Source organism: Lagenorhynchus albirostris, chromosome 10 (assembly GCF_949774975.1).
Source record: "Lagenorhynchus albirostris chromosome 10, mLagAlb1.1, whole genome shotgun sequence".
NCBI lineage: Eukaryota > Metazoa > Chordata > Mammalia > Artiodactyla > Delphinidae > Lagenorhynchus > Lagenorhynchus albirostris.
In genome coordinates this window covers 3,753,325-3,881,094 of record NC_083104.1, presented here as the reverse complement: position 1 = coordinate 3,881,094, position 127,770 = coordinate 3,753,325, and the positions used below count along the sequence as shown (strand labels likewise).

The window sequence follows — 127,770 nt, the reverse complement described above, 5'->3', positions numbered from 1 at the left end:
AATCACAACTGGAACAGGGAATCCATGGTGGCAGAAGTTGCTGCAATTGGTGGTGTGTGTGCTGTGGGCAAAGGAACTGATTGATGAGTCAAATCTTCATTGCAAATTTTAATTAGGAAAGACTCCATTTCAGTGAAATCGACCTCAATAAAACAAAAACGGCAACGGAAACCGTGGAAGTGGCTTAACTGCACTTTGTAGAGGATTAAACAATGGCTTAAATGGGGTCTTTGGGGCTCGTGCCAGAAAGTGCTTCCTCGCGTTCATCAAGTTGTAAAATTTGTGCATTTGTATTCAAGATGTCCTTGCCACCTAACAGGGGTCAATATAGACCATGACATCTGTAGGAAAGACCATGGTGCCTTCAAGTGCTCAGTTAATGCAGAACGAGAGAGGAGGTGTTTGTGAACGGTCCAACGTTGCTTGACTTTGGCTGTACCCTGGCCAGACACCACCTTTAAAACCTGTGTCTGATACCCTCACTTCCTCCTGTCTTCAGTGACTCCTCACTGCTGCCAGGATCAAGGTCAGCATCCTCCCATGCGGCCCACCCTTACCACCCTCTCCACCCTCCCTCTCACTGCTTCCCTCTGCCATCTCTGGGCTCCAGCCACACTGGCCTCCTGTCCATTCTTGCAGGAAAACAGCCAAATGAGAGGCAGTGTAGCACGGGGGGTTCAAATTCATTCTCTGCTCCTTATGAGCTGTGTGACCTTGTGCAGGTTACCTAACCTCTCTGTGCTTCTTCATCTGTAAAATGGGAATAGTAGCGCTTGCCTGAGAGTGTCATCACGCGATAAGCTGCGTTAATGCAGGAAAGCCACAGAGCCGAGCCTGCCTCAGGGGAGCACTCAAGGGTGTTCATTCTTACTCCTATCCCAGGACCTTGCCCACGCTGTTCTCTCTGCATCGGGGGCTGGTGGGGGCTTCTCTGGTTACTCCCCACTAATCCTGTGGACCTCAGCCCAGCATCCTCTCTGTAGGAAAGCCTCCCATTGCTCCCTGTTACACCCTCTCACGCCCTGAGCCCTACAGCTGCTGGCTGGTTCTGCCATCCTTCTATCCCCAGCATTGCCCCAGAGCCTGGCACTTAGCAGGCGATCAGCAATTCAGGGGCTGCTGGGCGGTAGCCCACTCCCTCTGGTGGTGATGGGGATGGGTTTGAGACTCACCAGCGCCACCCGTGGCTGATAGGATTCATAGCATCCATGCAGCTCTGTCTTCCGCGGCCTCTCACACAGAGGGTGGGCCTGAAGCTTCCCCGTACCGTCCCCCCACCCCGCCCCCCTGCCACCTGGGCTCTGAAGAGACAGAATGAGTCTCGGCAGATGCCTGAGCAGATGCCAGCTGCCTCCCTGATGACAGCCTCTTAATTGCTTCCACCCCATCCTTTTTGTTTTCCTTAAAGGTCTGTCGCCCAGCGCGGCCCCCAGAGTGGACACAGTAGGCTGCTAGCCCCTCTGCCAGCCCCTCAGTGACTCATCAGCTGTGTCCCGCCCTCCCTTCCAGTATCACCCGCATCCAGAGTGGCACCCACAAGTAGGAATTCCTTCGTTAAGCCCACAAGGCCATTCTTTAGGGCACCGGCATGAAATGGACCTGCTGTGGGCCGGCCATGGTGCTGGCGGTCCTCTGGGTTCTTACCAGCAATGGTCCAGCTTGCCAACTGGAGGCTGGCTTTCTGGACTCCTCATCCCGACACATGCTCAGTGGATGTTTTAGACCCTGGTGTAGCCACAGGGCCTTGGGAATCAGAATCTCCGGGGGGGGGGGTTGGGGGTGGGTGGGGGGATGTTTAAAATGCTCGTCCCCAGGCCCAACCCAAGCCTCAGGAATCAGCATTGCTGGGAGTGGGACGGCAACACTTTAGTTTCCCTTCAACTTAAAATCGTAAAATAGGTACTTCCCTGGTGGTGCAGTGGTTAAGTATCTGCCTGCCAGTGCAGGGCATACGGGTTCGAGCCCTGGTCCGGGAAGATGCCACATGCCGCGGAGCAACTAAGCCCGTGTGTCACAACTACTGAGCCTGCACTTTAGAGCCTGTGAGCCACAACTACTGAAGCCCATGCACCTAGAGCCCATGCTCCACAACAAGAGAAGCCAACACAATGAGAAACCTGCACACCGCAACGAAGAGTAGCCCCCACTCGCCGCAACTAGAGAAAGCCTGCGCGCAGCAACTTAGACCCAACGCAGCCATAAATAAATAAATAAAATTGTAGAATAAACATCTGGTTATAACACAGAGGAGGAGTATAAAGATAAAGAAAAGTGAACACCCTTGTAGCTACCCAGGTTAAGAAATAGAACACTGCCAGCCCCTTAGAAGTTCCCTGGGGTTCATCTCAAACGGCGTCTCCCTTACTCCTCCACCCAGAGGTACCCACAGTCCTGACTTTTTGGATGATCATTCTCTCCGTTTTCTTTATGGTGTTACCCCCTTGTATCAACATATATCACTACACGACAAAGTTTGTTTTTGCCTGTTCTTGAACTTCACATAAATGGAATGTCATAGTGTGTAGTCTTCTCTGTCCAGCTCTTTCCCCTCACCACCATGTTTTTGAGCTCCATCCATTGTGTTGTGTGTAACAGCAACGTGTTCTTTTTCACCGCTCAGTAGTATTCCATTGCACGAATGCACCACCATTTCTTTTTTTAAAAATAAATTTATTTATTTATTTTATTTTTGGCTGCGCTGGGTCTTCGTTGCTGCGCTCGGGCTTTCTCTAGTTGTGGTGAGCGGGGCTACTCTTCGTTGTGGTGCACGGGCTTCTCATTGCGGTGGCTTCTCTTGCTGCAGAGCACAGACTCCAGGCACGTGGGCTTCAGTAGTTGTGGCACATGGGCTCAGCAGTTGTGGCTCACAGGCTCTAGCGCGCAGGCTCAGTAGTTGTGGTGCACGGGCTTAGTTGCTCTGCGGCATGTGGGATCTTCCCAGATCAGGGCTCGAACCCATGTCCCCTGCATTGGCAGGCAGATTCTTAACCACTGCACCACCACGGAAGTGCCTGCACCACCATTTTTATTCATCTGTTCTACTATTGATGGACTTCAAGATTGTTTCCAATTTTTGACTTTTATGAAAAATGCTGCTCTGAATATTCTTGAACCTGCCTCCTGGTAGCCAGATGCACACATTTCTGTTGTGTGCATACCTTCAAGTGCAGTTGCCAGCCCGTAGGGTAAGCATTTTTTTAAAATAAATTTATTTATTTTATTTTATTTATTTTTGGCTGTGTTGGGTCTTTGTTGCTGCATGCGGGCTTTCTCTAGTTGCGGCGAGCAGGGGCTACTTTTCATTGTGGTGGGAGGGCTTCTCATTGCGGTGGCTTCTTTTGTTGCAGAGCACAGGCTCTAGGCACGTGGGCTTCAGTAGTTGTGGCTCGCCGGCTCTAGAGCGCAGGCTCAGTAGTTGTGGTGCATGGGTTTAGTTGCTCCGCAGCATGTGGGACCTTCCCGGACCAGGGCTCAAACCTGTATCCCCTGCATTGGCAGGTGGATTCTTTTTTTTAAATTAATTAATTTTTTTTGAATTTTATTTTATTTATTTTTTATACAGCAGGTTCTTATTAGTTATCTTTTTTATACATATTAGTGAATAAATGTCAATCCCAATCTCCCAATTCATCCCACCACCACCACCAGCCCCCTGCCACTTTCCCCCTTGGTGTCCATACGTTTGTTCCCTACATCTGTGTCTCTATTTCTGCCCTGCAGGCCAGTTCATCTGTAGCATTTTTCTAGGTTCCACATATATGAGTTAATATACGATATTTGTTTTTCTCTTTCTGACTTACTTCACTCCGTATGACAGTCTCTAGATCCATCCACGTCTCTACAAATGACCCAATTTCGTTCCTTTTTATGGATGAGTAATATTCCATTGTATATATGTACCATATCTTCTTTATCCATTCGTCTAAATATCCTAAATGTCGATGGGCATTTAGGTTACTTCCATGACCTGGCTATTGTAAGTAGTGCTGCAATGAACATTGGGGTGCATGTGTCTTTTTGAGTTATGGTTTTCTCTGGGTATATGCCCAGTAGTGGGATTGCTGTGTTATATGGTAATTCTATTTTTAGTTTTTTAAGGAACCTCCATACTGTTCTCCATAGTGGCTGTATCAATTTACATTCTCACCAACAGTGCAAGAGGGTTTCTTTTCTCCACACCCTCTCCAGCATTTGTTGTTTGTAGATTTTCTGATGATGCCTATTCTAACTGGTGTGAGGTGATACCTCATTGTAGTTTTGATTGGCATTTCTCTAATAATTAGTGATGTTGAGCAGCTTTTCATGTGCTTCTTGGCCATCTGTATGTTGTCTTTGGAGAAATGTCAGTTTAGGTCTTCTGCCCATTTTTGGATTGGGTTGTTTGTTTTTCTAATATTGAGCTGCATGAGCTGTTTATATATTTTGGAGATTAATCCTTTGTCTGTTGATTCATTTGCAAATGTTCTCCCATTCTGAGGGTTGTCTTTTCATCTTGTTTATAGTTTCCTTTGCTGTGCAAAAGCTTTGAAGTTTCATTAGGTCCCATTTGTTTATTTTTGTTTCTATTTCTGTTACTCTAGGAGGTGGATCAAAAAGGTTTTGCTGTGATTTATGTCAAAGAGTGTTCTTCCTATGTTTTCCTTTAAGAGTTTTATAGCGTCCGGTCTTACATTTAGGTCTCTAATCCATTTTGAGTTTTATTTTTGTGTATGGTGTTAGGGAGTGTCCTAATTTCATTCTTTTACATGGAGCTGTCCAGTTTTCCCAGCACTACTTATTGAAGAGACTGTCTTTTCTCCATTATATATTTTTGCCTCCTTTGTTGTAGATTAGGTGACCCTAGGTGTGTGGGTTTATCTCTGGGCTTTCTGTCCTGTTCCATTGATCTGTATTTCTGTTTTTGTGCCAGTACCATGCAGTCCTGATTATTGTAGCTTTGTAGTATAGTCTGAAGTCAGGCAGCCTGATTCCTTCAGCTCCATTTTTCTTTCTCAAAATTGCTTTGCATATTCAGGGTCTTTTGTATTTCCATACAAGTTGTAAAATTTTTTGTTCTAATTCTGTGAAAAATGAGGTTGGTAATTTGATAGGGGTTGCATTGAATCTGTAGATTGCTTTGGGTAGTATAGTCATTTTCACAATATTGATTCTTCCAATCCAAGGACATGGTATATCTCTCCATCTGTTTGTGTCATCTTTGATTTCTTTCATCAGTGTCTTATAGTTTTCTGAGTACAGGTCTTTTGTCTCCTTACGTAGGTTTATTCCTAGGTATTTTATTCTTTTTGCTGCAGTGGTGAGTGGGATTGTTTCCTTAGTTTCTCTTTCTGACCTTTCGTTGTTAGTGTATAGCAATGCAAGAGATTTCTGTGCATTAACTTTGTATCCTGCAACTTTACCAAATTCATTGATTAGCTCTAGTAGTTTTCTGGTGGCATCTTTAGGATTCTCTATGTAATATCATGTCATGGCAGGTAGATTCTTAATCACTGTGCCACCAGGGAAGTCCAGAGTTAGCATATTCTTAACAGCTTTATTGAATTATGTTTTAGGATATGCATATTTGGAGAGATACTGCCAAACTTCTTTCTAAAGTTGTTGTACCATTTTATATTGCCCCAAGCTGTGTATGAGTTCCAGTTGCTCCACATCCTCACCAATACTTGTTAGACTTTTTCTTTCTTCTCCTTCCCTCCTTCTCTACCTGCTTTTTCTTTCCCTCCTTCCTTCCTTCCCTCCTTCCTCCTTCCTTCCTTCCTTTCTTTCTTCCTTCCTCCCTCCTTTCCTCCCTTCCCTCCCTCTACCCCTCCCTTCCCTCCATCCCTCTTTCCCTCCCTTCCCTTCTTCCTTTCTTTCATTTTTATCAACCTTCCCAAGGGATTCTGATGCCCTCAGAGGGAGGTCTCAACTCTTGCTGTGCATCTAAATCACCTGGTGGGCTTTAAAAATGCAGACCCTGAGGCCCTGCCAGATCACTGTGAATCAGAGACCCCCAGATTAGAGCACACACACCCAGGTCACTCTGAATCAGAGACCCCAGGCTGGAGCACAGACACCTGTGGTTTGAAAGCTGTGTTCCCCGATGTGTCCTTAGGAGTTTCTACTCCACCAGCCCCCTTGCCAGGCTGCCATCCAGCTTCTTGTTGACCAATGGTTCCCAAAGACCACTTCTCTCGGTCTCAATCTCTGGCTGAAGGCGATGGTTTCTGTCCAGCTGCTGATCTATTGCCCCTGGGCTCTGGGAGCTGAGGTGGTATAGGAAGCATTAAAGGCAGCTTTACTCCTGTGTGGACTGCATCTCTGAGGTTCCCATGGCAACCTTCTCAGACTGGTCCTCAGTGGTAGCCATGCCTCATCCATGGGCCAACTTTAGGGAGGGGAGATCTGACGGGCAGCCCTTAGAATAATGGGTGACACTAGGGGTTGCAGGCTATAGGGGCCAGGCAGGCTGGCCCTGTGAGTGAGGAAGGGGTGCCGGGGTAAACACACACACACACACACACACACACACACACACACACACACAGATGCATACATGTGTACGCAGAAGCACAGCTACACATACAAACATTCACCTAGATGCGTGCGTGTGCACACACACACACAGAATCAGAACATCTAAGCCAGCATTTCTCAACTGGGGACGATTTTGCCTCCTTGGGGACATGTGGTGATGGCTGGAGACATTTTTGGTTGTCATAACCGGGGAGGGGTGTGCTGACGTCCAGTGGGTAGAGGCCATGGATGCTGCTAAACGTCCTAGGATGCGTAGGACAGCCCCACCACAAAGATTTATCCAGTCCAAAACGTCAGTAGTGCCAGAGGTTGAGAAACCCTGATCTGACAAAGCTACTTCCGTTTCAGCACACATAAAAGTTTTGTGTCATTTCAAAACCTAAACTTTTATTTTGCAACTTGACTTTATGTTGAATTACACATCGGGCTAGGTGCCAGCTTCTTGTCACTGGTTAATTCCTCCAAAGCGCTGCTTCTCGGACTGTCTGGTGAAGGGCCAGTATTTTATTTTTCTTTTTTATCTACTGGAGACTGATACACTTGAAAAATACACTAGCAATGAATTCTTGAAAAACGAAGTAAAACAAGAAGACATGAAGAATACAAGCCACTGATCAGGAGCTTGGGTATTGTGGCAATGTCGAATTGCTAACCGTTTATTGTTTCTGAACTTTTCTGTTGCTGTCCAGCAAGAGATAGTGCAAGGGCAGGCCTGTGTCCTCAGGCTGCACTTTGCATAGCTCCACTCTCGATCTGGCTGAGGCTGTAATTGCCTCAACATCTCCAATCCCAGCCCCATGTGGTCCAAATACCCTCCAAGATTTCTGTGCACCCAGGGCAGCCTCCCTCCACAGCCCCTGGCTCTGTCCTCGTGCTATTGCTGCTTCAGTGTAAGAGTCACATCCCTGCCCACTTGGTTGGTCTCTGCCCACACAATGCCCATCTGGGTTCAGGCTGAGACACAGCCTTAGAGAGTGACATGGAACAGCAGACTTGACTAAGATGCTGGCCAGGAGGAAGCAATGGAGGGGGTTTCACTGCACAAACTCACATATCTTCTAATTGAATGTCAGACACCTTTATCCTTAAAGTCTTCTCCCCACCTTCACCCCATTGCCACAGCCCCTGTTCCTCTGCTCAGCGCCCTCCCGTGGCCCACACCTCCCTCAGAGGGAAAGCCACAGTCCTCCCTGCAGCCACCCCAGCCTTCTGCAGTCTGCTGTATAACCTCTGATGTCCTGAGACATCTACTTCCTTGCTCACTCATCTTCCAGCCACGTTGGCTTCCTTCCTGGTCCTCAGACACACCAGGTGCAGTCCTGCCTCAGGGCCTTTGCACTGGCTGCAGCCTCTGCCTCACTCAGAGATCTGCATGGCTGGGTCCCCCACTTCCTTCATTTGTGTGAAGATTTGCTCAGAGAAGCCTCCTCCCCCACACAATCCTCTCATGCTACTCTTTTTTTCTTCAGTGTGCTTATTTCCACCTACATTATATTGTTTCTTTGTTCTGCTTTTATTGTTTTAATAAATTTATTTATTTTATTTATTTATCTTTTGGCTGTGTTGGGTCTTCGTTGCTGTGCGTGGATTTCTCTAATTGTAAAGAGTGGGGGCTGCTCTTCATTGAGATGCGGTGGCTTCTCTTGTTGTGGAGCACGGGCTCTAGGTACGTGGGCTTCAGTAGTTGTGGCGCTCAGGCTCAGTAGTTGTGGCTCGCGGGCTCTAGAGCGCAGGCTCAGTAGTTGTGGCGCACGGGCTTAGTTGCTCCGCGGCATGTGGGATCTTCCCGGAACAGGGATCGAACGCGTGTCCCCGGCATTGGCCACCACTGCGCCACCAGGGAAGCCCTGTTCTGCTTATTGTCTTTGTCTCCTAGTGGAATATAAGGGCTACAAGTTTTATTCCTTGCTGGCGCATAAGAGCTGCTCAGCATCTCTTCAGTGAGTGAATGACTGCTGGGGTATGACCGAACGCATGGGGTCTGGGCATAAATGGTACTGGGTTATCACTGTTGTTGTCCTCATTATTTTTTCTCTCGTTGCCTCTGCTGCCCAAGCCTCAGGCAGAGAAGAGGCCCCGGGCAGCTCCAGGAGTATAGTGACTTCACTCTGGTGTTCCTTATGTCATCCCTAACCTCTTGCTGTCTCTCCTGGTTCCCAGGACACATGTGACACCTCAGCCCAGAGGCTCGCCTGTCCCCAGGGAAGGGTCTGGCGCTTAATAGCCTCACTGTGGCTGACTGCCTCCCAGATGGAACCCAGCTGAATCACTGAATCACGGGGAGGTGATTTTTGAATGAGGACCTAAAGGGAAGAGGGAGGGAGGGAGCTGTGCAGACAGCAGGAGTGGAGGGTAGGGATGGGGTGTGTTCCAGGCAGAGGGCACAGCAGGTGCAAAGGCCCTGTGGTTGAGAAACAGGGTTGCAGGGGGAGGCCAGTGTGAAGGGAGTGGCAAGAGATGAGGCCAGAGGTCACGGGGGACCAATCACATGGGACCCTGTAGGGCTTTTGAGGAATTTGGGTTTCATCTAGTGTCCTGGGAGCCATGGGAGGGTATAAGCAGGGGAAAGATGAGATCTGATTTCTGACTGCCATGAGGAGTGTGGGTTAGGGAAGGTGGGGGTGGAGGCAGGGAGATCTTTGAGGAGGCTGCTGTTGCTCTCCAGGAGAGCGAAGCTGACGGCTGGACACTGGTGGGGGAGGGAGTTGTGGGGTCCCAAGGAGTGTTCAATTGTTCCAGCAGTGCGGGTAGAGAAGTTAGCCAGGGCCAGAGGAGTCAGGGAGGGCTTCCTGGGGGAGGTGACCCATGAATAGGCCGGCAGAGTCTAGGGGATTTAGGAAGGTGGAGAGGAGGCCTTCCAAGGAGGTGGCTGTGCAGTAAATGAAGGAGAAAAGCAGAAGGATGTGGTTTATCTAGGGGACAGACAGTAGAGGCTGAGATCCAGGGGCACGGAAGGTGAGCCCAGATAAGCGCAGTGGTCATACTTCAGGAGGGTGCCTTGTCCATTCATTCATTCACTCATTCATTCATTCATATGAGGTCCTTTGGGAACCACAGAAGCTTATCCAAAGGGAGAGAAGAGTGATGATCATTTCATAGATTACTGGTGGTGAACTGACCCTCAGAGAGGACCAACTCCCTAATTTTACAGTGGGGGAAATGGCCCAGAGCAGACAGGAACTTGTCCCAGGTCACACAGTGGCCATGTGACTGCCTCTCTCACCCAAAGCCCTGGGAAGAGGAGCTTGGTGGGACTGAGGGCAAGGTTGGAGGGGTCAGGGGCTGTGGAAAGGAACTTTTGGGAGATTATAGTCTGCTTGGCAAGCAACCAATAACTCATGCTGTCCCTTTGGACATGGCCTGGGATCCCATGATGCCATCCTCTACCCTGTCCCCACCCTAAATCTGATGACTTGTAGCTTGGGTTCACTCACCACCGTGGCTTCTGTGTCTGTAACTCTGACACTGTCTGCTGCTGTTCCAGGGGCCTGTGGTCAGGTCCCAGTGTGGTATGGTCCCATGATAAGTGCTCTGTGGCTCTGGACCCACCATCCTGGAGCTCCGTGAGACTAACATTCTGGGGCTCCAGGGTTTCAATCTAGTGTGCCTTCATGGACGATTATCCAGTCTCCTGTGGTTGTGTGGCTTTGTGTCCCCATCCTTGGGAGCTCTGTGCCCTCGTGGGCTATCACCCAGTTTCCTACTGGCCTGGGCTCTGATTCCCACACTGTGGTGGCTTGTTTGAATGGTCAACATCCCAAGACTTAGTCTAGATCGCTGACACTGCTGCCCTGAGGACAAGTGGACAGATAGAGGCCATCCTGCAGCTGGGCCAGTCTCTCTGAGGAGAGCCCAGAGGGCTCCCTTGGGACACATTCTCCCTTTCTTTATCTGGGGCCCCCGGCAGGGCCACCTCTGGGTGCTGGAGCATGTGGGTGCTGCCTGCAGGGATTGGGGCGGGGTAACAGGCATTGGTATTTCTGGCCCCACTTGTGCCGCCGTCTTAGTTCATTTCGACTGCTGTTAACAAAATACCCGGACTGAGTAGCTTATGAACACCAGAAATGTATTTCTCACAGTTCTAGAGGCTGGAGGTCCAAGATCAAGGCATCATTGTGGTCAGGTTCTGGTGAGGGCCCACTTCCATAGCTGGCGCCGTCTTGCTGTGTCCTCACGCAGGGGGAGCGATAAGGGACCTCTCTGGGGTCTCTTTTATAAGAGCACTAATCCCATTCATGACAGTCGTCTCCTGAAGACCCCACCTCCTGATAAGAATTTGGGGGGACACAAGCATTCAGCCTGTAGCTGCCACTAACGAGCTATGCAGCCTTGGGCCTCCTCCTTTTCCTGTGCTTGACGTTGGGGATTTGGGGTGAAATGCACAGCAGGACGGGGACTGTGCCGGTGATGAGGTGGATGGGTACAAGCCCCTGTGCTTGTACCCAGCAAAGTGTTGTGAGGGCTCCTGGTCTTCTGTGTGCCCGGCTGGGGGGTACAGGCCTGCAGGCCACCCCAGGAAGGGTGATGCTCAGACATGGCTCCCTTTGGGGGCCTCCCACTGGCTCCCCCAGGCTGTGGTGTTGTCCACCCTGCAGCCTTGTGTCCACTTAAGGAAGACGGGCAGACCCAGGCGAGCTTTCCGAACCTCCCGAAATGCCGGGTGATAGCCCCACGATGGCCGAGGGGAGGTGGAGCTGAGGGTCACACGGCTGGTCAGAGCCCTGGACGGCCCGGCCCTGGTCTGCCTCTAAGCGCAGGCCCCGGAGCTGCCCGCCTGCAGGGATGGCCACATGGTAGAAAACAAGGTGGGAAGGGCACAGAGGCTGGAAGCTCGCCCAGGCCCTGGTGTGGGCTGTGCCCCTGATCCTCATTTTCCCACATTTGCTGTATTTAATCACACGCACCCACACACTCTCACAGGGACCACAACAGAGGCATCTGTGTTTGGAAGGAACAGCGGAGTGGGTGTGAGGGTGGGCCTGGAGCCTAGCTGTGGGCTTCAGGCTCAGAGCCATGCACCCCTGGCCCTCCGCCCTGCTCCACACGCCTAGGTCTATACCAGGTACATGGGATTAATCATAGCCCCACGTCATGGGGTTATGGGGCGGGGGTTGCTGTATGCAAAAGCTGGGGAGTGTCTACCGCAGAGGAAAACTCAAACTCTAGTTATTTTTATCCCAATTTTTCAGACAAGGAAACTGTAGTATGAGAGCAAACGCCTGGCATGTAATAATAAGGCAGGTCCCTTTCACAGAGCCCTGGCCAGCCCCAGACCTGCGTTATTTCGTGAAGCTGTTACAACCATGGGATGCTTGGGCGATGTCATACCCACTTCACGGATGAGAGAAGTGCAGGATTTGAACCCAGTGCTGTTGGACTCTAAATCTCCCTGCTCCAGGCCGTCCCCTCCTGGGGACTCAGTGGGCAAGAGGTCTGGGGGTCAGAGTGGGGAAGGCGTGGGTGCAGGCGTGCCTAGTGGGGAGCCCCTGTGGCACATGGGCCCTACTATAATTGCAGCATTTCCGTCACCTCCACCCAAGGGGCCCACGACTTAATCTGCATACTCAGTGTGCCTGCCCAGGCGTTTGCTCCTAATTATTGCGCCGTGAAGGCAGTGCCAGGACTATTAACAGGCATATGCCCCCTGTTTCCTGGCAGGTGGCCCTGTGGGTGCACCTGTCGGACAGCCATCCTGGCCCACTCGGAAAATGCTTGGTGGCATTTTGTTTCTGGCTCAGGAAAGTTTCAGAACCATCAGATGGACAAGCTGCTCGCCTGGTGGCCTTTGAGCCTCCCATGGGGCTGCTTCTGCTCAGAACGGCTCTGATGAGGGTGGACGGCAGGGGATGGGCAGAGAGGGTAGTAGGCTGGGCTGTGTTGGAAATCCCTCCTCTGCCACTTGGAAGCTGTGTGATGCTGGAGCAGTCACTTTCCCTGTCTGAAAACCCGTGCCCTGACTTTGTTACAGGGTGGCAATGAGACAGCGATTCTCCATCCTGGCACCCGAAATGTCTCTGATTCAGCCATAGTTGTTTTAAGCTCCCCAGGTGATATCACTTGTCATAAGGTGAGGCTTGATGCCTTCGGAGCCCTGAACTCTGTGCCGGGCACCTTGTAAGTGCCCAATAAAGGCTGTTTCCCTCTTGGCAACACATGCCCAGCCCTTACCAGCTTGCAGGACATTTTCACCTCGTTTATCTCCACAGAGCAGCTTAATGATTGTCTGAGTTCTTAATCATCCTCCTCATTATACTGATGGGGAAACTGAGGCCCAGAGTGGGGAAGCAACCACGCGAGAGTAGGGGGAGAGCTGGCCTCTGAGCCAGGCCTTTTGGACCCCAGAGCTCACACTCCTAAGACTGTTTCCCATTCTGCGAATGTTTAACCCTGGCGGACAAAGGCTTTTTGACTTTCAAAAGATACCAGATTCCACCCATCTCTTTACTTCCTCTGTCCCCACCTGGGGCCAGGGACCCTTGGCCCTCCCCCAACGTGTGCAGGGACCCCCTCCCTGCCCTCCCTACCTACACCCTTGCCACCTGGTGTCCCTTCTCCCTCCAGCAGCTAGAGGATGCTGTTAAATCACAGGTCAGGCCACATCCCTCCTCTGCTCGGTGCACTACAGTGGCTCCTGCCTTCCCCGGAGGAAAAGCCAGAGTCCTTAGGAGGCCCAGCTTTACACCCCCTCTACCCCCCGGTGCACCCCTTCCTCCTTGGTTACTCCAGGCTGCCTCTGGCCCCTCCCTGCTGGAGAGCCCCCCATGATCCCCTCCTTTTCAGCCTTTCTTCAAATGCCCCCCACTAGTGAGGCCTTTTAGGACCCCCCTACTTCATTCTATTTTATATTTCAATGTTTCATTTACTTCTAAATGGCACATGTAACCCAGGAATACCCCTGAGGCATTTTAAGGGCAAATCGTGAACTTTTTTTCTTTCATCTGTATCTCCAACAGATAAAGACTTTTTTATATATATAATTAAAATAACAGCATCAACCCAACAGAATTCACCATATTTTTAAATCTTGCCTCCTATTCAGTCCTTGTGCAGTTTCCCCTGTTGTCTCTCAAAATGTCTTTTCACACTTGGTTTTGTCAAATCAGGATCCAGCCAAGGTCCTAGAACTGCATTTGGTTGATCGGTCTCTCAAATCTCTCTTAATCTGTAACAGTGCCTTCTCCCTCTTTTTTTCTTTTTTTCCACTCTAATTATTTGTTGGCAAAACCCGTCATTTGTCCTGTGGAATGGCCTCACGGTGTCATTAATACATTCTTCTGTCCCCTGTACTTTCTGTCCACTAGGATTTGGATCTAGAGCTGGATTTAATTCAGGTCCGATTTTGCAGGCAAGGCTATGTCACAGGTGGTGCTCTGGGCTTCCTTCCACATCCTATCAAGACGCACATGTGCCACAATGTTCCACTTTTGGTGATGCTAAGATCAGTCCAGGTCCCTGTGTCATATAGTTCTGTTCAACATTCCATTGATGTCCAATGCTGGATCCTTTATTTCATTAGGATTTCCATTCTGTTATTTCTTCTGCACCTATTTGCAGTCGTTCTTCTATAAAGAATGACTTTCCCTTATTAGGTTCCCCTAAAATACTGTTCATACAGGATGACAGGATAAATGCTTCATTCTTTACCTGCATTTTCTGCTTATAGAATACTCAGTTGGTGCCTGGACTACCTCCAAAGGAACCAAGGAGGTTTTTCTTTCTTTTGAGAATTTTGAACACATGGATTTTTACAGTTTTGCAGTCATTATTCTTTCTGATGCTCAACTTGGCCCACATGTGGCCAGTGGGAGCCCTTCAAGCTGGCTTCTGTGTCCTTTCAATCCTCCCCGTCAGCCTTCAAGCATGTCCTTACTTTATGGGAACACAAGTTGTGCCAGGCTCGTCTTGTACGTTCCCTGCACCAGTCCTGTAATCAGCCTCTTCTCGGAGGAGCCCTGGGGACCCTTTTAGTGGGAAAAGGTATTTAGAGACCAGTCTGGGTTCTGAGGAGACCACCCCCTTTAGAATTGGCAACATCTCCCTCTGTGCTCAGATACCCCTCACTCCGCTCCATTTATTTCTAGCATATTTCACCTTCTAACATCCTGTGACATTTACTTGATTCTTACATTGGTCATCTACTCTCTGTCTTCCTACTAGAATATCAGCACTGTGAAGGCTTGGTTCTGTTTGTGGCTGTACCTTCCAGCCTGGCATACAGAAGGCACTTAATAAAACATTTGTTGAGGGGCTTCCCTGGTGGTGCAGTGGTTAGGAATCCACCTGCTAATGCAGGGGACATGGGTTCGAGCCCTGGTCCAGGAAGATCCCACATGCCGCAGAGCAACTAAGACCATGCGCCACAACTACTGAAGCCCGCGGCCCTAGAGCCTGTGCAACAAGAGAAGCCCCCACAGTGAGGAGCCTGCACACCACAACGAAGAGCAGCCCCCGCTCGACGCAGCTAGAGAAACCTGCGGGCAGCAACGAAGACCCAACGCAGCCAAAAATAAATAAAATAATTTTTAAAAAAACCAACCAAGCAAAAAAACCATTTGTTGAAAGAGTGAATGGATGGATGGATGGATGGCCATTGTCCTCTCCCTCCCGAAGCCTGGAGAAGTGGTTAAGAGAGGTCTGCCCCCACCCCCTCTCCTCCACCTGTAGAGCCTGGGGCCTCTGTCTTATTCAGATCAGCAGAGCTGGGCGGCAGAAATGTCACACCACTTGGCCCCTGGGGAAGAAAGGGCCAGGCTGAGAAGATGAAAGATATGTCTGATGAGATGCAAATTTGTTTCAGGAAGCAGGTGGGGGTGGCAACAACCCGTGGCCTCTGGGGCTTTGTGAGGCTGAGGCAGGGATGGAAAAGCAGAATCCAGGGTGGAGCCTGGCCTGGATCCCTCTGTGATTGGTTTCCTTCTCTTAGCCCATCTCCTGGGCTCTGTCACCTCATTTTGGAGGGAAGTCAGTTGGCCCTGTGTTTGAATCCTGACCTGGCTGCCTCAGTGGCTGTGTGACCTTAGGTGATGGGAGGAACATCTCCGGGCCTTGGGGCAGAGGAAGTGAGACTCACAGGGAGGGTGAACCCAGGGAAGGCCATGGACTATAGCCCATGAGGCCAGAGAACAGCAGAGACTTGCTTGGGGCTACCGTGTAGCCCAGGGCTGGCTGGGACCTGGACTCAGGCCTCCTGACTCCCTGCCTGGGCTGATCTGCTCTTTCATCCCTGGTCTCATCTCCTTGACGGGGTCATGTGCTCTCCCACACTCTCCCTGAAGCTACCATTTCTGCAGAAGGAGTCCTGTGAAAATCTGGGGACCATGGAGTGGAGCACCTGGCAGCTGCAGCTCAGATAACAGGCAAGCTCTCGATGGCTGGAAACCAGAATCCCCAATCTCCCTTCTCAAGTCCTAACAATCAGGACTCCTGTGCCAGCAAGGAACCCATCATCCAGCTGTGGCCTCCTTCAACTTAAGTCCAGGGTTTGGGACCACCACTAAAGGCAGAGTTTGAGGAGCATATCAATCTATGTTCTGTTTACTTGTTCGTTCATTCATTCATTCATTCTGCATTTGCTGAGCCCCTGTTCTGCACTGGAACCTGAGATGAGGAAGACTCTTTGGGGGTCCACGTTACCAAAACCCCAACCCAACTGGCTTAAGCAAAGAAGGGAATTTATTGGCTACAGTAACAGAAAAGGGATATTACTGACATCAGGCACAGGGGGCTCCAGGTGCTGAGGTGACCTCATCATCAGGATGTGATCATTCTCACCACCCCCCTTCTGTTTTGGTGTCACAGTGGCCACTAGCAGCTCCAGCATGACGCCACTTCCCTGCACCCCGCAGTGGACAGAATTCCCCTTCCCAGGCGTTTGGTTGAGTCCCGGGATCGTCTCTCACTGGGTTGACTTGGGTTGTGTGCTTGTCCCATCACCGTGGCCGGGCTGGGAGTGTGCTGGTTTGCAGGCTCTGGGTCAAGGGCCCTCCCGGAGCTGGGGGGCTGAGCTCCACCCAGCCTGAGTGCAGGGGAGGAGCAGCTCCCCCAGGAAAGTGGGATGATGCTGCCAGAAGAAGAGGGAACAGGAGGCAGAAAGAGCAGGGGTCCGTGCAGGTGCCAGTTCTCGGAGAGCTCATGGTCTAGAGGAGAAGCTGGACTGCGCGTGGGGAGAGGAGGTGAGCGCTGAGCACCTACTGTATCAGATGCTCCAATATGTAAAATCATCACGTAGTGCAGATTCTTGTCCCCAGGGTGCAGATGGGGAAACTTCCTGAGCTGGGAGCTCTTAGAGGACAGGGACCACGTCCTCCCCGCTCTGCTCCTTGGGTAGCACCTGACACAGTGCCAGGGAGCTTCTTGGTAAGACCTGGGTCTTCTGGCACCCAGGGAGCCACCTCCCAAGTCAGTTCCGAGTGGCTGGACTTGAGTGACTTCTGAGTGGATCCTGTGCCCCTTTAGATGGAGACAACCCACGGCACTTTGAACTTGGGAAGAGTTGGGAAACAAGCCAACTGAAGCTCAGTGGGGCACACTGAGTCAGGATTCAAACTCAGGCCTGCCCATCCTCGAAGGCTTGTGTTCTCCGATTTCTCCCCTCACTCTGCACAGCTCTCTTGGAGATCTGCTGTTCAGCGAGACGCCGGGCCTCCCTTCCCTTGGGAGGGCTCGCAGTGCAGTGGGTAGGTTTGGGATGGGGGTGGCCCACACCCTGTCTCGTGTCTCCGGAAGGAGCTGTGTGATCTCTCTCAGGTGCCCGCTTCCATCTTTCTGGGCTGCCCCCTAGTGGCCTCTGCCACCCTCGCCGTAAGGATGAAGGGACAGAATTCCCCACTGGAGTCAGTAGAAAGGGCCCAGGAATGCTGGCCTCACTGAGTCGCCCCAGCAGGGCTTTCCCAAGCCCGACCTCTGCCAGCAAGAGTCTCCCGATGCATATGGCTGGAATCCACGCTGGGGAGGCCCTCTGAGCCTAGGGCCTGCTCTCTTTGTTAAAACAGGTTGATCTGCAAACTTCAGGGCGGCATTATGACGTGACAGAACCAAATGGAGACTCCTGGGTGGACTCAGAAGGACTGGGAGATCAGTGAGGAGGGAATCAGTGTCTCACTGTGTAATTTATTTCTAGTAACTGCTGGATCTGTTTACTTGAAATTGCCCTGCACTCCATCCATAGTGGGGAGCCTGCACCTTGGTGAACACGGGGCCAAGGCCTGGAGGTGGGATTATTGCAGAGTGACAGGGATTGGCAGGAAGTCTGCGTGCGGGAGAAACCTCCAACTTTCTGAATGGAGGCCCAGCTGCTGGTTCAAGCACGAACTCTGATTTGTGTGGTGCTGTGATTCCCGAGAGGGTATCTGGCCCTCCCCGTGAAGGTGTTCTGTAGCCTGATCCATTGTTGGGGCCTCAGTGGTTTGGAGAAGGGACGAGGAAGCATGAGCTGCCCTGGTGGGGAGGGACCAGAGCCTAGCATCCAGTCCACCTCTGCCACGCACCTGCTCCGTGACCCTGGGCCCCCTGCCGCCCCTGCGTGTCTCTGAGTGTAATGCTGCTTGTCCTGCCCACCTCAGGGGCTAGGCGGGGGGGTGGGGGGTAGGGGGGGATCAGAAAGGAGGCTAGCTGTGTGTGAGACAGGAAGGGACGCCAGATACATTTATTGAGCACTTGCTGGATGCCTGGAGCACTCATAGGTATCCATCGACTCCACCCACCCAGCCACTTGGGTGGGGATTCTCTCATTATCCTGTTTTACAAACCGGGGTAAGTGTGGCAATTGGTGTTGAAGCGGGAGGGCCTCGGACTCAGCATTCTACACTGATGGCCCCTGAGATGCCTGTGCTGACCTCAGGGGACCCTGTCCTTGTCTGCAGTGGCTTCCAGGCTTGGAGGGGGTCAATCTCAACCTAGTTTGAAAAGCATTACTGAGACCCAGCAGGCGAGGACTCCAGCAGGCAGGGATGTCTGAAGGCTGAGCAAGCCTCCTTGTGCAGAGAAATTCGAGGCGTCAAGCCGGAGAGGAGGAGCATTCCTGGGGGAGGGCCTGCAGTGCAAAGGCCTGGGGGCATCAAACAGCCCAGCCTAGGGAGGAGGGAGGGGGACTGGCAGATTTTTGGCAAAAGAAGGGGTGGGCGAGGCGAGCACTCTGGGAGGAAGAGGACCAGGTTGGGTGGTGGAGGCTTACCACCGGGTCTGGTACAGCCGGGAGCCGGGAACCGCACTCCCCAGGCCGGGGCTGTGGGGGAGGAAGGGCCCTACTGATGCCACCGCTGCTGGCTCCGGGGAGGATTATCTATTTTAGCAACTGGGGAGGGCGGAGCAGGGAGTGCCCAGCCTCTGCCAGTAGCGCAGGCAGCCCCGAGGAACGCGGCGCAGCACCGGGCGGCTCAGGCAGCCGGGCCCTGGGCCCCAAGGGCAGGCAGCGTGATGCTGGCTGTGTCGCTCAAGTGGCGGCTGGGCGTGGTGAGGCGGCGGCCCAAAGGTACGGGGCCCCGGGGACTGGGGCTGGACCCGGGTCTGGATGGAGGGCGGTGGCCGAGGCGCCTTGGGGAGTCCCGGCTTCCCCTCCCCGCCCTGTTACCCCTTGCTCCGCCTCGACCCTATCTGCCTGTGTGCCGCTGGGTTCTGGGTCTCTGTCCCTGAATCTGTGCGTGTGACTCCTTTCTCTGCCCTGGCCGTTTCCCCACGTCTCCATCTCTTTGTCTGTCTGAGTCTCTCTAACTCCGTCTCTTCATCTTTCCCTCCACCTCTGTCTCTTTCTGTCTCTCTTTGTCTGGTTCCCTCTCTCCTCCCTCCACCTCTCTGCCTCTGAGCCGACCTCTCTGCTCCTTGTCTTCTCTCCTGCTCTCTCTTGCTCTTTTTGTCCCTGTCTGTGTCCCCTCCTGCTCTCTCTGTGACTGTCTCCCTTGCTCTCTACTTTTCTTTACCACCGTCTCCTTCATCGCCCCCTCACATGGCATGTCCCTGGCGGCCTTTCCTTTTCTCCTGATTCAGGGCATGGGGCTGTCCGGGTGGAGCTAGTGTGTGTGTGTGTGTGTGTGTGTGTGTGTGTGTGTGTGTGTGTGTGTGTGTGTGTGTGTGTGTGTGTGTGTGTGTGTGTGTGTGTGTGTGTGTGTGTGTGTGTGTGTGTGTGTGTGTGTGCGCGCGCGCGCGCGTAGGGCGAGGTGGGGAGCTGGGGCAGGGGGCCGTGGGCAAATGCAGGACTTGGACCTGGGTGCCTGAGCCCCAGAAGGGGGCTCCTGAAGGAGGCGAGGCTGTGGTGGGAGTTGGGGGAGGGAGGAGTGTCTAGAGCAGGGAGTCCAGGCCTCCAGGCCCTGTGACCCCAGGTCTCAGCTGTGGCCTCCCTGTGTTGCGGTCTCATCTGCAGCATGGGGTGGCAGGAGATGGTGGATTCGCAGCCTCTATGCTTCAGGCCTCAGAACTAAGAATAATTGTACTGTTCATAAGAACAAGAGTAACTGACATTAATTCAGTGCTACTGTGTGCCAGGCGTTCTGCTAACTCACTGATTCCTCACAACAGCCCTGCAAGGTTGGCCCTGTCCTTATCCTGAATGTACACGGGGGAAACTGAGGCACAGAGAGGTTAAGTAACTTGCCCATGGCCACACAGCTGACATCCAGAGGTTTTCTCAAGCCAATTCTTATAACTGCCATGAGCATTTTCTAGACACTGAGGGACCTACATGGGGGGAAGTGCTGCTTCAGGAGCGGTCAAGAGGTAGCAGGGTCTGTGGGATGACAAAGGGCTCTAGACCCTGCACTGGCCACGGACAACTGGTGGTCTGACATCCCAGAGGTCCCTGGAAGCCCCTTCCCTGGGGACAGAGTAGCATTAAGAACAGTATTTCCCTTGGGGCTTCCCAGGTACCCCTGTGCTGGGACTGTCCCCAAGGGAGAATTCCCCTCCCCCATCAAGACTGTTATCCTCCTGTTCAGGTCCACAGCCCCAGAGAACCCAGTGGAATCCTCCCATGCTGGAGGGATAGACAGACACATGCAGGGATAGTCTGACCTGCTTCTGATTTGAGTGTTCCCCAGGATATGGAGAACAGCCAACTACATGCCGTGAATCAGGTTCTGGGTCTTGGAGATTCAGGAAGTGCCTATATTTTCCCCGACAGACCTGGATTCAAATCGTGCCCCTGGCTCTTTCTTCCTGTGTGGCTCACTCAGAACCTCAGTTTCCTCATTGGTAAAATGTACCCAAGACAAGCCACCCTCCCAAGATTGCAGTGACGGTTAGGAAAGATTGGGGGAGGGACTGGCACACGGTGGACTCCTGGTAACCTTGATTTTCATCTTCCCATCGGCAGCTGAGCTTCCTCTTCCCCCTCAACCCTCCGCCCCCACCCCACAAACACACGGGCCCCAGGCTGCTTGTGTCTGGGACCAGCAAGCCTCTAACAGGAAAGAAACAAAGAAAGCAGAAGGGAGCACAGCCTGACTGTGAGGGCACACTGTGTGCTGATGGCTGCCAGTTACTATGGCGTCTCTCCACTCCTTCAGGGGGGCTCGAAGGGAAGCACAGGGACCTTGTTCGCCCGTATAGTGAGCCTGCACATCCATTTAAAATGGGATTTATCGGGACTTCCCTGCTGGTCCAGTGGTTAAGACTCTGCGTCCATTGCAGGGGGCACAGGTTCAGTTCCTGGTCGGGGAACTAAGATCCTGCATGCTGCACAGCGGCCAAAAAAATGAAAAAATAAATAAATAAAATGGGAATTCTCAGGGGAGAGGGATTCAAGAGGCTGGGGGAAGGGGAGGTGTTTCTTCTTTGCCAAAGTATTTTTTTAATGCGTGAGGACACATCTTCCCACTTCCAGCCCATATTTTTTAATAGACAAACCCTCCTGTTTTCCATCTTTTCTGGGTAAGACCCCCAAGTTCCTCACCCTGTGACTGCTTAAGTGGGGGGTCCCTGGGCCCCATAGCTATCTGCAACCTCTCCTGTGTCCCCCAGACTGGGATTTGAGGCTTTGCTTAAATTGAGGAGCAGTGCTTCCTGCCCGGGGCTGGAACTGGAGAAAGGGGTGCAGACCGGCTGGCCTGCCAATTTCTGCCACAGCCCAAGAGGCCGAGGGAGCCCCTGCTGTGTGCACACGGCAGTGGGAGCACTTCTACCGTGCTGGACACTCAGTGTCTACCCCTTGCCCACTTCAGTCCTGACAGTGGCCTTTTTTTCCACATCTGGACAGTAGGGAAGAAGAGGCTTGAGGAGGGGAGGGGCCTGCAGAGCTGGACCGACTCTAACACCCAAGTGCTGCACCCCTGAGCCAGGCTTGGGCCTCTGGAGGCATAAAATGGTTACATTCAATTCAAAGAGTGAGAGATTTAATTTGATGCGTGCTGATGTGCCAAGGCAGGATACACAGGTCCTGGAGCCAGTGGCCAAGTGTAAGTCCCAGCTGTGCCACCAGGGCAAGTGCCTTCACCTCTCTGGATCTCTGGTTTCCCATCTGTGAAATGGGATTAATACTGAGTGGCTGCGAGGACCACTGAGATGATACTTTCAAAGTGCTAGGTGTCAGCACCAGAAGGGGACCACCTGCAGTTCCTGACCCAAAGGGCTCAGACCCGGGGAGAAACGACTTGTAGATGATGTCAGGGCATCAGGGAGGTGGGCGGACAGAGTCCCATTGGCGCCTGGAGAAGGAAGCAATGATTTTGCTTGCAAGAGGTCAGGGGAAGCTCCCAGAGCAGGGTCTTTAAGGATGAGTAGGAGTTTTCCAGGCAGCTAAGGGAGGAAGAGAGCTTTTAGGCAAAGGGAACAGCTTGTACCAATGCCTGGAGATTTAAAAGAGCTGCCTTAGAGAAGCGGTCAGCTGACTTTGGCCAGCATGAAGGGTTTGGCACAGAAGGGAACCAGGGCAGAGGAGGTGGGAGACTGTGGAGCTTGCACTTTGTCCTGGGGGCAGTGGGAGCCATGGAAGGCCTGTGAGCAGCAGGGAGTGGAGGACAGTTCTGAGTGTTAGAATGGGCTCTGGCTGCTGTGCTGACCACAGGCAGGGATACGGGGAGAGACTGGGCTGGAGTCCAGGTGAGAGGTGAGGAGCTGGGGCTCAGTCGATGTTTGTTGAGGCAGGAGAATACTCTGTGCCATCCACTCATTTAAAGGATACCTACTGAGCACCTGTTACGTGTCAGGTACTGTTATAGACCGTGAGGGTACAACAGGGAACAAGATGGACAAAAATCCCCGCCCTCATGGAGCTGACCTTCTAGGAGGAGTGACAGCCAAGGGACAAGACGAATAAGGGTAATATATTTCCCTTATTTGGTAGTGACACATGCTGTGAAGAAACATGAGGCAGGGAGAGGGCATGGGGTGTGTGAGTAGTGGGGTACAGTTTCAAATGGGGTGTTGAGGGAAGGCCACACTGAGAAGGTGACATTAGTGCAAAGCCCTGACGGAGGTGGGAGAGGGAGGCAGGTGGCTATCCAGGGGAAGAATGCGGCTGGCAGAGGCTACAGCCAGTGCAAAGGCCCTGGGACGGTGGACGTGTTGGGTGTCCCCAGGCCGGCAAGGCTGGAGCAGGATGGGTGAGGGGCCTCTGGTCTGGCCCCTGTGCTTCTGGAGGAGCCACGGGCAGTCTAGGGATGACGAGCTTTTTTTTTTTCTTTTTAAATTAATTTATTTATTTTTGGCTGCGTTGTGTCCTCGTTGCTGCGCGCGGGCTTTCTGTAGTTGCGGCGAGTGGGGGCTGCTCTTTGTTGCGGTGTGCAGGCTTCTCATTTTGGTGGCTTCTTTTGCTGTGGAGCACGGGCACTAGGCGTGCAGGCTTCAGTAGTTGTGGCACACGGGCTCAGTAGTTGTGGCGCACGGGCTTAGTTGCTCCGCGGCATGTGAGATCTTCCCGGACCAGGGATCAAACCCATGTCCCCTGCATTGGCAGACAGATTCTTAACCACTGCACCACCAGGGAAGCCCAGTGATGAGGTTATTCAGGATAGTAATCCCCCCGCCGGCTGAGTGCGGCCTCCTGCGCGGGCCCTCCCAAGCTTTCTCCTTCCGCCCCCACTCTGTGGCGCACATCTGTGATGAATTATTCACTCCTTCCTTCCCCTCCATAATGAGACTCTCCTCTGTCTGCCTCTCTCCTCCATATCCGGTTCCCGGCATTTCTCACACTGCGGCAGCTGCGCTGGGGTCTCAGATCTGACTCTCGATGTGGAAACGAGCCTCCTCCCACCAGTGCCTAGACAGCAACCACTTCCCCGGCCTCTGCCCTCCTTGATGCTGGGAGCACCAGAATTTCAGATCACCTATGGTGTCTAGAGACCCCGGGGCTTCTTCTCCCTTTATCAAGAAGCCAAGGGTAAACTCTCATCCCTGGAATAATTCCTGGAATCCCAGCAGCCTGGAGTGAACCTCTGGACCTGTTCTTTGTTTCCCAAGCGTTTATTAAGCACTTGTTGTTTGCCAGGTGCTGTGCTAAGTACTTCATGTGTACTTTCTCATCCTCACAACAGTCCTGTGAGCTATGAACTAAATCGCCCCATTTTACAGGTGAGGAAACTGAGGCTTAAAGAGGAAGTGACTTTCCAACTTTCCAAGGTCACACAGCCAGGAAGGAAATGGTGGAGTCTGTGCACCGGCCCCACCCCACCCACCCACCCACCCAGGCCATCTGACTTCCAAGTCCAAACATCTCACTATGGGCATATTTCTCAGTGGTCAGTTATCTGGCCTCCCCACCAGGAGCAGGGGACCCCTCTGTTGCATTCCCAGCGTGTAGCTACTGGTCTGTCTTCCCCAGGCTCCCCCAAGGTTATCCGCCCTCCCTCTGCTCCCCCCGCCCCAGGACAGCCCTGCAGAAACAGTGATGGGGTCCCCCAGGGTTCCCCCTCCAAGCTGAGCAGCCGTATCATCCACCAGCACCAGTGCTGATCTTGTTAGCCAATGTCCCAGCATTGTGTCCGTTCGTTGGCTTGAATGTTCAGTCCAGCAGGACCATCTGCCTGTCTTAATTGCCCAGATAATTGTGAAGGCTGCCGGTCCTGTCTCCTCCCTGGGGAGATGGGCTGATGGAGCAGAAAGAACATCTGTCAGGCAGGGCTGGCTGGATAACCGCCCTCTCCGTGGTCCTGGAGCAGTTCCCTGCTCCTCCTGGGAATTGCCCCTCAGTTTCCCTTGTGTGCCCCCACCCTGCTGTCCCGTAGCTGGAACCCTGCTCACCCTCCCCGCCATCCGCCCATCGCTCTCCTTAGGCTGACCTTGTCTCTCCAGCCCCTGCATTTCGCCAACTTGGCCGAGGTGACGGCGACTCATAAGCAGATGTGTGGGCGGGTGAGCGGACAAGGGGAGCAGGCACCTACCCAGCAACCTCTTACAGCCACACAACTGGGGCAGCTGGGGTCCCTGCAGGTAACCTTAAGGACAGTCCCTGCCCCTCACTGAGTCTTGGTACCCCATTTGCAAAATAGTCTGTTGAGGAAAGTTTGTTTGAGGTTTGGGTCGTTTGGAGCCCAAGCTGGGGACGGAGGTGAGGGTGTCCCAGGCTGGCAAGGTTGGAGCTGAAGCAGCCCCCAGAGACTACAGGTCCTGCTCCTGCCCCAGCCCACGCATGTACCCCCATTTTATACATGAGAAGGTTGAGGCCAGTTTTGTTCAAGGTCACCCAGCCGGTCAGGGGTGGAGATAGGACCTGAACCCAGGGTCCCCTCTCAGGCCCCCATGCTGCCACTGCTGGAGGGGGCGGTGCTGGCAACGTGGAATGTTCATCGCCTCTTAGGAGTCAGGCTTATCCGGGGATGGAAGGGCAAGGCAGAGGGGGATGTCCGGGAAGTTGAAAGTGGGACTGAGGGATGCCTGAGGGCTTTGGAAACGCAGATGGGACACCAACCAGCTGGAGTATCCCCCAGGAGGTGACAGTGGGCAACCCTGGGGGACTTGCAGGATTTGGCCAGGCAGAGGAGGGATTAGGGCCAGCGCATTCTTGGGTTACTGAAAGTGTGACGGCTTGGAGGTGGGAATGGGCTCAGGGTGCTGGGAATGGTGGGAGACGAGGCTGCACAGGAGGATGGCCAGTTTTGGACACCGGTTGGCGACCTCCCAAGGATTCTTCCTAAATGGTGCTGAGGGGGCTGTGGAATGTGGGGTACCTCAGGTAGCAGGCGCTGGCCCAGAAATCTCAGTGTCAAGCCTTGTCCTCAAATAAGTGGCCCCTGACAGGGCCCACCCCAGCCCTGCAGCCCCTGCCCCCCACCTCCACCCGTGGGGTCCTTCTGCCTGGATCTCATTGGTATAGTCTCAGCTGGGCTGTACGGGCTCCTTGGATGGGCCTTCGCAAATTCTCTCCCTGCTTGAGCTTCTACCACTAATGAGTCCACAACTGCAGGGTTCTCTTTCAAGTAGTCCACCAGGAGGACAAAAAGTAAGACTATCACACAAAGCCCTTTTGAGAATGTGTGTCTGTTGGGCTGGGATTAAGGCTTTGGAGCCAGACACCCGGGTTCTTGTCTCCTGCCCCTCTGGACTCCAGTTTCCTCGTCTGTAAAAAGAGGTGATTGTGCCAACCTCATGGGCCTGAAGCAAATGCCACTGGAAGTTAAAAACACACTGATGTCCAGTGTGGATTAAAGAGCCTGGCCCCAGACTTGGGGCGGGGGACGGTTTGGATGGCCACCTGCTCTTTCTAGCCACACACCCAGGAGAGGGCCTCAAGGCAGGAGGGGAGCTGATGGGACCCCACTGGAGCCACATCCAGACTCTGAACTGTGGCCTCTCCCTACAGGGCTCAGATGCCATGACCTGGGTCCAGGCACGGCCGCTGGGTCTCTGCAGGCTGGTCCTGGGGCAGGGGCCTGGAGGAGCCACAGGGAGACAGGCTCTAGCTTAGGATAATGGAGTGACTCCCATCCTCATGACTGTTCAGGAATAGGGTGGGCTGCTCAGGAGGTGGTGAGCTCCCTGTTTGTGGAGGTATGCAAGCTCTACCAGACAGCAGAAAGGATTCCTGCATCAGATTGTAGAGGGATGAATTATTGGTTTCTTTCCAGTATAGCAATCCAGAGGTGATGTATAGTCATCATTTATTTCTCATTCATTCATTTGGCAAACACTTATTTAGCGCTTACTGTGTGTGAGGCCCAGCCCTGGGCATAGGGTCAAAATCAATGAGCAAGACAGTTGAGGGTCCCCTCTTTGGTGGAAAAGAGCAGGTGAGCAAATGCATTGGAGGAAAGGCTGGGAGAGGGTGAAGGGTACCCACCTGGTGTGGTCAGGGCAGGCTTCTTGGTGGAGGTGGCATTTCGGTCAGGCTCTAAGGATGGAGGGGGAAGGGGGTTCCAGGAAGAAGGAGGAGCCCATGTAAAGGACCCAAGGAGGGAGCATCTGAGTCTGACGATCTGACCCTCAGCCCATCTTAGCTGGGGGCCTTGGCCAAGTCCCTTCCCCTCTCTGGGCCTCAGTTTTCCCTCTGTAAGACAGGAGCAGCAATGCCTACCTCAAAGGGCTCTTGAAAGATTCCATGAGACATTGTACTCAATAAAGTGGTAAAACCTTGTGTAAATACCCTTTTTCTAGGGCATTTACACATAGAGGGTAATGCTTTTTATAAAAAATTTATTTATTGGGCTTCCCTGGTGGCGCAGTGGTTGAGAGTCCGCCTGCCGATGCAGGGGTCACGGGTTCGTGCCCTGGTCCGGGAAGATCCCACATCCCACGTGCCATGGAGCGGCTGGGCCCGTGAGCCATGGCCGCTGAGCCTGCGCTCTGCAACGGGAGAGGCCACAACAGTGAGAGGCCCGCGTACCGCAAAAAAAAAAAATTATTTATTATTATTATTGTTTTGGCTGCATTGGGTCTTCGTTGCTGTGTGCGGGCTTCTCATTGTGGTGGCTTCTCTCGTTGCGGAGCACGGGCTCTAGGCATGTGGGCTCAGTGGTTGTGGCCTGCAGGCTCCAGGCTCAGTAGCTGTGGAGCATGGGCTTAGTTGCTGCGCAGCATGTGGGATCTTCCCAGATCAGGGATAGAACCCTTTTCCCCTGCATCGGTAGGTGGATTCTTAACCACTGCGCCACCAGGGAAGCCCCAAAGGGTAATGCTTGATCAAGAGGGTGGGTTTTGGGAGTCCAGGGACAGTATTAGCCACAGGCTGAACCTGAGTCCAACCCCTGCACCACTTGGATGCTGAGGGCACAGGATGAGGGGCTGCGCCTGCTGCTCCCAAAGCCTCATCGATCACCAGCCGCGAGGGGGCGTTGCTGTCCTCAGGCTCCCGTGTGCTCCACTCCTGCACCGTTCCCGTTCCCGACAGCTCAGTTGTGTGGCTGCCCAGGCCCTCCATGTGTCACTCTGCCAGCATCTTATCGAGGGGGCTCAGGAGAGCCCGCCCCTCCTTAAATGTCATCCATGAGGCGGCCACAGTGCCGGGATGCTCCATTCAGTGCATTCTCTCCCCCGAAGCAGGTCTCCCGTCTGTCAGGACCCACCCCCTTGCCTGCCCAGCCCACCTGCTCCTGCGGGACCTCCGACCCCAGCCATGCGGGCTGGTGCCTCTCCCTACTATACTTCGCACCTTCCCCCTCTCACCCTTTGTCCAGGCTGCCCCTCTGCCTGGAATTCCCTCCCTGCATCATCTTGGAGGGTTTGGTTCCTATGTCCATCAAGACTTAGCTTAGATACCGCCTCCTCCGGGCAGCTTTCCCTGATGCCCCTGAGTGGCCTGACTGTTTGGCCCCCTTTGTTTTGTTTGGGTTCGTAGTGAATCCTTGTTGAGTGTAGTCCTTTCCACAAGAGACACTGATGTGCTGCATCATGTGTAATGTTCTTGGCACAGAGTTGGTCCTGTGTGGGCAGTAGCTGGGCCTTGAACCTGGGTCTCTTGACCCCCAGCCCAGGGTTCTCTCTAGGGCTGGACGTGTGGGGGGGTTGGGGGAGGGCACTGCCATGGTGTCCTTGGCACCCTGAGATGAGGACGTGTGACGGGGCTGAGCCCTGACAGCCTGCCCACTTATTTTCCCGTTTTGCTCAGGCACCAAGAGGGCAGGTGGGCAGAGTCTGAGCGGTCCCCGTGGGGAGGAGGGTCAGCCAAGGCCCCCACCTCCACCCAGGGACTCTCTCAGCACCCAGTTCAGTTATTTTTCTAAGGAATGTACCTTGTCCTCATTCCTCCCTCCCTCTAAACCCTTCCATGGCTGTCCAGTATCCTCAGGAGAGAGCTTCGACTTCTTAACATGCCATTCAAGGCAATTATTTATTTTTTATTTTGAATCCCAGGCTCTGGGGGGTGAGCTGAATTCCTCAGTGTGTGGCACACCTGGTCCTCAGCCAGCTGGCACCTGCTCTGGCTGTTTTATCTTACTTTGTCTCCTTCATGCCCTACCCCCACTCCCAGTTACCTCCCTCGAAACCTTCACTCTGTGAAACAGATCTTTACACATGTATGTGCCCTTATAGCACATGTAGTGCTTTATGTATGTTTTTAGTTTACATAAGTGATAGTACAGGGAAATATGATTCTCTTTCCTGCCCTCTCCCTGCCTCCTCTCTTCCCTGCTCTGTCCTCCCTCCCTTCTCCCCACTCCTTCACCTTCCTCCTCCCCCCTTCCTTTCTCCCTTTAACTCACACTGTGTCTCTAAACCTATTCACACGGCTGTGCTTCCCAGCCGGGTTGTCCTCCATGGGGTGTGGCCATCGCATTACCTGTCCCCTCCCACAGGATGGAGATGCAGGTCATCTTCACCAATGACATTCCTATTCCCGCTTAGGGATCCGTGGGTGGGGGGGGGTGGTCACCCAAGGATAACTACCAGGAGGGAGGGCGCTGGCTCTCTCATGCCTGCCTCAGTTTTCTGCCCCCCAGCAGTGCCTCTGCCTCTCCATCTCCGCGATGCTCACCAGCACCTGGTCTTGCCTGCATTTCTCATGTTTGCCACGCTGAAGAGTCAAGTGGGAGAAGCATCATTTCCCCTTCATTTCTCTGCTTACCAGTGAGTGGAGCGGCTCTGCATGAATTTGGGGCCGTTTCCTTCACGCCTGGTGCCCTGCCTGTTCATCATCATCCCCGTTTTCCTTTTTCTTCTTGTTTTGCATCGCGATGCATCCTGACTCCATGCTTTTGACCTCTAACCCTGGCAGGTCCCCAGACTCGCACTGCTGGCCCTCGTCATCAGAAGGGAAACAGGCTCAGAGCAGGAAGGGACAGGCCCGAGGCACAGAGAAAATTGGCTTCCAGGTCTCCTGCCCCTGAAGTGCCTTGCGCTCCCCCCTGCCCCTGGTCCCCCCCATGCCGTCTGGACCCTTGCAGCCCATCCCCTTCTGCTGCCATTTGGAAACAAGTCAGATCACACAGGACCCAGTTTAAAACCCTGCAGTGTCTCCCCTGGTGCTGCATCTGGAGCAGAATCCCGACTTCTCTCCTCCTCCTGCCTGCTCCCCAGACAGCCCACGCTCGCCTGGAGACTTCTCCCTGCAGCCGCCCTAGGCTCCTTCCCATCCTGTCTCAGCCTAGAGGCACCTCCTCTGAGAGGCTCCCCGACCCCCCACCTCGTGTTGTCCTGGCCCCCCTCGCCCTCCTCACCGTCTCGATGACTTACCTGTATTTGCAGGGTTTTCTCCTTTGATCTCTGTCCCTCTGCTAGACCAGCAGCCTGAGAGGCAGGCTCTACATCTGCTTTGCCCACTTGGAAACCTCGCGCCCAGCTGAGTTTCTGGCAGGTAGTGTGTGACTGAGTGACCAGAGAGGTAGGGCCAGGCCGTGTTCACACTGACCACCTCCACGGGCCCTGCACTCTACAGTTTTTCAGGCGTTTTGTTTATTCACAGAGTTTCTCAACAAAACCCTGTGAACACAGACATCTTCATCATTAAGAGGAGGGAGCTGAGGCTCAGAGAGGCCCCCTGCACGGTTATGGCCCCATGTTTCTCCTCCAGGAGGGAAGCCATTGCAAGTGTCAAGCGTGGAGGCCAAGAGGGAGCCGCAAGGAGCTGCCCCATCTGTGGCCAGGCCTGGGCCTGTGGCCCCTTGGCCCTCCCTAGTCAGAGGATTTAGAGAGACTCCCCAGGAGCAGCAGCTTGGGGACCCCGCCGCCCAACAGTCCCTCTCTTTCTTCCTGTATCCGTGAGTGTGCATTTCTCAGGGGGCTGTGGATGGGGTGCTTGTGTAGATGGCGTCAGCAGGGCCTGGGCTTAAATCCCTGCTCATGCCTCACACTCTGTGTGACTAAGAGCAAGTGGCTTCACCTCTCTGGGCCCCTGTTTCCTTGTCTCTGAGGTGGGGATGCAATGAGAAGATACGTGTAAAATGCTGAGAACACGGCCTGGTACAGAGGTTCTGTGCAAAGAACCAGCTGTGGGTCCTCTCACCTCCCCCCCGAGCCTTGCCCTTCCCTGGTCTCTGCACACAGCCTGTTGTTCTTTGCTCTCGCAGCCCCCTGCTACCCCGTGGCCCTGCCTGCCCCTGTGCCCTCCAGGGCCAGAGGAAAGCCGCGGTGAAGGGCGCTGGGAACTGGCAGGTGTGGGCCTGGGGGCCTAGCCTGGGTGCAGCCCATTGGTGTGGCATTACCCCTGAAGTCAGGTGACGGGCCATGGAGCTGGGGCTATGGGGCAGCTTGGCGGAGTGGGGCGCCACAGCCAGACAGCACCCCCTAAGGCGGGGTCACCTCGTGGCCCTCACCTGTGGCTGGTGGCATCACAGACTGGGTTTCAGTGTCCCCTTCTGTAAAGTGGGGGCAACAGTGCCCACCTTATGGGAATGTCTTACAACCAGGAGAGGGGAGGGATTGTCCTGGCCTGGCCCTCGGGGTGGTGTGAGGCGGGAGGGAGGGAGAAAGGGACGAAGGGAGAAGCAGCAGAACAACAACAAAGGGTTTATGGGTTTATATCTTGTTATCGAATCGCCATCTCTGCGTCCTTCCCACCCAGACTTCATTTCCGGCTGTCACTCAGGGTCCCTGGCAGTCTGCTGTGCTTATGACTAACCAGCCCTGGGGCCTGAGAGGAAGGAAAGAGGCCAGGGTCCAGGCCCCTCTCTGCTCTGGGGGGCCTCAGACACCGTCCTCTCTGAGTCTCGGTTTTCCCATCTGTGCAGCATAGGGGTGGTTCCCACTTGTGGGGGTCACTACCCCTGGGTGGGCGGGGGCCAGGGTTGCCGGTGTCCTGCAGTGTGAGGACAGCCCGCTCAGCAGTGGTGCCAGTGGCTCCCCATTAGGAGGCTCTGAGAAGGCCCTGCAGGCCTGGCCACACGTGGGGAAGAGGGCAAGAGTGTGTGCTGGGCAGACCTTCCGAGGTCTGTTCGCCCTCACTCCTCACGGGTTGAGAAGCAGAGGCTCAGGCAGAAAGAAGTGAGTTGCCCGGAATGACAAGGTTCTTGGGTGTCAGGGCTGGGGTTTGAACCTGGGTGCATCTGGCCAGTGTGCTCATCTACCTTGAAGTTCTGCCTTTCTGGCCTGGATCCATGCAAGGCATTGGTGTGAGACTCTTGGCAGGAAAGTGGATGGATAAATGCTTCCTGACCCAATATGTGGACTCCCTAACCCTAGAAGGTGGTGCTTTTGTTATTCCCATTGTGCAGCTAAGGAAGCTGAGGCCCAGAGAGGTTTGGACACATGCCCCAGGTCATACAGCAATCCATCTTTCAGTTGTCTCATAAAACCTGAGGACGTGGAGGTGTCAGGGCCTCTCCTGACCATGGAGGGGCTGCCTATCAGCTCAGTGGCCCTGCCACCTTCCCCAGGCGGCCCAGCCCCCGTCACTGTCATCCACAGTGTTGGAAATGTAGAACACTCACACTCTGTGACCAGGAGCTGCTGGTAGGCCGGGCCCCTAGCAAACCTGGCTTCTAGCCACAGTGCAGGCCCAGCAATCTGTCCCCCTTTCCCTCTGCTTCCCCAGGGTTTGGCCGCATTGGGAGAGAGGGGTCGTGTTTGGAGCAGGGCCCAGCAGCAGTTTCACCCACTCTCGGCTCCCAGAAGGGGCTCTTGCTGCTCATCCCAGGCCCTCCTCCCTTCTCTCTCAGAGACGCTCTGTGTCTGAGGTCCTTGCAGAGCCTCTCACACCCTTGCTCTGCAACCATCTGTGGTTCCCTTTGCCTGCAGGATAGAAGCCAAACCCATAACACAGCATTTCTGAAACTTCGTATGCATCCTCTGGGGAGCTGGTGAAAATGCAGCTTCTGGTTCAGCAGGTCCGGGTGGGGCCTGGGAGCCGGAATTGCTGAGGAGCCCCCGGCAGTGCCGGTGATGCTGCTGCTGCTGCTGGTTGTCAGACCACACCTGGAGGAGCGAGTGTGGCCAGGCTGCCTGTGGCCTGGCTCCAGCTGCACCTCCTGCCTGGTCTCTTCCTCACTTGTGACTTGGGACTGTGTTCACGGCACCTTCCTTCCCATCCTTCAAAGTCAGGCTCAAAAACACCTCCTCGATGGACCCCCGACAGAGCTGATTGCCCCTCATCTGCACTCCCAGACCCCTTTATCTTGAGAGGCACATAGCAGCGCCTTTAAGAACAGACCTCTTAGGTGTGAACCTGGCTTCACACTTACAGCTGGGTGACCTTGGGCAAGTCAGTTAACCTTTCTGTGCCAAATATTTATTTAAACCCTCCCTTGTTCCAGAATGGAGCAACAGTTGCTTCCAAACCCACCTTTGGATAAAATGAATGAAGTGAAAATGTGCTTGGCGGGCTGACAGGAACAGAGGACAGAGGGAAGATGCTGATCCTTGCCTGTCTTCTGGTGTCTGAGTCCCCACTGCCTGGCACAGCAGGTGCTCAGAGAAATGCTGCGTGGAAGCTCTCCCATAATCCATGGCATGACCTTTCCAGGAGCTTCTTGTCCACAAAAGTAAATTCCAAAGAGCAGTGAGAGAGACAGAACCACGGCAAGGTTTTGGATCTTCCGTCTTAATCGCTCATTTAAATGCGTCTGTACAGAGAGCAAATATTTTCTACGAGAGGGGGTGGACGGAACTCCAAAGGTCTGTGCACCACACAGCCCTCCTCCCTGAAGGGGCTGTAAATGGGGGGAAAGAGGGCGAGGGTCTGTTAAGAGCCGTGTCCCTTTCTGCCTGGTATGGAGCTGGGACTGCTCCAGGGTGGCTCTCAGTGCCCTGGGGATTGTCAGGGTCTTCATCAACAGCCTTGTTGTGACCGTTGCAGGGCACCGTGGACCACACTGAGAGTCTACATTCCCCTCCTGCCTGGCCCGATTCTCCCAGCAAACGCCTCCCAGTTCAGGTCCCCCCAGTCTGACCCAGTGCTCACCATCCCTCCCATGGCTGGGACCTTTGCATCTCTCTTTGACCTTTGGCCTCACTACTGGCCCAAGGGTCCCTGCCCCTGAGACATACCTAAAGTCATCCAAAGAGGACGGCACCCTTGGGAGGGGGGCAAGGAATATGACCTGTGGATACAGGCATACAAGTGACCCCACCCCATACTCAGAGCCGGGATTGTTCTGAATGTGCCGTTAGTGGGGCTGGCAGGAGCCAGCATGGGCAGCCCAGGAACTGTGGGCTGGACTCTGCGGTGGGCATCCCCGCTGAGGAAGAAACTCAGATGCAGTCCCTGGTCCTTAACCACAGGGCTGCACCCTCCCATTTGCTGCAGGACAGAGGTGATTTTGAGCCCCCGTGTTCCCATGCATCTGAGAGCTTCCGTGGGAGCCGGGACCTTCTCTGTCTCGTTCTCTGCTGCGTTCAGCTGGATGCAATAAGTCGTTAGTTGTACGGGCTGTTGACACCCCGAGTCACTATCGCCCATCCTTCTCCCCAGCACCTCTGCGGTGTCTGGCTCTCAGGTGGTAGCAACACGCACTGGTGGGTGGAGAGCAGGAGCAGCTAGAGAGCTGGAGGAGGGGCCCTGGGTATCCGTCAGGGTCATCCTGAGCTGGTGCGGAGGAAGCTAGGAGTGTGCCGGGCTGAGGCCCAGCCGGGGCTGGAGTTGTGACCAGCTGCCCCTGCCCATCAACCCGGGACGCACAGCTCGCTCTGTCTTCCCACAGAGCTGGGGGATGCTCTGGATAACAGGCTGCTGGGCTGATCTACCCCAAGTCCCACCTTACAGGAAAGGAAACCGAGGCCTGGGAGAGGTAGCTGGAACTTCAGTGGAAGGGCCCAGGGGACTGCGAGTGCAAGGATTTCTAAACTGAGACACACCCTGGCATCGTTCCACGGCTGCGTTTTATCCGGCTTATGTCCTGGGAATTCTGTGCAAGACTCTGTTGGAATCTGCTACTTAAAAAAAGAAAAAAAAAAGTTTGGAAGGCCCTGTTCCTCTTTTCCAGGTAGAAAAACTGAGTCTGGGCTGGGAGGCAATCGTTTACCAAAGACCCAGGGCGAGTTAGGGGCAGAGCTGGCCTCAGGGGTCTGTCTGCCTGGGGACCCTGGGGGAGGCCTGCCATCTTCAAAGACCCCTGCCCAGACTCAGGCTGGAGGGGGGGGGTGTTGAACCCCATCCAAGGATCAGCCGTGACAAGGGCCGTGTCCCCTTTAAGCAGAGAGCCGCCCGCTGCAGTGGGTGGACTCTTGCCCAGCCAGTGGGAGCTCTGAGCTCCCCTCCCATAGCCCCTCCCTGGCTCCCAAGGGAGTCAGTGGCACCGGGGAGAGGAGCAGACATGCTGTGTGGGCTCAGCCGGGAGACCCCTGGAGAGGCGGGTGAGTAACGGGGACCAGTAGGCAGAGTGGCGGGGCCGAACCCTCTGATCCCTCTGGAACTGCCACCCAGAGAGGGACCTGGGATGGCGAAGCCTGGGACAGCCACTCCCAGACCCAGAGCTTGGAGGGAGGGCACGCATGGGACACCTGGCCGGTGGGCAGGGGAAAGGGCTGTCTGTCTGACCGTGGCTGCGGGACTGAGTCCGCTGGGCTGTCCTGCATGGCACGGCCAGAGGGCAGCGCTCCTGCCTCAGGCGTGCCCCAGGGAGACGCATCCTGCCCCTGCGTGAGCTGTGGGCGCCGGCTCCCTGGTCAGGGTGCTTTGGGGGGAGCTTCTACATGGGCTCATGGCAAGAGGCAGAGGCCCCGGCGTGGTGCTGTCTGGTCGGTGAGCCTCAGGCTCTGGGAATGCAGAGGGGACAGGTGTTGCTCAGCTGCCACATTCCTGGGTGGGCCCGGGGCTGGGACCCTGGGAGGGGCTCTGGGGCTGGCTAGGTCACCCTTCACTCCGTGTCCTGGGCCGTCCTGTCAATGCCTTCCCATAGTCGATGTACTCCTGGTGTTACGTCCTTGCAGCAGCTCCAAGGGTAGGGACTGTGGTCCCAGTGGACAGACAGATGGGGAAGCTGAGGCTCGGAGGGGCCAGTGGCTGACCAAGGCCCATAGTGGCTGAGCCGGGATTGGCCCCCTGATGATTTTCATAGCAGAGCTCCCCCAACCATGCTTCCGAGGGCCCGTGCACTTAGGCTCCCACCTCCCCGCCTGTCGCAGAGGGCAGAGACAGGGTTACCCCTAGGTCCCCAGAGCATAATAATGTGGTTAATAATAGCAGCTTACAGCTGTGGAGACCTTACTCCGTGCCAGGCTCTGTTCGGAGCTCTCTCTGTGCATTTTCTCATTTAATCCTCACACCACTGTGTATTCAGCACTGTTATCCTCCCCATTTTACAGTTGGGGAAACTGAGGCACAGAGGTGTTAAGTGACTTGTCCAAGGCTAAAGCTAGAAGTAGCACAGCTGGGATTCGACCCCATGCGGTCTGCCTCTGCCCCCTCCTGGCGACTCCACTGCCCTCCTGGCTTGGGCACATCTGTCCTCTCAACGTCAGGCCCAGGAAGTGGGGTCATCTCGTCCTGCGGTGGTCAGAGCCACAAGGGCAGCAGTGCCCTGGAGACCTCATCTGGGGCACCGCCAAGGAGGTGTCTTCCTCCTTCTCATGGAGCTGCCCCCTCTACCCCGGCTCAGGCCTCAGCATCGCCTGCCTAGACCTTAGCCCCAGTCTCCTCCCTGGCTTCCTGGCCCTCATCCCCCACCGCACCCCACCCCCTCCATGCTGCTGTAGGAGGGAGTTTGCTAAAACTCGGGTTTGATCGCAGCTTCTTATCCTGGCATTCAAGGCCCTTCATGATCTCCCTGGCTTTTTCTCTCTCTGATGACTTCCTTGACCCCCACCCTCACCCCTGCAGCCCCCACCCTAGTCTCCTCCCCAGGTCACAGAGCTTCATGATCACACGTGTCTCACTTGTTGTCAACACTGAGGCTTTTTTAAAGAAAAGTCTAAAGAGGGAGCTTCAGGCACAGTGGGATCCAGGTGCCCAGTTAACATGATTAGGACTCCAGGTCTCTGCTTCTTTTTAGGTGAGCTTTATTTCCACGCAGACTCCTCTCCTTGAGGCTCCCAGAGGGCCCCTAGTACCTTAGAGCTTATGGTCAGACAGCTTGATCCTCCTCAAGGAAAGAGAACCTGTTTCCAATAGTTTCAGCAAACGTCCCCAACAGGTGGCCACTCCCTGCACCCTCCACATTTCACAGAGCAGTCAGGCCACATGCAGTGCTCCTCAGGGAGAGCCAGGCTGGGGTTTGGGGCCAGTGGGACACAGTGCCCAGGGCCCTTTCTCCTCCCCGATGGACTCTGCCAGCACGAGTCCTTTCTCAGGCCCATGCCCTGGCCATGCTGTCTTGGTCCTGGGAGGCTTGTTCACCCCACTAACCCTGAGCCCCTGCAGGAAGGGATGTGACTGGGCCTGGGGCACACAGTAGGCTTGAAAGCAGATTCGGGCAGGAAACTCCCATGCCCCACAGTGTCCACCCTCCTCTGACTCCTGGCCACCAAGTGGTCTTTGTTCCCAGCTCCTGGGAAGGCTCAGACAGGGTGTGTGTGTGTCGGGGTGGGTGGGAGGGTACTTCTGCCATGGCCTGAGCTGCCCACTCCTCCGGGGGGCCCTCACCAGAACCGCCTGGATCTTCTGGCAGGCCTGACCTCCTCAGGCCCATGGCTGTGGGAGAAACCCCAGTTCCCAGACCACGGAGGCCAAGGCCTCCAGACCCAGGGAGGCCTGGGTTTGCATCCTATCTCTGCCTCTTCCTGATTCTACGACCTTAAACAACTCATTCCACCTCTTTGATCCCCATTCTCCTAATCTGTGAGTGGGAATTGAATTTCACATGATTTACTGAGAATTTCCTGTGTGCCGGACTCTCTATGCCAAAAGCAGCAGCGAACAGACAGGCAGAACCCAGCCCCCCAGGGCTGGCATAGTGGGAAGGGGCAGATAGGAATAAGATCACTAAGTTAAAGGAAAAAAAGTGAGGTCTGCTAGGTAAGGAAGGCGATGGGAAGTGCTGGAGGTGTTGGGAGTGTAGGTGTAAGTTCAAGCAGGCCGCTTGGGAAAGATGAGAAGGTGAAGATTCCACAGGTTCCTGAAGGAGGTGAGGAAGGGGGTTTTGTGGGTGTCTGGAAAGGAGCATTCTTGGCAGAGAGAACAGCCAGTTCAAAGGCCCTGAGGTGAGCCTGAGTCTGGTGGGTGGAATGGCGAGGAGACCAGCGCACCGGAGTGGAGGCAGCCCAGGAGAGAGCATTAGGAGGTGAGGTCAGGGAGGCCCGGGGACTGTCAGTTGTGGGGAGAACGTTTGCTTTTATTCTCCGCCGGGTGGACTGAGTCCTCACTGCTCCGCTGGTGACCCAGTTTTGTGGGTTTGAGACGGACGTGGGAGAGCACAGACCCAGAAGGCCACGGCCCCTCTGGAGCCTGCATCCCTGCCCCACATGACGTTGGGGCCATCGTGGTCCCATGGAGGGGGGTGTCAGCCCAAGCGTGGGCTCAGGGCCCAGTGCCAGGGGCCCCGCACACCTTGTGGAAGAGGGATTGCAGGGCTGGCAACCTCTCTGGTCGTGTCCAGCCTGTGGGTGCCCGAGCGCTAACGTGGGCCTCCTGGGCGCCGGTGCTGCCTCCCTGGGCGCCCCTCTTTTGGGGTCTTTTGCCCTTGTGTTTGGAGGGAGAGAGCAGAGCTGAGGATTAAGGATGTGGTCTGCTGGGGGCCAGACAGACCAATTCCAGTCTGTCTTCTGCAGCTCCCCAGCTGAGTGGCCTGTCTGGGCTTCAGTCTCCTTGTCTGTAAAATGGGATTGTTAGTGAGCTCGCAGAAGAGTTAAACATGTCAGTGCCGGTCAAGTGCTTGGAGTGGACCTGGCACTGGGCGGGCCAAGCCCCGGGCTCCTTTGTCAGTCGTTTTTCTTTTTTTTTCAGTCCTTGGCACCAAGTGAAGCAGGCGTCTGCTTTTTAAATCTATTGATATATTTCTTTTTGTTTCCCTTAAAAATATGCATTGAACAGAGCAAGGGTCACCCTGTGGCCGAGCCGATCTCTTCACGGCTTCTGGGGAGGCCTGTCAGCTACGGAAATCGGGGCTGTCACTCTGAGGTCAGCCTGCCACCGGCTTTGATGCTTCTCCATCCAGCTGTCTGACCTGGTCCAGCCTGCCATGGCCAGAGGGCGATCATTCAGTGGGTCAGGAGTGCCCAAAGGAGCCGGGGCTGCTGCCAGGAGGGCCACAGGCATTACCCCTGAGTCCCCCCAGGACTGTCATGGGGTGAGGGGAGAAGGCAGGAGGGGGCCCATGGCTCTGCCGCTTAGGAGCTGTGTGACCCCAGGCAGTTCCCTTAACCACCTCTCTGTGCCTCAGTTTCCTCATCTATAATGTGGGGATGATCGTGACACCCACCACATAAGATTATCATGAGGATAAAGTGGTAATAATTGAAAATTTCTTAGAATATGGCCTGGGTTCAAATCCTGACCCTGCCCCTTACAATGGGAAGTCGCCTAACCTGCCCGCGCCTCAGCTCCACCATCTGTGAAATGGAAATAACGATCATCCCACCTCAGAAGGTGATGGGGATACGTGAGGCAAAGCTTGTGAAGCACCTAGCACAGCACCTGGCACTTAATCAGGAGGAGTTGTTACCATTACTAATGGGAAAATCTTTCTAACGAAGTGAGTAAAAGGGCCGGGGAGAGAACTTCCATGTGTCCTGGCTCTGTGTACCACATAACCTCGCTGATGCCTCCCACCAACCCACGAGGTGGGCACTGGCTCCTCCACTGTGCCGAGACTCAGAGAGGAGAAGCGACTTGTCCCAGATCCCTTAGCCGGTCGGCAGCAGATTTAGGATCCAAAGCCCATCCTACCCTTTCCATGGAGCCAGCGATGCCTTCGGAGGTGGGGCCGACCCATCCAGGATTGGCCGATCACTTGTCGGAGTGCAATCAGCAATGGGCCGCCGTGTGCAGTTGTGGTTGGACCCAGGGGCGACTGGGGGCCCCCTTCTCCTCAGTGGCACTTGGGCAGGCTGGCCCTGCTGCTGGCTTTCTGTCAAGCGGTTATTTTCTCTTCAGCCCAAGTTGAGCCTCCGGGCATTGGTTTTCCCAGTGGCCCCTCTCTGATGGTGAACGCTCCCTCCTGGAGTCCCGCAGAGCCAGGCATCAGTCACGCCCCCATCGACAGCCCTCCCCAGCCCCCGCTTCCCAAGGCCCTGTCCTGCTTAGGCGGGACCCTGACAAAGGCAGCCTGGCCAAGGGCTGACTTCCTTGTTCCCTTTCTCAAAGCTCAGTGGCTCCCTGGGGCTCCAGAGAAACGGAGGTAATGAAGGCAAATTAGCAATGCTTTCAGGAGAAATAAAATAAAAAAGAAACCCATCCACCCGGGCTGCAGCTTGGGGGCCGGGGACCAGGTGTGCGGTCTGTGCTCAGCACGGTGTCTCTCCCTCCTGCTCCCCCGACTTGCCCAGCCTGAGTCGGCCGGATGGTCTGGCATTGCTGCGAAATGAATTTCCCTCTGAAGCAAGTTCTTACAGGACAGATTGACTGAAGGAAAAAGCTCATAATTGCCCATTGCTGGAAGGAGGAGACAGGAAAAACACTCGGATAAAAATATCTCTGTTTTTTGTGCACTTTTCCAGCTGAAAATTGGTGGGAAAGATGTTTTTGAAAAGCCTTCATCTATAAGCATATAATTACCAGGTCCCAGAACAAAAAATAGAGAGAGAGCGGGAGAGAGCAGGCATGTTCTCCGAGGGAGGAGGACTGGGGTCCGAACCCTCCTGGGGTTTTCTATAAATAAAATAATTCCCTCAAATTCTCATGCCTGGGCTGGTTGGAGCCAGCGATAGGGGGAGACACCCCCGTTTTACAGATAAAGAAATAGAGACTCAAGTCACACGGTTAACTAGCAATTCTGTCCTTGCCTTGGTTTTTGGTTTGAATGCTGCCTGTTTCCCCCTGACCTGAGGATGTTTGTGAGAGTGGGGCACTGTCCCCTCTGAACAAGCATCAGCAGACATTGTAGCATTCCTTATGGGTGCCTTTCTGAATGTGGCAGGGGTCTTAGATATCCAGAAGCCCCGTATCTGGCCATCAGCTATCCTGAGTGGCCTCCACCGCCGAGAGAGGTCATCAAGGCCACACCCTAAAATGCACGTGCGTTCTCTACAGACGAGTCTCTCAAGTCCTCACTTATTGCCCACTGACTCTGCGCACAGTTGTATGAGTCTTGGTTTGCATCATCACACAGTCAGACCTGTCTGACAGCTGAGCCCAAAGGCAGCAGACCCCCACATCTCAGCTGTGCCAAGTGTGCCATCGCAGCCCAGTTTGGCACCGTGTCATTCACTGGATCAAAATTTGAATATTGGGATGAGGAAAGGGCAGAGAGGTAGTGTTGAAGACACACCACAGAGACACCGCAGGAAATGGGTGTTCTGCTTCAGCAGCCAACATCCCGCACCCTCTGCTTCAGAATCAGCGTTAACCCACCGCTGTTCCACTCCATTCTTTGGGATTCTACGGCTCTGAATTTGGCAAACTTGATTCTCTGTTTTCTTGTGCGTAGGAGATAATCTTCCCCCTCCCCCACCTCCAGACTCCTAAACTTGGAGCCAGCAAGCTTATCTCTGGTCTTCCCAGGACAGCCCGGGGAGAGAAGGATTTTCCAGTGGCAGAGTCTAATTTGCATGGGATAAGACAGATTTTAATTCCAGAATTGCCCACATGAAATACCAGAGATGTTCACTGTCACACAGTTGATAGAACCCAGTCTTTTTAATTTTATTAGCCCAGAAACGTCTTGTTGAATCTAAATTAAGTGCAAAGTAGGGAACCGTAATAGGAGGCTTTATACTTAATGGGGTGTTGCCTGAATCCGTGGCTGTGGATGTGAACACAGGGCCTAGGGGTGGGGGAGGTGAGCAAAGCTGCTGGGGGCCAATTCCCGGGGCCCTGGAAATGATTCGTTATTTCCCACCTTCTGGCAAAGCTAAGGGAACCTATCCCTGGTCTGGAGAAGCCATTTCTCAATGGTTAGAGCTGCAGGTGGTGAAGGTTCTCAGGCTTCCTTGGACCCAGGTTGAGTTACAGCCTTGACCCCAAGCTGAACCTGACCCCGACCCAGCCTGAGCCCCACCCCTGACTCTAAAGCAGTGATTCTCAGTGAGGGGCAGGGCGGGGTTGGGGGCGACAGTATTGCCCCCCCTAGGGCACATGTGGGTTGTCTAGAGTCATTTTTGGCGTGGTGACTGGGGTGGGATGCTACTGTCATCTAGTGGTTAGAGGGCAGGGATGCTGCTAAACATCGTACAGCAATCCAGCAAAAAAAAAAAAAAAAGGCAATAGTGCCGAGGTTGAGAAACGTGCTGTAGATTGTAGATTTCTGGTTCTGACTGAGCCCGGACCTTGGCCAGGCTGTGGCCTGATCTTGACCCAGGTTGACACCACCTCTGGCTGAACGCTAATCTGAGCCCCTCCCCACCTCGTGAAAAGGATGTGGCTGGGATGGGATAAGAGGCTTCTGCCCCCAGCTGGGGCTGATTTCCTCCCTACCCCCCTCCTCTGAAGAGTGAGGAGGGGGACAGTCCTGTGAGAGGCCTTGCTGTGGCCAGGGGGCTGGGGAGGGAGTGGCCTGCCCACAGCTGGTGAATGGGCGTGGGGGCAGAGCAGGGAGGGGGGCGGGGTGTAGGCTTGGGTGAGGCCTGAGACAGCTGCAGAAGCCTGGGGGGGGGTGTACAGTGCCTGGAGGGGCAGGGGTGGCCCCAGAGGCAGCATGGGAGAGCCGGCCCGCTTGACGGTTTGCCAGTTGACCTTACCCATCTCAGTCCAGGGCTGAGAACGGACTTGGAGAAGGAATGTGACAAAAAGAACCTGGTCAAGGGAGCCTGGAGCATGGGGCAGGGTGGGCAGAGGCGCCTGGGGTCTGGTCCTGGCTATTAGCAGAGGCTGTCGTGGCCAAGGGTTGTGTGACCGTGGGCACAAGTTGTCCCTCTCTGAGCCTCAGCTTCTTTCTGTATATGTGGAATGATAGTTGTGGAGATGGTTAATCACTGGACCATCGCGCAGAGCCCAGTCTGTGGTGTGTGCTCCAAAGAGCATTACTCAAGAGCACAGACAGAGTTGCCCTTGCGGGGAGAAGCCATGAGGCTCCCCGAGCGGAGACTCAGGTGGAGCTGGTGGCAGGAAGGAACCCCTCTAACAGGCCACATCCACGAAGCAGAAGATTCCCAAGGCAGGAGCGCTTTGCCTGATGGAAATGACAGCGGAACTCAGGGCCTTTCTTTCTCTCCTGCAGACGATGGGCCTTACTCCAAAGGAGGCAAGGACGCAGGAGGGGCTGATGTGGCTCTGGCGTGCCGCAGGCAGAGCATTCCAGGTAACCAGCCTCCTCTCCTTCCCCTTCTCTGTCCTGGAGCACAGAGAGCTCCAGGTGGGGGTCAGACAGCGTTGTCTCTGCAGCTAAATCACTTTGTGACCTTAGACTAGTCACTTAACCTCTCTGATCCTCCTTTGTAAGGAGGATTTCACCCAGTGTCATGCAGCCAAGGGTACTGAGGGGACTTACCAAGTATTGGCCTCACTTGTCCTGGAGCTGGGGGCCTAGAATTGCCCCACGCTGCCCACTCACCCCCTATCTGTCAGCAGAGGAGTTCCGAGGGGTCACCATGGTGGAGCTGACGAAGAAGGAAGGCAGCACGCTGGGCCTGACCATCTCGGGTGGCACCGACAAGGATGGGAAGCCCAGGGTCTCCAACCTGAGGCCTGGGGGGCTCGCAGCCAGGTGAGAAGTGGGCTCAGTGGGGGCAGCAGGAAGGGGGCCAGGCGGCAGTGGAGGAGGGTACTAGGGCTTTCCGCAGAGCAATCAGACAGCTGTTTCCTGGAGCACCTAAGAGCTTGGTGTCTGTGGAGGGAAGGCCCCCAGTGGAGGCTGGGATTCTAGGCCCCGGCTGCTGCTTTCCCTTTGCACCAGAGCTGACTCAGCTCGGCCACAGCATCCCGTGCTCGCCGCTCTTGGGCCCTCCAGGCCTTTGCATCCTGTTCATCCCCCCACACTGCCTCTGGGAAGCCCCCAGCACCCCAGGCTGAGGCAGGCGATCTGCTGGCACAGCCCTGTGTGCCACTTCTGCACACACTGCCTGCACCTATTATTTTACCTCTGGGGTCCCTTGGACCATGAGTTCCATGAAACCTAGGAGTTAGCCTCTCTATCACTGCCCCTCTGGGCCCAGGAAGAGCATTAAGGAATAGCAAAGGGGGTGATGATCTGGCCACTCTGTGGGCTGTCTGGGGCCGGTTAGAGCTATGACTATGAGGGTGACACCTCAGCAGGAGGGAAAGCGGGCAGACCAGCATCAGGGGAAAAGCTGGCCTGGGTGTCGGGCAGGTCTAGGTTAGAATCCCCACTCTCCTAACTCACTCGCTGTCTGACCCTGGATATGTCTGACCTCTCTGAGCCTCAGCTTGCCCATCTGTAAAATGGGGATCCAGAGACCATAAGGATTCAGTGGGAGGGGGGACATGAAATGCCAGCACCTGTCACCACGCGTGTGCTCTGGCCTCCTTTCTCCCAGGAGTGACCTGCTGAATGTGGGCGACTACATTCGGTCAGTAAACGGGATCCACTTGACCAGGCTCCGCCACGATGAGATCATCACTCTGCTCAAGAATGTGGGAGAGCGTGTGGTGCTGGAGGTGGAGTATGAGCTGCCCCCGCCCGGTGGGTGCCCTTGGACCGGGAACTTTCTCCACTGCCTTGGTCATGGGTGGACAAAGCTGCCTCCTTGCCAGCACCTGGGTGGTGGGTGGGCATCATGCCAGCTGGGGTAGACTGGTCCTGGGGACTGGCCACAGACACCCATGCTGCACCTGGGGCCTTGCCTACAGCTGCAGTACGCTGTCACCAGGAGGTGGTAGGGACCTGCTTATAACCCCTTGTCATCCTGCATATTTAGTTTCCAGATGCTTCTCCTTTAGGAGGGAAGGTTTTAGGAATGTCACTGAATAAATTGTTCCCCGCCCTCCCATGCTGCACTGAGTACAGTGGCCTAGGGTTTAGCTTAGCTCTGAGTTTTCAAAATTGGTCTGAAGTCTTGAAATTTGAGTAACTGTCTGGAATTCAGCTCTGGCCTAAGACTGTGAGCCATGGACTCAAGCCTGAGTTCTACTGTTATCTCTGTGGGAGCATGGGCTGGCCCTTTCCCCTCTCTAAGTGGTGGACTGAGTGGGTTTTAGGGAAGAGTGTGCCTCTAAGCTTCACTTGTCCTACCTGTAAAATGGAGCAAGGGGAATTTACCCTTCCTGTAATGTCTTTGACTGGTAACCCAACTCTCCTGGAATGAGCTTTGGGGACATCTGCCAGCTTGGTGATGCAACTGAAGGACTCAAGGAGTCCTCCATTTCTCCCCAGCCCCTGAGAACAACCCAGGGATCGTTTCAAAGACAGTGGATGTCTCCCTCTACAAGGAGGGCAATAGCTTTGGCTTTGTCCTCAGAGGTCAGTGTAAGAGTCACATTTGGGGTCAAGGGACGGGAAGGCTAATGCCAATTCTATGTATGTTCTATTTTGCTCTAATGAATTACATACATGTATAATCTTCCTTCTGACTTTTAAGAACCATTAAAATCAAGTATTAAACGGAAAAATTGGCCAAGCAACAAAGTGGCCAAGCAACCATTAAAATCAAGTATTAAATGGAAAAATTGGCCAAGCAACAAATGACTGGGGGGAGTGAGAGGGAAAAGTTGTAACAGAAAATGAAGTTTGGAGCTGCCTAGCAACGAGGGGAAAAAGGGAAATAGGATGAGGTCACAGGAAAGGAAGCAAGCTGTTTAATAGAGAGAGGACTTTGGTCCTATTCCCTACTTTTTGTCCGAACTCTGGGTGGGATTTGCAGTTGATATCTCATAGGAGGGACTATGAAAAGCAAGCACAGAGTCCTCAAGCAGATTTAATTAAGGAAGCCTGCTTAAGGTCTGGGTTGGGGCCTCCGGGCGCCAGGGAGGGAGTGGATAGATGACTGTCGAATTCTGTCCAGGAGGTGCTCATGAAGACGGGCACAAGTCCCGGCCGCTCGTCCTGACCTACGTGCGGCCCGGCGGCCCTGCCGACAGGTGAGCCTTAGCCGGGATGCAGCTTACAGCCTCACCCTGCACTGCCCTCCCCCAGCTCCCCTAGGAAGAAGGCAGAAGGGACATCATACACATTCTCCAGATGAGCAAACTGAGGTCCAGACAGGGGACACCCCTGCCCAGAGTCGCTCAGCAGATTATTGGTGGAGCCAGCACTAAACCCCGAATGAGAGCTTCCCCCAACCTTTCTTCCCCAAGGTCCTGCTATCTCGAGGCGGTGGGGGGGGGGGGCGGGGCGGGGCGGGGGCGGGATGGGGATGGAGAGTGAGCTTTAGTGTCATATTACCCCTTCCCTGGCCTTCATTTTCCTGTCTGTGGAGTGGGTCCAATAGTGCAGCCCCTAAGAGCTGCTGTGAAGGAAGTGTGGGGCATGGTGACCAGCGTCACTGTGGTTCTCTGTGGTGCAGCTTCCCCAGTCCTGGCTGCGCTGCCAGCCTGGCCCTGCCTGAGCCCCGCTCAGAAGCTCAGAAGCACCAGGAGGAGAGAGTGTGGAGTAGGAACACACCCAGCTTCCAACTCCTGACCCCATGACCTCCCAGCGGGAGATTCCTGGCCATTTTAAGAAACGCCTGGAAAGGCCTTGTCAGAAATCTAAACCTGACCTTGGGACGGGTCTGTGATGAGTTATTCATAGAACCTCCCAGAATAGCTTTGGCCACCTGTTTGGGCAGGCATTCCAGAGCTGGGATGTGACCCAAACCAAGGTGAACACCTCATGCCCCTCCCCTGGGGCCCAGTGGAATTCCTTCCCAGGCATGTTTCTCACCAGCCCAGAATCACTGCTGAGAACCAGGGTGGGGACCTGGGCAGGGACCGCTGTGCTGGCAGCTCGAAGCCTCCAGACTGCCCGCCCCTGATGCTGAGTGGCCCGGCAGGGCTGGGACCCTGTCGGGGCCCTGGTGGTGACCTCGAAGGGCATCTCCAGCTCAGACGCTGGAGGGCTGAGCTGGGACTGAATTTATTAAGCGCCTCTGGGAGGGGTCGGAGCTGACCCGACCCCCGTCTTCAGTGCCCGCTTCAGTTATTCAGCTGCTTCCACATAACCTCCCTGGTTCTTTCACCCACATGTGCATTCCTTCCCTCATCCGCTCTGTCCCTTTCTCCTTCTCCCGCACCCTGCCCTCCCTCTGTTCTCTGGCTCGCACTGGGTGAGGCTGACTGACCGGGCCCTTCCCCACAGGGAGGGCTCCTTGAAGGTGGGGGACAGGCTACTCAGCGTTGACGGGATACTGCTGCATGGGGCCAGCCACGCCACTGCTCTGGCCACGCTGCGGCAGTGCAGCCACGAGGCACTCTTCCAGGTGGAGTATGATGTGGCCATTCCAGGTGAGTTGGGGGCCTAAGGGCTAGGGTTGGAGCAGGAAGAGGCCCAGGGATAGAGGGAAGGGGGTAGCAGGTATAGATCCTCACCACTGCAAAGGCTGTGTGACCTTGGCCCAGTCACAGCCTCTCTGAGCCTCTCTGGGTAGTAATACTCTGCCAGGTGTTGTTTGTTGCACTGGGGATCCACCTGAGAACAACACAGATGAGGTCTCCATTCGCATGGGATATTCTGGTGGAGAGAGACGGACAATAGATGGAATAAATCACATATAGAGTGTGTCAGATGATGATAAGTGTGTAAAAAAATCAGGGAGAGAGATGGGAAGGCTGCGTGATGCCCTCTAATCTGCAGCTGTCCAGGTGAGAGAAAGGTGATGGTGGCTGGGCCAGGGGCTGAGCTGGGGGATAGACGGGGTCAGATTCGGGAAGTACAATGAAGGTCCACTGGCCTGGTTTGCTGATGTTTGGACATGGGGGTGGGGGTGAGAGTAGGAGGAGCAGGGTTTTGTTTTCCAGCCACTGGGTGGGTGAATGGGATGCCGTTTTCTGAAAGGGGGAATGCTCGTAGTGAAACCCACAGTTCCGTGTATTCAGTCGGCTCTCGAATATATGCGAGCAAATTAGTATTGTCCAGCAAAGGCCTGGGCTCAGAGCCCCTGAGACCTGAATTCCTACCCCTCATCTGCTTCTGAGTGGCTGTGTGACCTTGGACGAGGTCTTTGCCTCCACGCACCTCAGTTTTCTTGTCTGTAAAGTGGGTGCAGTGATCCCTCCCTGGCAGTGAGGGTTAAGTCGAGATGGAGAAAGGTGCTCAATATTTGCATCTCAAACTCTTCTTTCCTTCCACTTACCAGACACAGTGGCCAACGCTTCAGGGCCCTTGATAGTGGAAATAACCAAGACACCAGGGTCCACCTTGGGGATCTCGCTCACCACCGGCTCCCACCGGAACAATCCAGTCATCACCATCGACCGCATCAAGCCGGCCAGTGTGGTGGACAGGTGGGCACCCACTGAGAGCTGCCACGGCGTGGGGGCTGCAGGGGGAGAGCTGCCCAGAGCTCTGTCCGGCTGGACCAGCCTCCCCCTTTGCTCCCTGACCTGGCCAGGAGTGGGGCCCTGCATGCCGGAGACCGCATCCTGTCCATCGATGGCACCAGCACTGAACACTGCTCGCTGCTTGAAGCCACCAAGCTCCTGGCTAGCGTGTCGGAGAAAGTGCGGCTGGAGATCCTACCTGCGCCCCAGAGTCGGCGGCCCCTGAAGCCCTCAGAGGCAGGTGGGTCCCCTTGGCAGACCTCAGAGCTCAAACCTGAAGGCTAATGGACCAAAGCCTTGGGCAGGCTAAAATTTACTGGAGCAAATGTCCATTCCCACAGGGAAGCTCGAACTGTCAAGTGCAGCAGCTAAGGGTGGGGAGGTGGGGCGGATAAACAACTTGGGTGTTTGATTTGACAGCTTGCTGGCATGGTTGGCCCAAAAGCTAGTTCCATCACTGGTTATATTAATAGAAGTATAAGGGCTAGAACAAGGGAGGGGACAGTCTTCTGTGCCCTGTGCTACTCAGAGTTTGGACCCTGGACTCAGCTCAGGGCCCTCGGCAGGTCCAGAGGAGGCAGCCAAGCAGTCACGGAGGGCCTAGAGCCACCCCTGTGAGGGGTCGGGGCTCCCAGCTTGGACCAGGGACCTAGGCGCTGGGCAGTTCTAAGAGCAGAGGGAGCAGATGGTCTGGGGTCCCAGAGGGCAGAGCGGGGGCCTGGGGCAGGCTGGAGGGTGGTCAGAGGAAGGCAGCCTCCTGCTCAGGGCAGGCAAGTGCTTCCAGCAGCCTAACCCTTGGGTTTCGAGTTCACATCCCAGCTTCGTCCCTAACAGCTGGACAGGTGCTTTGCCTCTCTGAGCCTCAGCTGCCTCATCTGTAAGTAGGCGTCAAGACCCTGAGTGCACAGGCTTGGTCAAGGGGGTCAGGCTGTGAATTCCAGCCCTTGGGGCACAGTGGGGGAGGGGGGCGAGGATGGAGTCTGCCTGCCCCACCCTTTGCAACCCCAATCTTCCAGAAGAGAAAAATTCTGCAGATCAGATGTGTGAGGACCGGCATCTCTGGTCTCTGCCAGGGTCGGTAAGGACCCCGACAAGCCACAGCAGGGGCTGATGGAGGAGGCTTTGGGGCTTGAAGTCCCGTCCTCTGTTCCCCTACCCCCTGCTGTGGTGCCTGGGCTTCCCACGGGTCATGTGGGTTCACCCACATGACAAGTCTACAAGGTTGGTACAGAGGTGCTGAGGCGCCCAGAAGGGCAGGTCCTTCCAAGAGCACACAGCTGCTGACAGTGCCCCTGGCTCTCACTGAATAAGCCTCTGCTAAGCACCCAGCACTGCTGTAAGCACATCATACGTGCTAACTCATTCTCATCCTCCCAGCTTCCCTAGGGATTTGTCCCATTTTACAGATGTGACAATGAGGCACAGGGGGGCTAAGTGACTTATCCCAGTCCCACAGCTGGTCAGTGATGGAGCCAGGATTGGACCCGGCTGCTAGCCCCAGAGGTGGCCCAGCCCCCGGGTGGGGTTGGAGTCACCAAACAGGGAGGCAGAGTCAGTGGGCTGAGATCACCGGGAGACCTCACCCATCCCTCCAAGAACATGTTGCACCAGGCTGGACATCCCCCCACAAGTCCTGCAGCAGAAGGAAGAACCAGTACAGGGCCTGGGGCAGTGGGTAGGAGGGGGATGCTGGGGATGTGAGGGGGGCAGGATCTGGTAGAGGGTCTGCGGGGTCCCCTGGGAAGCAGATGCTTAGCTGGAGTAAAGAGTTCGCTGGGGTTGATGCCTGTGGAAGGTGGAGGGGAGGAAGCGGGAACAGCCTCAGACTGCGATGCAGGTCCGGGCAGGCCTGGGCCAACCCAACAGGGACGCAGGTGGCCCCCGAGAGCCCAGCGCGGGGCAGAAATGCCAGGCCCTGGTGCCCTGCGTGCCCAGCCCCCGGCCCAGGCTGCAGCACTGCGGCAGACTCCGAAGGTGCTGCAGCTGGTCGTCGTCGGCAAACTGCACTCCTTGGAGCTGACCGGTCAGTCCTTGAGCTCCAAAGCCAGTCAGCCTGGTTCACATCCTGCTCCTCCAGCACCTCCCAGCTGTGGGCCTTGATCTGAGCCAGCTTTCCCTCTCCTGTCCCTGCCTCTCGGGCTGAGCCCCGAGCACAGTGCCCGGCACACGGTGGGCATCCAGGACGTGCGGGCAAAATCTCGAATGCCTGGCTTGGCTTGGGAAACTCTGCATCTTCTCTTCCTGCTCTCCTCCCCTCATTGTGCGGGCAGGAGCTCATCCTTCATGGGTGTGGTGATCCAGACCTGCTCAGCCCCCAACGTCTGTCTCTCCTCTTTCTCCGCCACAGTGAAGGTGCAGAGGAGCGAGCAGCCACATCGCTGGGACCCCTGCATGCCCTCCTGCCACAGCCCCCGGCCTGGCCACTGCAGGACACCCACCTGGGCCACCCCTGCCAGCCAGGACCAGAGCCGATGTAAAGTGCCCTCCCCGCTGTCACTCTCCCCTATTCCTAGGGAGGGGCTGGAGCCTGCTTTATAGGGAAGGACGCCAAGACTCAGAGAAGTCAGGGGTCCTCACAGCATCACCTCACACATTAGTGACGAGATGGGCCCCTGTCTGGAAGCTGGGTTTCAACAGGTCTGTGAAAACCCTGCAAGCTTTGAGGCCCAGAGTGGGAGAGACTGGCTCGCAGAGGTCACACAGCGAGCACGGTGGAGGGGGGAAGGCATCCCTGTGTCTCCCTGAGGCAGGGTGAAGGGCTCTGCTGGGGCTCATTGTTCTGTGCTCTCATCTCCCCCAGCCTTGTCCTCATCTCCCTTTTCCTCACCGACCATGAACCACGCCTTTCCCTGCACCAATCCCAGCACCCTTCCTCGTGGATCCCAGCCCATGAGCCCCCGGACCACAACGGGACGGAGGAGGCAGCGAAGAAGAGAACACAAGAGCTCATGTAAGCCATGGTCTCTTCCCTCCCCTCTGGGCTGCCTCTGTGCCTGAGAGAGAGATTTGCCAAAGGGTATGGGGTATTTGGGGCAGGGCTGGGGGTGGGTGGGGGGCATTAAATAGCATGCGTGGTACACCAGGCTGCTGCGGATGGTTGGGCAGGTTGTGCACTGCACAAGGGCACACCTGAGGGGTGACAGTTACTTTGTACACTTTGTCTTGTATTTTTATTATGAAAAATTCCCAGCAGGTGGTGGCAAAGTGTCTTGAGGAAAGGATGCCTTTTCAGATTTGCACGAAGGTCTCACAGTAACTCCATTTCATTTTTCTCTCCTTCAGCCCTCTGATCCATTCCAGGGTGTGGTGTTACTTTGTCTTTACCACCTCTCTGACATTCGTTAATTTTCCCTAAGACAGAGACACACAGGCCTGAAACTAGCCATCCAGAATATAGTAATTTTTAGTTTTATTAGATATATATTTCTACTTAACTTTTGCTTATAAACATTTCTCTTTATTTATGATCACTATATATAGTTCCTTTTGAAATGAAGGTATTTAAGGTTTTTTTTTTTTTTTTTTCTTTTTTTGTGTGGTACGCGGGCCTCTCACTGTTGCGGCCTCTCCCGTTGCGGAGCACAGGCTCCGGACGCGCAGGCTCAGCAGCCATGGCTCACAGGCCCAGCCGCTCCGCGGCATGTGGGATCTTCCCGGACCGGGGCACAAACCCGTGTCCCCTGCATCGGCAGGCAGACTCTCAACCACTGCGCCACCAGCGAAGCCTGTATTTAAGTATTTTTAAAGATGAATAAATGTAAAGACAAATAGTGATGAATGATAATGCAGGAAACATGTGGAAGTAGCAAAAGTCACAAGAATGCCCAGAATTTTGAAATCTTTCCTGGGAAGAATCTTTCCTTTGTTGATGTTGAAAGTGTTCCCAGCCTCCTTCCATGTGAGTTGGGGAGGCCTCCAGAAAGAACGGAAGGTCAGACTGGGCCATTTAGGATTGAACCAGGTGAGGGAAAAGAGAAATATAAGTCATCTGGCACCTGAAAGGAGCGAAATATGGATATGAGCTTCCTGGCAGCCAAGGTGGAAAGGGAAACAGAATTCAGAGTCAGATGAGAGATACAATACCCCTTTACCAGCACCTTTGTCACCCACTGAAGCAGGGGGTGTGTAGGTGAAAAGATTCAGAAGTGTCGTTCACAGGCAGGAGCTTATGGAGCCTGGGAACTCTTGGGACCCCTTACCTGTCTCCTTCCTTGATGATAACAATTAATTAGTTAAATAAAATTTTTTGAACACCTCCAATGTTCCAGGTACAATCTTATCATTGAGGTGAAAAACTAATGAAATAATGAAAAAATCAATAGTGAAAAAAATAGTGAATATAAATATAATAACACAATATACCCAACAATAAAGTGTTACATGTATTGTAATGTATATATAATATATAAGAAAATAATATATAAAGACACAACAGTATAATTAATAGAAAGAAATATAATAAGTTTTATTTAATAATTGATATCCTTATCGATATCCTTATCCATATTAATAATACAAATGTATTTTATATATGGAATATAAAATAAAATATATTAAATAACATATCAAATAGTTAAACAGAGTTATCATATGACCCAGAAATTCCACTCTTAAGTAAATGCCCAAGAAAAATGAAAACATATGTCATGTTCACCCCAAAACATATTTACACATGTTTATACAGTGTTATTCATAATACCCAAAAGGTGGAAACAACCCAGATGTCCATCAATGGATGGATTTTAAAAATGTGCTATCATCATACAGTTAGATATTAGCCAGCTTCAAGAAGGAAGGGAGTTTTGATATGTGCTGCATGGATGAATCCTGAAAACATTATGCTAATTGAAAGAAACCAGACACAAAAGACCGTGTATAGTATGATTCCATTGATATGAAATGTCCTGAATAGGCAACTCTAAAGACATTGAAAGTAGATTAGGGGTTGCTTAGGGCTGGAAGAGATGGGAGGATTTGGGTGATTAACTAAAGGCAACAGGGTTTCTTTAAGGGATTGAAAATGTCCCAAAATTGAGTGAGAGGATGGCTGTACAACTTGAACGTACTAAGTATTCAATATACTAAAAACAGAGTGTTGAATTGTACACTCTGTGGGTGTATACTGTGGTAGCCAAATTGTATCTCAATAAAGCTGTTACCAAAAATGGCATAATATATACTATCGTATCTAACAGTAATATAATGTGATATTTGGTATATGATATAATAATAAAACAAATTGAAATATAACATCACACAACATGACATGACATAGTATCACCGACCCTCAGAGCCTCTGTTTTACAACACGGCAGTCCCGAGAGCTGTCTTCCTTAATCCTTGCCACAGCTCTGCCAGGTGGGACTCGTGATCTCATTGCTCAGGTGAGGAAACCAGGGCTTAGAATGGGCCTCGACTTTGCCCCGCCCCACCCCGGGCCAGTCAGGCCTCCCGCTCACTCACCTCTCTGACTTCAGGTGTCTGGGCCGAGGGAGGATGGGCTTTGGCAGGAAGGCGTCCCTGGGGCTGTGCCTTGAGCGCCGTGCCTGCCTGCCCCGCAGTGTCGCTGGCCTCCAGCACCGTGGGGCCAGGCGGCCAGATTGTGCACACAGAGACCACCGAGGTCGTGCTCTGCGGAGACCCCCTCAGCGGCTTCGGTCTCCAGCTGCAGGGAGGCATCTTCGCCACCGAGACCCTGTCCTCCCCACCCCTCGTGCGTTTTATTGAGCCTGACAGCCCGGCGGAGAGGTGAGCCTACTGCCCCCAACCCACTGGGCCTACCACTCTCCAATTCAGGGGTGGGGGGCTTACGGGCAGCCAGGGAAACCAAGTCATACACCAAGCCTGGCTGCACAGTTGTATCTCATCAACTATCACGTCAACGCCGTTACCAGCCCCATTTTGTAGATGAGGAATCTGAGGCTCAGAGAAGCTGATTTCACCTGCCTAGGGTCACACAACTCGAGTGACCCAGGACGTGAACCCCTGTGTGACTGAAGTCAGAGTCCTCTATATACATCTCCTAAGGCATGGCATCATCCGCATTGGACAGACAGAGAAACTGAGGCCCAGCAAGGTCACACTTTAGCCAGTGGTCAATTGCTAAAGTCCTGTGGTAAATTGCCTGAGGATCTACAGCTGGCACAGGGTGGAGCTGAGCTTTCCACCCCCGCCCGGGAGGCGGGGCCCAGGTTTGGGCCTGGCCCTGCTCCTGCGCAATGTTCCTGTCTCCCAACGGGGCCTCTTCTCTCTGCCGGGCTGTCCGGTTCAGGTGTGGGCTGCTGCAGGTAGGGGACCGCATCCTGGCCATCAATGGCGTTGCCACCGAGGACGGGACGATGGAGGAAGCCAACCAGCTGCTGCGGGACGCGGCGCTGGCCCACAAGGTCGTGCTGGAGGTGGAGTTTGACGTTGCCGGTGAGTGGGTGCCCCGAGCTTCCTGCTCTCCTTCGGGACCCTGTGCTCCCTCCTCTCACTACCCTGCTCCCCCCAACCTCCCGCCCTGCCCTGATCCTTCTCCCCGCATTTGCAGTGTGTCCCCAGCACTAATGGTGGGAGAAAGGCACTCGCCGGGGTGGAAGGAATTGCACATGCCAGTGTGAGGGTTGATGAGGCTTTTTGCAGTGGAACAGGAGCTGGGGGGTGGGGTGGGATGAGGGTTTACGCAAAGAACCCCAAACAACTCGGTTAGAATTCTGGTTCTGTGATTTGGACACTGTGTGACTTTGGACAGGACCCTTCCTCCCCCACCCTTAGTTCCCCCCAGTGTAAAATAGGGAATGGAATCCTCTATCACAAGGGGTGTTGTTCAGACTAGACGAGATAAAGCGTGTGAAAGCACCAGTTGAGGCCCGGCCCATGAGAGGCGTCCAGTAAGTCATTGCTGGATCCGAACGGACTGGGCTGGGCCATGGGGCCCCCGGAGAGGCGGCAGCCGTAAGGTTTGGGTTCTAGCCCTGACTCTGCTCTGACCTGATGGGTGCTTGTCTCTGACAAGTCAGTGCACCATGTCTCAGTTTCCTCATCTGTGGGTGCAAGAAGCAGGATGGGGTTGTTTGGGGTCCCTCCCCACTGGACCAGAATGGATGTGGGGCAGGGACTCCCTGAGGCCCTTCCCTTGAGTCTCACGTGGGTGTGTGTCTGTTTGCACCCAGAGTCCGTCATCCCGAGCAGCGGCACCTTCCACGTGAAGCTGCCCAAGAGGCGTGGCGTGGAGCTGGGCATCACCATCAGCTGTGAGTCCGCTCCCCACACGCTCTCCGCCTGCCCCGAGAAAACGCCCACCCCCTGGCTGGGCGGGAAGGCTCTGGGTGGGAGGGAGGGCTGTCTGACGTGGCTTCCCTCCACCGCAGTGCCCGGTTGTGTGTCCTTAGGCAAGGCTTCTCAAGGCCTCGGTTTCCCATTCTGCACAATGGGAATCTCCTGGCCTTTTTAGTCTCCGGGGGTAGTGAAGTGGTTTGTAAGGCGCCAGACATACAGGCCAGGTTTAGTTTTCTGTTTGCCTCTGTGTTCCCAGGGCCCAGAAAAGGCCTAGAACACAGTAGGTGCTTAATTCATGTTTGTCAAAGGAATGAAAGTGAGGGACTGCAGAATGGAAAGAGAAAGGTAGAATACATAAGCATGGGAACAGTCAGAGCCCTCCCCAGCCTGCATCTCACTCAAGAAAAGCCGAAGTCCTCTGATTTCATCTCCTGCCATCTCCTCGTCATGTCCCGGAGGGGTAACTGTCCAGAAGGGCTGCTGCCGCAGCTCCTTCCTGCCCTGGACCCTGCAGTCAGTGGTGGTGGGAGTTTAAGCAATCGAGGGGGAGAAGCTTCTTCCAGCCCAGGAACCACTGGGCAGGGCAACCAGGTGCAGTTGCCCAGGTTGTACAGGACACAAGGTGCCCATTCAAGGCACACTTACAGTTTTCTAACATTTTCTCAACAGACTAATTAGAAAGGGCACCTTTGTCTCATTTGCAAAGGTGCTGCATGGGCTAGAAGGACCGCCTTACACCTGGTCACTCATGGAAAAACCCATTAGCCCAAATGGATTCTTTCTGCAGGAAAACTCAGCCACCCATTGTCTTAGATCGTGCTCCCTGGGAAACAGCTTTTCACGCTAGGAATTACCTGCAGGGACCTTATTGAGGAGGGCTCTCAGGGTCAACACCTGTGGGCGGAGGAGGCCTCAGGACCAGGCAAAGGGAGGAGCTGTGCTGCGATGTAGTCCCAGTAGAGGGCTCGGCCAATCCCACGGGGAGCTCTTTGCTGGGGAGGCCACGGGAGTTGTCCTGAGCCGAGGCTGGGAGCCTTGCCTTGGCACCACTACGTGAACCAGTCATTGGGTGCAGGCATTTTATTGGGTGAGGCTGCTCCCTCAGCCAAAAGCCATTCCCCAGCGGCATCCTGCTGTGAGCTGTGGCAGCCAGCATTCCCTGCAGCAGGGGAAGGAAGAACTCAATTGTTGAAGTCACCTAGTTCTGGGACCTGGCCCTGTGCCAGGTGCTGGGGACACAGACACCAGCTAGACACAGCCCCTCAGGGAGCTCCGTTTGCTGGGAGATGGGCTGAGCGTGGGAGGTGTTGTCGCACTTTGTCTAGTTAATCTCTGATGTCCCCGTGAACTCTGTGGCCTCATCCCCATTTTACAGAGGGGAAATTGAGGCACAGAGAGAGGAGCTGATTTGCCCACAGTCAGCCAGCCAGGGAGCTGTGGGAGCAGGGCGCGTGGCTCCAAGTCTACGCCCAGCTCCTGGGCCCCCCAAGGCTGAAGTGACCAAAGGTGGGCTTCATGGCTCCTTCCCTCCAGCGGCCAGCAGGAAGCGAGGGGAGCCCCTGGTCATCTCCGACATCAAGAAAGGCAGCGTGGCGCACAGGTAGGGGAGCCCCTGGCAGGGCGGGGGGCTGGCCCACGAGGATGGGCTCGGGGCCTGCGTGTGCCAGGCTCCTTCCTGTCCTCACCCTGCTTCTGCAGGACGGGCACCCTTGAGCCGGGTGACAAGCTGCTGGCCATCGACAACATCCGCCTGGACAACTGCCCCATGGAGGACGCTGTACAAATCCTGCGCCAGTGTGAGGACCTGGTGAAGCTGAAGATCCGCAAGGATGAGGACAACTCCGGTGAGGGCCCTGACCGCTCCACCGCCAGCCCCCGACCCTGCCCGCGCAGACCAGACAGTGCCCAGCTGGCAGTCCGGGGCTCCCTGCGGCCAAGGAGGGAGCGTGGTGGGTGCCACCCAGGGGCTGCTGGTGGAGACCCCTTGAATGAGGATGCAGTGGGGTGGATGGCAGATTCCTCCCTACCCCCGGGTCTGGGCTTCTCCAAGGGCCCTTGCGAGGTTGGCTGGAGTTTGATGGCAGCTTGGATCCAACAAGCCCTGCGCAAAGCCACTGTGGGCAAATGATTGGATGGGATGGTGAATGGGTGGGGGTGGGAGATGTACCGCTCCATGGGTGGCTGTGAGTAAGCCGAGGCTGCAAACTCAGACACATCTGAGGCTGGACAGCTGACAGGAGTGAGTGAATTGGGCTGAAGGTAAGAAAAACAATACAGTTTGGGTAGACAGAAGGAAGGGGAGAGAATCTCTTGTTCAGACGGGCAGCTGCTGCCAGCTCCTACCTTGGGAAAGAGGATCACTTGTGGGCAGCTTTCAAATTTTTTTAAGAAAAACTGGAAATCTGGGGTTTTCTTACCGTCGATATTATCATCACCACCATATCCTTGTTATTTTGTGTGGTGTGTGAAATCTTTATTATTAAATGCTGCTTCCACATTTCTGTCCTTTTTAGAATAGCTGTTTGAGTGGAAGGAGACATTTCTGGAAGCAGAAGATGGCCTCAGTTGGTGCTATCTGAAGTCCTGGCATGGGGGAATGGATGTGTTAATGCGGGAGGAATGGGTGAATTAATGACTGATGGAATGTTTGAACTAATGGCTGAGGAAATAGGTGTATTAATGGCATGAAAGAATGGGTGTATTAGTGGCAAAAGGAATGGATGATATAATGGCTGAGGGAAAGGGTGGAGTAAGGGCATGAGGGAATGGCTGAATTAATGGCTGAGAGAATGGGTGAATTAATGGCTGAGGTAATGTGTGAATTAATGGCACAGGGAATAGCTGTATTAATGGATGGAGGAATAGGTGTATGAGTGGCTGAGGGAATGTGTGTATTAGTGGCTGAGAGAGTACATGAATTAGGCTGATGGAAAGGGTGTATTAATGGCATCAGGGAATGGTTGAACTAATGGTAGATAAAATGGGTGCATTAATGGTTGAGGGAATGGGTAAATTAATGGCAGGAGGCAACGGGTGTATTAATGGCTGAGACAATGGGTGTATTAATGGCTGAAGGAATGGATGAAATAATGGCTGAGAAGAGTGGTGTATTAATGGAGAGGGAATGGGTGAATTAATGGCTTAGGGAATGGGTGTATTAATGGCATGAAGGAATGGGTGAATTAATGGCATGAAGGCATGGGTGAGTTAATGGCTTAGGGAAAGGCTGAATTAATGGCTGAGGGAATCTATATTAGGGCTGAGGGAATGGGTGAATTGAAGGCTGAGGGAAGGGGTGAACTAAAGGTGGAGAGAATAGGTGTTTAAATGGCAGGATGGAATGGGTGTATTAATGGCTGAGGGAATGGGTGAATTAATGGCTGAGGGAATCTTTGGATTAGAGCTGAGGGAAAGGGTGAATTAATGGCATGAGGGAATGGTTGATTACCGGGCTAAGGGAATGAGTAAACTACAGGCTGAGGGAATAGGTGTTTTAATGGCATGATGGAATGGGTATATATATATATATTTTTAAATTTATTTAATTTATTTATTTTTGGCTGCGTTGGGTCTTCGTTGCTGCACGCAGGCTTTCTCTAGTTGAGGTGAGCGGGAGATACTCTTTGTTGCGGTGCGCGGGCTTCTCATTGCGGTGGCTTCTCTTGTTGTGGAGCATGGGCTCTAGGCACATGGGCTTCAGTAGTTGTGGCATACAGGCTCTAGAGCACAGGCTCAGTAGTTGTGGCGCACGGGCTAAGTTGCTCCGCGGCATGTGGGATCTTCCCGGACCAGGGCTCGAACCTGTGTCCCCTGCATTGGCAGGTGGATTCTTAACCACTGCGCCACCAGGGAAGCCCGGAATGGGTATATTATTGGTTGAGGCACTGGGTATATTAATGAGTTCAGGAATGGATGAGCTAATGGCTGAGGGGAGTGGTGAATTAATGGAGACGGAATGGGTGAATTAAAGGCTGCAGGAATCTGTGTATTATGGCTCAGGGAATGGGTAAATGAATGGCATGAGGAAATAGATGAATTAATGGCTTAGGGAATGGGTTACATAATGGTCAAGGCAGTGGCTCCATAATGGCATGAGGGAATGGATGAACTAATGGCTAAGAGAATGGGTTTTTTAGGCATGAGGGAATTGGTGTATTAATGGCAGAGGGAAGAGGTGAATTAATGGCTGAGTGAATGTGTAAAGTAATGACTGAGGGAATGAGTGTATTCATGGCTGAAGGAATAAGTGAGTTAATGACTCAGGGTATGGGTGAATTAATGGCTGAGGGATTGGCTGAATTAATGGTGGAGAGAATGCCTGAATTAATGTCTCAGGGATTGTCTCAATTAATGGCTGAGGAAATGGGTGAATTAATGGATGTGGGAATGTATGTATTAGTGCCTGAGGGAATTGGTGTATCAAAGGCTGAGGGAATGGCTTAAATAATGGCTGAGGATTAGTGGCTAAAGGAAAGTGTGATTGAGTGCCTGAAGGAATGGGTATATTAAGGGATGAGGCAATGGATAAACTAATGGCTCAGGGACCTGTGAACTAATGATTGAGGTAACAGTGAACTAATGGTTGAGCAAATGGGTTTATAAATGAGACCGGGAACGGGTGTATTAATGGCATGAGGGCATGGGTGGACTAATTGCCAAAAGAATGGGTGTATTAGGCATTAGGGAATCGGTGTATTAATGGTTGCCGGAATAGGTGAATTATGGCTGAGGGAATGTGTGAAGTAATGACTAAAGGAATGAGTATATTAGTGGCTGAGGGAATAGGTGAGTTAATGCCTTAGAGATGGGTGAATTAATGGCTGAGAGAATGCCTGAATTAATGGCTGAGAGAAAAGGTGAATTAATGGATACGGGAATGGGTGAATTAATGGACGTGGGAATGTGTGTACAGTATTAATAGCTGAGGGAATTGGTGTATCAAAGGCTGAGAGAATGGCTGTATTAATGGCTGAGGGACTAGCTGAAGTAATGGCTGGAGGAATGGGTGCATTAGTGACCTAGGTTATGGGTGTATGAGTGGCTGAGGGAATGGGTGCCGGAGTGTATGATTTAAGTGAAATGGAGAGGGACTTGCCTGACAGTCCAGTGTTTAAGACTTCGCCTTCCAATGCAGGGGGTGCGGGTTTGAAACCTGGTCGGGGAGCTAAGATCTCACATGCCTCGTGGCCAAAAACCAAAACATAAAACAGAAGCAATATTGTAGCAGTTTAAAAAGACCTTAAAAATGGTCATCATCAAAAAAAAATTTTTAAACAATAAAATAAAAATTGAAATGGAGAAATGTGTGTATTAATGGCTAAGGGAATGGCTGAATTAATGGCCGAGAGAATGGTTGAATTAGTGCTGAGAGAATGGGTGCATTGAAGGCCTAGTAAATGGGTGTATTAGTGGTTGAGGGAATGAGTGAACTAATGGCAGAGGGAATGTGTGAATTAATGCCTGAAGGACTGGGTGGATTAGTGGATTACAGTGTGGGTGAACTAAGGCGGAAAGAATGGGTGAATTAATGGTAGAGGGAATGGGTAAATTAATGGCTGAGGAAATGGATGAATTAATGGCTAGGGATGGGTGAATTAATGGATGGAGAAGTGTGTGTATTAATGGTTAAGGGAATTGCTGTATCAAAGGCTATGGGAATGGCTGAAATAATGGCTGAGCGATTGGCTGTATTAATGACTGACACAGCGGGTAAATTAATACCTGAGAAAATGGGTGCATTAATGGCCGAAGATGTGGGTGTATTTGTGGCTGAGAGAAGGGGGGAATGGCTGAAGAAATAGTTGAATTAATGGCCGAGAGGATGTCTCAGGGATTGGCTGAATTAATGGGTGAGAGAATGGGTGCATTATTTGCCTAAATAATGGGTGTATTACTGTTTGAGGGAATGGATGAACTAATTTCTTAAGAAATGGGCGAATGTAGCTTATGGAATGGGTGAACTAATGGCTGATGTAATAGGTGAATTAATGCTTGGAGGAACTAGGTTCATTAGTGGCTTAGAGAATGACTGAACTTATGGCAGAAAAAAATGGGTGAATTAATGACTTACGGAAATGGTGGGTTAGTGGCTGAGCGGATGGATGAATTAATAGCTGAAGGAAAGTTTGTGTTAGGCCTGAGGGTATGCATTAATTAATGCCAAGAGGAAGTGAGTGTATTAATGGCTGAGGGAATAGATGAATTAATGGCTGAAGGAATGGGTGTATTAATGGCATGAAGGAATGGGTATATTATAGATAAGGGGATAGGTGTATTAATGGCTCAGGGAATGGGTGTATTAAAGGCTCAGGGAATAGGTGAATTAATGGTTGAGGGGATGGGTAAACTAATGGCTGAGAGAATGGATAAACTAATGGCTGAGGTAGTAAGTGAACTAATTCCTAAGTAAACTAGTGAATTAATGGCTGAGGGAATGAATGAATGAATGGCTGCAGGAGGTGTATTAGTGGCTGCAAGAATGGGTGAAACTGGATGAGAATATGGCCGGCTTAATGTTGGAGAGAATGGGTGAATTAATGGTGAGGAATGGGTGATTTAGTGGGTGAAGGATTGGCTGACTTAATGGCTGAGGGAAAACTGAATAAATGGCTGAGGGAATGGGTGAATTAATGGAGGTGTGAATGAGTGAATTAGTGGATGGGGGAATGTGTGTATTAATGGTTGAGGGAATTGGTGTATCAAAGGCTTTGAGAATGGATGAAATAATGGCTGAGGGACTGGCTGAATTAATGGCGGGGATATGGGTGAACTAACTGCTGAGTGAATGGGTGTATAGGAATAAAACAATTGGTGTATTAATGGCTGATGGAATGGGTGAATTAATGGTTGAAAGAATGGGTGCATTAGTGGCCTAGAAAATGGGTGTATTAGTGGTTGAGGGAATGGTTGTATTAATGGCATGAGACAATGGGTATATTATAGATGAAGGAATAGGTGTATCAATGGCTCAGGGAATGGGTGTATTAAGGGCTGAGGGATAAGGTGAATTAATAGTTGAGTTAATGGGTGAATTATTGCCTGAGGGAATGGGTGAACTAATTCCTACGGTAATCAGTAAACTAATGGATGAGGGGATGGATGAATGAATAGCTGCCGGAAGAGATGTATTAGTGGCTGAAAGAATGGGTGAAATAATGGGTGATAAAATGGCTGACTTAATGGTGGACAGAATGGATGAATTAGTGGCTGACGGAATGAGTCATAACAGCTGAGGGAATGGGTGAATTAATGTGGAGGGAATGGCTGTATTAGTGGATGAGGGAATGGGTGAACTAGTGGCATGAGGGAATGGGTACATTAGTGGATTGAAGAATAGGTGTATTAATGGATGAGGGAATAGCGGAGGGAAAGGGTGAGTTAATAGCTGAGTGAATGGATGTATTTGAGTCTAATGGAATGGGTGAACTAATGTCTTAGGAAATGGGTGAATGTGGCTGATGAAATGGCTGAACTAATAGCTGAGGGAATAGGTGAATTAATGCCTGAGGGAATGGTTGAATTAACACCTGAGGGTATAGGTTAATTAAAGGCTGAGGGAGTACTGAATTAACGACTGAGAGAATGGATGTATTAGTGGGCTAGGAAATGGGTATATTAGTGGCTGAGGGAATGGGTGAATTAATGCCTTAGGAAATGGGTGAATGTAGCTGATGGAATGGGTGAACTAACGGCTGGGGAATAGGTGAATTAATGCCTGAGGGACTGGGTGCATTAGTGCCTTAGAGAATGAGTGGAAAGACAAACGGTGGATAGAATGAGTGAAATATAGCAGAGGGAATAGGTGAATTAATGATTTACGGAAATCGTGTATTTGTGGCTGAGAGCATGAGTGAAGTAATGGCTGAGAGAACAGATGAATTAATAGGTAGCAGAAAGCTTGCTTGAGGGCCGAGGGAATGGGTGAGTTAATGGCTGAGAGAATGGATATATTAATGGCTGAGGGAGTGGATATATTAATGGCTGAGGAAATGGCTGAATAGCTGAGGGAGTCAATATTAGGGCTGAGGGAATGGGTGAATTACTGGCTGAGGGAATCATTATTAGGGACAAGGGAATGGTGAATAATGGCATGAAGGAATAGGTATGTCAGTGGCTGAGGTTTATCAACAGCAGAGGGAATGGGTGAATTAATAGCTGAAGGAATGGGTGAATTATTGCTGAGGGAATGTGTGAAGTAATGGCTGAGGGATTGGCTGAATTAATAGCTGAGAGAATGGGTGAATTAATGGGTGTGGGGATGTGTGTATTAAAGGCTGATGGAATTGGTGTATCAAAGGCTGAGAGGACGGCTGAATTAATGGCTGAGGGAATAGTTCAAGTAATGGCTTGAAGGAATAAGTGAATTAAGGGCTGAGGTGGTGGGTGAATTAAAGGCTGAGGAAATGCATGTATTAGTTTTTGAGGGAATAAATGAACAATGGCTGAGCGATGGGTGTATCAATGTCATGAGGGAATGGATGTATCAGTGGCATGAGGAAATGGGTGAATTAATGGCCAAGGGAATGAGTGAATTAGTGGCTATGGAATGGGTGTATTAGTGGCTAAGGGAATGAGTAATAACGACTGAAGGAAAGGGTGTATTAATGGTTGAGGGAACGGGTAAATTAATGGCAGGAAACAATGGTTGTATTAATGCTGAGGAAATAGATGAATTAATGGCTGGGAGAATGAGTGTATTAATGGCATGAAGCACGGGTATATTAATGGGTGATGGAATGGATGAATTAATGGCTGAGAGGAGTGGTGAATTAATGGAGAGGCAATGGATGAATTAAGGGCTGAGGGAATGTGTGTATAAGAGCTGAAGGAAGGGGTAAATGTCATGAGGGAATGAGTGACCTAATGACTAAGGGAATGGGTGTATTAGACTGAGGGAATCGGTGTATTAATGGTGGAAGGAATAGGTGAATTAATGGCTTAGGGATTGGGTGAACTTTGGCTGAGGGTATATGTAAATTAATGGCTGAAGTAATCGGTGAGTTAATGGCAAGGGAATGGGTGGATGATGGCATAAGGAAATGGCTATATTAATGCCTGTGGGAATAGATAAATTAATAGCTGAGGCAATGGTTGAATTTATGGCTACGTGAATGCATGTATTCGTTCTTGAGGAAATAAATGAACAATGGCCGAGGGATGGGTGTATCAGTATCATGAGGGAAAGGTGTATTAATGGCTGAGGGAATGGATGAATTAATGGCTGTGGGAAGAGGTCAATTAATGTTGAGGGAATGGGTGAATTTTTTTCTTGGAATTTCCGAATTTAATTTTTTATACAGCAGGTTCTTATTAGTTATCTATTTTTTTTTTTTTTTTTTTTTTGCGGTATGCGGGCCTCTGACTGTCGTGGCCTCTCCCGTTGCGGAGCACAGGCTCCGGACGCGCAGGCTCAGTGGCCATGGCTCACGGGCCCAGCCGCTCCGCAGCATGTGGGATCTTCACAGACTGGGGCACGAAACCGTGTCCCTTGCATCGGCAGGCGGACTCTCAACCACTGCGCCACCAGGGAAGCCCTAGTTATCTATTTTATACATATTAGTGTATATATGTCAATCCCAATCTCCCAATTCATACCACCACCACCCGCCACTTTCCCCTGCTTGGTGTCCATACGTTTGTTCCCTACATCTGTGTCTGTATTTCTGCCCTGCAAACCGGTTCATCTGTACCATTTTTCTAGGTTCCACATATATGAGTTAATATACGATATTTGTTTTTCTCTTTCTGACTTACTTCACTCTGTATGACAGTCTCTAGATCCACCCACATCTCTACAAATGACCCAGTTTCGTTCCGTTTTATGGCTGAGTAATATCCCATTGTGTATATGTGCCACATCTTCCTTATCCATTCGTCTAAATATCCTAAATATCGATGGGCATTTATGTTGCTTCCATGACTGGCTGTTGTAAATAGTGCTGCAGTGAACATTGGGATGCATGTGTCTTTTTGAATTATGGTTTTCTCTGGGTATATGCCCAGTAGTGGGTTTGCTGGGTCATAAGGTAATTCTATTTTTAGTTTTTTAAGGAACCTCCATACTGTTCTCCATAGTGGCTGTATCAATTTACATTCCCACCAACAGTGCAAGAGGGTTCCCTTTTCTCCACACCCTCTCCAGCATTTGTTGTTTGTAGATTTTCTGATGATGCCTATTCTAACTGGTGTGAGGTGATACCTCATTGTAGTTTTGATTTGCATTTCTCTAATAATTAGTGAGGCTGAGCAGCTTTTCATGTGCTTCTTGGCCATCTGTATGTCTTCTTTGGAGAAATGTCTGGTTAGGATTTCTGGCCCATTTTTGGATTGGGTTGTTTGTTTTTCTAATATTGAGCTGCATGAGCTGTTTATATATTTTGGAGATTAATCCTTTGTTGATTCGTTTGCAAATATTTTCTCCCATTCTGAGGGTTGTCTTTTGGTCTTGTTTATGGTTTCCTTTGCTGTGCAAAAGCTTTGAAGTTTCATTAGGTCCCATTTGTTTATTTTTGTTTCTATTTCCATTACTCTAGGAGGTGGATCAAAAAAGTTCTTGCTGATCTTGAGAACGAAAAACGGAGCTGGAGGAATCAGGCTTCCTGACTTCAGACTATACTACAAAGCTACAGTAATCAAGATGGTATGGTACTGGCACAAAAACAGAAATATAGATCAATGGAACAGGATAGAGAGCCCAGAGATAAACCCATGCACATATGGTTACCTTATCTTTGATAAAGGAGGCAGGAATGTACAGTGGAGAAAGGACAGCCTCTTCAATAAGTGGTGCTGGGAAAACTGGACAGCTACATGTAAAAGTATGAGATTAGAGCACTCCCTAATACCATACACAAAAATAAGCTCAAAATGGATTAAAGACCTAAATGTAAGGCCAGAAACTATCAAACTCTTAGAGGAAAACATAGGCAGAACACTCTATGACATAAATCACAGCAAGATCCTTTTTGACTCACCTTCTAGAGAAATGGAAATAAAAACAAAAATAAACAAATGGGACCTAATGAAACTTCAAAGCTTTTGCACAGCAAAGGAAACCATAAACAAGACCAAAGGACAACCCTCAGAATGGGAGAAAATATTTGCAAATGAAGAAACTGACAAAGGACTAATCTCCAAAATTTACAAGGAGCTCATGCAGCTCAGTATCAAAAAAACAAACAACCCAATCCAAAAATGGGCAGAAGAACTAAATAGACATTTCTCCAAAGAAGATATACAGATTGCCAACAAACACATGAAAGAATGCTCAACATCACTAATCATTAGAGAAATGCAAATCAAAACTATAATGAGGTATCATCTCACAGCAGTCAGAATGGCCATCATCAAAAAATCTAGAAACAATAAATGCTGGAGAGGGTTGGAGAAAAGGGAACCCTCTTGCACTGCTGGTGGGAATGTGAATTGGTACAGCCACTATGGAGAACAGTATGGAGGTTCCTTAAAAAACTACAAATAGAGCTACCATATGACCCAGCAATCCCACTACTGGGCATATACCCTGAGAAAACCATAATTCAAAAAGACATATGCATCCCAATGTTCATTGCAGCTCTATTTACAATAGCCAGGAGATGGAAACAACCTAAGTGTCCATCATCGGATGAATGGATAAAGAAGATGTGGCACATATATACAATGGAATATTACTCAGCCATAAAAAGAAACGAAATTGAGTTATTTGTAGTGAGGTGGATGGACCTAGAATCTGTCATACAGAGTGAAGTAAGTCAGAAAGAGAAAGACAAATACCGTATGCTAACACATATATATGGAATCTAAGGGGGAAAAAATGTCATGAAGAACCTAGAGGTAAGACAGGAATAAAGACACAGACCTACTAGAGAATGGACTTGAGGATATGGGGAGGGGGAAGGGTAAGCTGTGATAAAGTGAGAGAGTGGCATGGACATATATACACTACCAAACGTAAAATAGATAGCTAGTGGGAAGCAGCCGCATAGCACAGGGAGATCAGCTCAGTGCTTTGTGACCACCTAGAGGGGTGGGGTAGGGAGGGTGGGAGGGAGGGAGACACAAGAGGGAAGAGATATGGGAACATATGTATATGTATAACTGATTCACTTTGTTATAAAGCAGAAACTAACACACTATTGTAAAGCAATTATACTCCAATAAAGATGTTAAAAAAAAAAGCATGAAGAATGCCAAACAATGAGTTTAAACAATTAAAGCAGCTAAAACTGGGGGGAAAAAAAGATCTTGCTGTGATCTATGTCAAAGAGTGTTCTTCCTATGTTTTCCTCTAAGAGTTTTATAGTGTCCGGTCTTACATTTAGGTCTCGAATCCATTTTGAGTTTATTTTTGTGTATGGTGTTAGGGAGTGTTCTAATTTCATTCTTTTATATGGAGCTGTCCAGTTTTCCCAGCACCACTTATTGAAGAGACTGTCTTTTCTCCATTGTATATCCTTGCCTCCTTTGTCATAGATTAGCTGACCCTAGGTGTGTGGGTTTATCTCTGGGCTTTCTATCCTGTTCCATTGATCTATATTTCTGTTTTTGTGCCAGTACCATATTGTCTTGATTACTGTAGCTTTATAGTATAGTCTGAAGTCAGGGAGCCTGATTCCTCCAGCTCCATTTTTCTTTCGCAAGATTGCTTTGGGTATTCAGGGTCTTTTTTGTTTCCATACAAGTTGTAAAATTTTTTGTTCTTCTTCTGTGAAAAATGAGGTTGGTAATTTGATAGGGGTTGCATTGAATCTGTAGATTGCTTTGGGTAGTATAGTCATTTCCATAATATTGATTCTTCCAATCCAAGAACATGGTATATCTCTCCATCTGTTTGTGTCATCTTTGATTTCTTTCATCAGTATCTTATAGTTTTCTGAGAACAGGTCTTTTACCTCCTTAGGTAGGTTTATGCCTAGGTATTTTATTCTTTTTGTTGCAGTGGTGAATGGGATTGTTTCCTTAATTTCTCTTTCTGATCTTTCGTTGTTAGTGTATAGCAATGCAAGAGATTTCTGTGCATTAACTTTGTATCCTGCAACTTTACCAAATTCATTGATTAGCTCTAGTAGTTTTCTGGTGGCATCTTTAGGATTCTCTGTGTATAGTATCATGTCATGTCATCTGAAAACAGTGACAGTTTTACTTCTTCTTTTCCACTTTGTATTCCTTTTATTTCTTTTTCTTCTCTGATTGCCGTGGCTAGGACTTCCAAAACTATGTTGAATAATAGTGGTGAGAATGGACATCCTTGTCTTGTTCCTGATCTTAGAGGAAATGCTTTCAGTTTTTCACCATTGAGAATGATGTTCGCTATGGGTTTGTCATATATGGCCTTTATTATGTCGTATATGGCCTTTCTATGCCCAGTTTCTGGAGAGTTTTTATCATAAACGGGTGTTGAATTTTGTCAAAACTTTTTCTGCATTTATTGAGATGATCATATGGATTTTATTCTTCAATTTGTTAATAAGGTGTATCACATTGATTGATTTGTGTATATTGAAGAATCCTTGCATCCCTGGGATAAATCCCACTTGATCATGGTGTATGATCCTTTTAATGTGTTGTTGGATTCTGTTTGCTAGTATTTTGTTGAGGATTTTTGCATCTATATCCATTAGTGATATTGGTTTGTAATTTTCCTTTTTTTGCAGTACCTTTGTCTGATTTTGGTATCAGAGTGATGGTGGCCTTGTGGAATGAGTTTGGGAATGTTCCTTCCTCTGCACTTTTTTGGAACAGTTTGAGAAGGATGGGTGTTAGCTCTTCTCTAAATGTTTGATAGAATTCACCTGTGAAGCCATCTGGTCCTAGACTTCTGTTTGTTGGAAGATTTTTAACCACAGTTTCAATTTCATAACTTGTGATTGGTCTGTTCATATTTTCTATTTCTTCCTGATTCAGTCTTGGAAGGTTATACCTTTCTAAGAATTTGTCTGTTTCTTCCAGGTTGTCCATTTTATTGGCATAGAGTTGCTTGTAGTAGTCTCTTAGGATGCTTTGTATTTCTGCAGTGTCTGTTGTAACTTCTCCTTTTTCTTTTCTATTTTTATTGATATGAGTCCTCTCCCTCTTTTTCTTGATGAGTCTGGCTAATGGTTTATCAATCTTGTTTATCTTCTCAAAGAACCAGCTTTTAGTTTTATTGATTTTTGCTATTGTTTTCTTTGTTTTTATTTCATTTATTTCTGCTCTGATCTTTATGATTTCTTTCCTTCTGCTAACTTTGGGTTTTGTTTGTTGTTCTTTCTCTAGTTCCTTTAGGTGTAAGGTTAGATTGTTTATTTGAGATTTTTCTTGTTTCTTGAGGTAGGCTTGTATCGCTCTAAACGTCCCTCTTAGAACTGCTTTTGCTGCATCCCATAGGTTTTGGATTGTCATGTTTTCGTTGTAATTTGTCTCTAGGTATTTTTTGATTTCCTTTTTGATTTCTTCAGTGATCTCTTGGTTATTTAGTAATGTATTGTTTAGCCTCCTTGTGTTTGTGTTTTTTACGTTTTTTCCCCTGTAATTGATTTCTAATCTCATAGCATTGTGGTCAGAAAAGATGCTTGATATGATTTCAATTTTCTTAAATTTACTGAGGTTTGATTTGTGATCCAGGATGTGATCTATCCTGGAGAATGTTCTGTGTGCACTTGAGAAGAAAGTGTAATCTGCTGTTTTTGAATGGAATGTTCTATAAATATCAGTTAAATGTATCTGGTCTATTGTGTCATTTAAAGCTTGTGTTTCCTATTAATTTTTTGTCTGGATGATCTGCCCGTTGGTGTAAGAGAGGTGTTAATGTCCCCCACTATTATTGTGTTACTGTCGTTCCTCTTTTATAACTGTTAACAGTTGCCTTATGTATTGAGGTGCTCCTGTGTTGGGTGCATATATATTTATAATTGTTATATCTTCTTCTTGGATTGATCCCTTGATCATTATGTAGTGTCTTTCCTTGTCTCTTGTAACATTCTTTATTTTAAAGTCTATTTTATCTGATAATGAGTATTGCTACTCCAGCTTTCTTTTGCCTTCCATTTGCATGGAGTATCTTTTTCCATCCCCTCACTTTCAGTCTGTATGTGTCCCTAGGTCTGAAGTGGGTCTCTTGTAGACAGCATATATATGGGTCTTGTTTTTGTATCCATTCAGCGAGTCTTTGTCTTTTGGTTGGAGCATTTAATCCATTCACGTTTAAGGTAATTATTGATATGTATGTTCCTATTACCATTTTCTTAATTGTTATGGGTTTGTTTTTGTAGCTCCTTTTCTTATCTTGTGTTTCCCACTTAGAGAAGTTCCTTTAGCATTTGTTGTAGAGGTGGTTTGATGGTGCTGAATTCTCTTAGCTTTTCTTGTCTGTAAAACTTTTGATTTCTCCATCGAATCTGAATGAAATCCTTGCCAGGTAGAGTAATCTTGGTTGTAGGTTCTTCCCTTTCATCACTTTAAATATATCATGCCACTCCCTTCTGGCTTCTAGAGTTTCTGCTGAGAAATCAGCTGTTAACCTTATGGGAGTTCCCTTGTATGTTATTTGTCATTTTTCCCTTGTTTCTTTCAATAATTTTTCTTTGTCTTTAATTTTTGTCAATTTGATTACTATGTGTCTCAGCATGTTTCTCCTTGGGTTTATCCTGCCTGGGATTCTCTGCATTTCCTGGACTTGGGTGGCTATTTCCTTTCCCATGTTAGGGAAGTTTTCAACTATAATCTCTTCAAATGTTTTCTCGGGTCCTTTCTCTCTCTCTTCTCCTTCTGGGACACTTATAATGCGAACGTTGTTGCGTTTAATGTTGTCCCGGAAGTCTCTTAGGCTGTCTTCATTTCTTTTCATTCTTTTTTCTTTATTCTGTTCCACAGCAGTGAATTTCACCATTCTGTCTTCCAGGTCACTTATCCGTTCTGCCTCAGTTATTCTGCTATTGATTCCTTCTAGTGTATTTTTCATTTCAGTTATTGTATTGTTCATCTCTGTTTGTTTGTTCTTTAATTCTTCTAGGTGTTTGTTCTTTAATTCCTCTAGGTCTTTGTTAAACATTTCTTGCATCTTCTGAATCTTTGCTCCATTCCTTTTCTGAGGTCCTGGATCATCTTCACTATCATCATTCTGAATTCTTTTCCTGGAAGGTTGCCTATCTCCACTTCATTTAGTTGTTTTTCTGCGGGTTTTATCTTGTTCCTTCATCTGGTACAAAGTCCTCTGCCTTTTCCTTATGTCTATCTTTCTGTGAATGTGGTTTTCGTTCCACAGGCTGCAGAATTGTAGTTCTTCTTGCTTCTCCTGTCTGCCCTCTGGTGGATGAGGCTATCTAAGAAGCTCGTGCAACCTTCCTGATGGGAGGGACTCGAGAATGGGTGAATTAACGGCAATAGGAAATGGCTGTTTTAATGCCTGTGGGAATAGATAAATTAATGGCTGAGGCAACGTGTGAATTTATGGCTGTGTGAAGGCATGTATTATTTTTTTGAGGAAATAAATAAACAATGGCTGAGTGTTGGGTGTATCATTATCACGAGGGAATGGTGTATTAATGGCTGAGGGAATGGATGAATTGATGGCTTAGGGAATGGGTGAATAAATGGCTGAGAGAATGGTTGCATTAGTGGCTGAAAAATTGGTGTATTAGTGGTTGAGGGATGGGTGAACTAATGTCTTAGGAAATGGGTGAATGTGGCCGTCAGAATGGGTGAACTAATGGCTGAGGGAATAGATGAATTAATGCCTGAGGAACTGGGTGCATTAGTGGTTTGGACAATAAGTAAACTAATGGCAGAAAGAATGGGTGAATTAATGGCAGAAGTAATGGGTGAATTAATGACTTCAGGAAATGGTGTATTGATGGCTGAGAGAATGGGAGAACTAATGGCTGAGAGAATGGATGTATTAATAGCTGACAAAAAGTTTGTATTAGGACTGATGGCTTGTGTGAATTAATGACATGAGGAAATGGGGATATTAATGGCTGAGGGAATGTGTGAAGTAATGGCTGAGGGAATGAGTGTATTAATGGCTGAGGGAATAGGTGAGTTAATGACTGAGGGAATGGGCAAATTAATGGCTGAGAGATTGGCTGATTTAATGTCTGAGAGAATACCAGAATTAATGGCTGATGGAAAGAGTGAATTAATGGATGCAGGAATGGGCGAATAAATGGATGTGGGGGTTGTGTGTTAATGGCTGATGGAATTGGTGTATCCAAGGCTGAAGGAATGACTGAGGGAATAACTGAATAACAACTAAAGGAATGGGTGAATTATTGGCTGAGGGAATGAGTGAAATAATGACATAGGAAATGGGTAAACTAATGGCCAAGCTAATGACTCTATTAATGGCATGAGGGAATGGAAGAACAAATTGCTGAGGGAATAGGTGTATTAGTGGCTAAGGAATGGGTGAATTAACGTCTGAGTGCAAGGGTGTATTAACGGTTGAGGGAATGGGTGAAAGGATGGCAGGAGGCAATGTGTGTATTAATGACTGAGGGAGTGGGTGAATTAATGCCTGAGAGAATGGGTGTACTAATGGATGAGGGAAGGGGTAAACTAATGGTTGAAGGAATGGGTGTATTGTCGTGAGGGAATGGATATATAATGGCTGTGGGAATGGGTGAATTAATGGCTGAGAGGAGGGATGAATTAGGGCATGAGGAAATGTGTATATTAATGGCTGAGACAATAGATGAATTAACGACTGAGGGAATGGGTGTATTAGTGGCATGTGGGAATGGGTATATTAATGGATGAAGGAAAGGGTGTATCAATGGCTGATAGAATGTGTGAACTCATCGGTGAGGGGAGGGGTGTATTAGGCATGAGAAATTGGTGTAAAAATGGCTGAGGGTATAGATGAATTAATGGTTGAGGGTATAAGTGAATTAATGGCTGAGGGAATGACTGGATTAATGATTTCAGGATTGGCTGAATTATGGGCTGAGGGAATGTCTGAATTAATGCCTAAGGATCTGGTTGCATTAATGCCTTGGACAATGAGTAAACTAATGACGGAAAGAATGGGTGAATTAATGACTTCCAGAAATGGTGTATTGGTGGCTGAGAGAACGGGTGAACTAATGGCTGAGTGGATGGATGTATTAATAGCTGACAGAAAATTTGTATTAGGGCTGACAGATTGTGTGAATTAATGGCATGAAATGGGTATATTAATGGCTGAGAAATGGGGGAATCATGGCTGAGGGAAAGGGTATTTTAATGGCTCAGGGAATAGCTGAGATAGTAGGTGAATTTATGGTGAAGAGGTTGGGTGACTTAATGGCTGAGGGAATAGGTGAACTATGGCTGAGGGAAAGGGAGAAATAATGACTGAGGAAGTGGGTATATTAGTCCCTGGGGTAATGGGTGTATTAATAGCTGAGGATATGGATGAATTAATGGCTGGGGGAATGCGTGTTTTAAACACTGAGGGTATCCATAAACTAATGTCTGAGGGAATCTGTGAAGTAATAATGGAGAGAATGGTGAACTAATGGCTGAGAGAATGGAAGTATTGATAGCTGACAGAAAGGTTGTATTAGGACTGAAGGATTGCATGAATTAATGGCATGAGGAAGTGGGTGTATTAATGGCTGAGGGAATGGGTGAAATAATGGCTGAGGGAATGGGTAAATTAATGGATGTTGGGGATGTGTGTATTAATGATTGCGGGAACAGGTGTTTCAAAGGCTGAGGGAAAAAAAAAAAGGCTGAGGGAATGGTTGAATACTGGCTAAAGGGAAGGGAGAATCAGTGGCTAAGGGAATGAGTGACTTGACAACTGAAGGGATTGGTGATTTAAATGCAGATGGAATGGGTGTATTAATGACTGAGGGATTAGCTGAATTACTGGCTGAGGATATGGGTGAACTAATCAGTGACTGAATGGGTATATTAGGCTTAAAAGTATTGGTGTATAAATGACTGAGGGAATGGGTGAAATAATGGCTGAGGGAATAGGTGAGTTAATGACTGAGGAAATGGGTAAATTAATGGATGGGAGGATGTGTGTATTAATGGTTGCGGTAACTGGTGTTTCAAAGGCTGAGGGAATGGTTGAGTAATGGCTAAAGGAAAGGGGCAATCTGGCTGAGGCAATGAGTGTAATGACAGCTGAAGGAATTGGTGATTTAAATGTGGATGGAATGGGTGTATTAATGGCTGAGGGAATGATTGAATAATAGCTGAGGCAAAGGGTGAAATAATCGCTGAATTAACAGATGAAGTAATGGCATGAGGGAATGGATGTGTTAATGGCTGAAGGAATGGGTGAACTAATCGCTGAGGGGATGGATGTATTAGACCTGTGGGAATTGGTGTATAAATGGCTGAAGGTATAGGTGAATTAATGGCGGAGAGACTTGGTGAATTCATGGCTGAAGGGAAGGGTGAATGAAAAGCTAAGGGATTGCCTGAATTCATGGCTGAGGGATGGGTGAATTAACAGATGAAATAATGTGTGTTTTAATGGTTGAGGGAATTGGTGTATTGAAGGCTGGGGGGAATGGCTGAAGTAATGGCTGAGGTTGGGTGAAGTAATTGCTGAGGGAATGGGTGTATTAGGAAAGAAAGAATTGGTGTATTATTGGCTGATGGAATGGGTGAATTAATGGCTGAGGGATTGCCTGAATTAATGGCTAAGGAAATGGATAAGTAATGGATGGGGGAGTGTGGTATTAATGGTTGAGGGAATTGGTATATCAAATGCTTTGTGAATGACCGAAATAATGCCGAGGGATTGGCTGAATTAATGGCTGAAAGAATGGCTGAAGGAATGGTTGAAATAATAACTGAAGGAATGGGTGAACTCACGGCATTAGGTTGGGGTAAAATAATGGCTGAGCTAATGAGTGAACTAATCGCTGAAGGGATGGGTGTATTAATGGCTGAGAGAATGGGGGAAAGGCTGAAGAAATAGTATAATTAATGGCCGAGAGAATGTCTCAGACATTGGCTGAATTAGTGGGTGACAGAATGGGTGAATTAATAATTGAGAGAATGGGTGCACTAGTCGCCTAGAAAATGGGTGTATTACAATTTGAGGGGATGGGTGAACTAATTTTTTAGGAAGTGGGTGAATGTGGCTGATGGACTGGGTGAACTAATGGCTGAGGTAATAGGTGAATTAATGCCAGAAGGACTGGGTGCCTTAGTGGCTTAGAGAATGACTGAACTAATGGCAGAAAGAATGGGTCAATTAGGACTTCGCTGGTGGCGCAGTGGTTAAGAATCCGCCTGCCAGTGTGGGACACGTGGGTTCGAGCCCTGGTCCGGGAAGATCCCACATGCCGCGGAGCTACGATGCCCGTGCACCACAGCTGCTGAGCCTGCACTCTAGACCCAAACGCCACAACTACTGAGGCCTAAGCGCCACACCTACTGAGGCCCGTGCGCCTGGAGCCCGAGCTCCCCAACAAGAGGAACCACGGCGATGAGAAGCCCACTCACCACAACGAAGAGTGGCCCCCACTCGCCGCAACTACAGAAAGCCTGTGTGCAGCAACAAAGACACAAAGCAGCCAAAAATAAAACTAATTAATTAATTAGTTTTTAAAAATAGCCTGATAGAAAGTTGGTATTAGGGCTGAGGGTATTTGTTAATTAATTCCATGAGGAAATGGGTGTATTAACGGCTGAGGGAATTGATGAATAATGACTGAAGGAATGGGTGTATTATAGGTAAGGCAATAGGTGTATTAATGGCTGAGGGATAAAGTGAATTAATAGTTGAGTTAATGGGTGAATTATTGCCTGAGGGTATGGGAGAATTAATGGCTGAGGAAATGGATGAACTAAAGGCTGAGGGAATGGGTGAATTTTGGCTGAGGGAGTGGGTGACCTACTCCTAACAGAATTAGTGAATTAATGGCTGAAGGAATGGATAAATGAATAGCTGCAGAATAAGTGTATTAGTGGCTGAAAGAATGGGTGAAATAATGGAAGAGAAAATGGCTTACTTAATGGTGATGAGTATGGCTGAATTATTGGCTGAGGGAATGTCTGAATTAATGTCTGAAGGAACGAGTAAATTAATGTCTGAGAGAATGAGTAAAATAATGGATGGGATATATGTATTAATGGCTAAAGGAATAGGTGATTTAATGACTCAGGTAATGGGTGAATTAATGGCTGAGGGGTGGGCTAAATTAATGTCTACGGGAAAGGGTGAATTAAAGGCAGAGGGAATGTGTGTATAGGGCTGAGGGAATGGGTAAATTAATAGCATGCAGAAATGGGTGTATTAATGGCTGAGGAAATGGGTGAATTAATGGCCGAGCTAATGACTATTAATGAGGGAATGGGTGAACAAATCACTGAGGGAATAGGTGTATTAATGACTAAGGAATGGGTGAATTAATGGCTGAGAGGAGTGGTGAATTAGGGCATGAGGAAATGTGTGTATTAATGGCCGAGGCAATAGATGCATTAATGACAGAGGGAATTGCTGTATTAATGGTATGAGGGGATGGGTATATTAATGGATGAAGAAATGGGTGTATCAATGGTTGAGAGAATGTGTGAATCAATTCCTGAGGGGATGGGTGTATTAGGCATAAGGAAATTGGTGTAAAAATGGCTGAGGTTCTAAGTGAATTAATGGCTGAGAGAATGGCTGAATTAATGAATTCGGGATTGGATAAATTATTGGCTGAGGGAATGTCTGAATTAATGTCTGAGGGAATGGGTAAATTAAGGGATGGAGGATGTGTGTATTAGTGGTTGTGGGAACTGGTGTTTCAAAGGCTGAGGGAGTGGTTGAGTAATGGTTAAAGGGAAGGGAGAATCAGTGGCTGATGGAATGAGTGAATTAACAGCTGAAGGAATTGGTGATGTAAATGCAGACGGAATGGGTGTATTAATGGCTGAGGGATTAGCTGAATTAATAGCTGAGGATATGGGTGAACTAATCAGTGACCGAATGGGTAGGTATATGAGGCATAAAAGTATTGGTGTATTAATGACTGAGGGAATGGGTGTAATAATGGCAGAGGGATTGGCTGAATTAATGACTGAGGGAATGGGTGAATAAGTGACTGAGAGAACGGTTGCAATAGTGGCTGAAAAATTGGTATATTAGTGGTTGAGGGAATGGGTGAACTAATGTCAGGAAATGGGTGAATATGGCTGTCAGAATGGGTGCACTAATGGCTGAGAGAATGGGTGAATCAATCCCTGAGGAACTAGGTGCCTTAGTGGCTTAGACAGTGAGTGAACTAATGGCAGAAAGAATGTGTGAATTAATGGCAGGGGTAATGGGTGAATTAATGACTTCCTCAAATGGTATATTGGTGGCTGAGAGAACCGGGTAAACTAATGGCTGAGAGATTGTATGTATTAATAGCTGACGAAAAGGCATTAGGACTGATGGATTGCATGAATTAATGGCATGAGGAAATGGGTATATTAATGGCTGAGAAATGAGTGATTTCATGACTGAGGGGATGTGTGAAGTAATGGCTGAGGAAATGAATGTATTAATCGCTTAGGGAATGGATGAATTGATGGCTGAGGGAATGGGTGAATAAATGGCTGAGAGAATGGCTGCATAGTGGCTGAAAAATTGGTGTATTAGTGGTTAAGGGATGGGTGAACTAATGCCTTAGGAAATGGGTGAATATGGCTGTCAGAATGGGTGAACTAACGGCTGAGGGAATAGATGAATTAATGCCTGAGGAACTGGGTGCATTAGTGGTTTGGACAATAAGTAAACTAATGGCAGAAAGAATGGGTGAATTAATGGCAGAAGTAATGGGTGAATTAATGACTTCAGGAAATGGTGTATGGATGGCTGAGAGAATGGGAGAACTAATGGCTGGGAGAATGGATGTATTAATAGCTGACGAAAAGTTTGTATTAGGATTGACAGCTTGTGTGAATTAATGACATGAGGAAATGGGTATATTAATGGCTGAGAGAATGGGTGAATTCATGGCTGAGGGAATGTGTGAAGTAATGGCTGAGGGAATGAGTGTATTAATGGCTGAGGGAATAGGTGAGTTAATGACTGAGGGAATGGGTGAATTAATGGCTTAAGCGTTGGCTGAATAAATGGCTGAGAGAATACCACAATTAATGGCTGAGGGTAAGAGTGAATTAATGGATGTGGGCATTGTGTGTATTAATGCCTGAAGGTACTGGTGTATCAAAGTCTGAAGGAATGGTTGAATAAGTGGCTGAGGAAATAGTTGAATAACAGCCGAAAATGGGTAAATTAATGACTTATGGAATGGGTGAATTAGTGGCTTAGGGAATGGGTGAATTAATGGCTGAGGGAATGAGTGAAATAAGGACTGAATGGATGAATTAAAGGCTAAGGGAATGTGGGTATTATGGCTGAAGAAATGGGTAAATTAATGGCCTGAAGAAATGGGTGTATTTGTAGGTGAGGGAATGGATGAATTAATGGTGAAGGAATGTGTGTAGTAAGGGCTGAGGCAATGGATAAACTAATGGCTCAGGGAATCTGTGAATTAATGATTGAGGGAATGGTGAACCAATGGCTTAAGGATTGGGTTTATTAATGACATGAGGGAATGGGAGTATTAATGTCATGAGGGAATGGGTGAACTAATCACTAAAGGAATGGGTTTATTAAGCCTGAGGGAATTGGTGTATTAATGGCTGATGGAATAGGTGAATTAATGGCTAAGGGAATGAGTGTATTAATGGCTGAGGTAATAGGTGAGTTAATGATGCAGGGAAAGAGTGAATCAATGGCTGACGGACTGGCTGAATTAATGGCTAAGGGAAAGGGTGAATTAATGGCTGAGAGGATGGGTGTATTAATGGCATGAGGCAATGGGTATATTAATGTGTGATGGAATGGATGAATTAATGGAGAGGGAATGAGTGAATTAAAGGGTGAGGGAATGTGTGTATAGGGCTGAGGGAATAGGTAAATTAATGGCATGAGGAAATGTGTGTATTAATGACTGAGGGAATAGACGATTTAATGCCTGAGGGTATGGGTGTATTAATGGCATGAGGGATAGGTGTATTAATTGATGAAGGAATGGGTGTATCAATGGCTGATGGAATGGGGGAATTGCTGAGGGGATAGGTGTATTAGTGGCTGAGGGAATGGGTGAATTAATGGCTGAGAGGACTGGCGAATTAATGGCATGAGGAAATGTGTAATGGCTGAGGAATAGATGAATTAATGACTGAGGGAATGAGTGTATTAATGGCATGAGGGAATGGGTATATTAATGGATGAAGGAAAGGGTGTATTAATGGCTGAGAGAATGTGTGAAATAATCATGAGGGGATGTGTGTATTAGGCATGAGAAATCGGTGTAAAAATAGCTGAGGGTATAGGTGAATTAATGATTGAGGGTATAAGTGGATTAGTGGCTGTGGGAATGGCTGAATTAATGGATTCAGGACTGGCTGAATTATTGGCTTCTGGGAGTGTCTGAATTAATATCTGAGGGAATGGGTAAATTAATGGTTGGGGGGGATATGTGTATTAACAGTTGTGGAAACTGGTGTTTCAAAGGCTGAGGGAATGGTTGAGTAATGGTTAAAGGGAAGGGAGAATCAGTGGCTGAGGGAATGAGTATAATGATAGCTAAAGGAATTGGTGATTTAAATTCGGATGGAATGGGTGTATTAATGGCTGAGGGAATGGTTGAATAAATAGCTGAAGAAATGGGTGAAATAATCACTGAATTAACAGGTGAAGTAATGGCATGAGGGAATGGGTGTATTAATGGCTGTGGGAAGGGGTGAATTAATGGCTGAGGGAGTGGATGTATTAGACCTGTGGGAATTGGTTTATTAATGGCTGAAGGTATAGGTGAGTTAATGGCTTAGGAAATGGGTGAATTATTGGCTGAGGGAATATGTGAAGTAATGGATGAAGTAATGTATTAACTAATGGCGGAGGGAATGAGTATATAATCGCTGAGGAAATAGGTGAGGGAATGGTGAATTAATGGCTGAGGGGTTGGCTGAATTAATGGCTGAGTGAAAGGGTGAATTAGTGAATCCAGGCATGGGTGAATTAATGGATGTGGGAATGTGTGTATTAATAGCTGAGGGAATTGGTGTATCAAAGGCTGAGGGAAAGCTGAATTAGGGGCTGAGGGAATAGTTGAAGTAATGGCTGAAGGCATGGGTGAGTTAGTGGATGAGGGAATGGGTGAATTAGTGGTCGACTGAATAGTTGAATTAATTACTGAGGGAATGCATGTATCAGTGGTTGAGGGATTAAGTGATCAATGGCTGATTGATCAATGATACACCCATACCATTGATCATCACTGATCAATGGCATGGGTGTATCAATGTCATGAGGGAATGGGTGTATTAATGGCTGAGGGAATGGCTGAATTAATGGCTGTGGGAAGGGATCAATTAATGTTGAGGGAATGGGTGATTTAATGGCTATGGGAATGGAGGTATTAGTGGCTGAGAAAGTGCTTGAATTAATGGCTGAGGGAATGGGTGAACTAATCACTAACAGGATGGGTGTATTAGGCACGGGCAAATTAGTATATTAATGGCTGTGGGTTTAGGTGAATTAATGACTCAAGAAATGGGTGAATTAATGGCGGAGGGACTGGATGAATTCGTGTGTGAGGGAATGCCTGAATTAACAGCTGAGGGAATGGGTGAATTAATAGATACGGGAGTGCGCGAATTAAACCAGATGGAGAAATGTGTGTATTAATGGCTGAGGGAATTGGTGTATGGCAGGCTGAAGGAATGACTGAGTTAATGGCTGAGAATATGGTTGAATTAATGGCTGAGAGATGGGTGCATTAGAGGCCTAGTAAATGGTTCTATGGTGGTTGAGGGAATGGGTGACTAATGGCTGAGGGAATGGATGAATTAATACCTGAAGGACTAGGTGAATTAGTAGATTAGAGAATGAGTGAACTAATGGTGGAAAGAATGGGTTAATTAATGGAGGAGGGAATAGGTGTACTAATGAGAGAGAGAATGGGTGTGTAATGGCTGAGAGAATGTGTAAACTGATGATGAGGGAATGGGTGAATTAATGGCTGAGAGGAGTGGTGAATTAGTGGTTGAGGGAGTGGGTGAACAAATCGCTGAGGAGGTGGGTGTATTAGGCATAGAGGAAATTAGTGTAAAAATGGCTGAAGGTATAGGTGTATCAATGTTTGAGGGTATAAGTGAATTATGGCTGAGGGAATGGGTAAATTAATGCAAGGGGGAATGTATGTATTAATGGTTGCAGCAACTGGTGTTTCAAAGGCTCAGGGAGGGCTTCCCTGGTGGCGCAGTGGTTGAGAGTCCGCCTGCCAATGCAGGGGACACGGGTTCGTGCCCCGGTCCAGGAAGATCCCACATGCCGCGGAGCGGCTGGGCCCGTGAGCCATGGCCGCTGAGCCTGCGCGTCCGGAGCCTGTGCAGCGGGAGAGGCCACAACAGTGAGAGGCCCGCGAACCGCAAAAAAAAAAAAAAAAGCCTCAGGGAATGGCAGAATTAATGGCTGAGGGAATGGTTGAGTAATGGCTAAAAGAATGGGACAATCAGTGGCTGAGGGGATTGGTGATTTAAATGCGTAAGGAATGGGTGTATTAATGGACGAGGGAATGGCTGAATTAATGGCTGAGGGAATGGTTGAAGTAATAGCTGAGGGAATGTGTGAAAAAATCGCTGAATGAACGGGTGAACTATAATGGCATGAGGGAATGGGTGTTTTAATGGCCGTGGGAATGCGTGAGTTAATGACAGAGGAGTGGGTGAATTCATGGCTGAGGGATTGCCTGAATTAATGGCTTTGGGATGGGTGAATTAATGGATGGCGGAATGGGTGTATTAATGGGTGAGGGAATAGATGAATTAATGGCTGAGGCAATGGGTATTTCAATGGCATGAGGCAATGGATATATTAATAGGTGAAGGAATGGATGAATTAATGGCTTAGAGGTGTGGTGAATTAATGGACAGGGAATGGATGATTTAAAGGCTGAGGGAATGTGTGTATTAGGGCTGAGGGAATGGGTAAATTAGTGGCATGAAGAAATGGGTACATTAGTCACTGAGGGAATGGGTGTATTAGCTGAAGGAAAGGATGAATTAATGGCTGAAGAATGGGTGTATTAAGGGCTGAGGGAATGTGCGGTTTAACGGCTGAGGCAATGGGTGAATTAATGGCTGAGGAAATGCATGTATTAGTTTTTGAGGGAATAAATGAACGATGGCCGAGCAATAGGTGTATCAATGTCATGAGGGAATGGGTGAATTAATGGCTGACGGAATGGGTGAATTAATGGCATAATGGCTGAAGGAATGGGTGAATTAATGCCTGACTGGATGAATTAAAGGTTGACGATGTGGGTGTATTAATGCCATGAAGGAAAGGGTGAACTAATGGATGAAGGAATGGGTGTATTAATGGCTGAGGGGATGGGTTTTTCCTGGCTAAGGGAATGGGTGAACTAATGGCAAAGGGAATGGATGAACTATGGCTGAGGGAATGGGTTTTTCATGGCTAAGGGAATGGGTGAACTAATGGCAAAGGGAATGGGTGAACTATGGCTGAGGGAATGGGTTTTTCATGGCTGAGGGGATGGGTTTTTCATGGCTAAGGGAATGGGTGAACTAATGGCAAAGGGAATGGGTGAACTATGGCTGAGGGAATGGGTTTAATTTCCTGAATGAATGGGTGAACTAATGACTGAGGGAATAGGTGTGTTAATACTTGAGGGAATGGCTGAATTAATGCCTGAGGGAATGTTTGAAATAGTGACTGAGGGAATGGCTCAATCAGTAGCTTAGGGAAAAGGTGAATCAATGGCTGTTGGAATGGCTGAATTAATGGCTGAGGGAACGGGTGTTTTAATAACAAAGGAAAGGTTAACCAATGGCTGACGGAATAGGTGAATTAATGACTAAGGGAATGGGTGAATTAATGGCTTAGGGATATAGTGACTCAATGTTGGTGACATGGGTGAATTAATGGCTGAGGGAATGTGTGTAATAATGGGTGAATTAATGGCATGAGGAAATGGATGTATTAATGGCATGAGCTAATGGATATATTAAAGGAAGAGGGAATGGCTATATTAATGCCTGAGCCAATGTTTTAAATATGGCTGAGGGAATGGGTGAATTAATGCCTAAGGGAATGGGTGCATTAATGGCAGAGGGAATGGGTCTATTAATGGCATGAATGAATGGGTGAACTAATGGCTGACAGTTGGATATAACAATTTCATGAGGGAATAGGTGAGTTAATGGCTGAGGGAATAGGTGAGTTAATGGCTGAGGGAATGGCTGAATTAATGGCTGGCGGAATGGCTGAATTAATGGCTGAGGTAATGGTGTTTTAGTGGTGGAGTAAATGGAATCATTAATGGCTGGGGAAATGGGTATATTGGTGGCTGTGGGAATGAGTGAATTAATGGCTGAGGGAAGGGGTGAATTAATGGGTGTATTAATGGCTGAGGGAATAGATGAATTGATGGCTTAGGGAATCATTAATAGCATGGGGGAATTGGTGACCCATTAGGGAATGGTTCATTAATGGCACGAGAGAATGGGTGAACTAATGGCTGAGGCAATGGATGTATTGGGATGAGGAACTTGGTGTATTAATGGCTGAGGGAATAGGTGAATTAATCGTTTAGGGAACAGGTTAAAAAGCTCAGAAATAAACCCACGCACCTATGGTCAATTATCTACAACAAAAGAGGCAAGACTATAAAATGGAGGAAAGACAATCTCTTCAATAAATGGTGCTGGAAACACTGGACTGCTACATGTGCAAAAATGGAATTAGAACATTCTTTAACACCACACACAAGAATAACTCAAAATGGATTAAAGACCTAAATGTAAGACCAGATACCATAAAACTCTTCAAGGAAAACATAGGTGGAACACTCTGACATAAATTGCAGCAATATCTTTTTCGATCCATCTCCCGGAGTAAATGGAAGTAATCCATCTCCCAGATACCATAAAACTCTTCAAGGAAAACATAGGTGGAACACTCTGACATAAATTGCAGCAATATCTTTTTCGATCCATCTCCCGGAGTAATGGAAGTAAAAACAAAAACAAATGGGACTACTTAAACTGAAAAGCTTTTGCACAGCAAAGGAAACCATAAACAGAACAAAAAGACAACCCAGAGAATGGGAGAAAATATTTGCTAACGATGCGACTGACAAAGGATTAATCTCTAAAATTTACAAACAGCTCATGTAGCTCAATATCAAAAAAACAAGCAACCCAATCAAAAAATGGGCGGAAGACCTAAAGAGACATTTCTCCAAAGAAGACATACAGATGGCCAACAGGCACATGAAAAGATGCTCGAGGTCGCTAATTATTAGAGAAATGCAAATCAAAACTACAATGAGGTATCACCTCAGACCAGTCAGAATGGCCATCACCAAAATATCTGCAAACAGTAAATGGTGGAGAGGGTGTGGAGAAAAGGGAACACTGCTACACTGTTGGTGGGAATGTAAATTGGTGCAGCCACTATGGAGAACAGTATGGAGGTTCCTTAAAAAAACTAAAAATAGGGCTTCCCTGGTGGCGCAGTGGTTGAGAGTACGCCTGACGATGTAGGGGATATGGGTTCGCGCCCCGGTCAGGGAAGATCCCACATGCCGCGGAGCGGCTAGGCCTATGAGCCATGGCCGCTGAGCCTGCGCGTCCGGAGCCTGTGCTCCGCAACGGGAGAGGCCACAACAGTGAGAGGCCCGCGTACCGCAAAAAAAAAAAAAAAAAAAAAAAAACCCTAAAAATAGAGCTACCATATGATCCAGCAATTCCACTCTTTGGCATACATCCAGTGAAAAACATGGTTCGAAAGGATACATACACCCCAGTGTTCATTGTAGCACTGTTAACAATAGCCAAGACATGGAAGCAACCTAAATGTCCATCAGCAGAAGAATGGTTAAAGAAGATGTACATATATACAATGGAATATTTCTCAGCTATTAAAAAGAATGACATAAAGCCACTTGCAGCAACATGGATGGACCTGGAGAATATTATACTAAGTGAAGTAAGTCAGGCAGAGAAAAACAAATATCATATGATATTGCTTATATGCAGAATACAAAAAAAGATACAAATAAACTTATTTACAAAACAGAAATGGACTGACAGACTTAAGAGAACGAAATTATGGTTACCAAGGGGGATGGTGGGCAGGAAGGGATAGATTGGGAGTTTGGGATTGACATGTACACACTGCTATATTTAAAATAAAGTGCCTTTCCGGGCTTCCCTGGTGGCACAGTGGCTAAGAATCCGCCTGCCAATTCAGGGGACACGGGTTCGAGCCCTGGTCCGGGAAGATCCCACATGCTGCAGAGCAACTAAGCCTGTGTGCCACAACTACTGAGCCTGAGCTCTAGAGCCCACGAGCCACAACTACTGAGTCTGCGTGCCACAACTACTGTAGCCCACGCGCCTAGAGTCTGTGCTCTGCAACAAGAGAAGCCGCTGCAGTGAGAAGCCCGTGCACTGCAACAAAGAGTAGCCCCCGCTCACCACAACTAGAAAAAGCCCACACGCAGCAGTGAAGACCCAATGCAGCCAAAAATAAATTAAATAAATTTTTAAAAAGTGCCTTTCCATGAAAAAAAATAGAAGTGAATATTAGATTATTTCTATTTGACAAGGGAATATTACTGTTGAGATTTTCAAAAGTGATGTGTTTGGAAATGTTCTTGTTTCTCCCAGTATATGTAATTGGTAGATATACCTATTTACTGCTCTGAAAGGCAAGCCATTCTGTCTGACCAGATATTTTCTAAGTTATTAGTGAAAATAAGACATATTTAGGTAGGGGCACTAATGAGGCTGTTAGGCAGGGCTGGACCCAGCAGTTTTCTTGTGTTACTCTGCTGATTTGTGTTTGTTTGGTTAGGTGTCTTCTCACTGCTGTTCCTGGCTCTGTATCCCAGGGGACAGTTGCTTTTTTGTCTCTGTAAGAGTAGGAACAATGGATATCAGTAGATATTCAATGCAGCTTTGATAAATCTGATCCTTAGAAACTTTAAAAACAAAAAAACTCAATTTTACCCCAATAATGACATAACTTGACATTTTCACCTAATGTAAGAGCTCCCAGATTACATATATTCTAGAAAGGCAAGAGTCTTCTATTTCAGAGCACAGAATCTAGAGCCAGATTGCTTGTAACTGCACCATTTACTAAGTTGTCACTGTGAACAACTTACCTCAGTGTTTCAGTTTCTTCATCTGCAAAATGAAGGTTAAAATAACACCTGTATCTAAAGTTGTTATGAGAGTTATGTGAGTTTAATAAAAGTAAAGTGCTTTGGAAAAAAATCATTGAGAGAATGGGTGTTTTAGTGGCTGAGGGAATGTGACTTAATGGCTGAGGGAAAGCCTGAAATAATGGCTGACAGAATGTTTGAAATACTGGCTGAGGGAATGAGTGAATTAATGGCTGGGGGAAAGGGTGAATTAATAGCTGAGGGAATCGATGAATTAAAAATGCTGAGTGAATGGGTGTATTAATGGCATGAAGGAAAGGGTGAACTAAAGGCTGAGGGAATGGTGAATTAATGGCTGAGGAAATAGGTGAATTGTTGGCTGGGGGAATGGCTGAATAAAGGCCGAGGGAATGGGTGAAATGATGGCATGAGGCAATGTGTGTATTAATGACTGAAGGAATGGGTGAATTAATGGCTGGGGAATGGGTGAATTAATGGCTGAGGGAAGAGGTGAATTAATGGCTAGGAGAGGTGTGAATTAATGACATGAGGAAATGGATGTATTAACGGCATGAGGGAATGGATATATTAAAGGAAAAGGGAATGGGTGTGTTAATGGCTGCAGGAGTAGGTGAATTAATGCCTGATTAAATGGGTGAATTAATGGCGGAAGTAACTGGTGAAATAATGGAGTGGATTAATTACGGCTGAGGGAATGGGTATGTTAATGGCAGAGGGAATGGTCTGTTAATGGCATGAATGAATGAATGGGTCAACTAATTGGTGAGGGAATGGGTGTTAATGTCGTGAGGGAGTTGTATTAATGGCTGAGGGAATTAGTGGCTGAGGGAAGAGGTGAATTAATTGCAGAGTGAATGACTGAATGAATGGCTGAGGGAATGGATGAACTATGACTGAGGGAATGGGACTATTAATGGCATGAATGAATGTGTGAAGTAATCCGCTGAGGGAATGGGTGTATTAATGCCATGAGGGAATTAGCGTATTATGCCTGGTTGATGGGTGAATTAATGGCTGACGAAATGAGTAAATTAATGGCTGGGGGAATGGGGGAATTAATGGGTGATGGAATGGGTGAATTGACGGCTGAGAGAATGGAGAACCAATAACTGAGGGAATGGATGAATTGATGGCTGAGGGAATTGGTGTATTAAATCCATGAAGGAATGGGTGAATCAATGGCTGTGGTAATGGGTATGATAGTGCCTTTGGGATTGGATGCGTTACTACCATGAGTGAATGGGTGAACTAATGATTGAGGGAATAGGTGAATTAATGGCTTAGGGAACAGGTGTATTAGTTGCCGAGGGAATGGTTGTATTAATGGCCTGATGGAATGGGTGTATTGATGCCTGTACGAATGGATGAATTAATGGCTGAGGGAAGGGGTGAATTAATGGCTATGCAATATGTGTATTAGAGCTGAGGGAAATGGGTGAATTAACAGTATGAGGAATTGGGTGTATTAATGGCTGAGGAAATAGGTGAATTAATGGGAGAGAGTGTGTGAAGTAATGGATGTGGAAATGTGTGTATTAATAGGTGAGTGAATGAGTGAATCAATGGCATGAGGGAATGAGTGTGTTAATAGCTGAGGGATTAGGTGATTTAATGGCTGAGGGAGTGCATGTATTAATGGCATGCGGGAATGGGTCAATTACTGGATGAGGGAATGGGTAAATTAATGCCTGAGGGAATGGGTGTATTAATGGCTAATAAAATGGGTGAATTATTGGCTGAGGGAATGGGTGAATTAGTGGCTAAGGGAATGGGTGTATTCATGGCATGAGGGAATGGGTATATTAATGGCTGAGGGAATGTGGGTATCCAACACATATTGTTGGATGAGGGAATCAGTGATTTAATGTAAGAGGAAATGGAGGCTTAATGGTGAAGAAATAGGTGAAGTAATGGCTGAGAAAATGTGTGTATTAAGGCTAAGGGAATGGGTGTATTAATGGCATGAAGGAAAGAGTGAACTATTGGCTGAGGGAATGGATTTGTTAGTGGCTTAGGAAATGAATGAATTAATGGGTGACGGAATGGGTGTATTATTGGCATAATGGAATGGGTGAACTAATAGCTCAGGCAATGGGTGTATTACTGGCAGAGGGATATAGGTGAATGAATGGCTGAGGGAATGGCTGAATTAAATCTGAGAGAATGGTTGAACTAATGGCTGAGGGAATGGGTGTATTAGTGGCCTAGGGAATTGGTGTATTAGTGGCTGCGTAAATCAGTGAATTAATGTCTGAGGGAGTGGGTGAATTAATGGATGAGTATGATGAGTGTAAGTGCATTAAAGCTTGGCGGGGCTCTGGGAGTGCCCATTCCTACGGCCTACCCCTGATGGGTGTCCCCCAGCCCTGATGCTTACCCCCCCTGCAGATGAACAGGAGACCACAGGTGCCATCAGCTACACGGTGGAGTTGAAACGCTACGGGGGCCCCCTGGGCATCACCATCTCAGGCACAGAGGAGCCTTTCGATCCCATTGTCATCTCAGGACTCACCAAGCGTGGCTTGGCTGAGAGGTGAGCCGGGGCTCTGTGGGGACACACAGGTGAGCCCAGGGACCCCATGGGGCAGGAGCTGGGCTTTGGGATCAGCCAAACTGGATCTTACCTTTGTTCCAACATCGATGGCCTGGGTGACCTGGGGCCTGTCCCATCCCTCTCTGCGCCTCAGTTCCTCAGATGCGGGCCAGCCCCTGGCAGACCTCCTGACTTCAGGTAACTGCTGGATAAATGTATGCTCATCCCTCTGCTCCCCCAAACCTGGAGATCACCCCATTTCTGGAAAGTCAGCATGTGAGTCTTTTTGGAGCACCTGCTATGTGCCTTCATAGTACAGGGGCCATGTCCCTGGTACCTGGGTCCCAGCACAGCCTGTCACCTCTCTTGAGGCATTGGGGCAGGGGTCCCTGCTATCCTCTCCCCTAGAAAGTTTCCCTGAAATTGTGGCAGAAGGGAGAGATGTGAGAAGAAGGGTGTCCAGGCTGTCCAGTTTGGAGGGGGAAGCAGGTGGATCTGGGCCCAGAAGTGGAACTGGTCCCCACGAGGGTCACAGGGAGGCAACCCCAGTGTGGGTGAGACAGCCTTTCTCTGGACAGCTTTGCAGTGAGCTCCAGGCACTGAGAAGAGCTTTCTGTAAAAGGGAAGCCTTGCCCAGCCTGGCGGGCAGAATGGCCCCTTGGAGGAGGACACAGCACAAGGGGCGAAACCATGGTGGGGTGGTGCAGGCGGATGGGAGGGATTCTGGGGCTGAGGCGTCAACCTGTTGGCGTCTGTGCTCCTGGATCGCCCCCTGCTGGGTGTCCAGCAGACTGCAGAGGCCAGTGGGACCGGTTCTGACCTCAAATGTCTTCATCCACTCTGGCATTTTCTGAGTACCTACTGTGCGCCAGCCCTACAGGGCACAGTAGACAACCTGTCTGCCTTTGCCTGGCCGATCCAGGTCAGCACTGTCTAACTGAAGTATAATGTGAGCTACAAATTTATTTATAAACTTTTCAGCAGCCACATTAGAAAAGTAAAAAGAAATTTTTTAGATCTTAAATATGTACTTATTTCAACATGTAATCAATATAAAAATAATTAACAAAGTATTTTACATTCTTCTTTCATATTATGTCTTCAGAATCTGGTGTGTATTTTACACCTCCAGCATGTCTCCGTTCAGGCCAGCCACAGTTCAGAAGCCCAGTAGCCACATGTGGCTGGTGGCCATCGTACTGGACGGCACAGCTCTGGCCTTCCCCCCAAATCCACCATATTCTGACTCAGTCACTCCCCTAGGCCCTCAGGGAGCTTGCTGGGCAATGCTGGGCGTGGAGGGGCTTGACCCTCCGTGAGCTCCCACCTGGGGGCAAAATCTACATTTAGAGTTTAAGACCCCCCACTCCAGTCCACTGCTTCCTTCTCCCCCACCCAGGTCAGGTGCATTCTCAGCACCTGCTGCAACCCCCCTCCCCACCCTCAGCCCTGGCTGCTTCTCAGAATTATCTTCCCTGGCCCTGCTCCCAGAGTTACGATTTCATTGGTCAGGGGGAGGGGCCAGGCATCTGCACTTTTTAAAAAGCTCCTTAGGTAATTCTAATAGTATCCAGGTAGAAAACCATTGGGCTAGTACACTGCTACTGCTTGGCCTTTTCATCCCGCCCCCCCATAGTCCTCTCTGAAGTCAGCTGGACCCTGGGGCTTAGGCTTATTCTAGGTGGGGAAACTGAGACCCAAGGAGAGGGAAAGGCTACACATGGATTTCAGCTGGAGGGAAACGTGAATTCATTCCACCCATCCATCCTTCAATTATAATTTGATAAAATACGTATTATCACCCTTACTTTACAGATGAAAGAACTGAGACTCAGGGAAGTTAAAGAACTGGCCTAAGACCACACAGTAGTTGTCAGCTAGTATGTGGCATTCAAACCACCCTCAAAACTCATGCTGGACACTGGTTCCAGAACCTAACTTTTACACTTGAGCAGGAAAATCCCCTCCCAGATGCTAGACTTCATACTTCTGTTAATACAATCACACTTGCTTTCCCCCCCACCCAGGGTGGGTTTAACTGGGGTCAGCCAGGCTTGTGCTTTGGGGTTCCTGAGTTCCCCCAGGGCAGACCCCCCACTTCAAGGCCCTGTCTAACTCCCATCCTCTACCCTGTGCCCCCTCTCCAGGACTGGCGCTATCCACGTTGGGGACCGTATCCTGGCCATCAACAGTGTTAGCCTCAAGGGCCGGCCACTGAGTGAGGCCATCCACCTCTTGCAGGTGGCTGGTGAGACCGTCACCCTGAAGATCAAGAAGCAGCTAGACCGTGAGCCTCACCCCACACCTGGGCGCCGTCCAGCCCATTTAGGAAGAGAGATCCCTCAGCCTCTGTGCCAGGCTTTGTGAGGCCCAACCTCACTGGATTGTTGCTCACCCCGTGGAGGTGGGAGGGTACCTGGGACAGTGGAGACAGAGGAGACAAGGCTCAGAGTGATGGGAGCGATGGGCCTGAGGTCATACAGCCAGTGTGGGGCCCTCTGGGCCTGAACCATGCTCTTCATCACCTCCTGCCTCTTGAGGTGCCTGCTTGTTTTGCCTTGTGGCCGTCACTCATACATTCCTCAGTTTCCCCTGAATCTGTCTCCCATGCTTTGGTAGGGAGTGGATGGAGCCTGAGCTTTAAAGCCTTCCTTCTAACCTGGGCTCCACTGTTGCTCACCGTGTGACCTTGGGCATGCTGTGCAGCCTTTCTGAGCCTCAGTTTTCACATCTCTGAAACGGGTTTGCCTATTGGCGTGCCTCCCATCTCACCTGTCAGCTTGCCCAGCAGGAGGCTCAGGGAGCCCAGGGCCTGTGAGTTCCCAAACCAGGGTGAAGTGGGGAAACTGAGGCTGGTTGAGCACCTTTGTCTCCAAGGTCAGAAGCCAGTGGCAGTGACACCCGCTTTTCCTCCCAGGCCCCCTCCTACCCCGCAAATCGGGCAGCCTCAGCGAAGCCAGCGATGCAGATGAGGACCCGCCAGAGGCGCTGAAAGGCGGCCTGCTGGCAGCCCGATCCTCGTCCACCGTGCCCAGTGTGGACAGCGCAGTGGAGTCCTGGGGCAGCTTGGCCACTGAGGGTGGCTTTGGGGGCCCAGGTAACACCTCGGGCCCCTGGACAAGCACCGTGTTCTCCGTGGGCCCTTGTAGGGGCTGTTCCCTCCGCCTAACCCTTCTTGCTCCCCTTCTGCTGGCCCCATCCTTTAGGGACACTTCCTGAAGGCAGACCTGATTGGGCCCCATTAGCCATTCTGAGGGCCGCTCAGTCCTGAGAGTGTGGACTGCAGGCCTTCCTGGGCTTTGATCGGCACCCACAGCACTGCAGCTGCCCATTCAGATCCCCCCCACGAGGCCTGGGACCAAGTGGTCTTACTTCTGCCTCCTTCGTTCCCAGCCCGACGGCCAGCACACAGCAAGTGCTCGGTGTTGATTGCATCCCGTTGAAGGCAGGAAGGCAGAAAACCCCCTCCCACCCCATCCTATGAGACCCTCTTGGGTGGACACCCCCAGGGCGCCCCCAAGGACACAAGATCCCCTGCCCATGCGTGTTGAGACCCATAGGTGCCCTTGGGGGGCATCTGAATCTGGTGGCTGGCCTTCTGGCCTCTGGGACCCAGAACCACAGGGACTCCCCAAGGCCCAGCTTAGGGAGTAGTGGAGTGAGGCCTCTAGGTAGCCTCAGGTGGCCCTCGGCCCTGGTCCTCACTCACTGGATATCTGCCCGATCTCAGTCTCAGCTTCTCCATCTCCAGAAGCGGGTCAGCATCTCTCAGCATCACCCCCTGGGGCAAGACCTTCAGAGCTGGCAGGGAGAAGGGGATGGTTAACACAGTGGACCTCCCTCTCAGGCAGGGATCGGCCAAGCCGAGCCCCGTTGAGCTGGGACAGGATCCTGGAGCCCCAGCATTAAGTCTGCTGTTGATCAGGAGATCAAGGGGGTTCTGGGGTAGGGGTCCAGGTGGCAGGGGTCCTCAGGGGACTCTGGGTAGTCAGGCAGGCCCAGAGAGGGCAAAGACCGCTCCTGGGCCACCCAGCACAGCTAGAGATGGGGCAGGAAGGAGGGCAAGCTAAGGGCACAGAGAGGATATAGGCGCCCGCTCTGTCCACCTGCCAGGTTCCTACACTCCACAGGCGGCAGCCCGGGGCGTGACCCCCCAGGAGTGGCGGTGCAGCCGGCTGAGAAGCAGTCCCCCACCCACCGAGCCCCGGAGGACGAGCTACACCCCAGCCCCTGCCAACGAGAGCTTCCCCGAGGAGGAAGAGGAAGACGACTGGGGGCCACCAGCTAGGTCTGTGGTGGGGACTCCACGGGGGACACCGGCTCACCCTCTTGGCCAGGACGGGCGCGGGGAGCCAGTCCCTGTGCAAAGGCGATGGGGGCGATGGGCAAGTCTTGTCTGGCCTCAGGAGGGCACCTCCTGGGAGAGGAGAGGAAGTGTGGAGCAGAGCCATCTCAGAAGGCTGAGGCGGGGGAAGGGCACGCTGGCCGGAGGGCACAGCAGGGGCAAAGGTGTGAGGCTGGAGAGGCAGCCTGGCCGGCCCTCCCCACACCTGGTGGTCAGCTGTTCCCAGAGACACTGAGGGCTCGGACCCACACCCTCCCGACTCGCCCCAGATGGTCATGGCCTCCTGCAGTGGCCCTCGGGTCATGGTTACGAGCACCAGCCCTGGGCTGGGGACGTGGTGGTTTCTGTGGTGAATTCAGATGCTCCTGCGGGGAGCACACCCGGTGGAGAAATGCTGGTCCTCGTGCGGCCCCAGCCACCAGCTTCCCACGGCTCTGCTTTGGTCGGGCAGTTCCTTCTGCCTAGAATGCTGTCCCCTCCCCTCTCCTGGCCCATGCCTACTCATCCTTTAGACCCGCCTCTGGGAGGCTTCCCTGATCCTCCCTCCCTCTGCTGGTACCCACAGCTGCTCACGTGAGCCTCCTGGTGGCACTGGTGGTCTACCTGTTAATCACCTGGCTGTCGTGTCTTCTACTTGGCATCCCGAGCTCAGCCAGGCATCCAGTAGCTGCTCACACGCGCTCCATGAGGGACCCTCAGATCCTTAAGAACAGGGCCTTCCCCTTATTCCCCTCCATAGGCCTGTGCCCAGGAGAGGGCCTGGCTCAAAACGTTTGTAGAACTGACTTGAATGGAGCAGATGGCCTTCAGTCTCAGTCTTCTCATCTCTGAAACGGGAAGGGAAGGAGGCACCTAATTTGCATCACTGTCCTGGCCGCTCCCTTTGAGAGGAAAGCCTGCATGCCTTCGTGAGAGAGAGTGCTTTGCACACCACAGCACACTTGATAACGTCCAGGGCTCTGTAGATGGCAAAGGGCTTTGTAAACGGTGAAGCGTGAAAACGTGGCTTGTTACCATTCTGATGAGACCCGATTTTAGAGCTGGTAACGGGCCATACCTCCCGTGATGGAAGTTATAGGGTGGCACAGCCCTTTCCCCAGCCCTAATACTCCATCGTCTCCATCCATCTGTGTCCTTGCCAGCTCCAGCTCTGTCCCTGTCACTGTCCTGCAATGCCTTGTGTCTGGGTGGGGCCTGGGGTTGTCCTCTGGGGCTGCACCATGGATCTCCTGTCTGTCTGTCTGTCTGTCCGTCCGTCTGTCTCTCTTCCCAGGCGTCCTGTGTCACCGCTCTCCACCCCGTCTCATCTGCCCCTGTTCTAGCTGGCCATCGACAGTCCTGGTTGCCCCTAACTGCGTCTTCCCCCCATTCCGTGTCACCAACCACCACCCCGGGCCCCCGGCACTGCCACCGAGGACGCCTGCCTTCCTGCCCGCCCGCCCGCCCACCCAATGGCCCCTTGAGCCCAACGCAGGGCCCCAGGGCCCGGAAGACGCCTCAGGCCCCAGCCCACCCGCCAGGAGCTGACGCTCTCTGGTTCCTACGTTACAGCCCCGCCCCTGGCCCCACCTGCGAGGAGGGCTTCTGGCGCATGTTCGGGGAAGCCCTTGAAGACCTGGAGTCATGTGGTCAGTCGGAGCTGCTGAGGGAGCTGGAGGTACGCCCTGCCCCCCCCCAGGCCCCCGTGGGAGGTGGCACGTTGATGGCATTGTGCTCTCGTGTAACACGTACAAGGGTACTCTCCTGGCACCCTCTGTGTAAAGGTGCCTTCACGTGCATACAGACTGTGGATGGACCCGTGTGCAAGTGTGACTGAGCACCGTGGTGTGGCACGTTAATTGGGGTGTGTGCACGTGTGAGCATGTTTGGCATAAAACGTGTGTGTGCGCACTGGGAGCATGTGTGTGTGCATGCAGGTGAGCACGCTCATGCATGCACAGTGCTGAGTATTGTCAGAACACGTGTGTCAGTGTGCACATTTGGATGCCTAAGGGCAGTTTTGGTGTCTGTGTGTGCATGTCGTTAGCATGCCCAGTGGAAGCTTGTGGATGTCAACATCAGTAACAGCATGGGACGTGAGAGGCCGAGAGGTGCATGCGGCTTTCTGTGAGGTCAGCCTTGCCCACAATGGAAAAGGCTGCCTGGGGAGACCTAGGGAGGATCTCATTGGGTCAATTCTGAAGCTCCTTCATATTCTGAGAGCAGTAATTTACACTCTGTTTATCTATGCTTTTGCCCTATTTTTGTTCCTAAAATTATTGATTGAGCCTTTTTTTTCTCTATCAGCCTTGCCAATTACTAGGCTCATCAAAGAACCAAGTTTTGTTTTTGTTAACTATGTCTCGTATTTCATTGTTTCCTATCTTACTCTTTTGTATGTCTAGCTTCGATATTCCCTTCCTTCGACTTTGTCTTTAAATCTTGATACTTTTCCTGGTTTCTTAACTCCTTAGTCTTCAGTCTTTCTTGCTCCCTAACATCGTGCATTTAAAGATAGGAATTTACCTGTAAGCACTTACTTGCCTCCCACAGGGTTTAAGTTGTACTTTTATGGTCTATTCAATTCCTAACACTGTCCTCTGGGGCTGCACCATGGATCTCCCCCCCGCCCCCACCTGTCTCTCCGTCTGTCTCTCTTCCCAGGCGTCCTGTGTCACCACTCTCCACCCCATGTCATCTGCCCCTGTTCTAGCTGGCCACTGACAGTCCCGCTTGCCCCTAACTGTGTCTTCCCCCCATTCCGTGGCACCAGCCACTGCCCTGGGGCCCCAGCACTGCCACTGAGGACGTGCTGCAGGGTTAAGCCTCTGCCCTCCCAGCCCCATCCTGTGCACTCTCTCAGATGCAGGGCCTCCGACCACATCTGTCCATTGCTGGGGTTTTGCACATGCTGTTTCCTCTTCCTGCCGGGGACTCTCCTTCCTCCCCATTTCTTGCTCATCGTTCAGATCTCGGCTCTGGAAGCTTTCCCGATCCCTCATACTGACCAGTTTCACTGTTCCAGCCTCTCACATTCTGTGTACCTTGGCCTCTGTGACATTTACTGCCATGTGTAATTTCATCTTCTTTATTTTTGTGACTAGCAAGTTAGCAGAGTGGTTAAGACCCTCGACCCTGGAGCCAGACTCTGAGTTCAAATCTTAATCTTTCTAAGCCTCAGTTTCCTCTTCTGTAAAATGGGCGGGGGGGGGATGTTATTTGCCTGGCTCATAATATTGTAGAGCATAAAATGAGTTCTGTGTGTCAAGTGCTTGGAACTGAGTCCAACGCAGTATAAGTGCTAATAATTCAATGCCAATGATTATTATTCTGATTGCTCATCATTGGGCTGAGAGCCCTAGGAGGGCAGGGACCTCATCTATTCTGTTCACCATTGTGACCTTGAAGGCTGGCACACAGTAGGTGTCCATAGATGTTGACTGCACACAGAGCAGGAAGCATCTGAGTGAAGAGCTGTGTCCCTACAGGCATCCATCATGACAGGCACCGTGCAGAATGTGGCCCTCGAGGGCAGGCCTGGCCACCGGCCCTGGAGGAGGAACCAGGAGATACGAGCTTCCCCAGAAGAAATGCAGGAGGTGCTGCTGCCGACACCCTTGGAGATGCACAAGGTGGGTGCTGGGGGAGCACAGGAGGCCTGGATGCATGTCCTGATGCCGTGGGTATTCGCCATAGCTCCAGATGGGCCCCGCCCCTCTCTCGGCTTCATTCTCCTCCACCAATAAAACACAGATTTTTATAGAAGGTAGAGTTTTCCAAAACTCCTGCCATTTGGGCGATACACACACACACACACACACACACACACACACACACACACACACACTCACACTCACTTGTGATACTTTTCTTTAAGTAGACTCACTTTTTCCCCACTTAAGTTATCGTGTGTGTGTATAATATAAAGGCTTCTATATGTGTGTGTGTATATATATATATATATATATATATATATATATATGTGTGTGCGTGCATATCAGTACCTTAAATGAGAGGCCAGCGTTTTTGCCATCTATAGGCTACTGTCTAGGAAAACAAAACACAGAAGAGAAAAAAGAGCTCTTGGCCCATAATAACCTTCAGAAGGCTCTGAGCCTGAAGCCAGCTCTTTGGTGGACGGGGAGATGGGAAGTGTCAAAGGGTGGTGAAAACACATGTCCACCCCACTGAGACTTTCTCCTGGAATGGAAGCAGGAAGATTGAAAAAGAACTGAAAGGAACTCCTTTTCCTACAGCTTCCACTGTGACTGAGTGCTGTAGATGGAGGGTCAGCGGAGGTGGAGGGGAGGGGGTGCTCCAGAAGCCAAGGCTTGGGTACGATGCCGAGGCAGTAACACACGTGGAAGAGCAGCCAGGTGGGCTAGGGCTGGGTCCCGGAGGCATCAGATGCCAGACCAAGGGGCTTAGGCAGCTGTGGGAGGCTAGGGGGAAAGATCGGGGCTCCAGAGGTCTCCTCCTCCTGTTCCCAGGTGACACTGCACAAGGACCCTGTACGGAGTGACTTTGGTTTTAGTGTCTCAGATGGCCTCCTGGAGAAGGGCGTCTATGTCCACACTGTGCGCCCTGATGGGCCAGCTCAACGTGGGGGTCTCCGGCCCTTTGACAGGGTCCTCCAGGTAATGCTGGGTGGTGGCACTATCGATGGAGTGGCCGTTCCTAGCCCCATAGTGGGGAGAAAGCCTGACTTCTACGTTGGCTGAGTGGCCTTGAGCAGGTTGCCTCCTCTCTCTGAGCCCCAGGTTTCTTTTTTTAAAAAAAAAATAATCCTTTATTTTTTATAGATTTAATTAATTAATTAGTTTGTTTGTTTTTGGCTGTGTTGAGTCTTCGTTGCTGTGCACGGGCCTTCTCTCGTTGTGGTGAGGTGGGGCTACTCTTCGTTGTGGTGCGTGGGCTTCAGTAGTTGTGGCTCACGGGCTCTAGAGTGCAGGCTCAGTAGTTGTGGCGCACGGGCTTAGCTGCTCCATGGCACGTGGGATCTTCCCGGACCAAGGCTCAAACCCGTGTCCCCTGCATTGGCAGGCGGATTCTTAACCACTGCACCACCAGGGAAGCCCTGAGCCCCAGGTTTCTCATCTGAAAAAAGGGAATGACAACACAGTTGTATTGGTGAGGTTAGGCTAAATTATGCTGCAGGAACAAACAATCCCAAATCTCAGTGGTTTAATACACATGAACATTTATTTATCACTTATATGATATGTCCACTGTGGGCCAGTGTGGGCCTTGCTCCACCTGGATTGGTGGAGGGTCCACCCTCTAGCAAATGCCTCGGACTCCATGGCAACTAAGTCATGTGATCTCACTAACAGCAAGGGAGCCTGGGAAATGTGAGTGGGCAGATAGAAGCTGTGGGGCATCCCTGGCACACCCTTTCCCATGCCCCACATTCTAGGCAGGAGGCTCAGCGTGTGGCCTGCTTGTGATGTTAAAAAATGGAGACAGTCTCTAGGTCCATCCACGTCTCTGCAAATGGCACAATTTCTTTCCTTTTTATGGCTGAGTAATATTCCATTGTATATATGTACTACATCTTCTTTATCCATTCCTCTGTTGGTGGACATTTAGGTTGCTTCCATGACCTGCCTATTGTAAATAGTGCTGCAGTGAACATTGGGGTGCATGTGTCTTTCGGAATCATGGTCTGTCTTCTCTGGGTATATGCGCAAGAGTGGGATTGCTGGGTCATATGGTAACTCTATTTTTAGTTCTTTAAGGAGCCTCCATACTGTTCTCCATAGTGGCTGTATCAATTTACATTCCAACCAACAGTGTAAGAGGGTTCCCTTTTCTCCACACCCTCTCCAGCATTTGTTGTTTGTAGATTTTCTGATGATGCCCATTCCGACTGGTGTGAGGTGGTACCTCATTGTAGTTTTTTTTTTTATATATATACAGCAGGTTCTTATTAGTCATGAATTTTACACACATCACTGAATATGTGTCAATCCCAATCACACAATTCATCCCACCACCACCCTCCTGCTGCTTTCCCCCCCTTGGTGTCCATACATTTGTTCTCTACATCTCTGTCTCAATTTCTGTCCTGCAAACCAGTTCATCTGTACCATTTTTCTAGGTTCCACATATATGTGTTAATATAAGATATTTATTTTTCTCTTTCTGACTTACTTCACTCTGTATGACAGTCTCTAGGTTCATCCACATCTCAACAAATGACCCAATTTCGTTCCTTTTTTGGCTGAGTAATATTCCATTGTATATATGTACCACATCTTCTTTATCCATTCGTCTGTCAATGGGCATTTAGGTTGCTTCCATGACCTGGCTATTGTAAATAGTGCTGCAATAAACACTGGGGTGCATGTGTCTTTTTGAATTACGGTTTTCTCTGGGTATATGCTCAGTAGTGGAATTGCTGGGTCATATGGTAGTTCTATTTGTAGTTTTTTAAGGAACCTCCATACTGTTCTCCATAGTAGCTGTATCAATTTACATTCCCACCAACAGTGCAAGAGGGTTCCCTTTTCTCCACACCCTCTCCAGCATTTGTTGTTTGTAGATTTTCTGATGATGCCCATTCTAACTGGTGAGGTGATACCTCATTGTAGTTTTGATTTGCATTTCTCTAATAATTAGTGATGTTGAGCAGCTTTTCATGTGCTTCTTGGCCATCTGTATGTTGTCTTTGGAGAAATGTCAATTTAGGTCTTCTGCCCATTTTTGGATTGGGTTGTTTGTTTTTCTAATACTGAGCTGCATGAGCTGTTTATATATTTTGGAGATTAATCCTTTGTTCATTCGTTTGAAAATATTTTCTCCCAATCTGAGGGTTGTCTTTTCGTCTTGTTTATGGTTTCCTTTGCTGTGCAAAAGCTTTTAAGTTTCATTAGGTCCCATTTGTTTATTTTTGTTTTTATTTTCATTACTCTAGGAGGTGAATCAAAAAAGATCTTCCTGTGATTTATGTCAAAGAGTGTGCTGCCTATGCTTTTGTCTAAGAGTTTTATAGTGTCCAGCCTTACATTTGGGTCCTTAATCCATTTGGAGTTTATTTTTGTGTATGGTGTTAGGGAGTGTTCTAATTTCATTCTTTTACATGGAGCTGTCCAGTTTTCCCAGCACCACTTACTGGAGAGGCTGTCTTTTCTCCATTGTATATTCTTGCCCCCTTTGTCATAGATTAGTTGACCATAGGTGCATGGGTTTATCTCTGGGCTTTCTATCCTGTTCCATTGGTCTATATTTCTGTTTTGGTGCCAGTACCAGACTGTCTTGATTATTGTAGCTTTGTAGTATAGTCAGGGAGCCTGATTCCTTCAGCTCCATTTTCTTTCTCAAGATTGCTTTGGCTATTTGTGGTCTTTTGTGTTTCCATACAAGTTGTAAAATTTTTTGTTCTAATTCTGTGAAAAATGCTATTGGTAATTTGACAGGAATTGCATTGAATCTGTAGATTGCTTTGGGTAGTATAGTCATTTTCACAATATTCTTTCAATCCAAAACATGGTATATCTCTCCATCTGTTTGTGTTGTCTTTGTTTTCTTTCATCAGTGTCTTATAGTTTTGTGAGTACAGGTCTTTTGCCTCCTTAGTAGGTTTATTCCTAGAGACTGTCATATAGAGTGAAGTAAGTCAGAAAGGAAAAAACAAATATCATATATTAACACATATATGTGGAATTTAGGAAAAAAGGTAGAGATGAACCTGTTTGCAAAACAGAAATAGAGACACAGATGTACAAAACAAACATATGGACACCAAGTGGGGGTGGTGGTGGGATGGATTGGGAGATTGGGATTGATGTGTGTACACTACTATATATGAAGTAGATGGCTGGTGAGGGCCTACTGTATAGCACGGGGGGAAAAAAGGTCCAGTCTGTTTGCAGGACATATATTAAGTTAACCTTAAAAATGCATTCCAATATACATGATGTGCAGACAAATACCGTTTTTTTTTTTTTTTTTTGTCTGTATTCACTTCTAGTCCTTGAAGGAAGTGGAAGATGGGTTATTTTTTTTTTCATTTTAACATCTTTATTGGAGTATAATTACTTTACAATGGTATGTTAGTTTCAGCTTCACAACAAAATGAATCAGTTATATATATATACATATATCCCCATATCTCTTCCCGCTTGCGTCTCCCTCCCTCCCACCCTCCCTATCCCACCCCTCCAGGCGGTCACAAAGCACCGAGCTGATCTCCCTGTGCTATGCGGCTGCTTCCCACTAGCTATCTACCTTACGTTTGGTAGTGTATATATGTCCATGCCTCTCTCTCGCTTTGTCACCGTTTACCCTTCCCCCTCCCCATAGCCTCAAGTCCATTCTCTAGTAAGTCTGTGTCTTTATTCCTGTTTCACCCCTAGGTTTTTCATGACATTTTTTTGGCTTAAATTCCATATATATGTGTTAGCATACGGTATTTGTCTCTCTCTTTCTGACTTACTTCGCTCTGTATGACAGACTCTAGGTCTATCCACCTCATTACAAATAGCTCAATTTCGTTTCTTTTTATGGCTGAGTAATATTCCATTGTATATATGTGCCACATCTTCTTTATCCATTCATCCGATGATGGACACTTAGGTTGTTTCCATCTCCTGGCTATTGTAAATAGAGCTGCAATGAACATTTTTGGTACATGACTCTTTTTGAATTATGGTTTTCTCAGGGTATATGCCCAGTAGTGGGATTGCTGGGTCATATGGTAGTTCTATTTGTAGTTTTTTAAGGAACCTCCATACTGTTCTCCACAGTGGCTGTATCAATTTACATTCCCACCAACAGTGTAAGAGGGTTCCCTTTTCTCCACACCCTCTCCAGCACTTATTGTTTCTAGATTTTTTGATGATGGCCATTCTGACTGGTGTGAGATGATATCTCATTGTAGTTTTGATTTGCATTTCTCTAATGATTAGTGATGTTGAGCATTCTTTCATGTGTTTGTTGGCACTCTGTATATCTTCTTTGGAGAAATGTCAATTTAGGTCTTCTGCCCATTTTTGGATTGGGTTGTTTGTTTTTTTGTTATTAAGCTGCATGAGCTGCTTATAAATTTTGGAGATTAATCCTTTGTCAGTTGCTTCATTTGCAAATATTTTCTCCCATACTGAGGGTTGTCTTTTGGTCTTCTTTATGGTTTTCTTTGCTGTGCAAAAGCTTTTAAGTTTCATTAGGTCCCATTTGTTTACTTTTGTTTTTATTTCCATTTCTCTAGGAGGTGGGTCAAAAAGGACCTTGCTGTGATTTATGTCATAGAGTGTCCTGCCTATGTTTTCCTCTAAGAGTTTGATAGTTTCTGGCCTTATATTTAGGTCTTTAATCCATTTTGAGCTTATTTTTGTGTATGGTGTTAGGGAGTGATCTAATCTCATACTTTTACATGTAGCTGTCCAGTTTTCCCAGCACCACTTATTGAATAGGCTGTCCTTTTCTCCACTGTACATTCCTGCCTCCTTTATCAAAGATAAGGTGACCATAGGTGCGTGGGTTTATCTCTGGGCTTTCTATCCTGTTCCATTGATCTATATTTCTGTTTTTGTGCCAGTACCATACCGTCTTGATTACTGTAGCTTTGTAGTACAGTCTGAAGTCAGGAAGCCTGATTCCTCCAGCTCCGTTTTTCGTTCTCAAGATTGCTTTGGCTATTCGGGGTCTTTTGTGTTTCCATACAAATTGTGAAATTTTTTGTTCTAGTTCTGTGAAAAATGCCAGTGGTAGTTTGATAGGGATTGCATTGAATCTGTAGATTGCTTTGGGTAGTAGAGTCATTTTCACAATGTTGATTCTTCCAATCCAAGAACATGGTATATCTCTCCATCTATTTGTATCATGTTTAATTTCTTTCATCAGTGTCTTATAATTTTCTGCATACAGGTCTTTTGTCTCCTTAGGTAGGTTTATTCCTAGATATTTTATTCTTTTTGTTGCAATGGTAAATGGGAGTGTTTTCTTGATTTCACTTTCAGATTTTTCGTCCTTAGTGTATAGGAATGCCAGAGATTTCTGTGCATTAATTTTGTATCCTGCTACTTTACCAAATTCATTGATTAGCTCTAGTAGTTTTCTGGTAGCATCTTTAGGATTCTCTATGTATAGTATCATGTCATCTGCAAAGAGTGACAGCTTTACTTCTTCTTTTCCGATTTGGATTCCTTTTATTTCCTTTTCTTCTCTGATTGCTGTGGCTAAAACTTCCAAAACTATGTTGAATAAGAGTGGTGAGAGTGGGCAACCTTGTCTTGTTCCTGATCTTAGTGGAAATGCTTTCAGTTTTTCACCATTGAGGACGATGTTGGCTGTGGGTTTTTCATATATGGCCTTTATTATGTTGAGGAAAGTTCCCTCTATGCCTACTTTCTGCAGGGTTTTTTTATCATAAATGGGTGTTGAATTTTGTCAAAAGCTTTCTCTGCATCTATTGAGATGATCATATGGTTTTTCTCCTTCAATTTGTTAATATGGTGTATCACGTTGATTGATTTGCATATATTGAAGAATCCTTGCATTCCTGGAATAAACCCCACTTGATCATGGTGTATGATCCGTTTAATGTGCTGTTGGATTCTGTTTGCTAGTATTTTGTTGAGGATTTTTGCATCTATGTTCATCAGTGATATTGGCCTGTAGTTTTCTTTCTTTGTGACATCCTTGTCTGGTTTTGGTATCAGGGTGATGGTGGCCTCGTAGAATGAGTTGGGGAGTGTTCCTCCCTCTGCTGTATTTTGGAAGAGTTTGAGAAGGATAGGTGATAGCTCTTCTCTAAATGTTTGATAGAATTCGCCTGTGAAGCCATCTGGTCCTGGGCTTTTGCTTGTTGGAAGATTTTTAATCACAGTTTCAATTTCAGTGCTTATGATTGGTCTGTTCATATTTTCTATTTCTTCCTGATTCAGTCTTGGCAGGTTGTGCCTTTCTAAGAATTTGTCCATTTCTTCCAGGTTGTCCATTTTATTGGCATAGAGCTGCTTGTAGTAATCTCTCATGATCTTTTGTATTTCTGCAGTGTCAGTTGTTACTTCTCCTTTTTCATTTCTAATTCTATTGATTTGAGTCTTCTCCCTTTTTTTCTTGATGAGTCTGGCTAATGGTTTATCAATTTTGTTTATCCTTTCAAAGAACCAGCTTTTAGTTTTCTTGATCTTTGCTATCGTTTCCTTCCTTTCTTTTTCATTTATTTCTGATCTGATTTTTATGATTTCTTTCCTTCTGCTAACTTTGGGGGTTTTTTGTTCTTCTTTCTCTAATTGCTTTAGGTGCAAGGTTAGGTTGTTTATTCGAGATGTTTCCTGTTTCTTAAGGTAGGATTGTATTGCTATAAACTTCCCTCTTAGAACTGCTTTTGCTGCATCCCATAGATTTTGAGTCGTCGTGTCTCCATTGTCATTTATTTCTAGGTATTTTTTGATTTCCTCTTTGATTTCTTCAGTGATCACTTCGTTATTAAGTAGTGTATTGTTTAGCCTCCATGTGTTTGCATTTTTTACAGATCTTTTCCTCTAATTGATATCTAGTCTCATAGTGTTGTGGTCGGAAAAGATACTTGATACAATTTCAATTTTCTTAAATTTACCAAGGCTTGATTTGTGACCCAAGATATGATCTATCCTGGAGAATGTTCCATGAGCACTTGAGAAAAATGTGTATTCTGTTGTTTTTGGATGGAATGTCCTATAAATATCAATTAAGTCCATCTCGTTTAATGTATCATTTAAAGCTTGTGTTTCCTTATTTATTTTCATTTTGGATGATCTGTCCATTGGTGAAAGTGGGGTGTTAAAGTCCCCTACTATGAATGTGTTACTGTCGATTTCCCCTTTTACGGCTGTCAGTATTTGCCTTATGTATTGAGGTGCTCCTATGTTGGGTGCATAAATATTTACAATTGTTATATCTTCTTCTTGGATCGATCCCTTGATCATTATGTCGTGTCCTTGTCTCTTCTAATAGTCTTTGTTTTAAAGTCTATTTTGTCTGATATGAGAATTGCTACTCCAGCTTTCTTTTGGTTTCCATTTGCATGAAATACCTTTTTCCATCCCCTTACTTTCAGTCTGTGTGTGTCTCTAGGTCTGAAGTGGGTCTCTTGTAGACAGCAAATGTATGCGTCTTGTTTTTGTATCCATTCAGCCAATCTGTGTCTTTTGGTGGGAGCATTTAGTCCATTTACATTTAGTCCATTTACATTTAAGTCCATTACATTTAATGTGTAAATGTACACATTACATTTACATTAATGTGTGTTCCCATTCCCATTTTCTTAATTGTTTTGGGTTCGTTATTGTAGGTCTTTTCCTTCTTTTGTGTTTCTTGCCTAGAGAAGTTCCTTTAGCAGTTGTTGTAGAGCTGGTTTGGTGGTGCTGAACTCTCTCAGCTTTCGCTTGTCTGTGAAGGTTTTAATTTCTCCATCATATCTGAATGAGATCCTTGCTGGGTAGAGTAATCTTGGTTGCAGGTTTTTCTACTTCAACACTTTCAATATGTCCTGCCACTCCCTTCTGGCTTGCAGAGTTTCTGCTGAAAGATCAGCTGTTAACCTTATGGGGATTCCCTTGTGTGTTATTTGTTGTTTTTCCCTTGCTGCTTTTAATATATTTTCTTTGTATTTAATTTTTGACAGTTTGATTAATATGTGTCTTGGTGTATTTCTCCTTGGATTTATCCTGTATGGGACTCTCTTTGCTTCCTGGACTTGATTAACTATTTCCTTTCCCATATTAGGGAAGTTTTCAACTATAATCTCTTCAAATATTTTCTCAGTCCCTTTCTTTTTCTCTTCTTCTTCTGGAACCCCTATAATTCGAATGTTGGTGCGTTTAATGTTGTCCCAGAGGTCTCTGAGACTGTCCTCAGTTCTTTTCATTCTTTTTTCTTTATCCTGCTCTGCAGTAGTTATTTCCACTATTTTATCTTCCAGGTCACTTATCCGTTCTTCTGCCTCAGTTATTCTGCTATTGATCCCATTAGAGTATTTTTCATTTCATTTATTGTGTTGTTCATCATTGTTTGTTTCATCTTTAGTTCTTCTAGGTCCTTGTTAACTGATTCTTGTATTTTGTCTATTCTATTTCCAAGATTTTGGATCATCTTTACTATCATTATTCTGAATTCTTTTTCAGGTAGACTGCCTATTTCCTCTTCATTTGTTAGGTCTGGTGGGTTTTTATCTTGCTCCTTCATCTGCTGTGTGTTTTTCTGTCTTTTCATTTTGCTTATCTTACTGTGTTTGGGGTCTCCTTTTTGCAGGCTGAAGGTTCGTAGTTCCTGTTGTTTTTTGTGTCTGTCCCCAGTGGCTAAGGTTGGTTCAGTGGGTTGTGTAGGCTTCCTGGTGGAGGGTACTAGTGCCTGTGTTCTGGTGGATGAGGCTGGATCTTGTCTTTCTGGTGGGCAGGTCCACGTGTGGTGGTGTGTTTTGGGGTGTCTGTAGACTTATTATGATTTTGGGCAGCCTCTCTGCTAATGGGTGGGGTTGTGTTCCTGTGTTGCTAGTTTGGCATAGGATGTCCAGCACTGTAGCTTGCTGGTCGTTGAGTGAAGCTGGGTGCTGGCGTTGAGATGGAGATCTCTGGGAGATTTTCGCTGTTTGATATTATGTGCAGCTGGGAGGCCTCTTGTGGACCAGTGTCCTGAAGTTGGCTCTCCCACCTCAGAGGCACAGCACTGACTCCTGGCTGCAGCACCAAGAGCCTTTCATCCACAGGGCTCCTTAATTTGGGATGATTGGTTGTCTATTCATGTATTCCACAGATGCAGGGTACATCAAGTTGATTGTGGAGCTTTAATCCGCTGCTTCTGAGGCTGCTGGGAGAGATTTCCCTTTCTCTTCTTTGTTCTCACAGCTCCCAGGGGCTCAGCTTTGGATTTGGCCCCGCCTGTGCGTGTAGGTCGCCGGAGGGCGTCTGTTCTTTGCTCAGACAGGACGGGGTTAAAGGAGCCGCTGATTCGGAGGCTCTGGCTCACTCAGGCCGGGGGGGTGGGGTGGTAGGGAGGGTCACGGAGTGTGGGGCGGGCCTGCGGTGGCAGAGGCCAGCATGACATTTCTAGCCTGAGGCGCGCCGTGCGTTCTCCCGGGGGAGTTGTCCCTGGATCCCGGGACCCTGGCAGTGGCGGGCTGCACAGGCTCCCCGGAAGGGGGTGTGGATAGTGACCTGTGTTCGCACACAGGCTTCTTGGTGGCGGCAGCAGCGGCCTTAGCGTCTCATGTCTGTCTCTGGGCTCCGCACTTTTAGCCGTGGCTCGCGCCCGTCTCTGGAGCTCTCTTAAGCAGCGTTCTTAATCCCCTCTCCTCGTGCACCAGGAAACAAAGAGGGAAGAAAAAGTCTCTTGCCTCTTCGGCAGGTCCAGACTTTTCCCCAGACTCCCTCCCGGCTAGCCGCGGTGCACTAACGCCCTGCAGGCTGTGTTCACGCCGCCAACCTCAGTCCTGTCCCGGCGGCGCTCCGACAGAAGCCGGAGCCTCAGCTCCCAGCCCCGCCCGCCCCAGCGGGGCGAGCAGACAAGCCTCTCGGCTGGTGAGTGCCTGTCAGCCCGATCCTCTGCGCTGGAACCTCTCCGCTTTGCCGTCCGCACCCCTGTTGCTGTGCTCTCCTCCGCGGCTCCCAAGCTCCCCCACTCCGCCACCCGAAGTCTCCGCCCGCGAAGGGGCTGCCTAGTGTGTGGACACTTTTCCTCCTTCACAGCTCTCTCCCGCTGGTGCAGGACCCGTCCCTATCCTTTTGTCTCTGTTTATTTTTTTCTTTTGCCCTAACCAGGTACGTGGGGGGTTCCTTGCCTTTTGGGAGGTCTGAGGTCTTCTGCCAGCGTTCAGTAGGTGCACTGTAGGAGTTGTTCCACGCGTAGATGTATTTCTGGTGTATCTGTGGGGAGGAAGGTGATCTCCGCGTCTTACTCTTCCGCCATCTTCCCGGAAGTCCCCGACAAATACTGTTTGACTCCACTTATATGAGGTACCTAGAATAGCCAAATTCATATAGTCAGAAAGTACACTGGTAGATGCCAGGGGCCAGTGGTTGGGGGCGGATTTCAGAGTTAGTATCTAATGGGGACAGAGTTTCAGTTTAGGAAGGTGAAAAATTCAGGAGATGGATGATGGTGAGAGTTGCATAACAATGTGAATGCACTTAGTGCCACTGAACTGCACAGTTAAATATGGTTAAAATAGTGTGTTTTATATTATGTGACTTTTACCACAATAAAGAAACATTTAAAAAATAAATAAATAAGGGGCTTCCCTGGCGGCGCAGTGGTTGAGAGTCCGCCTGCCAATGCAGGGGACACGGGTTCGTGCCTCGGTCCGGGAAGATCCCACATGCTGCGGAGCGGCTGGGCCCGTGAGCCATGGCCGCTGAGCCTGCGCATCCGGAGCCTGTGCTCCGCAATGGGAGAGGCCACAACAGTGAGAGGCCCGTGTACCACAAAAAATAAATAAGATTTTTCAGATGAGAAAAAAAAATGGAGACATGCAGGTGCTGGAGGGTGAAGGATGCATGGAAGGGTTGAAAGACTTGAAATGAGAGTGCCTTCCTCTGTGTGAGTGTTAAGATTCACCCTGTGTCTGGGCTGGGCAGGGTCTTTATTTGAGGAAATTCTCACCTACTTCAGTGCATGCTGAGCTGACGCCATCTGCCCCATGGCTGTGCATGTGCAGGTCAACCACGTTCACACGCGGGACCTTGACTGCTGCCTGACGGTGCCGCTCCTGGCCGAGGCGGGCGATGTCGTGGAGCTGGTCATCAGCCGCAACCCGCTGGCCCAGAGCAGCCGGGCCCCACGAGCACCAGGCCCCAGAGGCCCACGGATGCTTTGAAGTCAGCACATGGTCTGGACACCTTGGAAGATCCTGGCGCCCACACATGCAGCCAGGCTGAAGAAGTGGCCACCCACTCGTCCATCTGTCATCTGGCAGGCTCTGACCAGACTCTTCTCCATGTCTGCGGCAACAGGGGGCCGGGCCCAGTTGCGGTGATATCGAGGTCTTTCTCCAGTTGGACCTCCAAGATGCCCAGTGTGGAGCCTGCCCAGTAGGGGTCAAGGCAGGCTGCTCAGCTGGGAGTACAGGGGCTGCCCTAGGTACCTCCAGAACCCCTGGGAAGAGCGTCTAGTGCGGGGACAGCTCAGCTCCACGTAAGGAGTGTTCTCCCAGAAGAGCTATGGAGCCTGAGTGGCTGTGAGGGAGGAGTGAGCGCCCTGTCTCAGGAGGTGAGCAAGGCGGGACCTGATCCCACCTGTGCGGTCGCGGGAGGGTGGGGGCTACTTCATCTGGACAGCCTCCCACCAGGAAGGAGGCTGCTCAGCGGAAGAGTCCAGCCACTTCCCTTCTCCAGAGTCTGGTGTTCAGGGCTCACCAGCATCCCCACTTAGGAGACTCTGAACTGGGGTGTCTGGATTCCCAGGAAGCACTGGCCCTTTGAGGGGTTCTTTCATTTCTGAGACTCTGGTCGAAGCCTCTGTAGTTTGAGACCTCAGTTCTGGGCCCATTGGGCGAGCTTGGTGTCAGGCTTTGGGCTGTCAGCCCCTCCTGCTGCTTTAGTAGGACGTGTGGCCACTGGACCATATGAGTACACCCGTCTTAGCCCAGGCCCCTCAGGGTGGGTGGGAGTCATTTCAGGACAAAAGACCCAGGGGGTTCCATGCAGCTGTTATTACAGTGAAGATGGGAAAACCATGGAAATAAGTAGGATATGTAAGATGATAGAGCTCCTAGCCTAATAAATCAGTGAAGGAGGAGAGAGAAGCAGAGCCAGACAGACAGGCAGGGGAGACAGGCCATTCTTTCTCACACCCAGCAGTGACAGTGTCCAAAGTGGTCATTCAAGGAAGTTGATTCTCACTTGAAATCTGGAAGCACCAGTATCCCTTAAAATCGCTTTCCTCATTTTCTGCAGTCCAGAAACCCTTTCGGTTTTGAGAAGGGCCCGGGGTCTCCACCTGGTGGTCTGGGCTGTGGCCCCTGAGATGGAGGTGGGCAGAAAGGATTCAGCCAGGTCTTGGGACTGTTCTGCCCCTGCCCAGCTCTTAACAGTGTCTCAGGAAAATGGGGTGCCCACTCCCACCTTCATCCTCCTCTACCCCTGAATCCCCTGGAGGCCTGAAAAAGGCTCTTCCACTCAAGGGACTCGATAGGGAGTCAAGACATCTCTTCCTTTCACCCTGGGTCCCTTCTCGTTGCTGTCTGGTCTGACCCCCTCTGGACAATTAAGGGGTTGACAGTCTCTGAGTAGGTACTGGCCTGCCTGTCAGGGTGGAACCATGTCTGCCCGCTGGGCTTGGGAAAGCTACGCTCGACAGCAGCCGAGGAAGATGCAGCGACCCTGAACAGTTTTCTGCCCTCCTCGGGCTGAGGCCTCTGCGATTCCCCCAGACGTATGCAACCAGGCCCGGCGGGTGGATCTCCTGGCCACGCCGGCCTTCTCATATGCAATATTCCTCTGTCTTCTCATGGGGATTGTTCACCCCCCAGAATTGACACCTCCTGACACCTGTCCCCCATTGAGCGTCCTGCCTGCCTATGCATTTTGGGTACAGCCCCTGGGACATGCCCCTTCCACCCCCTAAAAGCTGTATTTTTCTCTGGCTGAGATTGGAGCATATTCCTTGTATTTTTCTATATGGGGTTTTCTTAGGGCTCTCGGGAAGCACAACATGCCAAGGGGTGGCACTGTAAAGGCCACTTGGGGTCTCCTTGGGGCCCATGTGTACATTTGCCCTACCGACTTGCAGTGACATGGGAGTGGGGGGCGGGGGGTGCTGTTGGGGTGATCTTTTTAAATAAAATTATTTAAAAGCACTTGGATTAGTGTGTCTTCTTTTTAAAACAAAAAAACATAGGCTGGTGATACCTATCTAATTACCCATGACTGTTTTCACAAAACTAGGACAAATAATCCTAAAATTTCTATCAAACCACAAAAGACCCAGAATTGCCAAAGTAATTCTGAGGAAAAAGAACAAAGCTGGAGGAGTAATCCTCCCAAACTTTACACAATACTACAAAGTTACAGTAATCAAAGCAGCATGGTATTGGCACAAAATGGACATATGGATCAATGGAACAGAAATAGAAAGCCCAGAAAAAAAACCCACACACTTCTGGTCAATTAATTTTCGACAGAGGAGGTAAGAATATACGATGGAGACAGTCTATTCAGCAAGTGGTGCTGGGAAAGTCGGACAGCTGCATGTAAATCGATCGATCAATGACATTAGAACACTCCCTTATGCCATGCACAAAAATAAACTCAGATTGGCTTAAATGAGACACGACACTACAAAACTCCTAGAAGAGAACATAGGCAAAATATTATCTGACATACAACATAACAATGTTTTCATAGGCCAATCTCCCAAAGCAATAGAAATAAAAGGAAGAGCAAAGAAATAGGACCTAAACAAAACTTGAAAGCGTTTGTGCAGCAAAGGAAAACATACACAAAACGAAAAGACAACCTGAGATGGGGAGAAAATATTTGGAAGTGATCTCATGACAAAGGCTTAATTTCCAAAATACACAAACAGCTTATAAAAAATCAACAACAACAAAAAAACCAACAAAAAATAGGAAGAATAAACATTTCATAAAGAACACGTACAGATGGTCCACAGACACGAGAAAAGATGCTCAACATCACTAGTTATTAGAGAAATGCAAGTCAAAACTACAAGGAACTACCACTTCACTGCAGTCACAATGGCCATCATCAAAGAGTCCACAAATACTAAATGCTGCAGACGGTGTGGAGAAATAAGAATCCTCCTAAACTGTTCGTGGGGATGTACATTGGTAACAGCCACTATAAAGGGCAGTATCGAAATTCCTATAAAACTAAAAAGAGAGCTACCCTACGTTCCAGCAGTCCCACATGGGGGTGTATTTCTGGAGAAATCCATGATTGAAGAAGACACATGTACCCCACTGTTGATTGCAGCACTATTTACAATAGCCAAGACACAAAAACAACCAAAATACCCACATATAGATGAATGGATAAAGAAGATATGGTACCTGTGTACAATGGACTCTTAGCCATAAACAAGAACTAAATAATGCCAAAGGAAGAAACATGGATGGAACAGGGATGATCATAGACTAAGTGAAGTCAGTCAGAGAAAGACAAATAGCATATGATATCACTTATAGCTGGAACCTAAAAAAATGATACAAATGAACTTATTTACACAACAGACTCACAGATTTAGAAAACAAACTTAGGAGTCCCAAACAAAAAAGCTCAGGGGCAGAAATAAATAAGGACATTTAGATTAATATATACACAATAATATACAAAAAATAATAAACAAGGACTTACGGTACAGCAAAAGGAAGTCTCAACGTTCTGCAAAAACCTATATGGAAAACAAAACAAAAAAGGATATTACTATACATATAAATGAATCAGGTTACTGTACACCTACAACAAACACCACATTGTAAATCAACTATATACCAATATACCATAAATATTAAATTAAAAAAGAAAAGAAAAGAAATGCCTACTACATTCCCCTCCGGCCAGGGTGATCTAGGCTGGTATCATATACCCTAAGCATGAGGAGGCTTCGGACCCAAAGCTGGACTGAAGTGGAGGTGGGAGAGCAGGAGACGATGTGCCCACAAAGGAGAATCCCAAAGAGCTGTACTTCCTGTCACTTCTCCATGGAACCACAATCACCAGCTGCAGGTGGGCCCTCCAACAGGTAAACGAAGCTGAGTGAAGCCAAACCATGGGGGACCGTCGGGGATGCAGGAGCTTCAAAAAGTGACCGAGCCACCACGGCTGCTGGTGGTGGAGTTCCCACATCCAGCCTCCTTGCCAGGAGTCACCACACCTACACACCTCAGGACCCCCAGCGGGGCGGTTTAGCCAGGGTTCGGAATTTTCGGGGGCGTGAAGCTTAACGGAGAAGAGGTAGTGACACACAAGTCCTTGGGTGTTGCCCCTGGCACCTTCCCCTCTAATTCACAGCCCAGTAAGATGACTCTTCCTAAAGCTTTTGGTTGCCAACGAACTAGAGTTGGCCACGAAGAAATGCTGCCACCTTGTGGACGATTCCCGGAACAACAACTTTACAACCGGTGCTTCAGGGCACCTCATATTCACGAAGCCTGTGAGGCTTTTTAATGACGCGTGTCCTCAAAAATGACCTGGGTTAGGTAACCGAAAAAGGATTCGAAACACACAGACTTTCACGAACCCAAATTTCAAGAGGGAAACTTTACACACACTTAAAAAAAATACACACCACAACAAGATGCAGAACATCGCTCATTATTGGAGAAATAAAAATCCAAAGTGTAACGACGCATCGCCTCCCAGCAGGCAAAATTGCCAGTCTAAAAAAGTCTACAATCGATGGGGCTGTGAGTGTGCAGAAGAGGGAACCTTCCCACTCGGTGAGTCGAAATGGACATTGGTAACCGCCACTAGAAAGCACTGTATCCCAGTGGCTAGAAAACTACGGAGAATGAAACCCTTTATTTCTCCTGTCCCACTCCTGTGTTACCCAAGAAAATCCATAATTCAACAAGACACATGCATCCCAACGTTCATTGCGCCACTATTTACAATCGCCAAGACATAAAAACAAACAAATAGTCCAGCAAGTAATGAATACATAAAGAGGTGCTACGTGTATACAAGTGACTGTTACTCAGCCAGGAAAAAGAATGAAATAATGCCATAAGAAGCAACATGGGTGGACCTGCGATGCCCAAACACTGAGTGAAATCATCCAGATAGAGGAGGACCCATAGTATATAATATCACTTATAGTAGGAATGGAAACATACATAAAACTGAACTAGTTTACAAAACAGAAACAGACTACTGACTATCAAAATAAACCTAGGGTTACCAAAAAGTAAGTGGGGTAGGAGATATAAGTTAGGCGGTTCACATGAACGCATACAGTAAAATACCTGTAAACATAAATATAAAACACGTACTCGACAAGGACAACTGTACAACACCGGGACCTCTACTCAATGTTCTGCAATAACCTATAAGGAAAAAGGAATCCGAAAAACAGTAGCTATATTACACGTGTAACTGAATCAGCTTGCTTTACACCTACACCAAACACCATACCGTAAATTACGCCTAATGCAACATACCATAAGAATTAAACTGAAAATGAACGCAAAAGGACAGAAATGGGTACACTTTTCGCCTCCGGCTCGGTGATATGCGCTGGTATCACATCCCCGCAGCCTGAGTAGCCTGGGGTCCCAAGGGTGCACTGAGGTGGAGCGGAGAGAACTGAGGAGGATGTGCCTGCAAATGCAGCCCCTTAGAGCTGTCGTCTCTTCCTTTATGGGTGGAACCAAAACTTCAGAAACTAGGTGGGCCTTCCTAGAGCTAAAAGGAAGCCAAGTGCACCCCAACCATGGGGGACCATCTAGGCTGCAGGAGATTCAAAAAGTGACCGAGCCTCCACAGCTGCTGCTGGTGGGCTTCCCACATCCAGCCTCCTTGCCAGCAGTCACCCCACCTACACACCCCAGCACCACCAGCACGTTGGTTTGGCCAGGGTTAGGAATTTTCGGGGGCCTGAATCTGAACGGAGGAAGAAGTAGTGACACACAAGCCCTTGGGTGTTGCCTCTGGCACCTTGCCCTCTAATTCACAGCCCAGGAAGACGACTCTTTCTAAAGCTTTTGTTTGCCTAGGAACCAGAGATGGGCACGAAGAAATGCTGTCGCCTTGTGGACTCTTCCTGTAACAACAACCTTACAACCAGTGCTGCAGGCCATCTAATATTCACAAAGCCTGTGGGGCTTTTAAAAACACGTGTCCTCAGAAATGACCTGGGTTAGGTAACCGAAAAAAAATTCGTAACACTCAGACATTCAAGAAGTCAAATTTCACAAGGGAAAGCTTATTCACACTGTTTAAAAAAAAAAACCCGACCACGACAGGAAGCAGAAACTCCCTGATTATTCTAGAAATGCAAATCAAAAGTATAAAGACGCATCACCCCGCAGCAGACAGTATGGCCAGCATCAAAAAGTCTACAAACAATATATGGGGAATGAGTGTGGATAAACGGGAACTATCCCGCTCTGTGAGTGGAACTGTACGTTGGTAACCGCCACTAGAAAAGAGCACTGTATCCCAGTTCCTGGAAAACTAAAGAGAGAGTGAACCTATACTTCGGAAGTCCCACATCTAGGCATGATTCGGGAAAATCCATAATTCAAAAAGACACAAGCACCCCAACGTTCATTGCTGCATTATTTACAATCGCCAAGAAACAAAAACAAATAGTCCAGCAAGTGATGAATACATAAAGAGGAGGTTCTATGCATATAGAAGGGACTGTTCCTCAGCCAGGAAAAAGAATGAAATTATGCCATTAGAAGCAACATGGATGGACCTCGGATGCTCTAACACTGAGTGAAGTCAGTCAGAGAAGGACCCATAACATGTAATATCACTTACAGGAGGAATGGAAACATACATACAACTGAACTAGTTTACAAAACAGAAAGTGACTCACCGACTTTCAAAATAAACCTAGGGTTCCCAAAACGTAAGTGGAGTAGGAGATATAAGTTAGGCGGTTCACATGAACACATACACAGTAAAATACCTATAAACATATATATAAAACACACACTAGACAAGGACTACTGTACAATACCAGGACCTCTACTCAACGTTCTGCAATAACCTATACGGAAAAGGAATCCGAAAAACACTAGATACATTATAGTGTAATTGAATCAGCTTGCTGTACACCTACACCAAACCCCACTTTGGAAATAACTCTAGTGCAACATACCATCAGAATTAAGCTGAAAAAGAAAGTAAAAGGAAAGAGATGGGTATGCTTTTCACCTCCGGCCTCGGTGATATGCGCTGGTGTCACATCCGCGCAGCCTCAGCAGCCTGGCGTCCCAAGGGTGCACTGAGGTGGAGCGGAGAGACCTGAGGACGATGTGCCTGCAAATGCAGCCCCTTAAAGCTGTAGTGTCTCTTCCTTTCTGGGTGCAACCAAAATTTTAGAATCTAGGTGGGCCTTCATACAGCTAAAAGGAAGCCAAGGGCAACCAAACCACGGGGGATCATCTACGCTTCAGGAGATTCAAAAAGTGACCGAGCCTCCACGGCTGCTGGTGGTGAGGTTCCCGCATCCAGCCTCCTTGCCAGGAGTCACCCCACCTACACACCGCAGCACCCCCAGCAGGGGTGTTTAGCCAGGGTTCGGAATTTTCCAGGCCGAGAATCGTCACGGGGAAGAGGTAGTGACACACTAGCCCTTGGGTGTTCCCCCTGGCACCTCTCCCTCTAATTCACACCCAGTAAGATGACTCTACCTAAAGCTTTCGGTTGCCCAGGAAAAAGAGTTGGGCACGAAGAAATGCTGCCGCCTTGTGGACGTTTTCCGTAACAACAACTTTACACCCGGTGCTTCAGGGCACCTCATATTCACAAAGCCTGTGGGGCTTTTAATGACACGTGTTCTCAAAAGTGATCTGACTTAGGTAACCGAAAAATAATTCCAAAAACACACACTATCAAGAAGCCAAATTTCAAGAGGGAAAGTTTACTCACACTGTTTAAAAAAAAAATTCACACCACGACACGATGCAGAACATCGCTCCGTATTGGAGAAATGCGAACCCAACGTATAGCGCGGCATCGCCTCACGGCATGCAAAATGGCCAGCACGAAAAAGTCTCCAAACAATCGATGGGGGAGTGAGTGTGGAGAAAAGGGAACCTTCCCACTCGTTGAGTGGAAATGTACATTGATAACCGCCACTAGAAAGCACTGTATCCGAGTTCCTAGAAAACTAAAGAGACAGTGAACCTATCCTTCTGCAGTCCCAATTCCGGGCGTTACTCGGGAAAATCCATAATTCAAAAGGACACAAGCACCCCAGCTTTCATTGCGGCACTATTTAGAATCGCCAAGACACAAAAACAAATAGTCCAGCGAGTGATGAATAGAGAAAGAGGAGGTCCTACGTGTATACAAGGGACTGTTACTCAGCCAGGAAAAAGAAAGAAATAATGCCACTGGAAAGAACATGGATGGACCTGGGATTCCAAAACACTGAGTGAACACAGTCAGACAGAGGGGGACCCATAGCATATACTATCACTTATAGGAGGAATGGAAACATACATACCACTGAACTAGTTTACAAAACAGAAACAGACTCACCGACTTTCAAAATAAACCTAGGGTTACTAAAAAACATAGGTGGCGAGGAGATATGTTAGGCGGTTCACATGAACACATACACAGTAAAATACCTATAAACATATGCATAAAACACGCACTCGACAAGGACTACTGTACAACACCGGGACGTCTACTCAACGTTCTGCAATAACCTATATGGAAAAGGAATCCAAAAAACCCTAGATATATTATATGTTTAAATGAATCAGATTGCAGTACACCTACACCAATCACCACACTGTAAATTACCCCTAATTAACATAGCATAAGAATTAAACTAAAAATGAATACAAAAGGCCAGAAATGGGTACACTTTTCACCCCCGGCCTCGGTGATAGGCACTGGTGTCACATGCCCGCAGCCTGAGCAGCCTGGGGTCCCAAGGGTGCACTGAGGTGGAGCGGAGACGCCTGAGGAGGACGTGCCTGCAAATGCAGCCCCTTAAAGCTGTGTCCCTTCCTTTCTAGGTGCAACGAAAATTTCAGAATCTAGGTGGGCCTTCCTAAAGCTAAAAGGAAGCCACGTGCTCCCAAACCCTGGTGGCCTGTCTGGGCCGCAGGAGGTTCAAAAAGTGACCGAGACTCCACGGCTGCTGGTGATGGGATTCCCATATCCATCCTCCTTGCCAGGAGTCACCCCACCTACGCACCGCAGCACCCCCAGCAGGGTGGTTTAGCCAGGGTTCGGAATTTTCCGGGGCGTGAAGCTTAACAGGGAAAAGGTAGTGAAACACACGCCCTTGGGTGTTCCCCCTGGCACCTTCCCCTCTAATTCACACCCAGTAAGATGACTCTACCTAAAGCTTTTGGTTGCCCAGGGAAAAGAGTTGGGCACGAAGAAATGCTGCCGCCTTGTGGACGTTTTCCTTAACAACAACTTTACACCCGGTGCTTCAGGGCACCTCATATTCACAAAGCCTGAGGGGCTTTTAATGACCCGTGTTCTCAAAAGTGATCTGAGTTAGGTAACCGAAAAAAAATTCCAACTACACAGACTTTCAAGAAACCAAATTTCAAAAGCGAAAGTTTACTCACGCTGTTTTAAAAAAAAAAAAAAACCCGACCACGACAGGGAGGGGAAAATCGCTGATTATTCGAGAAATGCATTTCAAAAGTATAAAGCGGCATCATCTCGCAGCAGGCAGTATGGCCAGCATCAAAAAGTCTTCAAACAATCCATAGGGACTTATAGTGGAGAAAAGGTAACGTTCCCAATCGGTGAGTGGAACTGTACATTGGTAACTGCCACTGGAAAAAAGCACTTTATCCCATTTCCTGGAAAACTAAATAGAGAGTGAACCTATACTTCCGCAGTCCCCCTTCCGGGCGTTATTTGGGAAAATCCATAATTCAAAAAGACACAAGCACCCCAACGTTCATTGCTGCACTATTTACAATCGCCAAAACAGAAAAAAAATATATTCCAGCAACTGATGAATACGTAAAGAGGAGTTTCTATGTGTATAGAAGGGACTGTTACTCAGCCAGGAAAAACAATGAAACAATGCCATTAGAAGCAACGTGGATGGACCTGGGATGCCCAAATACTGAGTGAAGTCAGTCAGACAGAGGGGGACCCATAGCATATGATATCACGTATAGGAGGAATGCAAGCATACATAAAACTGAACTAGTTTACAAAACAGAAACAGATTCACCAACTTTCAAAATAAACCTAGGGTTACTAAAAAACATAGGTGGCGAGGAGGTATAAGTTAGCCGGTTCACATGAACACATACACAATAAAATACCTATAAACATATATACAAAACACGCACTCGACAAGGAGTACTGTACAGTACCAGGACCTCTACTGAATGTTCTGCAATAACCTATACGGAAAAGGAAACCAAAAAACACTAGATACATTATATGTGTAAATGAATCAGCTTGCTGTACACCTACACCAAACCCCATTTTGGAAATCAACTCTAGGGCAACATACCATCAGAATTAAGCTGAAAAAGAAAGTAAAAGGAAAGAAATGGGCATGCTTTTCGCCTCCGGCCTCGGTGATATGCACTGGTGTCACATCCCTGCAGCCCGAGCAGCCTGGGGTCCCAAGGGTGCACTGTGGTGGAGCGGAGAGACCTGAGGAGGATGTGCCTGCAAATGCAGGTATAAGTTAGGCGGTTCACATGAACACATACACAGTAAAATACCTATAATCATATATATAAAACAAGCACTCGACAAGGACTAACTGTACAACACCAGGACTTCTACTCAACGTTCTGCAATAACCTGTATGGAAAAGGAATCCGAAAAACAGTAGCTATATTACATGTGTAAGTGAATCAGCTTGCTGTACACCTACACCAAACACCACACCGTAAATTACGCCTAATGCAACATATCATAAGAATTAAACTAAAAATGAACGCAAAAGGCCAGAAATGGGTACACTTTTCACCTCCGGCCTCGGTGATATGCGCTGGTGTCACATCCCCGCAGCCTGAGCAGCCTGGGGTCCCAAGGGTGCACTGAGGTGGAGCAGAGAGACCTCAGAACCATGTGCCTGCAAATGCAGCCCCTTAGAGCTGTCGTGTCTCTTCCTTTATGTGTGGAACCAAAACTTCAGAAGCTGGGTGGGCCTTCCTACACCTAAAAGGAAGCCAAGTGCACCCAAACCATGGGGGATCATCTGGGCTGCAGGAGATTCAAAAAGTGACCGAGCCTCCAAGGCTGCTGGTGGTGGGGTTCCCACATCCAGCCTCCTTGCCAGGAGTCACCCCACCTACACAGCGCAGCAGCCCCAGCAGGGTGCTATAGCCAGGCTTCGGAATTTTCCGGGGCGTGAAGCTCAACGGGGGAAGAGGTGGTGACACACACGTCCTTGGGTGTTCCCTCTGGCACCTTCCCCTCTAATTCACACCCAGGAAGTTTACTCTACCTAAAGCTGTTGGTTGCCCAGGAAAGAGTTGGGCACGAGGAAATGCTGCCGCCTTGTGGACGTTTTCCGTAACAACAACTTTACACCCGGTGCTTCAGGGCACCTCATATTCGCAAAGCCTGTGGGGCTTTTAATGACACGTGTTCTCAAAAGTGAGCTGATTTAGGTAACCGAAAAATAATTCCAAAAACACAGACTTTCAGGAAGCCAAATTTCAAGAGGGAAAGTTTACTCACACTGTTTAAAAAAAAATTCACACCACGACACGATGCAGAACATCTCTCAATATTGAAGAAATGCAAACCCACCGCACAGCGAGGCATCGCCTCGCGGCATGCAAAATGGCCAGCACGAAAAAGTCTCCAAACAATCGATGGGGGAGTGAGTGTGGAGAAAAGGGAACCTTCCCACTCGTTGAGTGGAAATGTACATTGATAACCGCCACTAGAAAGCACTGTATACCAGTTGCTAGAAAACAAAGGAGAATACAACCATATATTTCTGCTGTCCCACTCCTGTGCGTTACCCGGGAAAATCCTGAATTCAACAAGACACATGCACCCCAACGTTCATTGCCGCAGTATTTGCAATCGCAAAGGCACAAAAACTACAAAATAGTCCAGCGAGTGATGAATACATAAACAGGAGGTCCTACGTGTATAGAAGGGACTGTTACTCAGCCAGGAAAAAGAATGAAATAATGCCATTAGAAGGGACATGGGTTGACCTGGGATGCCCAAACACTGAGTGAAGTCAGCCAGATAGAGGAGGACCCATAGTATATACTATCACTTATAGGAGGAATGGAAACGTACATACAACTGAACTAGTTTACAAAAGAGAAGCAGACTCACCGACTTTCAAAATAAACCTAGGGTTACCAAAACGAAAGTGGGGTAGGAGATATAAGTTAGGCGGTTCACATGAACACATACGCAGTAAAAATTCCTATAAACATATATATAAAACACGCACTCGACAAGGACTACTGTACAACACCAGGACCTCTACTCAACGTTCTGCAATAACCTATACGGAAAAGGAATCTGGAAAAGAGCAGCTATATTACATGTGTAACTGAATCAGCTTGCTGTACACCTACACCAAACACCACACCGTAAATTACCCCTAACGCAACATACCATAAGAATTAAACTAAAAATGAACGCAGAAGGACAGAAATGAGTACACTTTTCGCCTCCGGCCTCGGTGATATGCGCTGGTGTCACATCCCCGCAGCCTCAGCAGCCCGGGGTCCCAAGGGTGCACTGAGGTGGAGCGGAGACACCTGAGGAGGCTGTGCCTGCAAATGCAGCCCCTTAAAGCTGTCGTGTCCCTCCCTTTCTGGGGGGAACTAAAATTTCAGAATCTAGGTGGGCCTTCATACAGCTAAAAGGAAGCCAAGTGCACCCAAACCCTGCTGGACCGTCTGGGCTGCAGGAGCTTCAAAAAGTGACCGAGCCTCCACGGATGCTGGTTGGTGGGGTCCCCGCATCCAGCCTCCTTGCCAGCAGTCACCCCACCTACACACCCCAGCACCACCAGCAGGTTGGTTTGGCAAGGGTTCGGAATATTCGGGGGCCTGAATCTGAACGGGGGAAGAAGTAGTGACACACAAGCCCTTGGGTGTTGCCCCTGGCACCTTGCCCTCTAATTCACAGCCCAGTAAGATGACTCTTCCTAAAGCTTTTAGTTGCCCAGGAAGCAGAGTGGGGCACGAAGAAATGCTGCCGCCTTGTGGACGTTTAACGTAACAACAACTTTACAACCGGTGATTCAGGGCACCTAATATTCACAAAGCCTGTGGGGATTTTAACGACACGTGTCCTCAGAAAGGACCTGGGATAGGTAACCGAAAAAAAATTCGACACGCACAGACTTTCAGGAAGCCAAATTTCAAAAGGGAAAGCTTACTCACACTGTTTTAAAAAAAAAAAAAAACCCGACCACGACAGGAAGTGGGAAATCGCTGATTATTCTAGAAATGCATATCAAAAGTATAAAGTGGTATCATCTCGCAGCAGGCAGTATGGCCAGCATCAAAAACTCTACAAACAATCGATGGGGACTGATAGTGGAGAAAAGGGAACCTTCCCACTCGGTGAGTGGAACTGTACATTGGTAACTGCCACTAGAAAAAAGCACTGTATCCCAGTTCCTGAAAAACTAAAGAGAGAGTGAACCTATACTTCGGCAGTCCAGCTTCCGGGCGTTATTCGGGAAAATCCATAATTCAAAAAGACACAAGCACCCAACGTTCATTGCGGCACTATTTACAATCGCCAAGACACAAAAACAAAGAGTCCAGCGAGTGATGAATACATAAAGAGGAGGCCCTATGTGTATGGAAGGGGCTGTTACTCAGCCAGGAAAAAGAATGAAATAACGCCATTAGAAGCAACGTGGGTGGACCTGGGATGCCCAAACACTGAGTGAACTCAGTCAGACAGAGGAGGACCCATAGCATATGATATCACGTATAGGAGGAATGGAAACATACATACCACTGAACTAGTTTACAAAACAGAAACAGACTCACCGACTTTCAAAATAAACCTAGGGTTACTAGAAAACATAGGTGGCGATGAGATATAAGTTAAGCGGTTCACATGAACACATACACAGTAAAATACCTATAAACATATATACAAAACACGCACTCGACAAGGACTACTGTACAGCACCAGGACTTCTACTCAACGTTCTGCAATAACCTATATGGAAAAGGAATCCGAAAAACACTAGATATATTCTATGTGTAGTTCAATCAGCTTGCTGTACACCTACACCAAACCCCACTTTGGAAATCAACTCTAGTGCAACATACCATGAGAATTAAGCTGAAAAAGAAAGTAAAAGGAAAGAAATGGGTTTGCTTTTCGCCTCCGGCCTCAGTGATATGCGCTGGTGTCACATCCCCGCAACCTCAGCAGCCTGGGGTCCCAAGGGTGCACTGAGGTGGAGCGGAGAGACTTGAGGAGGACGTGCCTGCAAATGCAGCCCCTTAGAGCTGTCGTCTCTTCGTTTATGGGTGGAACCAAAACTTCAGAATCTAGGTGGGCCTTCCTAGAGCTAAAAGGAAGCCAAGTGCACCAGAACCATGGGGGATCATCTGGGCTACAAGAGATTCAAAAAGTGACCGAGCCTCCACGGCTGCTGCTGGTGGGGTTCCCACATCCAGCCTCCTTGCCAGGAGTCACCCCACCTACACACGGCAGCAGGGTGGTTTAGCCAGGGTTCGGAATTTGCCGGGGCGAGATTAACGGGGAAGAGGTGGTGACACTCTAGCCCTTGGGTGTCCCCTCTGGCACCTTCCCCTCTAATTCACACCCAGTAAGATGACACTACCTAAAGCTTTTGTTTGCAGAGGAAAAAGTGTTGGGCACGAAGAAATGCTGCCGCCTTGTGGACGTTTTCCGTAACAACAACTTTACAACCTGTGCTTCAGGGCACCTCATATTCACAAAGCCTGAGGGGCTTTTAATGACACATGTTCTCAAAAGTGATCTGACGTAGGTAACCGAAAAATAATTCCAAAAACACACACTATCAAGAAGCCAAATTTCAAGAGGGAAAGTTTACTAACACTGTTTAAAAAAAAAATTCACACCACGACACGATGCAGAACATCGCTCAATATTGGAGAAACGCAAACCCAACGTATAGCGAGGCATTGCCTCGCGGCATGCAAAATGGCCAGCACGAAAAAGTCTCCAAACAATCGATGGGGGAGTGAGTGTGGAGAAAAGGGTACCTTCCCATTCGGTGAGTGGAAATGTACATTGATAACCGCCACTAGAAAGCACTGTATCCGAGTTCCTAGAAAACTAAAGAGACAGTGAACCTATCCTTCTGCAGTCCCACTTCCGGGCGTTATTCGGCATAATCCATAATTCAACAAGACACAGGCACCCCAGCGTTCATTGCTGAAAATGTACACTCGCCAAGACACAGAAACCAATAGTCCAGCAACTGATGAATACATAAAGAGGAGGTTCTACGTGTATAGAAGGGACTGTTACTCAGCCAGGAAAAGGAATGAAACAATGCCATTAGAAGCAACATGGATGGGCCTGGGATGCCCAAACACTGAGTGAAGTCAGTCAGACAGAGGAGGACCCATAGCATATACTATCACTTATAGGAGGAATGGAAACATACATACAACTGAACTAGTTTACAAAACAGAAAGTGACTCACCGACTTTCAAAATAAACCTAGAGTTACTAAAAAACATAGGTGGCGAGGACATATAAGTTAGGCGGTTCACATGAACACATATACAGTAAAATACCTATAATCATATATATAAAACAAGCACTCGACAAGGACTAACTGTACAACACCAGGACCTCTATTCAATGTTCTGCAAAACTTATATGGAAAAGGAATCCGAAAAACAGTAGCTATATTACATGTGTAAGTGAATCAGCTTGCTGTACACCTACACCAAACACCACACCGTAAATTACGCCTAATGCAACATACCATAAGAATTAAACTAAAAATGAACGCAAAAGGAAAGGAATGGATACACTTTTCGCATCTTGCCTCGGTGGTATGCACTGGTGTCACATCCCAGCAGCCTGAGCAGCCTGGGGTCCCAAGGGTGCACTGAGGTGGAGCGGAGAGACCTGAGGAGGATGTGCCTGCAAATGCAGCCCCTTAAAGCTGTCGTGTCCCTTCCTTTCTGGGTGCAACCAAAATTTCAGGATCTAGGTGCACCTTCATACAGCTAAAAAGAAGCCAAGTGCACCAGAACCATGGGGGATCATCTGGGCTGCAGGAGATTCAAAAAGTGACCGAGCCTCCAAGGCTGCTGGCGGTGGGGTTCCCACATCCAGCCTCCTTGCCAGGAGTCACCCCACCTACACAGCGCAGCAGCCCCAGCAGGGTGCTATAGCCAGGCTTCGGAATTTTCCGGGGCGTGAAGCTCAACGGGGGAAGAGGTGGTGACACACACGTCCTTGGGTGTTCCCTCTGGCACCTCTCCCTCTAATTCACACCCAGTAAGATGACTCTACCTAAAGCTTTCGGTTGCCCAGGAAAAAGAGTTGGGCACGAAGAAATGCTGCCGCCTTGTGGACGTTTTCCGTAACAACAACTTTACACCCGGTGCTTCAGGGCACCTCATATTCACAAAGCCTGTGGGGCTTTTAATGACACGTGTTCTCAAAAGTGATCTGACTTAGGTAACCGAAAAATAATTCCAAAAACACAGACTTTCAGGAAGCCAAATTTCAAGAGGGAAAGTTTACTCACACTGTTTAAAAAAAAAATTCACACCACGACACGATGCAGAACATCGCTCAATATTGAAGAAATGCAAACCCACCGTACAGCGAGGCATCGCCTCGCGGCATGCAAAATGGCCAGCACGAAAAAGTCTCCAAACAATCGATGGGGGAGTGAGTGTGGAGAAAAGGGAACCTTCCCACTCGTTGAGTGGAAATGTACATTGATAACCGCCACTAGAAAGCACTGTATACCAGTTGCTAGAAAACAAAGGAGAATACAACCATATATTTCTGCTGTCCCACTCCTGTGCGTTACCCGGGAAAATCCTGAATTCAACAAGACACATGCACCCCAACGTTCATTGCCGCAGTATTTGCAATCGCAAAGGCACAAAAACTACAAAATAGTCCAGCGAGTGATGAATACATAAACAGGAGGTCCTACGTGTATAGAAGGGACTGTTACTCAGCCAGGAAAAAGAATGAAATAATGCCATTAGAAGGGACATGGGTTGACCTGGGATGCCCAAACACTGAGTGAAGTCAGCCAGATAGAGGAGGACCCATAGTATATACTATCACTTATAGGAGGAATGGAAACGTACATACAACTGAACTAGTTTACAAAAGAGAAGCAGACTCACCGACTTTCAAAATAAACCTAGGGTTACCAAAACGAAAGTGGGGTAGGAGATATAAGTTAGGCGGTTCACATGAACACATACGCAGTAAAAATTCCTATAAACATATATATAAAACACGCACTCGACAAGGACTACTGTACAACACCAGGACCTCTACTCAACGTTCTGCAATAACCTATACGGAAAAGGAATCTGGAAAAGAGCAGCTATATTACATGTGTAACTGAATCAGCTTGCTGTACACCTACACCAAACACCACACCGTAAATTACCCCTAACGCAACATACCATAAGAATTAAACTAAAAATGAACGCAGAAGGACAGAAATGAGTACACTTTTCGCCTCCGGCCTCGGTGATATGCGCTGGTGTCACATCCCCGCAGCCTCAGCAGCCTGGGGTCCCAAGGGTGCACTGAGGTGGAGCGGAGACACCTGAGGAGGCTGTGCCTGCAAATGCAGCCCCTTAAAGCTGTCGTGTCCCTCCCTTTCTGGGGGGAACTAAAATTTCAGAATCTAGGTGGGCCTTCATACAGCTAAAAGGAAGCCAAGTGCACCCAAACCCTGCTGGACCGTCTGGGCTGCAGGAGCTTCAAAAAGTGACCGAGCCTCCACGGATGCTGGTTGGTGGGGTCCCCGCATCCAGCCTCCTTGCCAGCAGTCACCCCACCTACACACCCCAGCACCACCAGCAGGTTGGTTTGGCAAGGGTTCGGAATATTCGGGGGCCTGAATCTGAACGGGGGAAGAAGTAGTGACACACAAGCCCTTGGGTGTTGCCCCTGGCACCTTGCCCTCTAATTCACAGCCCAGTAAGATGACTCTTCCTAAAGCTTTTAGTTGCCCAGGAAGCAGAGTGGGGCACGAAGAAATGCTGCCGCCTTGTGGACGTTTAACGTAACAACAACTTTACAACCGGTGATTCAGGGCACCTAATATTCACAAAGCCTGTGGGGATTTTAACGACACGTGTCCTCAGAAAGGACCTGGGATAGGTAACCGAAAAAAAATTCGACACGCACAGACTTTCAGGAAGCCAAATTTCAAAAGGGAAAGCTTACTCACACTGTTTTTAAAAAAAAAAAAAACCCGACCACGACAGGAAGTGGGAAATCGCTGATTATTCTAGAAATGCATATCAAAAGTATAAAGTGGTATCATCTCGCAGCAGGCAGTATGGCCAGCATCAAAAACTCTACAAACAATCGATGGGGACTGATAGTGGAGAAAAGGGAACCTTCCCACTCGGTGAGTGGAACTGTACATTGGTAACTGCCACTAGAAAAAAGCACTGTATCCCAGTTCCTGAAAAACTAAAGAGAGAGTGAAC

The 127,770-nt window shown here is 49.1% G+C and overlaps 1 protein-coding gene across 6 annotated transcripts; it reads left to right on the top strand.

The window, feature by feature from the left end:
* Window positions 1-18,881: 18,881 nt before the first annotated feature.
* On the top strand, window positions 18,882-111,252 carry GRIP2 (glutamate receptor interacting protein 2). Of its 6 annotated transcripts, none has more exons than XM_060161066.1 (24): window positions 18,883-18,985; window positions 42,993-43,073; window positions 43,343-43,478; window positions 44,269-44,414; window positions 45,105-45,191; window positions 45,733-45,808; window positions 47,007-47,152; window positions 48,004-48,151; window positions 48,259-48,428; window positions 50,535-50,660; window positions 50,988-51,137; window positions 53,749-53,935; window positions 54,459-54,604; window positions 55,342-55,422; window positions 56,981-57,047; window positions 57,146-57,291; window positions 89,020-89,164; window positions 91,312-91,451; window positions 92,082-92,261; window positions 93,278-93,452; window positions 95,061-95,166; window positions 96,977-97,120; window positions 97,979-98,125; window positions 109,126-111,252. In XM_060161066.1, exons 1-24 carry the CDS (start codon window positions 18,931-18,933, stop codon window positions 109,282-109,284), a joined length of 3,144 nt encoding a protein of 1,047 aa, XP_060017049.1. In that variant the 5' UTR covers window positions 18,883-18,930; the 3' UTR covers window positions 109,285-111,252. The 6 variants fall into 6 exon arrangements, with proteins under 6 accessions (XP_060017054.1, XP_060017053.1, XP_060017049.1 ...); XM_060161068.1 differs by lacking the exon at window positions 18,883-18,985 and adding an exon at window positions 35,047-35,097; XM_060161067.1 differs by lacking the exon at window positions 18,883-18,985 and adding an exon at window positions 35,049-35,097 and having other exon boundaries at window positions 43,340-43,478.
* The last annotated feature ends 16,518 nt before the right edge of the window (window positions 111,253-127,770 follow it).

Coding starts and splice junctions, on each gene's coding strand:
- GRIP2 (XM_060161066.1), top strand. CDS start 18,931: ATGCTGGCTGTGTCGCTCAAGTGGCGGCTGGGCGTGGTGAGGCGGCGG. Junction 47,153..48,003: donor GTATGATGTGGCCATTCCAG/GTGAGTTGGGGG, acceptor TCCACTTACCAG/ACACAGTGGCCAACGCTTCA. Junction 55,423..56,980: donor GCTGGGCATCACCATCAGCT/GTGAGTCCGCTC, acceptor CCTTCCCTCCAG/CGGCCAGCAGGAAGCGAGGG.